Source organism: Sminthopsis crassicaudata, chromosome X (genome assembly GCF_048593235.1).
Source record: "Sminthopsis crassicaudata isolate SCR6 chromosome X, ASM4859323v1, whole genome shotgun sequence".
Taxonomy (NCBI): domain Eukaryota; kingdom Metazoa; phylum Chordata; class Mammalia; order Dasyuromorphia; family Dasyuridae; genus Sminthopsis; species Sminthopsis crassicaudata.
In genome coordinates this window covers 14,120,149-14,264,327 of record NC_133623.1, presented here as the reverse complement: position 1 = coordinate 14,264,327, position 144,179 = coordinate 14,120,149, and the positions used below count along the sequence as shown (strand labels likewise).

The 144,179-nt window shown below is 39.2% G+C and overlaps 1 pseudogene; it reads left to right on the top strand.

Moving 5' to 3' along the window:
* Positions 1–25,093: 25,093 nt before the first annotated feature.
* On the top strand, positions 25,094–133,500 carry LOC141548680 (tyrosine-protein phosphatase non-receptor type 2 pseudogene; annotated as a pseudogene).
* The last annotated feature ends 10,679 nt before the right edge of the window (positions 133,501–144,179 follow it).

Here is a 144,179-nt window from a genome sequence, read left to right as displayed (position 1 = left end):
CCATTTCACAAAATACAACACACACTCCTATTAAAAAATACTAAGGAGCATAGAAATAAATGGAGTTTTCTTTAAAATAATATCTATCTGAAGCAAACATTACATGTAATGGGTATTAGCTAGAAGCATTTCCAATAAGATCAGGGTGAAATAAGCTTGCCCATTATCACCACTATTATTCAATATTGTACTAGAAATGTTACTTATAGAAATAAGAGAAGAAAAAGAAACTGAAGGAATTAGTGTAGGTAATGAGGAAACAGAACTATCACTCTTTGTAGATAATATAATGGTATATTTAGAGAATTCTGGAGAATCAACCAAAAAAATGACTAGAAACAATTCACAACATTAGCAAAGTTGCTAGATATAAAATAAATCCACGAGTCATTGGCATTTCTATATGTTACCAACAAAGCCCAGCAGTAAAAGATAGAGAAATCCCATTTAAAATAACTATACATAATACAAAATATTTGGGAGTCTACCTGCCAAGACAAAGCCAGGAACTATACAAACACAATTACACCAAAGTTAGATCTGAACAAGTGGAAGAATATTAAGTGCTCATGGATAAACCGAGCTAATAGAATAAAAATGGCAATTCTACCCAAATTAATCTACTTATTCAGTACCATACCAATCAAACTGCCAAGAAATTCTTTCATAGAGCTAGAAAAAAATAAGAACAAAGTTCATCTGGAAGAACAAAAGGTCAACACCAAGCAAAATATTTACCCAATCTCCTTAATTTCCAGAGGGAAATCAGGCAAGATTCAATCCACACAGGAGTTTCAGTGTACGCTAACATGTCCACTAGGACCTTAGAGAGAGGGAGGAACACTTTATTATTTTGTCCTGTCTTTTTTGAGGTACTTTGCTGCAAAGTTATAAATGTGAATCTGAAAAGACATTTATCTACCATATTGGGAACCCTCTCTTAAATAAGTACTCTAAAAACCTTAAGACTATTGGGCTTTGTGTTTCTGGGGTGGGGAGAAGGAAATAGGTTTTTCTTCTTTAAAACCTTTCCTAGTTCTATAACATTTACTCATTGAGTTGGGGTATCCAGTCTATGTACCTCACCAGTACCAAATATACCTGGCAATATTTCATGAATATTACGCATTCTGAACTAACTACTGAGAAACTTAAAGTACTTGCCACAAAGCTCCCCAAAATTTTGTTACATTTTCTTAGATTACTTGATTCCTTCCCTTCCCATAACTGACAGAATTATTCTCTTCCAATCAGTTCCTTTGTAAGTAATCAGAAAGATTCTTTGGAAAAGCTAAAGTGCCTTAAGTTTACAAAATTAGCTGGCAGAAGTGGAGAATCCTTTGTCCTTTTGAAAATGATTTTACTGTTTAGGCACAGGATTATTGTGAGCTCTTTCCTCTAGTCTGCATATTTGTTCACTTGTCCAGATTAGCATGCTTGTTCAGAAGACGCGGTGAATTTCTCTTGTTTGCAGGAAAATAGCCCTCGGGTTGTCTTTTTTCCAAGAAGTCACCTTTATTAAGGGTGAGAAAGCATGCTCAAGAGAGTTCTTAGTAGAACTTAGGCCAATTCAGAAATAAAGAACTTTTTGACAGTCTTCACATTAAAATGGCCACGTTTCAAACCTTAACTGAGCACAAAGTAAAAGGCAGTGAGTTTTCCATTTTCATGTACATTGAACCTTTCTAAATTTAAAGGTATGCGATTTTTGTTGTTTTATTTAATATACAAGTTGAGTTAAAAATCTACCTTTGGCACCATAGCTATAATCTCTTAGCCATTATGGCATAATCAAACATCTTTCCACACTTCAAATTCCCATGATGACTTGTTGAAAGATGTACAAGAAAGCAGACTGCAATCAATGAAAAGTAAATTATTTGAATGAGGAATAGGTTGTGACACTGGTATTCTGTGTGATATTAATTTGGTTAGACTATAGAAAATGTATTTATGTGCTATTTGTGCTGTTTACTTACTACTGCTGCTTGTACATTTGTAGAAGTTCTAACCTATTTGTGACCCTGAAAAGTGGATGTTACCTGGCAGTGCTCCCATTCAATTCAAATGAATTCACTGAGCACTTCTTGTTCTTCAGTCATTTTTTTAGTTGTGTCTTCAAACTCCATTTGAGGTTTTCTTGGTAAAGCTACTTGAATGGTTAGCCATTTCCTTCTCCAGCTCATCTCATAGATGAGGAAACTGAGGCAAACAGTGAAGTGACTTGCCTAGGGTCACACAGCTAATAAGAGTCTGAGACCAAATTTGAAATCAGAAGAGACTTCCTCACTCTAGGCCTAGCCTTATATTCCCCAGGCCACCTATTTCCCCAATGAGGACTTTTGGAAAGCTAATGGTGCTAGCCATGGGGAAAAGAAATAAAATGCCTTGTACTCTCTCAGAGCTCTTATGGCACAACAGAGGAGATAAAACAATGGCAAACATCTACAATTAGTACTTCAGTCTGGGAGAGAGACTGGGGTACCAAGTGTTAGGAAGTAACAGACCCAAGGAAAGCACCCTAGAGAATGTGATAGCTGAGCTAGGCACTGAAGGATGGATAGAATTTCTCTAGAGCTGGTGTGAAATAATAGTGATTTAGTGACTACAGGGTTTCCCACATCAACAAAAACTTGTTCCCATGTAGTCAGTTGTTTCAAAGCCAAGAGATTTCTCCTTCACAGAAAGGAGAATTTGTGGAGAAAAACACAAGATGGCTCCTAGAATAAATTAGCTTGCATATTAATAGACACAAGAAAATGAAAATGACATTTGGGGTCAGCCCTGTGGTCCATCTCCACAAGTATTTTATGACTGACAGAACTAAAGAAGAATTATGGAGGATTACAGTAATTATCCTTTAGATTAGCTCCAAAAATTAGGTATTTAGCCCTAGCATTCCTGAGCCCATTCCTAACTGGCAATGGATTAATTCTCCATAAATTTCTCTGAACCCTTATTTAAGCTATTTAGATTGTGACTCACATCTTCTCTTAGAATAAGGTTTTACATAGCTTTCTTACCTGTAAAGAATATTCATAAGTAAATATGCAAATACTAAAAATGATCTTTGATATGTTAGTGGATTTTTTTCTTTTGAAACGGAGACTGGAGATTATAAGATGATCTTCGATTTGCCTTATTCCATAAAATATTCTGCAGTTTCTTGAGGTAGTTTTTTTTGAATACTGATTGATATTTTAACTCCTGCTAAAAGCTATCTAAGCATTCAGTAGATTGTCAGACTGTCTCAAGCTTGGAAGTGAATCAAGACCTGAAATCGGACTTATTTACCGTATCCTCACTGTGCATTTTTTAGGAGCAAATTGAATTGAGATTTTGTTGGAACTGAGAATGCCTACTGATACAAACTGATATCTGCTCTGTATTTTAAGTTTCAGAGAGTAACCGGAAGTACTAAAAACTTAAATGATTACCCAAGGGTCAGATTGCCAGACTAGAAGTGTCAGAGGCTTTCTCAACTCCCAGGCTGCTTCCTAATTCTTTATTGTAAGCTATTTCTATAGAGGGAGAAAAATCAACATTTGCTATTCTTTCTTCTTCAAAAAACTACCTGAGATTATAATTATTTTATTTTAATTTTTTTAATCATTTAATTATTTATTTATATGTTTTTTTGAAGCTGGGATTAAGTGACTTGCCCAGGGTCACACAGCTAGGAAGTGTTAAGTGTCTGAGATCATATTTGAACTCGGGTCCTTTCTCCTGAATTCAAGGCTGGTGCTCTATCCACTGCGCCACCTAACTGTCCGGCAGCTAATTATTTTAAACATTCAGAACATCTGGAAGATTTTTCCTTTTCTGTTGACCTCTTTTAGCTGCTTTCTCAACTTGCCAAATATAGCTATCTTTACAAGTTGTCTTTATAGTCACAGCTTTTTCTTGGGTTTGGGCTAATCAAAGTTAATCAACAAGTTGGGGGGGGACCTTCTAAGAACAATGACTGCCTTCAGCAAATTTAAGTGGTCTAAAGGGAGGGATACCGTGTCCACATTTTGTGAGGTCATTGTGAGCATCTATACCCTTCAAGAGTGCTACTAATGCCTGAGAGCCTTCTCCTCCCATGCCCAAGGCTTTGCCACTTGCTAGATGAGCAAAAAAGATGGTAAAGCATCTGAAGGCCCTGCCACAAATTTCAAGTCTCAGTGACAGGATATCAAGTTCACACTTGCCTTCTCCTTGGCCTTTCTTGTATTGTACCAGCCTCCTCAAGACTGGCAGATCCTTCTCACAATCCCATGACTTTACCATCCTCAAAACTAGCATACATCAAATTCGAGTATTGTAAAGAAATTTCCTGGGTGTGAAGCTTTATGCCATGCTTCTGTGGCATTCCACATCCTGAAGGAGCATCATTAATAATCTGAGACTTCTTGTGGTAGCCCAGAGTTCTCTGTCCACTCTGAAATGTGAATATTTTCACAGAATTTCCATGGTCTGATGGAAGGCTAGCATGTGACCATTGTCAGAGGTCAGGGTGAGCTTCTACATCCTCCTGCAGTTCTACCAACGTCCCCCAAATGGTAACCATATACCGAGCAACCTGGAATGTTTTAACCAATTTGTTGTGGTGAACTAATTAATTTAATGTAATTAACTCATAATTAGACCCCATGCACTTTGTGCACTAACTAGTCTACGTCATGCCCTATTTTGGTACACTGGGATCAAGGTCGTTTGATGTCATCTCTCTTTACCACATTTAATAGGCCCTTTCAGTGCTCTCTTTTCGATTACCAATTCCTTTAATTTTAGGTAAGACCTGAGTGTTACTTCTAAATCAGCCTATTTAACCTGCTATCTTCTCCTGAATTTCCCAGTTTCCTTTCCTTTCTTTTCCTTTTTCCTTTCCTTTTTGCTGGAAAGTGTCTTCACCTGAGAATGCCCAGGAAAAATAGGCCAAATTTATATCTGGGTCTCCTCTTCCATTCTCATTTAATTGACAGTGCGTCTCTATTTTATCTAATGTCTTCAAATACCTGTTTTCTCCTAAGACGTCTCCTGATCTTTAGGTAAATTTGCTCCTTTTTCCCGTCCACTGGCTACTTGGCACAGTGCCACCCCAACCCAACATATATGTTAGGAAACATGACTTAACAGTCTCAAGTGACTTTCCTTTAGGTTTGAAGATTAAATTAGTCTGGGTCTAAATTTTATCCTATCCATCTCTGACCATGCTGCTGCTGGAGGCTTAGTCCAAGTGTGAGGTTCCACATCCTTTAAAATAACTTTTCAGGGATTTATGGTATAAGAATTGTCTCCATGTATTATTGGCTGTTATGTGTTGGAATAAGCTTCAAGGTTTCCCTCATATTTATTTTCATATGGGGGATATAGATAGGTTTAGAGGGTTGGGTATGAAGAGAAAATCATTTGGAGGAAAGGGAGCCTCACTTAAATTAATCTGTTAATTTAAATTAGGTCTGTTATCCTTTGGAACTCTTATTTTCCATTTCAAGAACTGAGTCTCACATAGTGTTTCCTAGATTAAGCTTAGTCTAATTCTCAGTTTCCCAATTGATTTAGCAACATTGCCCTTTATTATTTCCCTTGCTCCATGTGGGGAAATGGGATTAGTCTCAAGGGGCACCAAGACAAAATTAAAAAGATTAGCCCTCCTCTGGGGGCATCCTTTGTATATATGTGCTTAGCTGACAAGACCTCTCCCTTTTTTTTTATGGCTTCATATATCGGTTTTCTCCATGGATCTCACATCCATTTTAACATACAGGTTATAGGGGAAGAGCCAGTGGCAGCTATGTGCTTCTTATTCTGGTTAGACAGCTAGAAAAACAACTGCAAAGTTTATTAAATCAACTTCAGAATTCCTCGGTACTTGCTCCTGAGAGTGTAGTCACTCATTGCCTTATGCAGCTGGATTGCATCTCAGCCCTACATTGTATTCCCAATCTCTGAGTTCCTTTCTGTTTCCTGAATTTTCTCTTATGTCCTCTGTGAAGTATTTGTGGTTCAATCATACTGGTCATAAAAATTGTGCTGTTGATGTTGGGGAAAAGACTAATGACTGATGAGACGAGTTGGATGATGTAGTGGAGGAGCACTTCCTCTGAGGATCTTAGTGCTAGATTGATTTGAAAGTAAATGACATTGTCAGTTTTGGCTTTAATTGCCATAACCTCAAAGGGAATACGGGGTTTTCTGTTTGGATAATCAGAAAAGTGACTTTAGATTGTAAACCAGAGGTAGGCTATGTATACAGTGGTGAAAAATTCATACCGAGCTGGAAATAGTGATTACTGGACCACGTTATGGTACTCCTTGAATTATAAGGTGCTGGAAGGTTTGCTCTTTTTTTCTAGGATTTACCTAAGTTACCTTTTGGGATTTCTCATGATTTTATATTATGGATTTGAATCATGACATTCCAGAAAATACTTGGAATTTTGGATAAATGGAACAAATTGGATTCAGTGACTATTTTTCAAAATGCCAACATATTAAGAAGACTAAGGGATAAGATTTCTTTTCCACTTCCAACTTGAAGATAGGATACCATCTAGCATGAGATACAGTGTATGAGAAAAGTATCTACAAAAGATTTCAGTTCCAAGAGAATGTCCCCAGTATTGCATCTGCTAGAGAATGAAGTATAATCTGATCGTAGACAAGTTTAGAATTGGATTTTGGTGATATATTTGAAACATCCACTTTTTGTATGAATAGAGACTTGGATAATCACTTGGAGAAAGCTTGTGACTGGCTTTTCTCCTCCCAGACTGTTAGTGGTGTGAAATATCTTGGATTTGGAACTATAGTGTTGCATTGTGAACTGTGGAGAACTGTTAGTATGCATCCTACTTCTTTCTTTTCTTTGCAGGTTACTTTGAGGGATTTCATTTTCAGTGCGGAAATTGTATCTTGGCCACCATCTTGCCATCTGTCATCCCTGTTGCTGCTGCTTGGGTACCTTCTGGGTCACTGAACTTTACCTGTGCACTCCTGCAGAATTCGCCTATGGCTTTTAACCCTCTCAGCCATGAACCTAGTACTTCAGTCTGTCTTGCGACTGGTAAGTATGTCACATGCCCCACTCTGTCTAGCCAGTGCCCAACCATGCCTCTCTTCATCTTACTGTCTGCCAGGTAAGTGCATCCTGCCCCCATCTACCCTAGAAAAGTAATCTCTCTAGAAAAGGATCTCTAGAAAAGTAATCAAATCAGTTTTGCCATTATTAGCCATCAACTTTCCTAGGTGCTAATCACTCTCTGATTTTCCAGACCGCAGTTGGTGGCCTTTTAAGTGGTATTCTCCCTATATGCTCAAGGACAGGGACTATCTTATTTTTAATTTCTATCACCTTTAACACAGTCCTTGGAACATAGTAAGTAATTAATAAATATTCTGTTCCTCCAGATGTCCTGTGGTTTAATTTTTTTTTAAGATGAGCAGATGACAGATACGTATATCTTGTCGTGGTGAGCATGCTAACTGGTATTACCATCCCCTTCAATGGTAACATGGCCATGGACCTCTTCAGGTCCTCCCTGCACTTTAAGACATCGGGGTTGACAGCTGACATATTTTAGCTGAATGGGTGGGATTTTGAGGAATGACTTGGCATCATAAAATGAGGTAGGTCTCGCTTGAGTCAAAGCAGCCCATATGTCTCCGCTAGCTCTCCTCTGATTCTGGGTAGTCAACCAGCTGCTAGTAGCCCTGGCCTCAACTGGAGACCTGCTAATTGTTTTTCCATGCTCCCTGGCCCTCGAAACTCTAGCTGAAACCTAACTATGCTCCCCAGTGAGTCAAACTATCAGTCAGAAGAACTTATTAAGGGCTTACAATGCGATAAGGGCACTGGGCTAAGCATTCAGGATACAAAGAAAAAGCAAAATCAGTTTCTTATGTATTTAGTGCCCACAAGATAAGCACAGATGAGTAATAATGATAATAATAATAATAATAATAATAATAATAATAATAATAATAATAACAGCCCACATGTATATGTTACTTTGAGATTTGCAAAGTGTCTTACAAATGTTAATTCATTTGATCCTAACAACAGTCATGTGCCATGGATATCACTCTTGTCCCTATTTTGCAGATGAAGAAACGGAGGCCCAGAAGTTAAGGGACTTGCCTAGGGTTACATAGCTACTGTCTGAGGTCAGATTTGAGTTCAGGTTTTCCTGATTTCAGGTTCCAAGCTTGATAGAAAGTGGGTTTATTTTAAAGAGGGATGATGGTAGTCATATATACTAGATTGAGAAAATAATTTTGAATTTATTGTTAAAGGAAAAGTGCTTTTGTTCATAAATCCCTCTCCTTCCTTGGTGGAACTTCAAGTCTCTATATTTTTGGGGGGTTTTTGTTAAAGTTTTTTTTTAATTTTTCAAAGCACATGCATGGATAATTTTTCACCATTGACCTTTGCAAAACCCTGTGTTCTAGTTTCTTCCTTCTTTCCCCCACCTCCTCCCCTAGATGGCAAGCAGTCTAATATCTGTTAAACAGGGTAGAAATATATGTTAAATCCAATATTTGCATACATATTTATACAATTATCTTACTGTACAAGAGAAATAGAGAAATCAGATCAAAAATAGAAAGTAAATGAGAAAGAAAACAAAATGTAAGTCAACACCAACAAAACAATACATCCTCATACAGTATTGTTGTTGAAGTGTATAGTGATCTCCTGGTCCTGCTCATTTCACTCAGCATCAGTTCATCTAAGTCTCTCCAGGCCTCTCTGAAATCCTCCTGCTGGTCATTTCTTATAGAACAATAATATTCCATAACCTTCATATACCACAATTTACCCAACCATTCTCCTGCTGATGGACATCCATTCATCTTCCAGTTTCTGGCTACTACAAAGAGGGCTGCCACAAACATTCTTGCACATACAGGTCCCTTTCCATCCTTTAAGATCTCTTTGGGATACAAGCCCAGTAATAACACTGCTGGATCAAAGGGATAACTTTGATAACTTTTTGAGCATAGTTCCAGATTGTTCTCCAGAATGGCTGGATTCTTTCACAACTCCACCAACAATGTATCAGTGTCCCTGTTTTCCCACATCCCCTCCAACATTCATCATTATTTGTTCCTGTCATTCTAGCCAATCTGACAGGTGTGTAGTGGTATCTCAGAGTTGTCTTAATTTACATTTCTCTGATCAATCAACCTTTTCATGTGTCTAGAAATGGTTTCAGTGGAATTTCAAGTCTAAAAGAGTTGTCACGCCACCTTGTGGAGGAGCTGGGAAACAGTTTTGGATTCTGGGGGAAGTCACATGACTAGAAGGATGTGACCTGATTTGACCCGGAATTAGTAGGTTTGTCATGAGGCGAATCTCTTCAAGTCTTTTTGTTTCACATAGTTTCTTCCCTTCCCTTTTTGTTGATCACAGCAGACCATACTCCAGTCTTTCTTATTGTCACCTATTAGTTGGCCACAAGGAACAGCATCTCTGGAACTCTCACCGCGTCCTCTGACTCAGTCCTCCCTTTCTGAAGAATGGTGGAGAGCCTTGACTGACCCTCATCTTGTCTGTGAGTCCCAGCAGAAGGGATACTTCTTCTGGTAAATGAAACTGAAAGTTTTCCTCTACTTTCCTTCTCTTCTGTGATCCTCCTCATAGTATTTGTTATATTTGAATAACAGTTTTAATTTTATGACATAAATGGGAGTGTTACATAGTGGATAGAGACCTGTCCTTGGAGCCAGGAAGGCCCAACCTGCCATCTTGGCCACGTTACTCTGGACAAGTTGCTTCATCTCTTTTTTCCCCTGAGGCAATTGGAGTTAGGGACTTGCCCAGGGTCACACAGCCAGGAAGTGTGAGGTGTCTGAGGCCATATTTGAACTGAGGTCCTCCTGAACTGAGGTCCTTCAGGGCTGGTGCTCTATTTACTACACCACCTAGCTATTCCATGGCTCAGTCTCTTAAACCTCCCTCACCACAGAGTTATCTATATTAGTGAACTCTTAAGTGCAATATCTATCCCAATTCCTTTTAATTCTGTGTGATGCATGAGTAGATAAAATACTCAGGTATCCTTTTTCATGGCAACCTTATTAAAGAGAATGGCTCATCTATCCAGTAAAGTTCATGACTACAGGACCTGGAGAAATGAGCCCAAAATGTCTTCTATATGATGGTTGGTTGTGTTCTGAATCAGTGGCAGAATTATTTCAATTCACAATTTTGTCATATCACTGGAACATTCTGATGCCAGTGAATCAAAAAAGAAATGGGAAACTTCGGCCCCATGAAAATTTTCATCCGTTCCCAGTTCTTTTCACCGGCACCCTCTACTAGCAAATAAAATAGCCGCCCTACTTGTTTTTCTTCCACATCTTCACCGCCTAACTCATAGTCTTAACTTCTTCATTCCTGCCTCTCATATACAAACAACCATTTCTGTAGAGCTTTTGGTAGGATTTCCCCAGCAAAAACTGTCGTTTGTTCACGTGTTGAAACAGGCCTCTATCTATAACATAATAATCTGGGGAAATAGTCTTTAAATGTTGATTTAAATCCATGTGCCCAAGTCCCATTTTTGCCTAATTCTAAAGCTTGTCTCATTTCTTTCTCCTAGAACCCTGAACCTCTGGTTATATTCTGCACTAAATAATGCATGACTCTGCCTTAATCCCCCTAAGTCTCTGGGCATTCCATATTTCTGGAAACCACTTGCTGACACTGTATAACCAAATTGGAACTGTTAGCACTAAGCTTGAGTGGAGACCTTCTGGTCATGGTCTTTCCAAGTTCCTGAAACTTTGGAGAATTTTAAACAACCTATGGCAGCTAGGGAAAGCAACACAAAGAACAGCTGCCCAATCAATTCACCAAAGCAAACTTCAATCCATTTGTGGGATTGAGCGGCCCAAAATCAGCAGGCCTAGTCTACCATTTGGGATGCAGTTACTTCTCAACTTGGTCAGAGTCGCTTCACAGATAAAAAAAGATATTTAAATACTGCTTTGGGGTTTGGAACAAAAGGTGTCAGCAAGTGTTACTATAAGACATAACTAAGAGCTGCTCCTTCACAGACCTTTTCAGGCCATGACAACCAAATGAGCCCTCAGCAATGCCTCTATTTTTCCCAGTCTAAGAGACATTCAGCCCTGATTTCTCTCAGGAGACTGTGAAGAATGACTAATAACTATTATAGTAAAGAACTTTCCAACTTAAAGTATAGCTTCTTAGTGAAATTAATACAGATATTGAGTGATACCTTGGAAAGGGGATTGACAAGGAAAAACTAGATGTTGAGAAGGGTTCATTCTTAATCAGTTCTTCAAGTTATTCTGACAAGCGGGCACAATGTATAAGGGCAGACTATTCTCAGGCAAGGTTAGGGTTTCCCTGGCAACCGTCAAATGCATTAGTAATATCCCTTAGGAAGTTTCTGGTCAAGAATAACTGAAGGAAGTTCTAGGAAACTATTTTAAACCATCTTTTGAGTTAAATCTATTCTCCTTTCAAAGTTCTTTTTTTCCCCTAAATTTTTTTGCTTTAATTACTTAATTAATGGTTATTTGGCGAGGGTTATTGAACATCTTTTTGAAGGAAAGGTTTTGACTCTTGCTGTCAAATACAATTAAAAATGTCACTGAGCGGGGAGCTGTTTGGAAAAGATGTGAGCAAGCTCTTCTGTAAAGGAGGCAGCTTCCCATGAGATATACACCAAAAATTAAAATTATGCATGTCTGTCTAGCATCAGTAGTAAGTACTATTATAAAACTTTTAGAGTTGCAAATGTCACAGTAATTGAGTTGTATTATTTATTCCTTATCATTAGTCCATTGAAAAGGATCTGCAACAAGAATCTTTATTCCACAGCTGAAGAAAATGACATAAGGCTTTTGGAGCTGGCTAGTGAGACTTGAGTGTTCATAGCCATAAATCGAGTCATTTTTAAAATGTGTTGGTTGATCGAGCTACTTTTGATCTCTAGAATAATAAACTCATAACCTCATAAGTGATAAATCAAAAGTCTGGTGCTTGTTGGGCATCTCTTCCACATAAGAATCATGTAATCTTAGATGAGTCATTTTAATGTCTCCCCGTGGAGAGAATGGAAATGAGGGGCAATTTTGCATACTGGAGAGAACATCCCACCTGGAATCAGAATCCCTGAGTTTAAATCTTAAGTTCTTATTTTTATCAGCTATGTGACAGATGTTAGGCAAGTCTGTATCTAGACCTCAGTTTCCTCATCTGTAAAATGAAGGAGTTTGATGAGATGGCCTCTATAGCCAGACCCAGATCTTTGACCACATAATACAAAAAAGATTGGACTGAATGACCTCTAATGACCTAATGACCTAGCTAAAAACCCAATCCTATAATTGTATGAAACATGTTCTTACAGGGTAGCTGTGAAAAATAAAAGAAATACTTAAATTGTCCCCAAATACTTCCCATAAGTTGTAATGTTAGTTGCTAGTGAGTGCCTCTTATTAAAAGTCTAATGGTGAAAAACCCAAATCAGTTGAGGAGTCACTATGAAGGTCTCACATCTAGGCTTGCAAAATGTCAAGAACTCTTCTGCAAAATTATTCTGAAAAATGGCAGTGTAGTTTCCTAATCGCAGATTAAAAATCATCCTCATATTGCACTGTGCAGTGTTTAACAATAATAACAAATAATGCATTTATATCAAGCTTTAAGGTTTACAAAGCATTTACACATATGTTAACTGTGTTCAAGATGCTATAGATATGTTGATCACATTTTCTCAATCTGAAGCTCACCCCTGAATCCCAAGAAAGATCCCTGTGGATCTGCTAACTCTTGACTCTACTGGGGCATACTTTGTTCGTGTGCACGCCTTGCCAAAGTTTTAGGGAATCCCCCCAAATTCATGGGTGCTATAAAGTAGATTTCTAGGTTCAGTTGAAGTTAGCTGTGTGTCTCAAATCTACTGGAAACACACAGTGACCTTGAAGAGACATACTTCAGGCCAAACATCCCCTCTCACTGGTTGGGGATGTTAAAAACAGTCATTTTTGCCAACTGTTTGTTAACATGAGTTGTAATATTAATTAATTGTTAGTGAGAGACTGTCAAGAGCACTATTGATTTTTTAAAAAATTTCTCCAGTACAAAGGCAATTATTTTAGAAAGGTAATTGAGAAAGCACCTTTAAGAAAGCAGCTCTAGACTTCTATCTCTGTCTTTGTGACAGGCATATAATACAGCAGAATGGAAAAGAGACATAAAGAGGCCTCCACGTGAAGTATGCAGTTAGGTAGGGATGACCTTGAAACCAAAAAAAAAAAAAAAAGACCTTTTTATGTTTTTTCAAATTTTTTTTATTATAGCTTTTTATTTACCAGATATATGCATGGATAATTTTACAGCATTGACAATTGCCAAACCTTTTGTTACAATTTTTTCCCCTCCTTCCCCCACCCCTTCCCCCAGATGGCAGGTTGACCAATACATGTTAAATATGTTAAAGTATAAATTAAATATAATATATGTATATATGTCCAAACAGTTATTTTGCTGTACAAAAAGGATCAGACTTTGAAATAGTGTACAATTAGCCTGTGAAGGAAATAAAAAATGTAGGCAGACAAAAATAGAGGGATTGGGAATTCTATGTAGTGGTTCATAATCATCTCCCATTGTCTGTCATCTAGGGGAGGGAGTAGAGGGAGGGGAAAATCCGGAAAAGAAGTGAGTACAAGGGATAATGTTGTAAAAAAAAATTACCCATGCATATGTACTGTCAAAAAATATATAATTATAAAATTAATTTTAAAAAATAAGTTAAAAAACAAAAATCAAAAACCAAAACAAAACACATAATCATCTCCCAGAGTTCTTTCGCTGGGTGTAGCTGGTTCAATTCATTACTGCTCTATTGGAACTGATTTAGTTCATCTCATTGTTGAAGATGGCCACGTCCATCAAAATACATCTTCATACAGTATTGTTGTTGAAGTGTATAATGGTCTCCAGGTCCTGCTCATTTCACTCAGCACCAGTTCATGTAAGTCTCTCCAGGCCTTTCTGAAACCATCCTGTTGGTCATTTCTTACAGAACAATAATATTCCATAGCACTCATATGTCATAACTTATTCAGCCATTCTCCAATTGATGAGCATCCACTCAGTTTCCAGTTTTGGGCCACTACAAAGAGGGCTGCCACAAACATTCTTGCACATACAGGTTCCTTTTCCTTCTTTAAAATCTCTTTGGGATATAAGCCCAGTAGTAACACTGCTGGGTCAAAGTTTGATAACTAAAAAAGAGCTTTTTAAATAGAATTATAGTTCTGTCCCTTTTCCTTTATTATATGAATATGAAAATTGTATACCTGCTTTCTGAATTACTATTCTCTTCCTATTTGTGTCTACAAGGAGCTTTCCTTTCATCAACTTACATAGTGGCATTTATGACTGGTATCAGAAAGCATAAAAACCACTAAAATTAGTTATTGGTAACTATAGCAAAATATGATTGTTAGGAATATGAGTGTTATGAAAGTTTACTGAAGTAGACGGAGGAAGTGGAAATGGGGCAGACTGAAAGAAAAAAGGGCTAGGAGAGTTGAGTTGCCTTGAGAAAAACGAATTCCAAATGGAATGATCTAGCGTACATATCACATGACTATTGGGACCATGTGACAATTAATGAATTCCATCTTACTAGTCCACGTCCATGGATAAGTCAGGTGTATGGGGTGTCAATTTAGTGGATTGTAAAGTTTAGGAACTGATGTCACTTGAGGAAAGGATACTTTTGCTTTGGATTCAGGCTCCCCGGCCCCCAGCTCCACTTGCCCACATATGTGACTCAGGTAAAACTGATGTATATTGACGAACACTCTAGGCATCCAGGGCCCATCTTGAGCCTCCATTTGAGATAACAGCCTGGAAGGAGATGGGATCCGCTTGAAAGAAAATCAGATTGGTAAAAGGACAATACTTGTATGGAGATAGTGCAGACATGCATGTGAACTTGGGAGATTACTCGTACCCGTGGCTCTTTGCTGATAGGGAGCTATAAGGGAGGATAAAAAGAGACCTCACAACATGGCCAGGGCATACTTCCAGAACCTTAAGGAGAAGCTGCAGTGGCTGTCAAAGTTTGTACATGAGGGGAAGCAATGTGGGACAGATGGTATGGGCCTTCAGCACTGCTATTGGGAATCTGAACTATTCTTCCCCTGAAGCAAGGGAAGCAGTGACATTAAAAGGGGGAAGTGCAGCACTTTCTAGAAGGCTGAAATCTGACATCTATTTGGGAACTGGGTATAGACCATCTCTCCTATTCATGCATTTTGTTTGGTTTGTCTTTACTGCTCTGCTACTAATTACTCCTAACTATGGAAGATAATGATTTGGGTCTTGGATAAACAGGATTTCCTAATGGATTCATTTTTTGTTTTGTCTTCCATTTGACTACTAAAGAGATGCTTTTACCATTTGAAATTCTGTATGATTTTTAATGTGTGTCTGTATTTGTGATCTGGTATAAATATTAATTAATGGGGATTTGGACCACAGTTTTGGAGAGTTTGAAGATCAAGACAGTACAAATGAACTTGGGAAAGAATGTAGAGGATGCAGAATTATGCAGGATTTGAGGAGGGAAACAGGATTGCATTTACCTTACAGTCATGCATACACAGAAGCCACCATTTTAGAACAGGTCATCTCTTTTTGGTATTTAGGACTCCTTTGACAATCTGGCACTTTTTTCCCCATTTAAATTCTTGGATCCACTGAAATGATTACACAAGGGATCTCTAGATCCCCAGTTGATTAGTCTTAGTTTACAAGAAGTAGTTTTCAAGCCACAATTTCTCCTGTCCTATAAAATCTTTAGGCATTAGGCAGAATTTCCATTCAAATGCAGGCATTAATGGTAAGAGTTCAAACCACCAAACTGACCCAGGGTGTAAAAGTTTTTCTTTTTCTTTTTTAAATAATTTTTATTTACCAGATATATGCATGGGTAATTTTACAACATTGACAATTGCCAAACCCCTTGCTCCAATTTCCCCCCCCCCAGATGGCAGGTTGACCAATACATGTCAAATATGCTAGAGTATAAATTAAATGCAATATATGTATACATGCCCAAACGGTTGTTTTGCTGTACAAAAAGAATCAGACTTTGAAATAGTGTACAATTAGCCTGTGAAGGAAATCCAAAATGCAGGCGGACAAAATGAGAGGGATTGGGCATTCTATGTAGTGGTTCATAATCATCTCCCAGAGTTCTTTCGCTGGGTGTAGCTGGTTCAGTTCATTACTGCTCTATTGGAACTGGTTTGGCTCATCTCATTGTTGAAAATGGCCTCATCCATCAAAATTGATCATCATATAGCATTGTTGTTGAAGTATACAATGATCTCCTGGTCCTGCTCATCTCACTCAGCATCAGTTCATATAAGTCTCTCCAGGCCTTTCTGAAATCATCCTGTTGGTCATTTCTTACAGAACAATAATATTCCATAATATTCATATACCACAGTTTATTCAGCCAATCTCCAATTGATGGACATCCACGTAGTTTCCAGTTTCTGGCCACCACAAAGAGGGCTGCAGGGCGTAAAAGTTTTTTTTAAAAGTTCAGCTGAAAACTTCCTATATATAACAGAATTCAGAAGTTGCTAAAATAATTGAATCAATAATAATCTTATTTACAACAGTAAGACAGCTTATTAAGACATACTAGTGATAACAATGCTGGGGTTTCTCAGGTATTTTCTATTTTTTAAATATCAAAGAAGGACTCAATTTAGAGGCACAAAATTTAGGTTCAAAATTGTTTGGCTACTTACTTCCCCACATGCATTCTCAGTTTCCTTTTCTGTAAAAAAAAAAATGGGGGTGGAATATACCAGATGATCTAAAGGTGGCACTGACAATTCTGAATCCTGTTCTGATGATCTCTAAAGTAGTAGATTGTGTGTGTGTGTGTGTGTGTGTGTGTGTGTGTGTGTGTTCACCTTTCCACAGTTATCACTGCACCTTCATAGAAAATAGCCAAGATTTCCACTTAGTTTATAGGTTTTGAGCTAGAATGAATGAAGAAAAGTCAGAGCCATCTAATTTTATGGAGGGGGAAACAGGCTGAAAGTAGCAGTGCTCATCATGAGGGATATAGGAAACAGCATCATGCTGACTGAATAATGGCTTATCCCATTTTCTCTATAGGTGACTTTTTGAAGAGAGGTAGAAAGTATTTCTTAGTTTTATTGTCCATTTGAAAAGAATTCACTTCTATTTGGCATTGTCTTCACTATTTCATAGGAAAAGGTAAGGTGATTTTAACAAAATACGTTAATCATCTACTTTAGGACTTCTATCTAAAAGGAGCTCATTTTAATTAGGAAATCATTAAGTTGACAGTTGGGAGGGAGCAAGATATAGAGAGAGATATAGATAGATACAGATATAGATAGATATAACTCCTGTGCTTTTTGTACATGATTATGAAAGGTACTCAAGTAAATGTTGTTTAAGTCAACCAAAACATTTGTATCCATTATTCCAACTCTAAGATTCTATATTTCTTCAGTATCAGAGACATCAGCATATAGTTCTAAACTTTAAAAAAATAGGGGATCACAAAAATGAGCCCCAGATATGGAGAGGTTTTTTCTAAGGAGTTATCCTCTGATCCACATTGAGTTTGTTCAAACCAAATTAACATCAGTTCTTGAAATGTACCATATTATCTGCCAAAAGGCAGGGAAATAAAATAAAAAGACAAATATATTCCAAGTCACGTAGGTGCAAAAGGGATGAAATGAAACCACTGCTGTACTAGTATATGGATTTAATGTTGCCTTTTGCTGTCAATTCCAGCAAACACTACATCAAATTTGTAGCTAGGGCTGATTCATGTTACTATGCTCACTCTCAGATTTTCATCTCCAGAAAACCTATTCTGCCATGTTATGAAGCTGGCTGGGCAAGAGTTATGCATGTTTTCAGAAAAACTAAGAGGCATTACATTCACTGGTGTGCACCAATGGTCAAATGGTTAATTATAGGTTCATCACAGGAGAAAGGATATATTTCCACCTGGAGAGCTTCACCCTTCCTTATCCACCATGAATCTGGAAAGTTTGTACTATTGTATATAAATAGATTTGAAAAGAGCTATATTGCAATCAACCTCCTGTAAACAGATATTGACAGATTTTACTGTCTGAATTTAGGGCTTTTTTAAAAAAAATAAAGTATAACAGTCCCCTAAAATCACAGATTCTATTCCAAATAAATGTCAAATGAAAAGGGAATATATTGCTAAGCCTACATATATAATAGCGAAGTAATAAAAAAAAATAGTAGGGAGGGAAAAGTAGTGGAACTTCTGTAGAGTAGTATAAAAATCAGGGAACAAAACCAACTTTTAAAAAAAATTTTAATTTCCTTATTTCTCAATTACATGTAAAAAAATTTTAATATTCATTTTTAAACTTCTGAGTTCCAAATTCTCTCCCTTCCTCCCATTCCACCCCCCTCTTTGAGAAGGCAAATATTTTGATTTCAGTTATACATGTGAGGTCATAAAAAACTTATTAGCCATGTTACAAAAAAATACACACAAAATAATAAAAATAAAGAAAGTTTTAAAAGTATACTTGCATCTACATTTAGAACTCATCAGTTCTTTGGCTGGAGATGGATAGCATTTTTTCAGCAAGGGTCCTTTGGGACTGTCTTGGAGCATTGTCTTGATCAGAGTAGCTAAGTCTTTCACAGTTCATCGTACAATATTGCTATTATGGTGTATAATGGTTTTCTGGCTCTGCTCACTTCACTTTGCCCAAATTCATAGAGGTATTCACAGGTTTTTCTGAAATCACTATCTTCATAATTTCTTATAGTATAATGGTACTGCACCACAATCACATACCACAACTTGTTCAGCTGTTTCCCAATTGGGGGGTATCCCCTCAATTTCCATTATTTGCCACCACAGAAAGAGTTATTATAAATATTTTTGTACAGATAAGTCCTTTTTTCCTTAACTTTTATCTCTTTGGGGTACAGCATCAATTCATGTAAGTCTCTCCAGGCCTTTCTGAAATCATCCTGCTGATTGTTTCTTAGAGAAAAATAATATTCTATAACATTCATATACCATAACTTATTCAGCCATTGTCCAAAAAGCTTTTTAATTTCAAGTAATCAAAATTATCTATTTTTCCCATAATCTCTTCATTTTACATAGATATGACAAGTACCTTTTTCCATGCTCCACTAATTTATTTCTGATATCAACTTTTTTTGTATAAATTGTTTATCCATTTTGACTTTATCTTGGAATACCTTACCATGGTGCAAAATGTATAATATATTTAATTTCTGCCAAACTGCATTTTAGTTTTCACAAAAATTTTGTCAGATGTTTAAGTTCTTACTCCAAAAGCTTGAATCTTTGGGTTTATCAAACAATAGATTACTACGATCATTTGCTGCTGTGTACTATGTACCAAATCTAATTCCACTAATTCACTACTCCTTTTCTTAACCAGTACCAATTTGTTTTGATAATGATCATTTTGTAATATTTTAGTTTGAAATCTGGAATCGATAGGCTGTCCTCGTCAACATTTTTTCCATTGATTCCCTTGATATTCTTGACCTTTTGTTCTTTCAGATAAATTTTGTTACAATTTTTTCTAGTTGTATAAAATAACTCTTTTGTAGTTTGATTGGTTTGGGCTTAAATAAGTAAATAATCATGTAGAATTGTCATTTTTATTAGGTTATATATGTATCTGTGTGTGTGCATGTGTGTATCATAGACTGCCTATGAGAAATTCATCCAGTTGTTTAGATCTTTGTGTGAAAAGTGTTTTGTATTTGTGTTCATCTAATCCCTAGGATTGTGTTGGTGGGTAAACTTCCAAGTGTATTATATTATCTGCAGTTTGATTTAAATAGAAATTTAAATAGGAATTTCTCTAGCTTTTGTTGGTAGCATATAGAAATGCTGATGATTAATGTGGATTTATTTCATATCCTTAACTTTGATGAAGTTGTTGATTGTTTCGGCTAGTTTTTTAGTTGATTCTTGAGGGTTCTGTAAGTATACCATCATATCATCTGAAAAGAGTATGAGTTTTATTCCCTCATTTCTATTTTTTTTCCTTTGATTTCTTTTTGTCTTATAGCTTATGGCTATGGCTAGCATTCCTAGTGCAATTTCTAGTGCAATATTGAGTAACAGTAGTGACAATGGACAGCCATGCTTCACTCCTTTTCTTATTAGGAAGGTTTTAAGTTTATTCCATTATAGATAATGTTTGGTCTTGGTTTTAAATAGATAGTACTTGGCATTTTCAGAGAGGCTCCAATGATTCTTATGCTTCCTAGTATTTTTAATAGGAATGAGTGTTACATTTTGTCAAAGGCTTTTTCTTTACCTATTGAAATGATCTTGGTTTTTGTTATTTTTATTGATATGGTCAGTTATGCTAAGAGTCTAACTAATACTGAACCCAGCCCTGCATTTCTGGTGTAAATTCCACCTGGTCATAGTGTATGCTCTTTGTGCTGCATTGCTGTAATCTCCTTGTTAATGTTTAAAACTTTTGTATTGATATTCTTTTTTAAAATTAATTTTATAATTATAACATTTTTGATAGTACATATGCATAAGTAATTTTTTACAACATTATCCCTTGTACTCCTTCTGTTCTGAATTTTCCCCTCCTTCCCTCCACCCACTCCCCTAGATGGCAGGCATTCCCATACATATTAAATATGTTATAGTATATCTTAGATATAATATATATATGTGTGCAGAACCGAATTTTGTTGTTGTTGTTGTTGTTGTTGTTGTTGCAAAGGAAGAATTGGATTCGGAAGGTAAAAATAACCTGGGAAGAAAAAACAAAAAATGCAAACAATTTACACTCATTTCCCAGTGTTCCTTCTCTGGGTGTAGCTGATTTTGTCCATCATTGATCAATTGGAATTGGATCAGCTCTTCTATATGTTGAAGATATCCACTTCCATCAGAATACATCCTCATATAGTATTGCTGTTGAAGTGTATAATGATCTCCTAGTTCTGCTCATTTCACTCAGCATCAGTTCATGTAATTCTCTCCAAGCTTCTCTGTATTTATCCTGTTGGTCATTTCTTACAGATGGTATTGATATTCATTAAGAAATTGGTCTATAGTTCTCTTTCAGTTTTTGCTCTTTCTGGTTTAGGTATCAGTTCCAGATTTTTATCATAAAAGGAATTTGGTAGGACTTCTTTTACATATATTTTCAAATGGTTTCTACAGTATTAGGATTAATTATTCCTTAAATGATTGATAGAATTCAGTTTTGAATGCATTTGGTCCTGGAGATGTTTTCTTAGGCAGCTCATTGATGATTTATTCAATTTCCTTTTCTACGCTAGGGTTATTTAAGTTTTCTATTTCTGCTTCTAGGTAGTTTATAATTTTGTAAATATTTATCCTTTTTACTTAGATTATCAGTTTTCCTGGCATATAAATGGGTGAAATGTATCATCTTCTTATATAGAAAGGTATACAGTTTAACCTTATTGAATCCCTTATGATTTTTCTTTCTTGTTTACTTTATGTCTCTCTTGAGTCTTGTATTTTAAAGTCAAATTTTCTATTCAGCTCTGCTCTTTTCATCAGGAATGCTATGATTAAATATCCATTCTCTCCCACCCCCACCCATAAGAGTATACTTATTTTTTCTGAGAATATTATTCTTGGTTATAATACCAGCTCTTTTGTTTTCTGGAATATCATATTCAAAAAACCTTCTGATGCTTTATAATGGTTGTTGCTAAATTTGTCGTGATTCTGATTGGCTCTTTCGTATTTGAGTAATTTTTTTCTTGCTATGTGAAGTGTTTTCTATGTGACCTGAGAACTCTGGAATTTGCCTATAATATTCCTGGGAGTTTTAATTTCAGGATTTTTTTCAGGTGGGGATAAGCAGATTCTTTCAATTTTTATATTACCATCTGGTTTTAAGATATTTGGGTAGTTTTCTTTGATAATTTCTTGAAACCTGATATCTAGGTTTTTTCTTTGATCATGGATTTTACTTCTTGAATTATCTCTCTTCAGTCTGTTTTTCAAGGTCAGTTGTTTTTTCAGTGTGATATTTCCCATTTTCTTCTATTTTTTCATGCTTTTAAATTTGTTTTATTGTTTCTTGTTGTCTCAAAGTCATTAGCTTCCATTTGCCCAAATCTAATTTTAAGGAATTATTTTCTTCAGTGTGCTTTTTTACCCTTTTCTATTTGACTAATTCCTTTTTAAGGTATTATTTTCTTCAGTATATTTTTGCTTCTTTTACCAAACTGTTGATTGTCTTTTCATAATTTTCAACCTTTGCTTTCATTTCTCTGCCTAATTTTTCCTCTACCACTTGTATTTGATTTGAATATTATTTTTACTTCTTCTAGGAATTCTTATTGTGCGTGTGTCCAATTCACATTTTTCTTTGAGACTTTGCTTGTAGCTGTTTTGACTTTGTTGTCTTCTGAATTTGTGTCTTGACCTTCCCTGTCAGCAGAGTAGCTTTTTACAATCAAGTTTTATTTTTGTTGTTTGCTCATTTTTTCTACCCATATTTCTTTATCTGGAACTTTATGTTAATGTTGGGATCACTTCCCAGCATAGGGGAAGGGAGGGTTGGGGGATCTGTCTCAAGCTTTAGGAATGTTTGCACTGTTATTTTCAGAACTAGTTTTGGGACTCTGGAAATTTTTGGCGCTTCCAAAATGATGAAATCTGGGGAGAGGTGTTGTCACTACTCTTCTGATCTTCACTCTGGGCCTTTCCAAATGAAGGGCCCCCAATTCTCTGGGATTGCAATTGATCCTGCTTCTCAGGGTCCCTCCTCCCTTGGGATCAGAAACAATACTGTTCCTTAATATTAAAAAAAGGAATATTAAAAAAAAACCTCTTCTCACTTGTATTCCTCACAAACAGCTAATTAAGGTCTAGCTTTCCCTACCACCACAGCCTATGCTGATAACCTGCTTCCAAGGAGTGTGTTTTTGAGGTCATCCCTAATAGATGTAGATAGTAGCTCACATAACTGTTCACATTCCAACTCTGCCACCCTGGTTTGATTAAATGTGGACAGGGCTATAGACCTGTGATCCCTCCTAACTCTGAGATTGTATGATGAAAATGGGAATGATAAAATCATGAACCCATTGGCACTAAGTAATGTTCTCTTCTAAGCAGACACTTTTATTTGCATAGATCAATAAATAGAGGGGACTTTAGGGGAGATCTAAGCAGCAGAGCCAGGATTGGACCCCACATTCCAAATCCAGCCTTCTTCTTTACTGACATCCCAAGTCATCTCAGATAATGCATAGTACAATACCTGGCTGGATAGTAGGTATTTAATAAATATGAGTTGACTGACAGATAGGACCTTCTCTGTTGGTAATATACTTGGGTTCTTTGCCTTTTTTCCTTCCTAAGTCAATTATAAATAAAGTGGACAAACCAAATAAGAGTTTTTCTTTTGTGTTTGAGTGGGGAGCATCTTCAAGACAGATTGTTACTGGAAAACCTTTCCTGGATCTGTTGAGATTTTTACATTCAGTTTATACCAAGAAACCAGGCCATCAACCAGGAAGTGAACACTGAATCTGAAACTCATGCTATGCCAAGTACTTAGATGAAATAAAAATACTGCAAGAGCTATACCTAAAGGCTGCTGTGAGCATTGCTGAGCTCACTAAACTCTTAAAACAACAATACCACACTGGGAGTATCATTAAGCAAACAGATATTCAAGAAGAAAATGAGAATGAGAATGGTGAAAAAAAAAAGAAAACTTTTGGTTGTATAAGTTTTTTGAGTTTAGCTCTCCCCCAATTGAGGGGTATCCCTAGTTGGGGCAGCTAGATGATGCAGTGGATAGAGCACCCCCAGCTTGGAGTAAAGGAAGGCCTGAGTTCAAATCCAACCTCAGACACTTACTAGCTCTAATCTGTCTGCCTCGATTTCCTCATCTGTAAAATGGGATAATAGCACCCATTTTACTGGGTTGATGTAAAGCTCAAATGAGATAATACTTGTAAAGTGCTTTATATGGTTTAGGTGACTATGAACACCACCAAAGTGGGCTGGGTTTGTCTGGGGGTCCTTCCCAAACGTCCCCTTTCACCAGAATATCATTTCCCCTTCTTTCCCTCAGATTCCAATCTTGTGGCCAATTCCTCAAAAATTTAAATATGGGTGATCTGTTCAACTAATCCCAGTTAAAGTATTTGCTGATAAGGAGGCCAGGTATTACTCAAACTAGAGCTATTTGCATTTTAATAGAGGACTTTTGAAGATTGAAAGCCTGTAAGGCCCAAATAAATTAATCTCTAATGGTGTGTATTTCAAGCCCTAGGACAGACACAATTAAGGAACTCTTTTGGAGAAGGGAAATCTGGGAACCTCTCAACTCATTATACCTAGCTGGCACTCAATCCCAGAGGTGAGAGGGACCTCAGAGATTTTCTGGTCCATCCCATGCCTGAGCCACCTCCAACTCAGCTGACCAATGGTCAGCCAGTCAATGGGCCCTCCGCTTGAAGCCTGCCACTTCCTAAGCAGCCCATTTCTGAACTGCTTTGAAAGTTTTCCTATGGATCATAGATTTAAAGCTGAAAGGCAACTTAGAGGTAATCCACTTTGCTTCCTTTATCTACAGATGAGAAAACTGAGGCATAGAGTATTTGAATGACTTGCTGAAGACCACATCAATGAGGCAGAGCTGGAATTCTAACTTGAGTTCTTATTCCAAATCCTGGGTTTGGTTTTATTTGTTCCTTGCTCAACATGGCCTCCTAAAGCCCAATTTTACCTGTTCCTTACTTTATGACCATTGTTCCTAATTCTATCCTCTGGGGCTAAACAGAACACATCTGGTCTAATCCCTCATTCCCAAGACAGCTCATGAAATACTCAAAACCCCCATGAGAATTTGCTACCATTTTTGGGTCAGTACTTGAGTACTCTACCTATTTGTAAGGTTGACCCTAGTCAGCCAAGATACAGATGGTCTTGGAGGACCCCTTAATCAAATCTTTAATCCCATCTCTCTGTAGGGCAGAGCAACAAGGAGTTGTGGGGACAGCAGCTCAATATTCCCAGCAGTCCATTCTGGAAGAGAGGAAAAGAGTAGCCATATCTAAGTGAATGAATAAAGCTGATAAAAAGGCGACCTGGATTGTGAGTCCTGAGGCTTCCTGACATCAATTCAGAAAACGGAAACACAACTTCACCAGGTAAACTCTTAATCAAAAGGAATTTTGTCCTTGAAAGGTGAATAGAGAGTATCCAAGACGATGGTGATATTTGGAGACTGGAAGTTTCCTAGGAAAGCGCCTTGGGACTTTATGACGTGGGTGAAACAAACAAGGCTTGAAATTGGATTTCAATGTAAACACATGTGAGGTTCTTTGTGTTTAAAAGTGTTACATCATCACAGAGAGAACAGAGGGAAATAGGAATTTAGGAATTAAAAATAACTGGGGCTTTGTGGGGGTATAACTAGGAGAGGAATTAATTTGAGTTGAACAAGTGAATACTATGGAAACTTACTGATGGAGATTTGATTCTGTTTTCACTTAGATCCAGTCCTCTCTCTGTCTCAGCTTCACTGTGTGTCTCTCTCTGTTTCTTTTCCTCCCTCCCAACATCCCTTACTCCTCCCTTCCCCCCCCCCCCGGGCTCCATCTTTTTATTTCCCTCTGCTTCCCATAGCTGGCCAAGGCAAAAACCTTCAGTGTGTTTCATTTGTCCCTAACATCCTAGGTATGGTGCCCTGGACTCTTCTCTCTTTGCCCTCTCTCCACCTTGTCCAAAGTCATCAAGGGTTTGCCACTGAAATCCTGTTCCTGGTCCTTACCATCCCATTCAAATAATAGAAGTCATAGTAGTGGAAGTAGTATCCAGTGAGAATGATGATCTTGTCATCATTTACTGGGTGGGTATGAGGAAAACACTATAGATTAGCATGGAATAGTAAAATAAAGGCTGCTCTCAAAGTTCAGAAAACCTGGGTTCAAGTCTCACCTCTGACATAATGGCTGTGTCATGTAAGCCTCAGTGCTCTAGGCAATCTTCTAGGGCTGCAAATTACAGAGGAGGCAGTAACTTGCATTGGAAAAGTGTGTTTGCTCATCTGGGAGTTCCCTGTGCCAGTAAAACCAAAGGTCCGGTTACGTGATTATCGCTTTCGGTAATTATAATAATGATGATGACAATGAATCGGATCACAACATACTTCGCTTGGAATCAGCCTGTGAAGTGAGGAGAACAAATACAGTCTTAATAGGGAGGAGGATCCTATCCCATTATATCTAGGCCAGGTATTCCATGCCTTCCAAGATGATGATGAACTATTAGAGAAACTAATCTCTGCTAAGTAATCCAAGGTTTTCTCCTCTCAAATAGCATGCATTTTCATATATGAAGCTATTTCTTCCTCAGTTGTTCCCTAACCTTAATCATTGAATGGATATGGCCTCAGTCAAACTGAGATCTGTTAAAGGTCACCCACTGCATCCAGGGTTATTTCTAGTCATCCTGATCTATATCTGATCACAGGACCCAGATGGCTCTGGAGGAGAAAATGAGCCAGGTACACAGCTTACCCTCACTTCATTGCAACTCACAAGTCATAGAATCATGTTCCTGAGGTCATGGTCCTCTTTGAGAATGAAGGACAAACAACAACAATATTTCTCCCACCATTTCTTTCTAACCTAGGAAAATGAGTCTTATGCTGATAATGGGCTGACTGTGGGGAAGGTAATAGGTAGCATTACAGGACAGCCTGAGAGGGAAGTACTTTTCACAGATTGTTGTTATTATTTGTCCTCCATTTTTTGTTTCTTTTTTTTTATGATGATGATGGTGAAATCACATTATTACAAGAAAGAAGTTTACATCTAAAATTGTATTCCCCCAACAGCCTCTATCCATCAGTATCATGCATTTTAAAGTACTTTTGATCAACATACTATACTGATCATAGTAGCTCATAAACCATTAGTAGTGTTAACTGTCGCATGAAATTCTCAATGCTACCAGCCCCTAGCCTGCACATGCTGAAACCCTGCACAGGGAAGATACAGTAAATGGTACAGCTGAGGATTGTATATAAAAGCATGTAAATATATGTGTGTATGTATGTGTGTGTGTGTGTGTGTGTGTGTGTAAACCTATCTATGATATCTGCAAATGACTCATTCTACAATGAAAGCATCTTTGACTAAAACTTGTTCAAGTACTTTCTCCAGTTGTTAAGCATTCACCACTTGTGTATGACTGTAAGAGTATCTGCTGTGAGGTTTTTTGGTGATGAGACCAGGGCCATCTGGGGCAGCTAGTGGTCTGACTGTTTTAGAGAAGAGTCTGGAAGTGGCTATGGGCTCATATGTAGTACGGGCTAGGATCCCCTCTAGTTTCTCAGCTTTACCAGGTTCTAGTTCCACGAGGGGCCTGAGAAGGTCCCTATTAACAAAAGAAATGCAGCAAGGGTTTAGGCAGTGTGCCTTAATTGCACCACAGGAGGCATCTTTAAGGAGATAATTATGCATGGGTAACAGGTCTGCCAAAATGAAAGTTGGAGGGGCAAGGTGTCTGGAACATCTAGTTCTTCCTTATTGGATTTGGAATAGGGAGACATGGGCTCTCTAAGAGTGATGGCTGAAAGAAATCCCAAAGATCATTGGTCAACCACCTCATTTTATGGTGTAAAACTAAGTAGTCTCCAAAGTCCCCCTCCTGTTCTCACATCCCATGGTCCTACAGCCTCCTCAAGCTTTGGTCCCTTTTTTCTGAGACTCTTAAGTAGAGAATAGCACCAAAGAAGATGGGGCTGTTTCTAGGTCAATGGCTCGTGTGAGACTTGTCAGGAGAGACGAAGACCCAGAGTATGCCTGCTCTGGTGGAGATGGACGTATTTTGGAAACACTGGCCTGCACAGGTCTCCAGCTTTGAGATCTCCTGGGAACCTCTCCAGCTCCCCACAGAAGCCCAAGTTGGTCATGACTGGCAGCCTCTCTGGTTTCAGCCTGCACATTTCTCAGCCACCTCGATCCCTCATACCCTTCTAGAAGTTGGCACATGTCAGATCCTAGCTGGCACATTATAAAGGAGTTAAGGGGAGGGAAGTGGGACAGCAGAAATTGCAGAGGGAGCCATAGATAGGTGTCTGTTTAGGACTGGAATCAGCTGCAGCCAGGACATGGTGCAGAATCGGTATCATCGGAAGGGGGCGATATGGCCCGCTTTTCAGACTTTGTGGGGGGCCTTGCCCTTGCCCTTGCCCTTATCCTCTTTCTTTTTTGCCTCAGCCTGGGAGGTCTGCTCTTCAACAACATCTTCCTTAGAATGGACCATCTGGCTCTGGCTATGGGACATAAGCAGCCCCATGCAGATTCCTTGATGGGAGGAGGACTGAGCTTCACAGCCAGATCTTAAAGGGTACGAATGTTTCAGAGCTCTTTAGAGTTTCCTTTTCCATATGTCTGGGGAGCCTCAGAAAACAGAACAGAGGGATAAGAATGGGGATCTGGACTGGCCCCAATCTGGGACTTGCCATGGGCTCATAGTTTTCCTTGTGCACACCCAAGTGAACAAAGGAGGATGTGACCTATTCAAGGGCAGAGCTGGAGAGCAATCGTAGGTAAATGAACATTGCTCACAGGTTGACCGTCCAGGCTTGAGACTATTTTGTAAGTTCATAGCTTATACCCACTTGGCAATTTGCTTCATTCTTCTCTGGTCTCCATTCCTGATTTTTTTCTCCCCCATTCTCCATCAGTTTCTTCACCCTGGAAGAATCCTCCCTTCCCTGTGGCCCATTTTCTGATCAATAAGTTACTCTTAGAGATTCCATTTTGAGGAAGTGCCCAGGCCAACCCATTGCCTCACTCCTTTCCTGGCCCTTCTCCAAACCCTCTGAACTTCTCTGTGGTCCTGAGCAGGTACCTTTCCCCCCTCCCTTGCATCTTTTCTTCTCTCTTTTATGTGTTATTCTTCTCCCCACCCCCCCACCCCCAAGAATGTAAGTTCCTTGCGGGAAGAAGCTATTTTTCTTTGTGCTTCTCTGTACATTCCTAATGCTCATTATACTTCCTGGAATAGAGTAAACTCTTAACAAATGCCTTGATTTGACTTGATAATCCACCAGGAGTCTGAAAAGTCACAAACACTGAAACAAAGCTCCTTATAGCAGATGTCTTCTGATAAGCTAGTCTAGGGGTTAAGTTCATCCTTCTGCTAATGTTCACCTTCTCCAAAAAGCTCTGGAGTATTTTTCAAGGTCTTCTCACCCTTCCATCTGTCACTTCCTATGACTGTACTCTATATCATCAGTCTTTCTCAAACTTTCAAAATAGTCTCTAAACCTGGCCACATCATCTTGGGGTCAATGTTCATTGACCAACGATTGAAGAAAAAATCAGAAGCACCAACCATGACTAGATGCACCAAGTGAGGACATGGATTTTTGCTGCCACATACTCAGAGCATATGGGAGTGAGGATGAGGAAAAAAAGAGAACCACCTTTTTTCTACTTTTCTCAAAGAATGTCTCACTAACTAGAGGACTAGAGAAACAGAAGTACCAAGGATAGAGTTATTGCTTTTTTAAAATCCACCAAATGAGTTATCAACTCTCTGCTTAGTGGTCAATAATAGGATTGCCTTATCATCTCAAGGTGTCAAATATTCTCAGCGCTAACTCTTCTGCATATGGTTAACTGAAAACTATAAGCCTTGATGTGGGAGTCAAAGACTTGGAGACAATTTCCGCCCCCAATCTGTTCAGTTCTGACAATTCCACCAAAAGACCCGATTCCATAGTAATTCTCTACACTATAGTTCTGCAGTTCTCCTAGACTCTCCTCCTCCTTAGGAGCCCTCTTTCAGTAGCATTCCACTTACACACACACACACACACACACACACACACACACACACACACACACACACACACCACTAGTTTCTATGGTCACCTCCTTGCCCTTATTGCCCTGTGTGACAACAAAACCCAACTCTCCCAACTGATTTATATGCTTTCTAAAGAGAACTTGTGAGCCATCCTTCTCTTTAGCTATAACTTCTTTTTGTCTTTTGGTTTCATTTTTGAATTTCAAGAATAATATGATTCATTTCCTCCAGTAGCATGTTTACTCTATCCCTAGAAAAGGATCTCCTGTTTAGAGTGTCAACAGCTAAATTGATGTTTGTAGGTAGTCGAAAAGATGGAAAAACTCATTGTTGGAAGACCTTTGGGGAGACAGACGTGCTAGTTTACTGCTGGTAGAGAGATGAACAGATTCAATCTAGAATTTAACCTTGAAAACAATTTATAATTAATCAAAAACAGTTACTAAACTATTTATACACTCTGACCTAGAGATTTCCCCTTATAAGTCTCTATCCCAGAGAAATAAAAGACTGACAGGTACAAAAATCTTCATAGAGATATTAGGTTTTTTTTAATCCAAAACAATATATGTCCCTGACAACTGAGAAGTAGTTGAATAAATTAACATATGAAATATAGCAATGTTATTGCACTGCAATGATGAAGATGAAAAATTCAGAGAATCAACAGAAGATATATATATATAAATTAAAGAAAAGTACAAAGAGTGAAGGTAGCAAAAGAGAAATAATGACTGCACTACTCCAATGGATCTATTTTCCAGCAATGCAGATTGCAACTTCTCTATGCCTCCCTATGTTACAGATAACATAAAAAAATAAAGTCAACATGAAAAGACTGCAAAACTGTGATCAATTACAGGAGTCAATATTGGTCCTATATTGTCAAAATTCAACATCACATCTGTTTTTTTCTGTTAAGTCTGCAAGCTCTGTTATGGGAATATACTATTTAATAGACATGGGGTTTAGGTGTTTATTGGGAAGTATCTGTTGTGTTAAAATAACATGTTATCACTGAATTTCAAATACCTTAAACCTAAGTAGCCTGGGCAGATCTGGAGAGATGAATCAACATTGGGGACTAAAAAACTGAAGTCCAGACCTGACAACTTCAACCTTGGTGATGTCATATCACTAAGTAGCTAAATTAATGGCTACATTAATAATAGACAATATCTAAGGATAGGATCTATGGCAAATACATTACATAAAGTAAGATTATATTGTACTTCTGTATGTCATACATTCATTAAAAATGAGTTATAAAACTATCACTCTGCAAACCATATGATGTTATACTTAGAAAATGCTAGAGAATCAACTAAAAATTACTTGAAATGACTAACTTTAGTGAATTTGCAGAATACAGAACAAACCCACATAAATCATCAGAATATCATCTACAAAGTTCAGCAGCAAAAGAAAGAAAATGAAATTTCATTTAAAATGACTGTAAACCATATAAGCTACTTGAGAGCCTACCTGCCAAGATAAACTCAAGAACTATTTGAATACAACTGCAAAACACTTTTCACTGAAATAAAATCACATATAAACAATTGGAAAAAAATATTAATTGCTCACGTGTAGGCCGAACCAAAATAATAAAAATGATAATTCTACCTAAATTAATCTATTTATTCAGTGCTATCTCAAACTATCAAAAATTACTTTGTAGAATTAGAAAAAAAAAATAATTACAAAAGTCATTTAGAAGAACAAAAGCTCCAGGATATCAAGAGAATCAATAAAAAATGCAAAAGAAGGTAGTCTAACTGTACCATGTATGAAACTATAGATATAAAATAGTCATTATCAAAATAATCTGGTATTAGCTAAGAAATAGAGTGATGGATCAGTGGAATACATTAAGTATAAATTACAAAATAGCAAATGACCATAGTAATCTTATATGTAATAAATCCAAACATCTAAGCTTTTGGAATAAAAACTCATTATTTCACAGAAACTACTGGGAAAACTGAAAAATAGTATGGCAGAAACTAGATATAGATCAGTATCTCATACTGTACCAGGTTAAGGTCAAAACAGATACATGATTTACACATAAAGAGTGATACCAAAAGGAAATTAAGAGAGCATGGAATAGTTTATCTATCACATTTATGGATAAGGGAACATTTTAAGACCAAAGAAAACAGAGAGATCATTACAAAATGTAAAATAGAAAAGTTTGATTACACAAAATTAAAAAGGTTTTCCATAAAGAAAACCAATGCAACCACAATTATAAGAAAAGCAGAAAACTGGGTGAAATTTTTTGCAACAAGTATCTCTGGTAAAGGCCTCATTTCTCAAATATATAGAGAACTGAATTAAATTTAGAAAAATATAAGTCATTCCCCAATTGGATAAATGGTCAAAGGATATGAACAGGTAGTTTTCAGACTAAGAAATCAAAGCTATCTTTAGTCATGAAAAATGCTCTATTGATCAGAGAAATACAAATTAAAACAACTCTGAGGTACCATCTCACTTCTATTAGAGTATCTAATGTAACAAAAAGAGAAATGTTGGATGTTGGAGGAGATGTGGGAAATCTGGGACATTAATGCTCTTTTTGGTAGAGCTGTGAACTGATCCAGCCATTCTGGAGAGCAATTTGGAACTGTGCCCAAAGGGCTATATACCCTTTAATCCATCAATATCACTGCTGGGACCATATCCTAAAGACATCCAAGAGGAAAAGGGCCTATTTGTACAAAAATATTTATAGCAGCTCTTTTATAGTGGCTAAGAATTGGAAACCAAAGGGATGCTCATCATTTGGGGAATGACTAAAGAATCTGTGGTATAGTGATTGTAATAGGATATTATTGTGCTATAGAAATGGCAAGCAAGATGATTTCAGAAAAACCTGGAAAGACTTACATGAATTGCTGCATACTAAAATGAATAGAACCAGTAGAGAATAGTACACAATAGCAGCAACTTTGTTCTTTAGAGAAGTATGAATAACTTAAGTATTCTCAGCAATACAATGAACTAAGACAATTCTAGGGGACTAATGATGAAGCATACTATGCACCTCCAGAGAAAGAACTGATACTAACTGAATACACTCTGAAACCTGCTATTTTCACTTTCTTTCTTTTTCTTTTATTTAAGTTTTCTTGTATAAATTGACAAATATGGAAATGTTTTACTTAATTGAATATATAACCTATACATGGTTGCTTGCCATCTTGGGCTGAAGGGGAAGAAGGAGGTAGAAACAGAATTTGGACCTCAAAATTCGGAATAAAAATGTTAAAAAAATTTTAAATGAGTTATAATTTGCCTGATTGAAGAAATTAGCTTAAGAACCATAAGTAATATATGGTAAAAAGTTATTAAAAGCCTCTACAATAATGCAATCAAAAATCATTTTCAAGGATAACTGTATTCATATTGCTAAGACAACTTGAATACCTGGATTACAAAAATCTATAAATTTAGTAATTAACACCCCCAGTTGTTATTTAGCCCAATACATTTCATATATACTAATATAAGTACTCAATTTCTATCATTATTATTGTAGAGATGCACTCTTTTTTTCCCTGATCATTTTCAATGACTTTCTCATTCATCTAGTCTCAAGTGATTTATTGTGCATTTCTCTTTTGGCTTGGGACTACTCAGACCTTTAGTTCTGACATTTTGCATATAAACTTAGCAATAGATAGATTCAAGATTTGTGTTTTGCATCTTTATTTTATTCATAGTCTATTCTCCTTCCCATTCCTATTTGTTGTTGATTTTCCATGAAAACCTTATGCATATAACCAATATACATAGATACACACACATACACACACACACACACACACACACACACACAGAGTGAGTACAATAAGAAAGTAGATCATGAGAAAGTACCAGACATCGGAAAGAATGGCTTTTCATGTTGATGAAATCATAAATCTTTGACATATCCACATTCATTTTATACATCTATATGTAATTACACAAATCCCCAAAATATATAATAGGTCTAGATTTTTTTTAAAGAAGAAAAATAATTGAAGAAGAGAAGGAAAGAAAATTCAGTTGATTCTCTCATCATATATTCTGATATATCATATAAAAATCCTAATCACATAAAGAAAAAATATAAAAACAACTAGTCCACTAGAAGGCAGTCCAGCTATTTTTTTCTAGCAGTGCATTTCCCTTCCTTCCAAACTACTGATATTACAAAGAATTAAGGCCAAAAAATCGTTTACAAAGGAAAGAAAGCTAACTGGTTTTGTAGGCTCTAAAGGTTAAAATCCTTCTATGAAACAGTCCCTCTAGAAGCTTTGAAAGCAACACTTCTCTCCCCAATTTTATGGCAGCTGGTAGAGCATGAAGCCATATGCCTTTTTATATCTCCTAAATAAAAATGACTAATTTGACTTATTAGTACTAATTCTCTGGAGACAAAGCTAAGAAACTTCCTGCAGCTTTATCTGGTTCTTATCATATTTTTAACAATGTCTGCTTTTGCACCAGAAACAATTAGGCTAGCCATCTGTCTGCCAATATTTGTTAAGGAAATTACAAACTACACCTTCCTGTACTTCAGGTTTCTTAATAAAAAAAAAAAAGAGAGAGAGAGAGCCATGTTAGGGCTGACTGAAGCCCCCTGAAACTCTGGAATCTTTCAGTCATTCCCAAGGCCAGGGTGCGAAAGGAGTAGCCCCACTAGAACTGCAAATAGATGTATTTCAAGAAACCTTGGAAAATCCAGATGACAGAATCAAAACATTTGCTGTCTCCTAATGCAGCAGAGCCTTTGGGCTACAAAATTCTCCCTAACATGGCAACCAAGGAGATGAAAAGACAAGAAGTGATTGGGAAATGTGTAAAGGTCTTTGGAAAGAGAAGATTGTCATTTTTTGTTTCAGCCATTTGGTAGGGAATAGATGAAAATGCATTTCTTAATGCCTTACAGTGTGCCGAGCACTATGGGAAGCACTGAGGATACAAACAGAAAAGCAAAACCAGACCCTGCCCTCGAGGTGCTCACAGATTAATGGGAGAGATAATGCACCAGAGAGAGCTATGACCCTAAAAGGTCACTTTGGTAGGGAAAATTACCTGGATGGTGAGTGGAACCACAGGGATGTAGATTGACATATCTCTTCAAGGAATTGATTTGAATTGATCAGAGTTCTACAAGGAGAGGGCTGGGAGGTAATGGGAAGAGGAAAGATGGTGAGGTGGCTGGTAAAGCTATTGGGAAGATGGCTGGGGAATAAGGAGAATAAGTAAAACATAGCTATCCTGATTGAAATGGTGAGGCAGTCATCAGGCAGGACAAATGGGGACTCAGGGTAGAAGGTCCAGAGATGAGAAGGTTAAAACCCCAAGGTAGGATCTCTGGTCCATGTGGCTAGGCAGTCTGAAAGATAATTTGGGAGGGGTGGTGCTGAAAAAGGTTAAATAAAAAGAATGATGACAAAGCCATTCTGAGGCAAGCCTTTGATGCCTGGAGGATTGGGAAAAACCCATCAGATACCTTGGGCTATGCAATCCCTTCCTCAGTTGGAGGGCAGTGCAAACTTAGAAGAATCCCAGCTCTGTCACTTTCCCTCAGTATACCCCAGTTTCCTTAAGTGTCAAACAAGGTGTTGAGTTGGAAGATCCTTCTAACCGTAAATTTATGAGCCAATAGTCCAATCTTTCTAGAAAGCAATTTGGAGTTATACTTGCAATTACTAAAATGTCTGTACCCTCTGAACAAGTGATCCTACTGCCAGGCATATATACCAAAGATGTCAATGATTAAAAAATATACAAATGTATGAACTTATGAATGCTGTAACAGCCTCAAAATGGTTGCCGCTGTGGTAAAATGAGAGTCTGTCAAGGGGATTGCATATGTCAAAGCACTCTAGAAACACAAGTTATTAGATGAATTTTGAGGTCCCTTTTAACCCTGAGGTTCTTTCTATATGTTCTGTATGTGCAAAGAAGTGTGGTTTAGTGTAGCACTATCAAACTCAAATAGAAATAGAAATATATAAGGATCACTGTAGGCTGCATATTTTGACTTAGAAAGTCACACAGATTTATTTCTTTGTTAATGTGTTTATTTTGTTAAAAATTTCTTAATTACATTTTAATCTGGTTTAGTTCACACTTAGGAGTGTCCTAGGCCCCATCTAGCCATATTTGACACCTCCCATTAAATGGATAGAGCCCTGGATTTGGAACTGGAGAAGGTTCTGACTTTTTCTGAGGCCTTTGGCAGCATGTACTTCTATCAGTTCACATCCTAGTTCCTCCTGCTCATTTGGCAAAACAAAGCCAGTGCCCAAAGAGAACTTGATATCCCTGGCTGCCTTTGAACTTCTGAGAGGAAACAAAAACCCAAGAGAAGATTCAGTCAAACAGAAGCTTACACTTCTCATTTGTTTCTTCTGTTGATTTTCAGGAGCTCAAGTGATGTCAACCAAATATTCTTGGTAAACGGGGGGAGTTGTTTTTCCTACATGGCAAAGATATGATACTTCAAAAGTCGAATGGTGAGATCGTTGAAGGTATCATACTTCAAAACAATGGGCATTTGAGATACAAGTGATAGCAAAGAGAGGACTAGATCTCATACCTTGTGAGAGTTGGTTGAAGGAACTGGAGATGTTTTACCTGGAGAAAAGAAGATTTTGAGAGGAAGGTTAGGGTTAGGTGGGGATGTCACCTGATAGCTTTATAATTTAAAAGTATTAGAGAAATTAACTATATCATGTATAGCATAGCAAGAGAAATTATAAATATGTATACTATATAGTTTTCTTCTACATGTGTATGTATATAAAACATGTATATGTATCTATAGAATTGATATGTATAGTTATAATATGGAATCTCTCTCTATGGAATAAATCTTAATCTTCTTGGCCCAAGAGGGCCAAGGGGTGATGTCTTTCTGAAACAGGTTTACAATCCACGTTGGGATAAACTCCCTACCGTTTAGAGTCATCTACAAGGGGAATGGGACATCTTGGAAGGTAATGGATTTCTCACAGACTGGATAATCCACTCACCCAGTTGAGTTAGCAGCCAGGAGATTCCTGGTCAGGTATGGGAGGACTAGATGCTTTCCAAGATACTTTTGGGTTCTGAGGCTCTAAGTGAATGTCTGCTCTGCTCTCTCCTATGGGATGACTGTGGGATAATTATTTCTCTTCACCAGTTTTATTTTCTCAACTGCAAAATGAGGGGGGCTTGAAGAATATGATTTTGGACAACCCCTCTCCCAGCTCTGAATCCTATAATTCTACAAGCCCTTCTGTGCCTCAATTTAACCACCTATATAAATCAGAGAGAATATTAACACATTTACCTGAAAAGTATTTTCAATCCTAAAATCAAGAATACCATGAAGTATTGAAAGGATTATATAATTACTACTACCTCCAAAAATATGTTTCTCACGGAATCAGTTGTTATATGAGAAAAGTCATTCAGGAAGCATTTCAAGGCCTTCATTTTCCCAGAACCCTCTCTAGGTATCTAGGTCCTTATCCTCTGGAAAATGTAAATGCAACTGCACATATGGAATGCCATAAAAGCAACAAAATGTTAACAGTCATAGGTGTGGATGACATCTAAAGAGGCTGGAATATCTTTTCCAGCTCAATAGTAAGGACAGCTGGCTTTTATATAATTCTTTGGATTTATGACTTTATGGTCTCTTGGTGAAGGCAAATATTATTATTCCCATTTTAGAGATAGGCAAACTGAAGGAGACTCAGACAGGTTTTCCATATCAGTCAGAATTTGAACCCAGACTCTTCAACTCATTGAGTTCAGTACTCTGCCTGGTCTTGCTTCCAACATTTGATATAGTGGAAAACTAATACATAGATGTCAGTATTGGGTAATGGGGGTAGAGTAAAGAATTGATTAGTTCAGTATAAATTTGTAAGGGAGGCTTCCTGAATTTGGTAACTTTTGATTAGGGGGGTTGTAGGAATTGGAGAGAATTTTAATTCTAGAGCTATGAACTGGTGATGAGAGTAATTATACCAATAAATGCACTTTATAATTTTATGGATCGCAAATTTCCTTAATGTGAGTACCTCCTTCACCAATACTGGTCCCAAATCCTCTGTAACCTAGTAGATAGTCTCGAAGGAGGGCTGCGGCTAAGCCATATGGGAAGGTTATCAAGTCTGACCTGCTCAAAATTGCAAAAAAGGAAATACCACATGTGAATAAAAATGAAACAAAGACTAATAGACGCATCTTGGGTTTCCATAAAAGCTTTAGAAAACATCTGGCACAGGATGCCTTATGTTCAAGGAACAGCCTACAGATTAAATGCTAGCTACTAGAACATAGGGAAATGACATTTGCAGCAAAAAATAAGTAAAACAAAAGGACATAGTCATCTACTTACTTAATCCCCTTTGGCCATTTGGACACTCTTCAGCTCAGGGGAAATTTGACAGCTTCATAAATACCTCTCCTGACATTGTAGCTAAGTGAAGCTGTGTTTACCTTTCTAATCAGATTAAATTGCTCCTAATAAGTGGAAATAGATATTCTCAAGTCAATTAACTTGGTACTGTCACTTCTCAGTTATATACATGGGCAAATGATGATAGGTCACATCCAAAGGGCAAATAATCTTGAAGTAGAGTTTAGGGTTTCTTAGTTCTTGGAACAGAAAGAGAAAATATGAGAGACAGGGACCAGTAATGATGTTTTATGGGAATTCTGGGACAGATAGTAAATTCAGATGGTTTCCTTAAACTTCCCGCATGCCTGATCTAGAAACGTCCTCCTTTCAATCCTTAATCTCACACCAATTCAGGAAACAAGGAGATTACTTCAAAAGCAAGCACAGTCTGCTAGATTAATGAATGAAAAATATTTTTGTATTTCAAAAAATCAGGAAGAGTAAGATAAGCTTGGCTTCCTGCTGCTGTACCTCTCTGGCAGATATCCCATGACTGATAAGGATCCGTCCCTTGCTGCTGGATCAACTCCACAGATCCTTAATCACTGGGGCTTAGCTAGGTGGCTCTAGGCCTCCACCCAGGAAGAACAGAGTTGAAATCCAGCTTCAGATACTTACTAACTGCATCACTCTCAGTCTGTTTGCCTCAGTTTCATCATCCATAAAATGAGTTGGAGAAGGAAATGGCAAACCACTCAAGTAGTATCTCCCAAGAAAACCCAAAATGGGGTCACAAAGAGTCAGACACCAGCGAAATGACTGAAAACAACCAAAAGGACTCAGGATCACCAGTTTTACCACTGGCCAATCTTGGCCTTTCCATCAATCAACTAGCATGTATCAAGATGAACTGTGCTTTTCAATACTGAGGGTACAAAAACAGAGAAGAAAAACCAATCCCTGCTCTCAAAGTCTAATGGGGGATCTGATACCCTATTTCTAAGAACCAGAGACCTATCTTGCCTCTCTTTGAGTCCTTGCCTGGCTTACTAATGCTTCCAGAACTAGAGTCCTGCCATATTTCCACAAGCTCTTACCATATAAAATATGGGTGCTAAGTGTGACCAATAAAGGAAAAAGCTTGACTATGGCAGAAGTTTTCAATGCCTGCATTTTGCAAAATGAAATCATTTTTCAGCCTGGAAAGGGAAAAATAAGCATGATTAAAAGAGAATGGAAATGAAAATAGTTTTGGAGAAAACTTAATGAGATCTCCTTCCTTTCTTCAGAAAAGTGGATCTGGAAGGAAGAATGCTGTTACATTTTCAGAAATGGTCACTGCATAGCCTAAGTGTTTTCTTTGTTATAAGAGAGAATTCAGTCTGGGGAGGCAGGGAGAGAAGAAGCTATTTCCAGAATTGTCTATTGAAAAAGTAAAAGGTATCAATAAACTTGGTAGAGTTGGTAGGAGAGGTAAGAAGGTAATAGGAGATTATGTAGCTAAAGTCTGTTGGCTTATATCCCGGGGAACTAAGAAAATTTGTAGATGAGATGATTAAATATACTGGGGGAAATCTTTGAGGAACTGTGGAGAATGAAAGAGGTACGAGAAGAGTGGAGATGTGCAAAATGAGGCCGTAGTCAAAAATGCAAAGAGTGATTTGTTAGTGACTGGGAAGAATTGTGGGCTGTGTCTGGTTTGTGAATACTTAGAAATCCCAATGATGCACCAATGACTTACAATGAGAAAGTCATACCAAATTTACTCAGTTTCTAGGGTTGCTAGACTGATAGATCAGGCAAATGCTATAAGTCTATTCATATATCTGGATTTTAGACAAAGGCTTTTATGATAGCTTTGTAGACAAGATAGAAGAACGTGGGCTACATGATAACACAGGCGGATCTGTCATTTATTAAATGACTGTACGTCCCAAGAATGTTGATAGATAATAAACCAGTGTCAACCTAGAATCATAGATTTAGGAGCTAGAAGAAAGCTTTATGGCTTTCAAATCCAACCCTCTCATTTTGCCAGTGAGGAAGCAGAGGCATAGGAAAATGACTTATCCAGGTTCACACAGCTAGTATGTATCTGAGGTAAGATTATAATCCAAATCCTTCAGACTCTCATTTCAGTTTCCTCTCTACTAGACCACAGTGCCTTTCCCTGGATGGGAGCTTCTAATACTTTCACAATAGAAACTGACATATTTGTATCCATTGAAAGTTTACAGATCATTTTAGAAATATGTTTGGGTTTTTTTTGGGGGGGGGTTGAGCTTAACAAGCCTGAGAGATATGCAGCTCTGGCCTGTTTATAGATACAGAGATGAGGATATATGCTTACCAGGTGCAGGTACAGGTGACACAAAACTAGAAAGAATTGCAAACAAATTGGATGGTGGAACCAAAATCCACAAACCTCCAAAAAGTCTTTTTTTTTTTAAATCTGGGAGCTCTGGTGGCTCCTTGATCTGAGATCCTCCTGGTATTTCCTTCTAGGCTCCACATATGAACACACATGGATGACTAATCTAGCAGAGAAATCAAATAAAATTCAATTTAATATTTACTAAGTACCTATTATGTGCAAGATGCTGTACTAGAGATACACAGATAGAAATGGTATCAACAACTGTCCTTGTCCTCAAGGCAGGGAACAGAACTCACAGAAAAGAGAGGGATACTATGATGCCAAGTAAGACACATGGATTGGCAAAGGAGGGACTAGATGGCATGTTATAAGAAATAAGAATGGGGTAGCTTTTTATCACAAGGGACAATCAAGGAAGGCTTTATGGAGGAGGAGGCCCCTCAGCTGGGCCTTGAAGAAAAGGCAGAAATATGGAGGGAGTTTATGGCCGGTATTTGGGATGCCCTCTATGAATATCTGGAGGCAAGAGAGAGAGAGATCAGAACCAGAGAACTCCAAGTATTGTAAATTGGCTTAAATGGATAGCTACATAAGTGTGGAAAGGTGACTGGGGAAAAACAAAAGTGTGTCTTTAAATGGCATCTGGAGGAGTTTCTATGTGATTCTAGAAACAAGAAGAAGCCAGTGAAGCTTTTTGAGCCATGGAGTGATATGGTCAAATATATGCTTGACTTTGGAATGGAACTATGCTTAACTTTCCTGAGCTTTGGTTTGTTCATCTGTAAAAATGATGATATTTATGAGCATCTATATATCAGGATTATTATGAAGATCAAATGTAAATATATGGAAAGTTCTAGGCAAACCTTAAAACACTATAGAAATTTCAGCTATTATTATTGGGATTTTAGAGAACAATTCCCAGGCTTTAATGGACATTTCTTCATAATATTTAGAAGACTTCACTGTTGGCCTAGTGGCCCAATAAATTGCTGTTGCTTATAAAAAAAAAAGAGGGGGGCAGCTAGATGAAAGTGGATAGAGATCCTGGCTTGGAGTTCAAATCCAGCCTCAGATACTTACTAGCTGGGTAAGCCTGAATAAGTTACAACCCCAATTTTCTCAAAAAATGAGGATGAATGGTATTAAGGAGAAGCAAGAGGGAGGGAAACCAATTAGTAGGCTCTTGCAATAATTAGGTTGATTGAGACATGATACAGGCCTGAACTAGGATGATAACTGTGTAAGTGGAGAGGTGGGCCATAGAGGACAAATATTGTTGAGGGAGAAGTTATCAAACCTGACAGCTGACTGGGGCAGGAACGGCACCTGGGGGAGAGGAGTCCAGGATGACGACGATGATGATGATGATAATGATTGATGATGATGTCTTCTGTGACTAGAAGGATGGTTGTGCCCTCAATAGGGAAGTTTGATTCTATAGATTTGGTAGGGAGTTGTTGCTATGTGATTACCAGGATTCCTTCTGAGCTGAAGAGTTTCTGATCCTAAGTGATTTGCTTAGGTCTCATGGAGATTTACTGCCAAAAGCAAGACTTAAAGCCAGTCTTTTTGCTCCCCTCCAGTTCTGCTGTGGTGTCTGGGTGGCACCATGGATAGAGCACTGGTCTTAGAGTCAGGAAGACCTGCAATCAGACATTTTCAGGCTGTGGGAACCTGGGCAAGTCAACCAATCTCTCTCTACCTCAGTTTCCTCATCTGTAAAATGAATGGATAGACTCGATAGACTCTAAAGGTCCCTTGCAGCTCAAAATCTATGATATTATGATCTTTGTTTTAAACTGTTTTGCACTGCTTGGCTTTGGGGAACAGTGGAATGGGAAGCACTTATCTCCCAGAAGAGAGCTGCAGTCCCAGCTTGGCGGAGACTCAGAAGAATTGTAAATGTACAGCAAAGCTTGATCTTCGGGGATTTCCAGCCTGATGGATTCAGTCAAGCCAAAGACGCTTCAATATGTTCCAGGAAGCTCCAAATAAGCACTAAACCTCTTACTGCTTCGAGTGGAGGCCACATGCCTGAGAAACCACTCACATCTCCACCTAGCTCTAGTCATCTAAATTTATGAGCCAGTCATTCCCATGTGGATACAGCTGGAGATGGGATGCTCACAGTGGGAGGCCACAAGAAGGAAAGTGGCCAAAGAAAGGAACAATTGCAAGGAGGGAAAGTAACAATAAGAAAACTGAAATAACGAAAAAATATGTCATGAATTAGTCTATAGTTTTTCTTGTCTCATGAACCGTGAAACACCAAAAAGAAATCTGCAAGGATAGGGGACGTGCTCCCACTGCAGGTGCCCCGTGAACCGAAACATATGACGACAGCTCTTTCATCTTCCAACCTCTGTACAAACCTAGTGAGACACTGCAGAGCCTAAAGGTACCTCATTTCAACTTGTCCTTATTTTCTTCCCCTGGGCAATAGCTAATGTTACTGTGTTAAATAAGCAGTATACCCTTTACAGGACACAACAGGAGAAAAAGCCAGGCCACTTTTAACAGTTGTTCCCCCTGAAAAACTATATAGTAGTTTGCTGTGTTATATGATGAAGGTCATAAAAAACCCAGATTGGTACAATTTTCCCCCCTCCTTTAAAATTAGATTGCCGCCATGAGCACTATGGCATCTGAACATATAGTCAGGGAGAAGAGTCCACAGAGTTCTACTTTGTCCAAAAGTTAGGACTCTTACAAAGTATTGCCATCTGAAGGGAGCCCTCTGATAAGTTCAGAGAATATCCATCTTGTCATCTATGTACATAGGGCAAAAGTTATGTCACTGATCTCAAGCCGGAAGAGACCTCAATAGGTTCTTATAGATGAAGAACTGAAGCCTAGAAAGGTCAATAATTTGCAGAATAAGGATTCGAATGTAGGCCTTCTGACTTCGACTCTAACATTCTTCCATTAAGCGGCATCCTCCCTACCTCTTCAGCCAAGGATTGATTTCTGGGTCCTCATTCTAACATAGAGCCATTTCTGGGCTAGAGGAACTGCCCAGTGCTGATAACATGTTGGCTATCCCATTTATCAAAATAAAGGGGGAAAGCAGACTCCTGTAATGATAAAGAAATCCAAGTGACTTTACCTTAATTTTCTCTGTATAATGAAGTTGTTTAACACCCCCACCTCAAATCATGTAATACAAGTAACATGACCTTATCTGGCCACGAAAGAGAAAGTTCTGATTACAAGATGGCAGGCTGTAACTTCCCTACGTTTCCTGACCTGTTTCAGTGAGCTGAATATGAATGGGTGGGGGACTTTCAAAGCAGAAGCCAAAATTAACATCTCATGGATGCTCTTTGTCTAGGAGTTCTAAGGTTTGTGGAAGCGAAGTACGTCCTCTCTTCTTTCTTTGTACCTGTGTCCTTTCAGAGAAGCCCTGTAATGAAGTCAGCCATTACCTGTGTACAACAAAAAGACAATGGTCTTATGTTATAATGGTGTTGAAATCTCAGGCTATCTTCTCCCTGAGGATGAAAAGGAAAAAACTCTTTTCCTTTAAAAAAAAAAAAAAAAAACATCTCTGTTGGCTCTTCCCTCCACAGTAGCAGGGGAGAGCTTCTGTTTAGTGTCTTTAGAAGCTATTTAACTGGCTCAAGCTCCTTTAGTTAGGAGAGGCAATGTGGCCAGGTGGAGAGCAGGCTGACCTCAGAAGCAGGAAGACCCAGGCCATGTGACCCTGAGAATGTGACTTAAACTTCCAAATGGTCTGGGTAATCCTCTGACACTCAAAGATGCTGAAAAGGTACCAGTCTTCCTTGGTAGAAGGAGTTTCCAAGTGTGAAAATTCTTTATACAAGTAAGATCACAGGCCTCCTTCCTTTCCCTTTCCTTTAGTTGCCCAGACTTTTGAGGTACATAAAAAATAGCTATATTCCATTTAGACCCGCAGATTTGCATCCTAGACCCCAGGTATGATACATGCTTCTTGGGTACAGAGACAACTTAATTCAATTCAGTTGATCAGCTGGATCCATATGGAGAGTTATAGCGCACCCATTTTCTCCATCCAAAGAATACGAATGCTATCTTCCAGTTGGCCAACAAGAAGAGAGATAATCATAGAACAGAGGATATAGAGTTGGAAGAGAAGTTAGAGAACATCTAGTACTAGGTAAAGTTTTTATCAGAGCTTGCTCTGAATTCTGACATAATTTTTCTTTATTTTCATGATTTCCTTGGAAAATTAAGTGACATTCCAAGAGACCCAAACTGACAACCCTAGAGGTGAGAAAATCTTGTTTACCCACAAAACAAATATCACAAGAAATGGAATAATACAAATTTCCCTGCAATGTACTTCTGTGCTGACCTGGAGGGCTTACACTTATGAGAAAGGGCAATGATATATGTAATGGGTTTATAAAAAGGAATCCATCATTAAAAGCTGCAGGGCATGTGTGTGTGTGTGTGTGTGTGTGTGTGTGTGTGCGCGTGTGCATTTGTGTTAGCACGGCAGGTACACACAAAGAAAAAAACACAAACACATTTTAAAGGGGATACATAAGAACTAATTCTACCCTTCCTACAGGGTTCTAGAAGGACAATGACTACCTGCTTTCACAGGTACCAAGAGTATCAGGATCTCATTTCCAAGTGTTCTCTGAGGGATGCTGGCATAAGTCTTAGCCCTTTGGAGTTTGCGCTATGATCTGCTACTTGGTACTTACATTTTTCCCTCCCAATTTTCCTCCTTTACTCTCCCACAGAGGAGAAAGCAAGGCTTTGCCAGAGCCAGGACTGTTTGAAGAAATGCAATAATGTGATTATCCATTTACTCTAATCACTCTGGACCAGATAAGAATTTAAATAAAACTCAATTAATTATATTGGTTGTCCCTGAATGCCATCAGGAGCACCATTCCTCCATATTGAGTCAGTTGATGATCCTACCTGAACTATATTTCATACCTCTACCCTTTCTCTCCACTTATAAAGCCATCTCTAATTCAGAGCCATATTACCTCTCACTTGGACTATTGCAATAACCTACGTCTAGTGCCCCCACTCCAACTAGTCTTCTACACAACCTCCAAAGTAACACTACTGAAACATTGGTGTGACCATTCCACTCTTTTGCTCAAAAACTGACATTTTCTATCCATTTGGAATGGGGAAAGACCATTAATTCACCATTTTTTCCCTTGGTTCTAGGCAGAATAATAGCTAGGTTCCACCATGTTACTGGATCAACCAGGAAACTTTCTGTAGTTATTAAGACAGTCCTCTTTGATATCAGAAGATATGGGGAGACAACTCCTAGTTCTCAGAATGGGCCTTCACAGCTTAGAATTGAGAAGATATAATTTTGACTCTCCACAAATGAACAAGAAGCATGCATAGGAGGATTCTGAGGAAATGTTAGACTAGGCCAGAAAATTCCAAGCTCCCTAGATCTCCTCCACAACCAAGACAAAACAGCACCTTTGGGCAACCATAGAGTGGTTTAAAAAAAAAAACAAAAAAAAAACATAATTAAACAGGAAAAAATACAAAAGTTAGAGCAGAACAGTGGTCTTCCTGGGACAATCAGAGACGATGCAGAAAAAAATACCAGGATGAAGGCTTGACCCTTGTAAAGTGTAAATAGCTCTAGCCAAGGTCCACTGTAAAAAGCAAGCAATAAGCTCACTGGAGTGAGAGATACCCTCAGCCCCAGCTACAGAAATTTTGACCTTCAGGAGTTGGGTTTCTTAGTGAGGGAAGATTAGGGAATATCTGCTGACAAGGGACAGCAAGCCCCGCTGTGCTACAAATACCTGCCCTGGGTGACAAGGAACCAGCACACACCCCCTAAGTGCAGAAGCACTGGAGCACAGAAGTTGCTTATTGTGAGCACTTATTGGAAGGTACAATTCTTGGCTTCAGTTCCATGTCAGAGGGGAGAGATGAGGGAGGATTTCAGATCAGAAGCACCATCACCACACCCCAGGATTAGAGGTGATCATACTAATAAGCATCACAAGAAAATAAGCAGGCAAAGGAGAAACATCCCACCAAAGAAAGTTAATGGGAATAGAGAATAGAGCAGAGGAATAAAGAAGATGGGGGTGATCTTCAGAGGTGGATACTGAAGTTAAAAAAAAAAAATCCCTCTTACCCCAACGAGTAACGCCAAATGGTCACCTGCCCAAAAAGAATTCATATAAGAACTCAAAATAGACTTTGAAAATCAAATGAGGGAAATTGAAGAAAGATATTTTTAAAAGATAAGAACAATTCAAGAAAAAAAAAGATTAAGAGAAGAAAGTCAAACAACTAGAAAAGGAGATCCAGAATCTTAAGGAAGAAAATGACTTCTTGAAAACTAGAATTGGGTAAGAGGAAGCCAGCAAAATTATGTGACTAATAAGTAATGAAACAAAATATAAAGAATGAAAAAATAGAAGAAAATGTGAGTCATCTCATAAGAAAAACAATGGATTTGCAGAATAGATCAAGAAAAGAAAACAACAATAATCAGACTACTTGAAAGCAAAGATCAAAAAAAAAATACAATAATACAAGAAGTTATTAAAGAAATGATCCTGAAGTGTCAGAACAAGAGAAGAAAGTAGAAATAGAAAAAAATCCACCAATCACTATCTGAAAGAGTGTAATGTTGGAGAAACTGAGGCAATTTTAATATTTTAATTGTGGAGAGTTTTAGACTAACTGAGCTAGCCCCCTGTAATGGGACTCTTGTCCAAAGCAACTAAGGCAGGGAATTTATATAGCTACAATCTTATAGGGGAAACAGGCAGATAAGGGAGGTGAGGACACTGGGTGAGCAGACAAGCCATAAATCTAGGAAAGGATCATAACTTAATCATGATAGAATAAGTGTCAAGATAAAAAGGTCAAGGGCAGAAGACAGTGAATTTAGGCGCAATACTCAAATGGAGGGGGGATTATCCCAGCAAAGATTGAGACAATACACCTGGAGTTTTATGACTTATGAATAGACATACTTATGAGTATGTCTAGGCTTCTCAGTTCTCCAAGTCCTAAAGGCAAGGAAAAGGAGTGGGGCATAATTATTTTATTCAGGGCATTACAAGAGATCTTCAAGAAAAAAACCTATAGGAACATCATAGCCAAATTCTAAAAATCCTCGGGTCAAGGAGAAAATGTTACAAACAATAAGAAAAAAGACAATTCAAATACAGCAGAGCAACAGTTAGAATTACATAAGATCTAGCAGCAGCTACATTGAAATTGACAGATTTTAGAACATTATATATGGAAGAGCAAAAGAATTGGTGTTGTGATTACATAGCATTTCTAATCCCTCTATTTTTGTCCTCCTGCATTTTGGATTTCCTTCACAGGTTAGTTGTACACTATTTCAAAGTCCAATTCTTCTTGTGCAGCAATATAACTGTATAAATATGTATACATATATTGTATTTAACATATACTTTAACATAGGTAACATGTATTGGTCATCCTGCCATCTCGGGGAGGAGTTGGGGAGGAGGAGGGGAAAAATTGGAACAAAAGGTTTGGCAATTGTCAATGCTGAAAAATTACCCATGCATATATATATATATATATATATATATATATATATATATATATATATATATATATATATATATATATATATATATATAAAAAAGTCCGGACTAGCTCCCTGGAGGCTTTAGGAACAGCCGGATAAGTAAAAGTCCCTAGTCTTTGGGAGAGAAGTGAAGGAGACAGACAAACCTCCACCAACTTCTCTTCTCCTTCCTCCTGCTGAAAAGTGAAGATCTCTGGCCTCTCTCACCCCCTCTAATCCTTACCTACAGTTCTCTTAACCCCAAACATTGAGTCAGCATTAAGCCAGAGAAGAGCAATTCCAACCATATGCTAATAGAGTCATTGTCGAATAGGTAATTAGCCTTAAGTGCTGGGTTGTCTGATTTAAGTGCATCTATTCAAAGTTTCAGCCCTTTACATATATATCTTGTAAATAAAAAGCTATAATAAAAAAAATTAAAAAAAAAAAAAGAATCGGGGTTGTGATAAAAATTATCATACCCAGCAAAGTTGAGCATAATCTTGAATGAAAAAATGGACATTTAGTGAGTTGCCAGACTTTCAAGATTTTGTCTCAAAAAGACTTGAAATTTAACAAAAGATGCAAAAATATAAGGTAAATATCAAAAGCTAATTACAAGGGATTCACTAAGGACAAACATTTTTGTGTTTTATATGTGGAAATACAAATGTGGAAATGTAAGCTATGTTTAAAATTGTTGTTAGTAAGTGCGTAGTTCAAAAGTAAGATTGGAGTAGAGCTGAGCATGATGTGATTCTAAAAATCAAAACTGTAGGAAATATAGAGGAATTCAGTGGAGGAGGAGGACTGGTAGTTCCTATTCTCATCAGGAATGGGAACAATACATATATATTTAGAAGGGTATAAAAATCTTCTAAATTTAGAAAGAAAAGGGTAAGGGAATGGGGAGGGGGAAGAGTGCAGATTAATGATAATGAGATAAGGTATGTAGATCAACAAGAATGAGATAAAGAGGAGAAAAAGGAGAAAGATGAGAAAGGGATCCTTGGAGGAGGGTAAGTTAAGTAATAGAAAGGCAAAGTAGCCTTCCCCTTGGGGGGGGGAGGTAAGGGGAAAGAAAAGAATAAAGTAAAGAACAGAGGTAAAGCAGAGAAGTCAGCAAGAATAGGAAGTAACAGACAATAATTATTGGTAGTAGAATTTATTAGAAAAAAGCAGGTAATCATTGATCTCAGACAAAGTTAAGGCTAAAACAGATTTAGTCAAAAGAGAAAAATAGGGAAACTACACTATGTGTTAGTCATATTAATCAATTTTGTTTTAGACTATTTAAAATAACTAGACAATTGAATATTTGAATTTTTGTGGTTATTTTTGTGAATATTTGTGGTGCAAGAAATGATGAGTTGGTGGATATGGAATGGAAAGACTTGGACTTATCAAGGATGTCATACACCTTCAGAGGAATAGAATAAAAACAAGCATAGCACGGCCTTAGAAAGATATGTATGTGTATGATTATAGATATTTGTGTGTATAAAGTACATATATATGTATATATAAATATATCTGCATTTATTGTAGCCTTCTTGGGCAAGTGCAAGAGAGATAAGGAGAAAAGAAAGAATAAAATTAAAAGTCCACAGCAGAGAGCAAAAGAAAACCTACAAGGAAGCAAAAAAAAAAAAAAAAAAGATGGACAGTACAGAACATAATGTGTAGTATTTATTATATAGGCTTTCTTGAAATGGAGTTTTTTTGTTTCACATTATGAATTTTCTCATGTTCTGCTATATACATGTCAATTTTTTTCTTTTTCTATTTAGCCAGTTTTTTTTTTAATTTTGTATTTGTTTTAAATTACTTAGTTTTAAAAAGCCACATAAATAGGGACACATGACCCCATGAGATTAAATGTAGGTGGTTTTTAAAGACACAAATATTCTGAGCACCCTCATTGCTTCCTCCATTCTTCCTTTTCTTTTTGGGTAAAAAAACAGAGAACAATGCTCTTTTATTTTTGTCTTCCTTCTTCCTCTTCACTCTCCTTTTCCTCTCTTTAATCTCTTTCTGCCTCTGTATGTCTCTTTCTTTTCTTCTGAAGGACAGAGCAACAAGGAGCATTACCTTCACTATGAACAGTGGTAGGCAAAAGCACTATTATCTCTACCTGTCATGTCAGAAAGTATCCCATATACTCATATTCTCCATCTCTCTCTCTCTCTCTCTCTCTCTCTCTCTCTCTCTCTCTCTCTCTCTCTCTCTCTCTCTCTCTCTCTCTCTCTCTCTCTTTCTCTTTCCCCTTTTCCTCTCCATTTACTTAGATTGAGCATACACCAAATACTGTATTGACCACCAAAGAAAAAGATCCTAAAATGCCCCCAAACACTAGCTTTTAACAGATTCAGTATAATCTGACCCTCTCAACGATTTTGGTGGAAGAAAATGGGTAGTGTTTTTTAATGGTGCCTGTCCCAGATTATTCTATAATGCATTAGCTCAAGAGGTCTCCATTCACATACATATCATAGTCTGCATATTAGGCATTCTTTTTATCCATTTGATTTTTCCTGTGTGGATTGTTAAGTCATTCTCTTCTGAGCAGTCATAGATCTCATTGAAGATGCCCTATTGTATTTTGTCAAATAATGATATTGAACAAAAAAAAAGATTCTCTACAACCCCTTCCATAGAATCTTTTCCTGTTCATAGGACTGCTTATAGTATATCCAGGTACTTGGAAAAGGAAAAATGGTCACTGGACAGAGCTAGTAATCACGTGTGAGCAGCAGTCATTCCATGGTGTTTCCAAAAGCATTAGGGTACCAGAAAAAAAAAAGCCTCTTTGAACTTCAGTTTCCTCATCTATATAAAAAGAGAATAAACCTCATCACACTTAATGTTTGTGAGTAAGGATCAAACAATAGAGATAGTCATCAACTTCATCCCCTTCATTCCAGAGGTGGGAGACTTTAGATAGAGAATGTCACAAATACAGTCAGACATAATGATAATAATGTTGGTAATAATAGTGATGATAATAACTATCATTTATATAGTGTTTATTATGTGCCAGGTACTGTGCTAGGTGCTTAACAGTCATTACAACAACGGGGGAAGTAGGTGCTATTATTATCTCTATTTTACTCTTGAAGAAACTGAGGCAGACAGAGATGAAGGGACTTTTGCAAGTTCCCGCAGGTAGCAAATATCTGGGGGGGGGAGGGTTGAACTTATCATCATCATCATCATTGGTGATAGCCTAGTTCTATTGTTTGTTTCCAAAATAGAATAACAAAACTGACAGCAGGCGTCTATAACAATAATATTTGTATAAAGCTTTAAGGTTTGCAAAGCACTTCACAAATGTTATTTTGTTTGATCTTTACAACCACTCTGGGAGATGGACACTATTATTATCTGCATTTTACAGACAAGGAAACTGAGGCAGATAGGTGAAGTGCTTGGTTCATGATCAAACTGCTATTTAGTGTGTGAAGCTGAATTTGAACTCACATTCCCGTTTCCAGGCCCATCTCTCTAGCTGCTGTATCACTTAGTTACCTGTTGTGGAAATTTGGGTACAATCTGGGAAAGGGAAGTTCTCCTTTCCTGATCTCTAAAAACTAGGCTTGTAGCTATCACCTGCCTGATACCGAAGCAGACTTCAACCAGTTAGTTCCTATGCAGTGGTCCATGGCTTACTTGCCATTGTTTGGGCATTTGATTCTCCTAGCTTTGGGGAGGACACAAAGAATATTCTTAGTCTTTTGGGAAAAGATAAAAATGGTCTTGGAGTTCATTTGATGATATTTCCTGAAAACAATCATGACTTGTTGATGGCTACTAGGCTGATGTGCTGACCTTCACTCACAGATGCATGAAAAAAGCAAGTAAAGAAACACCTGAAGGACTTTTTTTAAGTTACTAGGATGTACTAGGATGTCAGATACTATACCAAACATCAGAAACTCTATTCAGGGAAATAATAAGGATTTTCCTATTCTAAACTTTATTTGCATAAAATTCTGTGGCCCTCAGACCCATTTTGTCCCTAAAGATTCTGTATTTCTTAATTTTTTGCATATCTAGCCAGTAAAAAGAGATGGGGGGAATAATATGTATAACATCTTTTTTGATAGAAGTGAGATAGCTGTTTAAAATCTTCATAGTGGCTTTTTAAATATTATTTTGCCAGGTTGTCTTCTCTCCTGGTCTTAAAAGGCAATTTTGCAAACTTGTGTGTCTCTCCACTAATCAAACTGTACAATTCAGTGAACATTTGTTAAGTTGCTTCTATGTGCCAGGTACTAAACTGAGTGTTGGAGAGGAAATCTAGGGAGCACTGCCCCAACTCTTGCATCAAAGAGCTGTAGCTACAGCACATCAGAATACTAGCAACCCCCTCCCCACCCAGTAGTTTCACACTCAAACCCATTTAATTCAATGCCATGCAGAGCAACAAAGCATTTATTTTAAATCAACCTATCTATATTTTATTACGATTACTATTTTTATTTTTATTACTATATTTTATTATTATTATTATTTAAAACATACCTCTCACTTTTCAATAACATTCCCCCCTCCATCCCCAAGTATCAGTAAACACACTGGTCATGTGTACTGACTTTATGCTTCATAGTTCATTACTTGTCCCCTGTGGGTTGAGTAGCAGGTTTCTCCATCACTGGAGAAATATGCTCTCTTTGCCCTACCTCAGTTCACAAAAGTCCTCCCAATTTTCCCTGGATTTTTTATATTTGTCTTTATCTTAAATCCAGTAATACTCCTTTACAATCAGGTCTTACAAAGCCTTTCTTCCATCATTTTCCCGCTGATGGCTACCACTTTGTTTCTAGCTTTTTGCTTTCCATGAAAAGAAAAAGGCAACTCCAACCATTTGTGTGTTGGGCCTTTGAAGATATTTGCTCTGCCCGGGTTCTGTGCTTGGTCATAGGCTATGGGGACTTCAGGGACTTTTCTAGTATCATGCTGAGGTAGTGTAGCTCCTGGGGGAAGCCTAGCAATAACCCTAAGGCTACCCTGCCTCGGGAGTGCCACACATGATGCTTACTAAGCTAAAATGTTTTGTCTGTAATGAAAAAAAAGTTAGTGAGGCAATCTAAACCATAGAATTCCAAAATGAGGTGCATCCTCCATGGAATTCAATAATAGGGTGCATCCTCAACTCCACCTCTAAGCCCACTCCTCAGTTCCAACCCTAAACTCTAAAATTAGCATAGGCATGCTGGGAAGCACATGGTCTCTCTGACTTTTCCTGATAAATTTATCTTGCTGACCCTGGTTCTTTGCTAGATTCTTTTGAAACTTAGTCCTCTTTCATCGGCCTGACAATCGTAATAAACTCTGCCCCTTGACTGGGAGATGGGTCCGAGCCTGCAAAGTCTTTTGAGACTCCAGACACAAGGGCTGGCACCTGAACTTTTGGGGGTCTCTTCTAATCCCCAATCAATGCCAAATGGCATTTCTTAAGCACCTACTATGTGTCAGAATAGAAAAACAAACATCACTCCCACTTCCACCCCCAACCCCCGTCTTTGCCATCCAGCCCTTTTTAGTTCTATCTCCACACGGGCCCAAGTTTCCCAACGTTTTCTATTTTTCTGAGAACCTGGGGGCCTGGGGCTTGTTATTGGCTACGACTAAGGACCAGGGGAAAGCGAGGCTTGAAAACAAGCCTCTCATAGGCCCCTGAGACTGAGACTAGGAAGAGGCGGGAACAGTTTGATTGACTCCTAGATTGTCCAGGTAGAGGCTTCCGGCTGGTTAGGTCCCACCCCACTTCGGGGACCTGAGGTGCGGAGGAAGGGCCCCTGGCTTCTTCTCTCAGGTCCTGAAGGAGGAGAGGACTGCCCGTTCTCCGAGTCGCCAGCCTGCCTGCGGGGAGCCCCCGAGGCTCCCCAAGACCCACCCAGTCCCTTCTGCCCCGTCATCCTTCCTCAGACTCCCGGGCTTGCCCGCAGGGGCCGCGTGGACAGAATGGCTAGCTATCCTAAGACCAGCGGGAAGACCTGGCCGCCTGAGGCCATTACAAGCTGCTTATCTCTGGCCTGCGGGGCCCTGTCAGCAGGAAGGCCAGTGTTCTCCTCCTCCCCACTCTCCCTCTCCTCTGGCCTCCCTTGGGTGCCCCTGCCTTCAGCCTCTCAGGTAAGGTCACGAGAACCTTACCTCGTGTTTCACCCCCAAATTGAGGCCGCTCCAAAAGAGCCCCCTCTAATTCTCTGGCTTTCATCCTTTACGTGTCTCTACCTTAGAAAAATGGGCTCCGGGAGCAGCTAGGTAGGTGGTTCAGTGGATAGAGCACCAGCCCTGAATTCAGGAGGAGCTGAGTTCAAATGTGACTTCAGACACTTAAAATTTCTTAGCTGTGTGATCCCGGGCAAGTCACTTAACCCGTTACCTCAGGGGAAAGGAAAATGGGCTCCAGCGGAGCTGAGACTGTTGTAACTGCCTTTGCTTCCTATTCTGGGGGCCCGTCCTTTGCATTTGAAAGAATTTAATAAATAGTTCTTTCATTTCATTAATCCAGAAAGCCCTAAATTATTAGGCTCTGTCTCTCTGTCAATTCTGTGAACCTTTCCAACTTTTCTATTTCTCTTGAGAGGACCGCAGTCCTAATAGTGACTCCGGTTAGCATCTTTATGCTTATCCCAAATTGTTATAGTCCAGAGGCACATGGTTAGTAAGAGCCCGAGGCCAGATTTAAACAAAAATTTAAACAAGACCAGAGTTCTACTCACTGTCCTGACTAGATATAGGTGGTTAGGGGATCAAAATGTGACCGTGGGAGTATCACTTTCCTCATCTGTAAAATGGACATCATGATATTATTACCATTTAGGGTTGCTGCGAGAGTAAAATGAAATATTTGTAAAACCTCTTCAAAAAACTTAAAATACCACCTAAATGCTAACTCATTATCAGTTTCCAAATCTTGTCCATTCTACCACTACAACATCTCTCGTGGGTCCCTTTCTCTCTACTCAAAAAGCCGCTGTCACCTCTCAGATGAATTACTGCAATGACCTCTTGATTGATCTTTCTGCTTCCAAATCTCTCCCCTCTCCAGTCCAGCATGCACAAATCTGCCAAAATAATATTCCTAAACGTAAGTCAGACACATCATCATCATAGAAAGCATTCAACTAGGTCTTTAAGCACTTTATAAATATTGTCATTTCATGTTTCTAATTCAAAAAGCTCTTTTAGATCCTTATGGCCCCTAGGATAAAGTATCAATTTCTGAGACTGACATTCAAAGCCTTTTGTGATCTGATTTCAGGCAGGGTAACTTTTCAGACTTATTATCCATATTTCTTCTTGCTTTCTACATTCCAGGCAAACCTGCTATTCTTTATTCCTTATATCTCATCTCCCAAGGCAGGGACCTTTTTTATCCTTTGGAGCATTGTCCTCTCCAGTGCCTTAAACTTTCCCAAATTGCTGAAGATGGTGGGTAACTCAGAGAGCCCCTTTACCTGCTCAGCTCCTTATCCAGAGTAGACAGATTTCAATAGTTTGGCTGAAAGAATGTTTGTCTCTGCTTTGATAGTAATTCTGGGTCTGTTTTTTTCTCAGTAAAATCCAGGGGTTGGATAAGGAGGTCCCAAAGATTCCCTCTAGTTTTAACAGGTATGCAAATCTGGAAAGTCTGGGCCCCATTCTATGCCACTTCAGCTACTCAGTTTTAATTTCATCTTCCCCTGTGCATCTTCCTCTGTGATTTTGAACAGTTCACTGGCTTCTCCATTATGGAGCCTCGGTTTCTCTTTCTGTAAAACCTAGGAGATAGACTGTATGGTCCCTAAGACTCTTGCTGACTGTAACACAATACTGTAATGGGGCTGGGCTTTTGGGGGTGTGTGGTTTCCCAACCCTTTTTTAGCACCCTATTCAAAAGGATCCGTCCCTTTGCTTTAAGGGTTAAAGCCCCATACCTTCAATGTTACCCCCCTAGTAACCAAGCTTCTTAAATGCCAAAGAGGAAAAAACAACTGACCTTAGCATCTAGTTATCAAGAATAATTAACTTGGGGCAGATAGTTGGTGCAGTGGTTAGACCACAACCTTCAAGTCAGGAGGACCAGAGTTCAAATGTGGTCTCATACACTTAACACTTCCTAGCTGTGTGACCCTGGGCAAGTCACTTAACCCCAATTGCCTCAGCCAAAAAAAAAAAAAAAGGAATAATTAACAAGTAGGAAACTACTAAATAGTGAATTCCTCAATATCGGAGGGAGGGTTATCATTCTGATATATGGGGAGACAAATCCCATCACATGGTCTCCACACTTACCCCAGTTGAAGGGGCCTTTCATCCATTTTGAGCTGGTATGGTTTGATTTGCTTGCCCTGGGTGCAAGAATTGCTGTTTATAACTTTGCTCTCTTATGTTTGGGGTAACCAATCTTAAAAGTTGCTCTCCACATGCCCCTCCCAATCATCATGAGACCTTGGAAGATGGAATTCTACTTAAGTGGTTGTGTCCTTCCAACTGGCTAACTAGTGGGCAGACACCCAGCCCTTGTTTCCCTCATCCTTGTGACTAAGGGTTGCCATCTTGTGCAGTAAAAATCCCTTCTTCCACTCCCTTTCCCCATATTCTCATCTCTAACCGCTCTTTAAGCCTGACTTCACAATTTATGTACTTTTTGGCCCTTCCATTCCATTACAGCCCCTGGAACTTCCACTCTATTGTTAACAAACTTCTCATCGGAAAAAATTAATTCTTATCACTTTATTTACCTCTGCTGGTGCTAAGTAAGACTTGACTTCCTTATAAAGACACTGCACCACTGGCCACCCATTCTAATACTTGCTGCTCCTTAGCTTATGGCCCCTCAAAACTGTATGCCAGGAGAGAGACGTAAACATTGTCACTGCTCCCCACTGCCTCTTCAAGACCACCTCCTTGCTACCCTCACTCTACACTATCTTTTCCTCTGAGGTTTGAGCCTTCTGTCCACATCACTTAGTCCCAATCCTTGGAATAGGGGAAAGACAGACTTCTTGGTTTGCCTGAAATAAGAACTAGGGCTATAAATCAGAGAGAGGCTGAATGGCAATATCCTGAGCTCAGGCAATCTCAAGTAAGCCTGGTTCCCTGAACTTGGATGCAACCTGACTTGGTTCCCCCCCCCCCATTATTGTTGTAGCTGAAGAGTTTGTGCAAGAAAACAATGCATTAAACACACTACCCTGTTCTTCTACCCCCAAGTCCCTAAGGGGCAAGAAAGATTTTATGATTTCAGTTAACTCCCATTTTGGATTATTAACAGGATCTGGTTGTTAATTTGTTGTTTTCCTTATGAAGGGGATTCTGTTTATGGTGCAAGATTCTCCCAGGGTTCAAGGTTTCCAAGGGGCCAGGTAATAAATTAGACATTTTGGGAAACAATTTTACTCTATTCATGCTACTGTAGTGTTATTTATTAAGTTCCTTCCTCAACCAGCATGTTGTACAAGAAAATTTAGAGTATAGAATATATCAGTTGTGGGAGATGGGGAGAAAGAAGTAATAGAGGCAATATCAGAATCATTTCTAAAACATCATTTTGCTCCGAATTACTAATACTGCAATCTCAAATGGAATTCTGCAACTTTCCCCAAATGTTGTACTCTAAAAACATGGTGTTTACACGATATATGTAGAATGAAAATTTAAAATTCATGCAACATATAGAAAGCAACAGACATTTATTTCATCATGTGAACATATACCTCTGTGTGTGTGTGTGTAAAGTCTTTTTTCCCCTTGAAGCCAAGAACTTTATAGTTCCCAAAAGCTATTTATTACATTCTGGTTTGTGTTGTAAGAAGGTTTTCATGTTCTGAGCTTAAAAATCAATAAATTCCATAGCCATCAGCCAGAGAGAAACCCTGTGGTGAGATACTTAACTACAAAAGTATGGGTATGGTCTTGTTATTTTCCAATGTCTATAATGGTTGAGAGCTATACAACAGATATGGCAGAGTATTATTTATCATTGCTAATTTAAAATAATGCAGTCCTGTTAAACAGACTTGGGAGATCTCCACTCCTAGAGCCAACTTCTTACTACCCAGGCATCTGAGAACTAGGCCTTTATTCTTTGTTACTGGGCTTCTACCTGCTTTGCCATTAAAGCTCTGTGTTAGCAAAATCGACTCTCAGGTATTACCCTACCAAGAGTTTTAGCATGAAATCAGATTGGATGTGAATCTTGTCCATGGCAAAATATGTGTTTCCTCTTCAAGACTTGGAGTCCCAAAACCTGAATTCAAGTCCTTTATTTTCCACTTTTTGCTTGTGTGTGCTTGGGCAGGTCATTTTTATTCTTTCAGCTTCTGTTTCTTCACTTGTAAAACAAATATTTTAATAACTTTATTGCACTCAACTGTCTTGTGGGAATCGACTTTTAAAATGGATCTAAAGTATAGTAAATGCCGCAAAGTATTATATAAATGGAAGAAAAAGAAAAGCTACAAGTCTCTAAGTCTATTCATTTTGGGGTTTTTTGTTTGTTTGTTTGTTTTTCCCAATTTAACATATTTATTTACAATTTATACTACGAAATGGGGGAAATAAGGAACCTAACTCAAAGAATAATTGTGGGAATGTAATGAAATAGTATTGGTAAAGTGTTTATTGCAGTGTCTACCTCATAGAAATCACTATATGAATATATATTCTATGTCTCCTCCTTTTTTATAATTTATTAATTTTATAATTATAATTTTTTGACAGTACATATGCATGGGTAATTGTTTTTACAACATTATCCCTTGTATACACTTTTCCAAATTTCCCCCTCCCTCCCTCTACTCCCTCCCCTAGGTGACAGGCAATCCCATATATATTAAATGTGTTACAGTATATCCTAGATACAATATATGTGTGTAAAACCAAATTTCTTGTTGCACGGTAAGAATTGGATTCCGAAGTTATAAGTAATCTGAGTAGAAAGACAATAGTCCAAACATTTTACATTCCTTTCCCAGTGTTCCTTCTCTGGGTGTAGCTGTTTCTGCCCATCATTGATCAACTGGAACTGAATTGGATCTTCTCTATGTTGAAGGAGTCTATTCATTTTGTAAACTATAAAGTGCTGTATAAATGGGTGCTATTCTTACTATTATCCAAAGAAAAAGGATACATTCTATCAATCTTATATATGCTTGCCCAACATACCTGCCACTGAAACCAATATAAAGCAGGTGCTTAGAATGCCTTTTCTTTATGGGCAAATTTAAATTGTTTAAACCCATGGGATCTGGAGGATATCACCCTTTAGGGGATACTCTTCCTAAAGTGTCCTTGTACTTATTTGTTTTCATTCTAAGTGACACTGGAAGAAAACAAAGGCAAAATGACTTGATAGATTTGGATTTGGTTAGGTAAATCCAAAAGTGGAGACTGTTAATGAGCTCCACACCAGTGCAGACAACATTCATACCCAGTAGCACATGAACAATGACTCAAAGCTTTCTGGGAAGTATTAGCAAAGGGAAGGAAGCCTACCACGTAGTAAGAACCTAGGATAACAGATGGCCAGAAGGAGGATTGTACTGGTACCCATGGAATAGTAAAACAGCTAAAGGAAAGTCCCTCGCCCATAAGGTAGATCCCCTACAAGAAACAGGAGGACAAGGACAAGAATTGGAGAGGATGAAAAGCTGTGAATGTTGTTTGCACTGGTGTGGAGGTCACTGAAAAGTCCAGTGGCAGTAGAATGGTGAAGAGTCAACAGAGTGCAAAAGCTTACAAGAATATGCCCTTCTGGAAGAGAGAGGCTTCCCAAGGTGTTTCTTGAAAAAGAGAAACATAGCTCTTTGCAATGTTTCTTAATGAACTAATTAAATTTCTTGTTTGAAAGCAAACTGCCCTCAGCCAATCTCTGGTATCCCTTGAGGAAAACCAGCAGTTGATTTTGCCAGCCTCACCGATTAGGCAAAGTGGAAGGCATCAGAAAGTACTCCCCAAACTCATCCCTGTAGTCAACCAAGGGCAGGCATTAATTCCAATCAGATCCTCATTAGTTGCCCCTCAGACAGCTGGAGGGAGTAGGGGAACCCTTCCTGACACTAAGATGCCAGGATATGTGCAGAAGGGAACGCGCTGGTCAATTTGCTGATATCGACTACAAAACTGAGAAAGTGAGGGAAGGGTGAATAATGAACATTGAAGCATAGCCACTCGATGGTCGCTGAAGGGAGAAGGGATTTCATCCTGGAAATCAAGAACAGCCTCCTGACTACTTAGTATAATTAGACCATGAAACTTCTGTAGTCTAGCAACCGTGGAGAATATTTTTGACTGGATCAGATCTTTAGCATCCGTGAAAGGCCCTCCAAGGAGGAAGCTGTTTATGGTACAGTGAACAATAGCAGCACTGGGGGATGTTTGTCTTTCAGGTTTTAAAAATAAAATTCCTCTTCCCTGATGCAATCACTCTGTCCATTCCTTTGGGTCAAGGAAAAGGAGAGGTGTCCATTGCAAAGTTCATGAATGGTTTTACTTTGACTCCAGGTAGAAGGCTATACTCAGCCAGAGTCCTCTGCAAGTAAGAGCTGAGGATGCTGGGTACATTTCAGTCCTCCCTTCCCACCCACCCAGCCCCAGGAGGTTTCCTTTATTGTTATGCTACACAACCCGCCTTGTTTATTCCTAATAGTTTTTCCTCCGAGGTACCCAGCATCACCATTTGTGTTAAACCTGACAAAATCCTCTTTGTGGCAAATTCTTACATTGCCCACTACAGCTCATCACAACCTTTAAGTCTGATGAACTGTAATGAGCTAGGAATGTGATAAGCCATTTGAATGGAACTATGAAAGGAATATTTGGAGGGAGAGAATGCACAGCACCCTCGGAAATGAATGTTTTGTGGAAGAATGAGGTACACTTCTGTGCTCTAAAGTCAATGATATTAATAAGCCGATTGAAAGTCATCACAACTGTGTGAAAGAATGTATTTAAAGATCTGAAGGCTAGCCATCTAATCCATTTCATTTCTGCAATTTCTGAATCGGAATCAACAAAGACAGGAGCTGACAGGCCGGGAAACTGAAAGTTAAGGATTTAAGTTTAGGCATTCAGACAGGGGGGATTTATACTGTGCTCTAACACAGCTATAACGAAAAATTCTGCTCCCCGGGGCAAATACCCCAAAACACAGCAGGATTAAACAACATGACAAGTGTCCTTAGATCAATTTTTGAAGATAAATTTTGTGGAGGGAGTGAACTTGTGCTTTAGAACCTCACTTTAGTGAGAGAGCTCTTGAGGCCCCTGTGGGCAGATACACTGGGACAAACCCAAGAAACTGCTGGGTAGGCTGCTACTTAAAGAGGGACCAGGCTGACCCAAGCCAGAGCAAAAATGTTCTGGGGTACACAGTCATGAGATGGGGTTTGCATTTCATCTGGTAGCTTCCTCTTTTAACTAATTATTTTTATTAAAGGTTTTTTATTTTCAAAACATATGCATAGATCCTTTCCAACATTCATTCTTGCAAAACTTTGTTTTCCACATTTTCCCTCCCTTTCTCCCGCCTCCCCTCCCCTAGACAGCAAGTAATCCCTTATGTATTAAACATATGCAATTCTTCTCTATATATTTTCACAGTTATCATGCTGCACAAGAAAAATCAGATCAAAAAGGAAAAAAAATTAGAAAGGAAACAAAACACAAGCAAACAATAACAAAAAAGTAAAAATACTCAGTTCCCACAGTCCTCTCTCTGGGTACAGATGGCTCTCTTCATCACAAAACCATGGACCTGAATCATGTCATTGTTGAAGAGAGCCATATCCACCAGAATTGATCGTTGTATAATCTTGTTGTTGCCGTGTACAATGATCTCCTGGTTCTGCTCATTTCACTTAGCATCAGTTCCTGTAAGTCTCTCCAGGCCTCTCCGAAATCATCTTCCTGATCATTTCTCATAGAACAATAATATTCCATCACATTCACACACCATAATTATTCAGCCATTCCCCAACTGATGGGCAGCCACTCAGTTTCCAGTTTCTAGCCACTACAAAAAGAGCTGCCACAAATATTTTTGTACATGTGGGTCCCTTTCCCTCCTTTATGATCTCTTTGGGACACAGACCCAGTAGAAACACTGCTGGATCAAAGGGTATGCAATTAATTAATTATTTTTCCTACCAAGTATCAAGCTCAATTATTCCGGTCTGCTGAAAAGTTATAAGTGTTTCCGGTACCTTATAAACTTTAGCATACTTGGGCCAAATCTCCAGTTAACTCTCCCACCCCAGTTACACCCATTCTCTGCTCTTTTTTATTGTGGGATCTCAATCTGCACTTCAAGTCCATATGCCCATTAGAGCTGTATGCTCAGAAGTGATGCCCCAGCCAGTGCTTGAGTGATATTAGGACTTCTCTCCTAATGCATAATAGAATTCAAGACATAAAAGTGGAAGAGATCTTAATGAACTTCTAACCATAAGACCTCATTTTACAAATGACAAAACTGAAGTCCAGAGGTAAAAATAACTTGACCAAGTTTACAGGTAGCAAAGCTGAGATTAGAAGCCAGGTCTTCTGACTCCAAGTTCAGAATACTTTCCATTTGATCACACTGACTCTGACCTTTGGCAGTATGTAGGTACAGGTCTTATACACATAGCTTAGCACAGTATTCTGCACATGATAAATGTTTCATAATGAATGAACAACATGCCAGCATCATAAGAGTATTATAAAGTGAATTGGATGGAATGGGGTAAAGGAGGGGAAGGGTTGATGGTGGGGGCAGTTGACTTTATAAACTCAGATCTCTCTTTATATGAAGATCTAAGTTAAGACTTTTGGAAATGCCAGGCACAGAGTAATAGGGTATTGTCAATGGGCTGCTGCAAGTGGTCAATTCCTAGAGGACAGAGACCACTTCTTCCTTCATGTGACCAGTCTGCATGCAGGTGGAAAATTAAGAAAGCCTTTATGATGATGCTCCCTAGTGACAAACATAGCAAAGTGAAGTTGATTTACTTACCAGGAGGCTAAGGGAAACAGTTGAGGGAGCATTTATATATAAGCTTGCTCAAAGGTTTTGCTGAGCGGCTAAAAACCCAAATGGCTAAATCTTCTGATTTAGACATTGTAGTCAATGAATCTCCAGAAAGTTCCCAGAGCAGTGGTTCACAATAAGCCTCCCAAGCTTTTGGTGTCTTCCTGGCAGACTTCATTATCCCAATGTCTTTTAAACCCCATATGAGCAATTCCTATTGATTATAATGTTGCCTACTGCTGAGAGCAAAGCTGCTCCAATGCAGACTCCCGGGCTCTTAATCTTTGCCAGCAGGTCATTGATGTCTCCCCAGATTTTTCCTTTTAGCATAATTAATAATGATGGTGATGGTGTTGATGATGATGGTGATGATAATAATAATAGAGCTTCTGTGCTTACAGTGCATATTCCATTAGGGGAATTTGATGGAAACCCAAATAGGGCTTACAAACTTGCATTCCCTGGATGCTGAAAATATAAAGCGATGTGATTGCATTTGTGTGGGGATGGTTGAGCTTTTTTGATGTTAGAAAAAAAAGTCAGGTGTGAATTTTTTAAAATACAAAGAAGATCGAAATAACCTCTCTAATGAACAACTTTAGACCTACCATAGTACAGTATCACTTCCTGTGAATTATTTTGCTAGCTGTTGTGCCCATCTCCTCTCCTATTATAATAATTCCCAACATGAAAATATGTAGTATATGGTTACTGTTCACCAAAGACCAAAAAATAGAAAAAACAAAACAAAACAAAATTCAAACTGCAATCCTCTGGTGGGTTTTCCAATATTTTCTTGCAATTCTCCAAAGCTAGAAAAAAGGCATGGGGAAAAAAAGAAAATAGAAAAAGAAGTTTGTTCTGAAAATTACATTTTGCAGTGGTATCACTGTACTATGGAAAGAGTTATGACTAAATACACCTTAATTTCTTCAAAAAGTTGTCACATTTTAAAGAAATGTTCTATTTTCATTTAATCTCCCGAGTTGGGTCAGCCCCAAAGTATATTCTTGGGTCCCAGTTCCAGATGCATCCAAGGTTGAATGAAATTACTTGTATCTGAAGTTAAAATTAAAATATAAATCCATCTAGGTTTCCCCTAACACTATGTTCCTTTATACATCTTGCCTTATAATTTTTTTTGAAGACCCACCCTCATCAAATAAAAACATTTTCATTTAGTTCCCATAAGCTACTTGAGGGCAAGGGTTATCTATTTATTTTTTGGTAAGTGCATTCCTAGCCCTATGGTGGGGGTGGGGTGAGTGAGTAGAAATCTGGCACAGAGGAGACCCCTCTGATAAAGGCCTGTTGAATCAAATGGAGTTGTTATATTTTATTTGGTTTTTATAACTCAATTTGTTTCCACAATAAAATAAAGGAGTTGTCTTTATTTGCGGCCCACCATTCAGCTCTCAAAGAAAAAGAATAGCAATAACTAGATTTATAGAGTACTTTTAACATTTGCAAAGCAGTTTATGGATTGTCTTATTTAATCCTCATAATGACCATAATAGCAAGTTGCTGTTATTATCATCCCCATTTTACAGGTGAGGAAACTTAGACAGACAGAAGTTAAATGACTTGCCAGAATCACTCAGCTAGTAATTGTCAGAGGTCATAGTTGAACTTGGGTCTTTCTGACTCTGAATTCAGCATGTAATCCATCACAGCCAACAAGATTGGAGGGGGAGGCATAGCACAGAAGCCCTGGTAACCAGGAGTCCCTCCTTTTATTTACCCCGCTTCCCAAGCTTTGAGAAGACACAAAGCACAAACTAAAACTGGAGTAAACATTCGAGCAGCTAAGAAATACAAGGAAATACAGGTCGGGTCCTTACTGTTGTTGTACAATCAGTAGTTTTTTAAACACTACCAGATCAACCCCAAAGAAAACCTAAAAATTAATAATAAATTTGAAGCCAAAAAGGTTTGGTCCAACTCTTGATGGGACTATATGTAAGTCATTTAGCCTCTATTTTCTGTAACTGTAGATTGGGAGTGTTAATACCTATAACACCTACCTCATGTGGCTATTGTAAAGCTCAGAGGAGAGTATGTATGGGTAATAATACAAACCCACTTTTGGCCCTTGTAGGGCAGGGATGCTTAGCCCTTCTCTGTCCCACTAATGGGCCCCTTTACTCCCACCCAGGTTCAGTATGAGCTGGCTCACTCCTGGGGACAATTTGATCTTGGCTAAAAGGATTGGGCTCTTTCCCCTTGAGGTCTCTTGGAGCTTATTCTCCCCTGCCCCATATCCAAGAACACCAGGAAATGATTTAAAGCTTAGGTTTGACCAGCAAGGGGAACCCAGGAATCCCCTAGGATTTGTTAGAGTGTCCCAAAGTGTCACAAGCCTCAGTGGTGTCTTCAGAAGCTTCAAGGGCCCAGGCCCATCTGCACATGCTCCACGGGATGGTCACTGTCACATATGTAAAGAACTTTGTAAACTTTAGTATGCTAAATACATGTCAACTATTGTTTGCTTCCATCAAGTTGCATCAATGAAAAAAGTCTCTTCTTCACAAAGACCAAACAACGTAGTGAACGGGAACCTTCTTTCATCATTTTGTCTGAATTTACTTGTCTGAGTGGGAGATGTTTCCTCAGACTAAGAAAAGGTGGGATTTTGAATTTTAGAGAGGACATTATAGAAATAGCGTCCTGTTATGCAGCTGGGTCCTTGCTCAGTGGGGTGCTCATCTTTTGGCTCACTTCCTGAAATTACCAATTTTGAAGAGGAATGGGGATTTAATTGAGTGAAGACACATTTTTCAAAGCCCAGATTCTACCTTTAATCTGTAACTCCTCTGACATTGCCACCACTCAGGTACAAGACCTCATCATCTGGAGTGTTGCAATAGTCTTCTGGTTAGATTATTTTCCTCAAGTCCCTCTCTACACAAAGGTCCATCTACCTCTCCGCTGTCAATATGATCTTCCAAAAGCATAGGTATGCCTGTTACTTCCATATTCAACAAACTCTAATCGTTTTCAGTTGCCTCCAGGATCAAATATAAACTCTTTTATTTGGCTTTTAAAGTCCTTCATAACTTGTTTCCTTGCTACCTTTCTGGTCTTCTTCTATGTACTCCACCTTCCAGAGATGTCTCACATGAGATACCCAACTTCAGACATTTTCACTAGCTCTCCCCCATCCCTTCCTCATTGACCCTCCTGACCTCATTGGATTACTCCAAGGCCCAGCTGAAATCCCACTTTCTATAAGAAGTTTTCCTTGCTCTTTCTTAATGCTAGTTCTTTCTTCCATTGGCTAAGTCCCATTTATCTTATACATATCATGTTTGTACATAGTTATTTGCGTGTTGCCTCATTGTTGGAATGTGAGTTTGAGCACCTTAAGAATGAGGGCTATCTTTTGTCTTTCTTTGTATTTCTAGCACTTAGCATAATCCCTAGCACACAGTAGGCACTTATTGCTAAAACCATGACATTTGATAGCTCCGTTTTCCTAGGGATTTCAAAATATGTAGTATTGCAAACTGGTCATTCCATGAAGTGGATTTGGGATCCCCTGTTTGTTGATTCAAGAAACCAGCTGGAGTTTTTACATGACTTTGATCTACCCAAGGCATATAATGTTTAGATTAGAAATTTCACCTTTATCTCCAGTGCCCCCATCCTGTGGCAACAGGAGAGAATTGACGTTTGTTTCTGTCCACCTTTTTCAAATCCAGCACCAGTCACCTATGGTGCACTCAAGAGCTCATAGAGAGAGTATCATGGAATTATGAGCTTTCTAGGACTGTGCAATAGAAAGCGATTAGTTTTCCAGGTATTTCATGGAAGCAATGCTGGCAGTATGTTTCAGACTTGCCAATTGCCATTTAATTCCCCCTAAGGTTAGCATTACATGTTATTGCTACAGATTTTGAGATAAGAATTGAAGTTTCTCAGCCCTTGTATAACTTTATGGATGTGGCAATGATAATCCATTTCTGTGCACCTAGTGTGAGAAGCTGAGAGTTCAAAAATGAGACTATACGGACTCCCCAAATGGCAGCTACCTAGTAATCAGGCCTCAGTAATAGCTATCTGGGGTCCTAGATTCGTAGTCTCATATTGGTCGCTATCCAGAGGGGAATCTAACATATTTCTTTGGTTTTCTTTTAAGTCATATTAATGCCTTATGTTTTTACATCACTGTTATTTCTATATCTAGAGCTCTGGCCCCCACCACGTGGCTGTAAGTGAACTTTCTCTTGTAAGAAACAAGAACAGGCAATACAGGGACTGGGTCTAATAACAATGAATGCCACCTTCTGTCCTCTTAGTACCCTGCCTTTCTGTCTTTACAAAGAAGGTGTGTTTCATTGTCTATTCCCCAGAACACTCCCATAGTCTTTCAAACACTGAATCTGACTTCCTTTTAGTGATTCTTGTGTTCTCATTTTTAAAGTCATTGTATATATTGTTTTTTCTGGTTAGACTTATTTTACTCAGCATCAGTTCATACACAGGTTTCCATATTTCTATGAATTCTTTATATTCATTTTTTTCTCACTGTACAAAAAATATTCCATTACATCGATGTGTCGTAGTTTGTTCAACCGTTCTCTAGCTGATGGGCCCGCTTTTGGTTTCTAGTTCTTCACCACCACAAAAAGTATAAGATGTTCCATACTCTCATCTCAGGCAACAAGTCAACACACACAAAAAGATTTTTAAAATATAAAAATAAAATTATCTATATCTTGTGATATATTTTTATCAGATGTGAACTCCCTTTTAATTTGATCAACAAGGGAATAGCATGCTTGGTTAGCCAAACAGCCTAAATGTGACTCGCCCAGAGGCCTTAAGTGGTGGGAGGAATTTCAGAAACTGTTTAGTCAGGCAGTGCAGGATTTCATCTCTGAAAATTCCAGATAACCCCTCCCTTGACTCTGTTATTGGAGACACTGGACCAGTAATAGGCAACACAGCCAGAGGACCTGCCAAGGAATACAGAGACAGAAATAGATACATAAATATAGCCACCTGACTTCAAGCTTCTGAGCCTTTTGTATCAGAGAAGAATCCTAACCACAGACTCAAGAAAGGACTTCCAGCAATAAAATGTTGTGAGTTTACCCTTTGGCCACATGTGATCTCTACGCATGTACCCTCAACACCATCATACTCTGTGTTAAACTCATTCTTTGGTCTCTGTGTGCACTTGAGGGGGAACATGTCCCTGGACCTTTAGAGGGATGCTTTATACCAATTAATCTTATTATATCATCTCAATAATACCTTTTCTAAAAGCTAATTAAGCCTAGCTGGCTGATGTCAATAAAGAAGCACAACAACGGAAGCTTGTGAGCAGCAGTACCAGAAGAAACTCGGCCTCTGTGAATTGCTAGTAGAGCACTACTCTCTGGGGACACAGCCCTCTAATTTTAAAGGGATTTAACAGAGTGGTCACAAAAGGGATGGTAAAAGCATAATTTGCCATATCTGGGGCCTTCCTTTCTGCCTTTGTCTTTTTGGAGGTATATATAGTGGGATTACTGGGGCAAGGGATATATACTCTGTAATCACTCTCCTATCATAATTCCCAGTTATTGTCAAGGATCTTTGAACCAATTCCTATTCTATCCATAGTGTATTAGCATGTCTATTTTCCCACAGTCCCTGTTTACATAGTAAGGACATATTTCCAACCACATTCATGAGAAATTTAAAATTCTGAAAAACACTATTTGCCACTACCCCCTACCCTGATTCTACTTTCGAGTCTGGACATAACCCTAGGTCCTCCAAGACCTTGGTAGCAGACCCTACCTAGCTAGAAAGGCTTCAGATCTGGGCACAACAATAGACTAGGGAGAGAGGGGAATCTGTGATCCAAGAATTTGCCTGCCTCCATTTGGAGAAGCTAAGCACCAGGTCGCCTGCAGGGGTATGTGTTTTTCAGCCATAGTGAACAGTCTGAGTCCACCTGGTAAGTTCTAGAAGGTTTGTGATCTCTGCTGGGGACAAAGCAGCTCATTCTATTTTTTGGATAACTCAGAGGAGTTAGATTCTACTTACCTTTACCTTTCTAACTACTGGTCTCAGTTCACAGAATTTAAAGCTGAAAGAGACTTTGAGATCACTGAGTTCAAAGACTTATAGATCTAAAGTGGGAAGAGACCAAAGAAGCTACCTAGTCCAACCTTATCACTTAACAGATTAGGAAACTGAGGCTCAGAGAGAAATGAAATGATTTGCCCAAAGTCAGGCTTCAAACCCAGGTCTTTTGACACTAGATCCAGTATTTTTCTTATTGGAACTGGGACTGAGCCCCTCATCTTCTGGCTCCTAATCTAGTAGTCCTTATGCCGCATCTTAAAGTAGGATCAACGTTCCCAGAATCCTAGAATCTCAGAGTCAGAGGGAACTTCATTCAGTGGTCGTCTAACCCAACCTTAACAAGATTGATCTCCCCAACATAAACCACCAGTGTTTGTCTGAAGAAGAAAGGAAACCCATTACCTCCCAAGGCAGCCTTTCTACTTGAAGATAGGGCTAATGATTAGAACTAATTTTGCTTCATGCAACGAGCCTCATTACTGTTCCATGTGACAATTTTCCCATTTTGCATATGAGGAAACTGAGGTAGAGTGGAAGTCAAGTGATTTGCAGAACTAGTAGGTCTCAGGGTAAGCCATCTTTGTGTCTGTCAGAGCTTCAGCATTTCTGATCAGAGACCCCAGAGCTTTTCATCTTCCAGACTGCCTTTCATCATATCTGATGGCAGGGGACAAAAAAGAGATGTGGTCATGCCTTGTGGGGCAAAGAATATTCTGATCTGAAATCTATTTCCCCATCTGTATCTTGTGAGTTCCTCAGGCAGGAACCAAGTGACTCCACTAAGTGCTCTCCCGAGACCCCTGAATCTTACAGTAGCTCTCCTTTATTGTCATCTTGGATATGCCATTTGTGACTTATAGTCTCATAGTGGTAAACACGACTCAGAGAATGAATTCCTAATCAGGTTTCAAAAGCAAACTGGATTCGAGACCCCAAAAGACTGGGGGGAAAATAGCAGACTGAGCCATTGTTTCTACTCTCATCCAAAGTGGAACTCAGTAAACATGGAGCACAACAATTTTTCTTGAAATGAAACTAGTTAACCTTTATGGAGTGCTTTATTAAATTCTCTCATCCGAGTCAAACAACAACCCCATGAGTCATTCACCATTATTATTATCCCCTTTTACTGGATGAGGAAATGGAAACTCAGAGAGGTTCAATGATTTGCTTGTGGTCAAACAGCTAAGAAATATCTGAGGTCAGCATTCTATCCACAGTACCATGCTGAGAGAGATTCCAGCTTTCAGTCTTCTTACATGTTTAACATGCAAAGAAAAAGAGATGACACAAACACAATACTTCTCAGAGGAAACAGGATCCTGGTGAATACACTCTAGAAAAGTCTCTGACCTGGCAACAGAGAAGTACTATTTTGATGGGGAAGGGAGGGTTGTTGTACAACAGACCCCTTGATCTATTCTGGCTAGCACATATCCCCCATGGAGTACTGAGTTTGGACTCTGGCTGCTTCCCAAGAAACAATGGCTCTATGAAGGGCTGTCACTTTGGCACAGCAAAATCCTGGGGGTTCCCTCTGTCCTCTTAATCAGAAAGGCTTGGCCACCTAGCTAGGAGGAGTGGCCCACTCAATGGATCTTAAAGGAAGTGACTCTGCTTGTCTCTCTTCCCTCTGCAAATCCCTGTGAGGGATGGGAAGGAGATAGTCCTTCTTCAGCTGTAGTAACATGGTGGCCGGGAGTGCAAGCAAAGAGTACATGTCCTTCATAGGTGAGCCCTGGCTTGGGTCTTAGGCTGCCTCTTCTGGGTCACAACCCCCAGGTGGAAATTTCCAGTCTTAGTAACAATCTTGTGAGTCTGAGAAGTCAAGAGCACTTGGGTCCTCAGTCTGTGACAACTGCTTTTTGGGAAGAGTTCACCTTTGGCCACCTTTTCCAGGTCTTCCAGAGAGAACAGTGGGCAGGGCCCTAGCTTGACTTATACAAAACATGAACCTAGAGAGATATGTTTGGACAGTGCACTAGACCTGAGACAAAGATGAAATACTGATTCAGCATCTAACAAAATGCCTCACATCTAGTCAATGAGCATTTGTATCCTGACTATGTGCTGAGTGCATGATAAGTGCTAGGAATACAAAGAAAGGCAAAAACAGCCGGGGGTGGGGGGGTGGGGAGAGGAATGGGGAAGGGAAAGACCTTGCCAGAAGTGGGATTTTTCTGGAATTTGAAGGAAGCCAGGGGGCAGAGATGAGGAGGGAGGGCATTCTAGGTATGGGGGATAGCCCGAGAAAATGCAGGGAGCCAGGAGATGGAGCATGTAAGGAACAGCAGGTGTAAAACATTGGAAAACTAGGAAGGGACCAGGGTATAAAGGGCTTTCAAAGCCAAACAGGAGTATACATTTGTCTAGGAGGTAATAGAGAGCCACTGAATTGTAATGAACAAGTTGGGGTGACAGTCAGACCCACACTTAGGGAAACCAATAAGAAGGCTCCTTACTATAGTGCTAGGATATGGCAGTCTCCCAGGAGACTACAGTGGCTGTTTTAAGATAGTTTATGTCCTGACAATGTGTGCTGGAATCCTTTTTTCTTTAGCATTTCTTTTATGTAGCTCTTTGGAGAGCTGAGCTACATTGTACATTGAGCACCTTCCTACTTTCTTCTTTGAACAAAATCCTAGACATGAGCCATACCTAAGCCTTAAGCTTATTTACCCTGGGATTCCAATTTGGAGTTTTTCAAGAGCCAGAGAGTTCACCGGGAAGGGGCTGATTCTTCTCCTTTAGAGCTCAACTTCTTTTTTTTTTTTTTTTTTTTTTTTTTTAATTTTTTTATTTTATTTTATAATTATAACATTTTTTGACAGTACATATGCATGGGTAATTTTTTACAACATTATCCCTTGCACTTACTTCTATTCAGATTTTTTCCCTTCCTCCCCCAACCCCCTCCCCCAGATGGCAAGCAGTCTTATATATGTTAAATATATTACAGTATAATTTAGATACAATATATGTGTGTAGAACCGAATTTTTTGTTGCACAGGAAGAATTGGATTCAGAAGGTAAAAATAACAGTTTACATTCATTTCCCAGTGTTCCTTTTCTGGATGTAGCTGGTTCTGTCCATCATTAATCAATTGGAATTGGATTAGTTCTTCTCTATGTTGAAGAAATCCACTTCCATCAGCATACATCCTCGTACAGTATCATTGTTGAAGTGTATAATGATCTTCTGGTTCTGCTCGTTTCACTCAGCATCAGTTGATGTAAGTCTCTCCAAGCCTCTCTGTATTTCTCCTGTTGGTCATTTCTTATAGAACAATAATATTCCATAACATTCATATACCATAGTTTACCCAACCATTCTCCAATTGATGGACATCCATTCATCTTCCAGCTTCTAGCCACTATGAAAAGGGCTGCCACAAACATTTTGGCACATACAGGACCCTTTCCCTTCTCTAGTAGTTCCTTGGGGTATAAGCCCAGTAGTAGTATGGCTGGGTCAAAGGGTATGCACATTTTGATAACTTTTTGGGCATAATTCCAGATTGCTCTCCAGAATGGTTGGATTCTTTCACAACTCCACCAACAATGCATCAGTGTCCCAGTTTTCCCACAGCCCCTCCAACATTCATCATTATTTGTTCCTGTCATCTTAGCCAATCTGACAGGTGTGTAATGATACCTCAGAGTTGTCTTAATTTGCATTTCTCTGATCAATAGTGATTTGGAACACTCTTTCATATGAGTGGAAATAGTTTTAATTTCATCATCTGAAAATTGTCTGTTCATATCCTTTGACAGAGCTCAACTTCTTAAACTAGGAGTCATGACCCTATTTGGGGTCTTGTAACTGAGGGTGTTGCAAACTTATGATTTATTATCAGTAAATGTTTGATTTGTATACCAATTTTATATACCTATATAAACATGAGCTCATGTCAGAATTTTTCAGATGAAAAGGGGTTTCAAATGAAAAAGTTTTAGAAACCCTGCTCTAGAGGACCAAGATCCTTCTGGACTGAGCCTGAGGCCAGAGCAGAGATGAGTCCTTTAAATAAAAGAAAAATACCTCATCCTCTCTGGACCTGACAGAAGGTATTAGGGTACACTGTAAGGAAGCCATAGGTTCAGATAATTTTTCATAAAAAACTTTTTTTTTCATATTTGTTAAGGAGTCAATCAAGTCTTTAGATATAATGGAAGGCAAAAAAAATCTGCATTTAAAAAAAACAAAACAAAACAAAACAAAAAAAACAAAAAACAAAACAGGCAGGTAGCTAAGTGGCGAAGTGCATAGAGCACCAGCCCTGAAGTCAGGAGGACCTGAGTTCAAATCTGGTCTCAGACATTTAACACTTCCTAGCTGTGTGACCCTGGCCAAGTCACTTCACCCCAATTGCCTCAACAAAATAAATAAATAAATACATGCATACATAAAAAGCCCCCCCAAAAAAAAAAATCCAGCCAAGGCCTTAAGATGTAGCACATGTACACCAGCTTTGAAGTGTTCTAACACTAAGTCAAGTTGCAAGCTGGGAAAGTTTATCAGATAGAATAGCTGCAAAGTCAGATGGTACACTGGGTACCAGCATTACATTGAAAGGAAAGTGTAGCAACAAAGATTGCTGAAACACACACAGACTCTTGGTTCAGCTCTAACTGCCTGAGGGCAAGTTTTCATTTGAATTTTGTACATCCTGGAGGAGTTGCTGAACTTACAAAGAGAGCAGACAGCCAGCCAGGTACATTTAGTTCCAGCTGCTTAGACTGGATGTTACCCACATAGACTTAAAAGAGAATCCCAGAGACCAGGAACACGGGAACTGGAAGGAATGGATCTTACACTTCAGCCAATCCAAGTGTTGTCATTTTCCAAAGAGGAAGAATCCCAGTGCAAACTGATCTGCCCAAGAGTGCTTGCTTGTAGATGAGAGCAATAAGCTTTCCAATGTCGGGGTTGAAGTGTAGGATTGTACCAGTTAGATGTTTATATCTGCTGAGGTTTCATTACTACAGTCCCCAAAGTGAAGAGCACCCTGGGAATTAGCATTAGTAATTAGGGTGTCCTCAATTTCACCAGCTGTATACAGCTAGGATTACCCACCTCTCTGTTCTCTCTTCTCAGTCACGCCCATGTTTTCTAAAAAGCCCAGTCTCCAGAGATCTGCAACCAAGGCACTCCAGATTTCCAGGGAATCTCACCTGAATAACACCCCCACTCACAGGTAGTCTTACATCACTGAGAGCTGGCAGACAGCAGTGTTACCTTCACACACTCATCTTCCATAGGGCTCTTTCTGCTTCTACAAACCCAAACTCAGCTTGTAAGACACTTACAGATACCCAGGTCCTATTGCCAGGAAAAGGGTCTTGACACCCTCTTAACGCCTAGGAGATAACTCCAGATGACAAGAAACTGCATTCCCCCCTTTTGTCTTCTATGCACAGCTGTCTTCCTTTCAAGGTGGACCTTCTCAGAATAAAAAGCTCAGATATCCTAGGATGCCAACACCTGGCAAACAACTGCCTCTTCTCAATGTCAAGAGAAAGAATAGAACAGACTTAATAGTTATAGGTTAACTAGACTTTGAATCTGCCTCTAAATTCAAATATAGCTCCATAAGCAAGTATCTCTTTTTCTATTCGTGCATCTCACTCCTGATGGCTATATCTCAGAATTATTAGATGGTTGTCTTAACTCAAGGTATTGTGCCATGATCAAATCACATGACACTGTTCTGTACAAACACCATTCCTTTAAAATTCTCCAAAATGCTTATGGTCTGAGAGGTTATAACACGTGACACCATCAGAAGGATGGCCACAAATAGAAGATGGTATAACTGATTAGGGTAGATGGCCATCAATATTTCCATAAAGGATATTTACTATTCTAGTTGCAATAGAATGTAAACTTCTTGAGGTCAGTCATTCTTTTCTTTTCATTTTTGCCATTGTAGCCCCAGCACCTAGCACTTGAGAAATATTTCTTGAGTTAAATTAGACTATAGGAGTACAAGTCAGATGAGGAAAACGATGGCCCTAGCAAAAATGATCTGTCCAAAGTCATGCAGATTTCACCAGAGATCAGAATTGAACCCATCAAGATAAAGGATGCTGTAGACATTTCCCTTCACATTGCTTCTGTGATTTATTATTTATCACTCACTCCATCAACCCATGTTGATTAATTGCTTACTTTGGTCAGACGTCAGGCTTAGCTCATACTGTGTACGACTACACAAAATGAAGTGATCTGATGAAAGCAAATTATGTCACAGCCACATGTGAAACATTGTCACAAGTGCATTAAAGCCATTATGTTCTAAGATTCCCAGGGGAAAAAATACTCTTATTAAAATGGACTGATGAGCTATGTTGTGTCAAGTGCCTGGACAACCTCATTCTACATCTAATTTAAGAGCACCAAAAATATCACAGGGCTAAAAAAAAAAGACATTCAAACAAAATAAACATTACACTTTTCTTTGGATTATTATCATAATCTATCAACCTGAAATTGTCGTGCAATGCTTTATCAAAGTGCATTGCCTGCCACACTCAAAGGCCAAAGCAGAGACGACATGATACTCTTCATCTTTCATCCACTGAGAACTTTTAAAAGTTGCCCGATCTATTTAGAGTGAAAGGTGGCACAGGTAAGACTCTGACCCCACACACATAAAGGCATGACTCAAGTCAATTTGGTTTGGTACCATCCATTATGATCAGCCACCATCAAGACCCTTTGTTGTCTCCAAATCAGAACAAGCATAGCAATATGTTTTTAAAAATCTTGGGCTGGACTTGTGATTTAATTGACGTGGGGATCTCCACCCCAGTATGGAAGATCCCTTGATTAATGCATGTCAGGAACTTTTCAGCTATTTATAGTCCTTGAGTGCTACCTGATGCACTGAGAGGCCAAATGTCATCTTACTCATGGTCTCACAGATGGTCTACATCAGCAACAAGATATGAAGCCAAGCCTTACCAACTCTGACGTTAGCCCTCTTTCTATTACATTATGCTGTCTCTTACTCACTTTTTACATACTTTCTCTTTTCTTTTTCTGTTGTGACCCTAGATATCTTAGAATCATCCGGAGTTAGGATAAGCAAAAGTCTTTATTCTTGGTCTTTTGGGGTCGCTGTCAGGGGATTAAATCTAGCAATCTCCACTTCTCCTTCCTCTCTCTCCACCACCAAAAGAATGATGCTCCCTGTCCTACTCCACCCTCTCATCTCTCTCTTTTCCTTCTTTGTCCACACTCACCGATCCAGTACAGAATAGTTGGGGAGGGTCATTCTCCAAGCATATGTTAATAGAGATTTGTCCAATTGGTGATTAGCTTTACATGCTAGGTTACCTTGCACCTGCTCAGTTCTAGCCCTTTACATTTTTCCTCTCCCCTCTCTTTGCCTCTGTCTTTCTTCATTTGCAGTGGACTTTAAGAGATATGTAGATATGAAAAGGTAAAGAAAGGAAGAAGGGTATTCTAGGCAAGAGAACTAACAAAACTTTGGAAATGTGAATGAACGGGAGGTATTAAGGAGACTACCCTGGTGGCAGTTAAGAGTTTCTACCAAGGAACAATAAGGAGGTTGACTGGATAGAGTGGTCACTTTGACTTGGAGTGGCAGATATTAGGAAACCCTTACAAGTTTTTGTGAAGGGGCACAGTAGTAAGTCTTTTTATAACAGTCTGGACTGGAGAAAGGAGAGCCTGTTCAAAGCAGGAAGATAGATAGGAGACTGTCATTGCAGTCCAGACATTTTATAGGCTAAAAGGGCCCACATTAGCATGGTGAAGGTGGAAATGAAGACAAAGCTGGGATATGTTGAAGAAAAAAATTAAGACAGCATTAGAGAAGTCTTAACTAACAATTACAGCTGATATTTAAATAACACTCTAAGGTTTACCAAATGCTGGAAACATTGTCATTTGGCTTTTATAACAGTTCTGTGAAGTAAGTGCCACACCTTCATTCAGAAAAAGAGATGGAGGTTGTGGAACATTAAGGGATTTGATTGTGCTAATACAGCTAATAAGTGACATAGAGAGAATTCAAATTATCTACTTCTCTTTTCTCTCCCCCACACTGACTATATCTGACTCAAAAACTAATGCTTTGGGATGATGCATTATGGGCCTGGAATCAGAAAAACTCATCTTCCTGAGTTCAAATCTGGCCTCAGAACTTACTAATTTTGTGCAAGTCACTTTACCTTGTTTGACTCTATTTCCTCATCAGTAAATTAAGATAGAATAGGAAATGATCAACCAATCCATATCTTTGCCAAGAAAACCTCCAACTGGGTCACAGAGTCAGACATGCTGAAATGGCTCGACAACAATTCTCTCCTATAGAAGACTGACTACTATAGGACAGTAGCATTCCCCTCTTCAGTTTCATAGTTGCCTGAGTCTGATGAGGGAGGTAGTGTGATGTCCTGAGGTGGACAGGCGGCTCTGCTAAGAGCTGGCTGGGCACAGTGCCTCTGAGTTCTCAGAATCAGCCCTGTCTAGGTTAGCACATGGTGCTAGGCAAGGTCAAGGAAATAATCATGGAACACTTAGCCCATAGAAAATCTATGTGGGCAGAGACATTATATGTTGCACTCTTTCAAGCCACTGGCACCCTTATCTGCCCACATAGACACTGAGGCAAGAAGGGTCTTGAAGGTTTCTTGAGATGGGGACTTCATATTGAGCCAAACTGCATTGCTGAGACTCCCATGATCTCAGATAAAAGGAAATAGTGCAGAGCTCTCCCCAACCAGGCTCTCTCTTTCCTGGTCATGGCTTCTTGTTCAGATTCTTTCCAGTGCCCCTCTGTCAAGAATTTACTAAATAACCTTCTTCAGGTCAATGAGTAGATTTCTGGTTAGCCTTTGTTACTTATTCCTTTGACTCCTTTGACCAAATCGCCCTCCTTTTGCCCTCCTAGTCTCTCCAAGAATTTCTTCTTCCATTTTCTTCTCTTTGTCCCATTTGATTCACACATTCAGGACCCCAGATCACCTTTTGATCACTTCTAGATTTTCTGGCTTCATCGACTCCTGGCTTGCTTCTCAATCAGGATGGCAAGATTTTAAAAGCTGACTTAATTAAATTCTAATTCTATTTCAGCCATAGATGGTTATTCTTAGACAGATATGTGCATGCAAGTACTTGCTTTATAGGGGACATAGATAGCAAAGAAGATGAAGGAGGAGAAAACCTGGAGAGGCCAGAGCCAACTCCAAAGAGACACAGTGATAGGCACTGAACATATTTCTGAGTGCCATTTCTTCTTTCTCACCTTTGCTGCATTGCTATAGGATTCCTAAAATGTCTGTCCCTTAAACTGAAAAATCCTAGGTCTAGATACTCAAGGCAGCATTTCAGAATTATTAGTTTTTGTTTTAAATGGAAGGAAATGGTGGTATTGTCTAGGAAAGGCCCAATTGATCATGGATCCAAAAACTATAAATCCAATGACTCTTAAATTCTATCTTCGGCTCTCACATGTTGGAGCATACTTCTCTTTGAACCACAAGATTGTTCTACAAGCATTTGATAGTTTCTTAACCATCTGTCTCGTGTCTAAGGACAAATGGTGGTAACTATTATATAATAATTCACAGCCTGTTGCTTTTTATTGCATATCAAGCAGATAAAAATAAATAGTGCAGATATTTTTAATAATCTTTTCCATTATTGTTTAGCTGAATATATGAACCCCACTGTTTATTTAACACACGTAAATCTTGAGATCTGGAATCCTGATACACTAGCTATATACACATGGCTATAAATAGAACTGCCTTCAATTGTCGAGCCTTCTCCCACTTGACTAACTCTGAGGTCGATTGTTGGCTACCTATGATAATTTTTCAGGACATGACACTTATGGTAGCACAAAAGTTTTCTAAAAAAATAACTTTGCTTTGTTTTTCCCAACCCTTAGTCAAAAAAATGTACAATAGAAAAGCACTGATGCTCCAGCCAGGTCACCTGTTTTTTAATCCTGGCTTTATTAACTGACTTTCTGTGTGACCTTGTCTTAGCAGATATGGCATCCCTGAACTCAAGATACTTCTTAATAGTTGAAAAAGAAAGTCCTAGAAAATATAGGTGTCTCAGTTTGGCTGTTTGTATATGTACACACCATTGGAAAAAGCAGAGCTGCCAACACAAAGAGAGCACAGTTGTTTCCTAAAAGTTCAAATATATGAGCTACTAGTATTATACAGAAAGGAAAGCTTTCCCTCAGCCTTCTTGAAGAAAATAGAAACTTAGCATGTCACTCTCCCATCTGGAACATCTGTGACCTTTTTTCATAGATCTTATATATGTTGTTATAAGATATGTTGTTAATCAGTGACAACCCAGAACAAGATATATAATACTGCCAAGCAATGCTGAATCATTTCCTGGGAACTCCTCAAGTTTCAAAAAAGCTGTTAACTCTACTCCAGGGAATCCATTTGACAACAAAGGTTGAGCTCCCTCCTAGAAGAAGAGGCAAAGGGCCTGGAGGAACACCTCTTTCCTCTCTAGGTAGTCAGGGAGAACAAACTCTCCTTTAAAAAAAAAAAAAAAAAAAAAAAAGGTAGAAGATTGGCTTCCATTTGAGACAAAGGCTCTGCGGAGGAGAATCTTGACCTGTGTCAAGGAAGTTGGAGGGTTGAAGAATGTAACACAGAGAAGAAGAAAGGGAAGAAGAAGGAACAGAGAACACTGGGAGCTAAGTGATAGATGCGAGGCTCTTCCCAAAGAGCAAGGAGTCCTCCAAGCAATAATTAGGTGAGCTAGAGGGTAAGAGATTATCTAGTAAGGTCTAGAGAAAGAAGTGGTAAATTGTCATGTTCAAATACTCCCTGCCAAGAAGTATTAAATCTGTAAACCAGATAAAAGCAAAAGAGAGGCCTCTCTTCTTAAGGCATATAGACAGAGCTCAGCAGTGAACTTCCTAGACTTGTCACACCTTAGGACTTTCAGACACTTCGGGAGGTTCGTGTGGGTAAAAAGGAAACTGTCAGAATGAATCCAGGCAGTACTATAGAGTCTTGGACAAGTAACTAAAGACGTTCAGAACATGTTGGAGTAGGCAGAGAGAGGGGGGATAGTTAATCACTGCTGTCTATGGAAATCTGAAGTGTCACAAGAGAAACACAGATTGGAGAAGAGAATAGCTGAAGACCAGAAAATGATATTTGGATTTCTAGACTGAGGCTTAGAATAGACTATAATGAGAGTGAAGCGGCCCAAAGGTCTAAAGGGGCTATTCCATCTAGCAGCCTCTGTGTCACTCTTCAAGAAGGTGAGGAACATTGTATGTTCCATGGAATGGCAGCCGAGGGGGGCAGGATTCCAATAATCACAGTCTCTGGAGTGGGAAGGGATTTTAGAGAGCATGAAGTCCAACTCCCTCAACTTACCATTAAGTAAACATAGGTACAAAGTTGTTGAGTGACTGGCCCGGGGTCACAAAAATAGTTTTTTTGGTAAAACTGAGAGGAACTTCAATTGTGGATCAGACTCTTGCCACCTGGACTAATTGCTAGGTGAAAATGATGAGCACTGTGAGGGGAACATTGCTTCTTCCTGGGATATGCAATGGAGGAGGGGAAAACCAGGATTTGGTCTGATAAATCTGTGATTCTATAGGAGAAGAAAAATAAGGGAAGCATGCATTAATGAAATGCCGAAAACCCAAAGAAAAACAATTTCAATGAGGAAGAAAATGGCAAGTTGTCTAAAGGAAGTGATCTGGATATGCAGGAAATCTGAATGGACTATTGTATTGTTCAGGGGTTTTTGTTTTTTATTTTGTTTTGTGAGACTAGGTCTCCCTCTCTGTCTCAGAAAAAAAGCAATAGCTCCTCCCTGCCTGATCTCACTCTTAATTGATAAGGAAGCTTGGAGTTGCTTTGTTTTCAAGCAGGATCCGTTCATCCCTCCTTAGGCAGACTGATGTGGTCTCCTATGTGCTCCTGGTGGCTTATACTTTTGTCAGACCTACTGTGCCACCCAGTCAGCTTTAGATCTAGTACAATTCACAGTTCCGGAGCCCAAGCAACTCACTGGCTTTAGGGAATACAAATGTTTCCTGCCAACCTTGGAAATTTAGCTTTGATATTTCTGGGAGTTTGCATTTGGGGAGTTTTTTCAGGAAGTGATTGATGGATTCTTTCAGATTCTCTTTGACCCTCTAGTTCTAGCATCTAAGGACTGTTTTCCTTGACAATTTCTTCAAAGATGATGTTTAGGCTCTTTTTGTGATCATGGCTTTCAGGTAGTCCAATAATTCTTAAATTATTTCTCCTGAATCTATTTTCCAGATCTATTACTTTTCCAATACGATATTTTCCCTTTTCTTCTATTTTTCATTCTTTTAATTTTGTTTGATTGTCTCTTGATGTCTTTGGGAGTCATTAGCTTCTAGTTGTCGAATTCTAATTTTTAAACAATTATTTTCTTCAGTGAGTTTTTGTATCTCCTTTTCCATTTGACCAGTTTTAATTCTTAAGAAGTTTTTTTTTTCAGTGAATTTTTGTATCTCTTTTTCCATGTAGCCAATTCTGCTTTTTAAGGAGTTCTTTTCTAAAATGAATTTTTGGTGCCTCTTTTACCATTTGGCCTATTCTGTTTTTAAGGTGTTATTTTCTTTAATATTTTTGTGCCTCCTTTATCAAGCTGTTGACTTTTTTCCCTCATGATTTTCTTGTATCACTTGCATCATTCTCATTTTTTCTCCAATTTTTCCTCTACAAATCTTACTTGATTTTGAAAATTCTTTTTGAGCTCTTCCAGAAATTTTTGGGAGGGCTGAGAATAATGCACATTTTCCTCTTGAGGTTTTTGATTTTGTTTTCTTCTTCTGAGTTTGGGGTTTGATCATCCATGTTACCATAGTCGAGTTCTTTTTTGTTTTTTGGTTTTGTTTTTGTTTTTAATTTTTGCTAATTTCCCAGGCTATTTCTTGACTTTGAACTTTATGTTAACAGATTATTCCAAGCTTCAGATGTTTTGTGCTGCAGGTTTTGATCTTAGTTTAAGATATTACAGATCCCCATATTCTGGACTTTTATATGTTTTCAGTTCTTCTGAGGTAGTATGGTCTAAAGAGAGATGTAGTCATTGCTCTCCTGGCCTGTGCTCTGGTCTGTGAGTAACCACAAGTTCTCTTTTCTCCTCTTGATCTGTGACCAGGGTCCTTGCCACCCTGAGATTGCAAACTGTATTGTGCTAGTGTTTCTCCTCACCCTTAGACTGCAGCTTGGATCTGCACAAATGAGCAAAGCAACAGAGTCCTGCACCCAATACCACCAAAAAGTCTCTATAATCTCCTGATCGGTTACCTTACCATCTGTGGGCTAGGAGCTCTGGAAGCCACCTCCATTAATTTAGTCCCCCCTCCTCAAGGCCTGTTGCTAGTTGGCCATGGTACAGCCTTTGCTCCCCTCTCACCCCAGGGAGACAGACCTTTTCTGCCAACTTTCTAAGTTGTCTTGGACCAGAAAATTGTTTCAGCCTCTCATTTTGTTGGTTCTGTGGCTCCAGAATTCATTTTAAGGTATTATTTTAAAGTTGTTTGGAGAGGACATTTGGAAGAGCTCTGGTGAGTCCCTGCTTTTATTGTAGCATCTTAGCTGCACCTCTTGAAGATATGTTTTAAAAGATTATATTCTGTCGCTGAGCCAAGAATTATCACAAATGACTTTGAGAAGGGGAAATCATGCATATTAATTCTAGAATTTTACATCTTAATAAATCATTTATTTTATTTGGACAATGTAGCAAAAGAAAAATATTGATAAGAATCATTAGGATAGTTTTTATTAAACAAGGTTAACATTGTTTTTTTAATTATAGAAGGCAAATATATTTGAGATTAGAAACAAATTACATTTCCTTTTTTCATATGCAGAACAAAAGATAGGCATAGACAATTATAATAATCATAATTTTAATAACAATCAAGGTTGTTATTCACCTTCAGAATTTGAGGTGGGGAGAGTGGTCCAGACTTGTGATTTTATTAGCGGGGGGAACACTTACTGGAAACTGACTTTATCAGTGTAGATCAGCAACTTGTCTGGAAATTATAGATCATAGACTGTGAACTCTAAGGGACCAAAGAAATTGTCTAGTCCAACCTATCTCATATTAGGCAGAGGTTACACTTAGCTAAGATTACACAGGTTATAAGTAGCAAGGTTGTGATTTAAACCCAGGTCCTCTGACCCTAAATTCAGTACCTAGGTTATGAATTTTTATTCTTAGAGAGGTGTCTGGGAAACAGAAGGATGATGTGATATTGCTCATACTCATACAATTAGTATATATGCAAGGTGGAACTTGAATATAGGTGGGCCTTATTCCAAGGCTGCCCCTCGGTCAGTTACGCCAGGCTGCCCCTCACCTTCAGGGATATCAATCAAAATAGAGAGTTTCTTCTAAATATTCCTGTATCCTTGAGATAAAAACTTTGGAGACTTAAGAAAAACTTCTTTAAAAGCTAAAGTTATTAAATGTCACTACATTCAGAGCAGGTTATCCAGAGATCTGGAGAGAAGTTCACTTTAGAAAGGTGGGGAACTATTTAGACAGAATGTTGTGTGCATTATCAGCCCCCCTCACTTAAATCCACTTCACTTGCAGGCCATGGCATTACATCCCTGATGTCGTGGTCCTCTTCAAAAATGAAGGACAAATCTAGGGGAGGGGGTAGAGGAAAAGAGGGGAAAATTCTGAAAAGAAGTGAGTACAAGGGATAATGTAAAAAAATTACCCATGCATATGTACTGTCAAAAATTATGATTATAAAATTACTTTTAAAAAAATGGACAAACAAGAACTTCTGTTGAAGACCTGAGCTTAAAATGGCCAAGGCCTCCTGCTGCTCTTAGGACCATCTCCAGTCATCCTGATCTATATCTGGTGACAGGACTCAGCTGGCTCTAGAGGGGAAAATGAGGCAGGTGACCTTGCTCCGCCCTCCCTCACTTCAATCCAATTAACTTGCATATCACAGCACCACCTCTGATGTCATGGTCCTCTTTGAGAACAAAGAACAGACAGCAAAAACAACACACACTCACAGATACACTCATGTACACATATAGACACATCCAAGGACAAATATACACTATACTTAAGGTCTCAAACAGCTCTATGTACATATACCCCCTGACACACATATATATATATACACACACATACATTCTCAAGGACACATACACACACACACACACACACACACACACTCACACATACACACACAAGCATACATGTGCACCCTTCATGGATTGTTCTATTTGTGTCTGTGGCAGGAGCTATCACTCCAGTCAGAAGTCAAAGCCACTCCTTTCCACATGTAGCCAACATGTGGCCCTGTCTTCTTTTCTTTCTGGAAATCAAATTTTTTTCTTTCTTGGTCCCAGCACTTTAAGACTCTAAAAGGAGATTGAGGAAAAGCATTTCTTCAGAGGCAGACTTGTTTGATACCATTTCTTGAATTTAAATAAACAAAGTTCTCAGGGTGACTGAGAACTCCAAATATGCAGGATTGTGTTAGGAGCACCAGACTCCTAGTTAAGCCAAGGACAGAATGTTTCCAAGAGTTCTGTGTGTCCTATCAACCAAAGAAAACAAAGCTGATCCTCGACATGTGACTTTGCTGCAGTGGCCGACCAGCTTCTGAGGGACATAGCTAGCATTTCACCCTCAAAATAGCATATTGCAACTTATGAAGCACTTCTGCCTTCATTGAGCCCCCAAAACTATCCCACGCCCTGAGTAGAGCTGAGATTATTATCCTCATTTCACAGATGAGGAAATTAAGGTTCAGAAAGCTTGGGGTTTGTTCAAGTCCATATAGCTCTGCTGTACCAGAACCAAGGCAAGAACCCCAAGAGCTTCTGCATCCTCATCCAGGTCTAGTGCCACTGGGAGATGAATCAGAAGTGTGTTAGGGTCAGATAGTGTTACAGTACACATGATACTGATTCACAATTGTGTGTCCATTTCAAATGGTACATAAAAGATTTAGTGGAACCCTATCACCTCTGGATTCCCACAGCTGAGACCTACAAAGGGAACATCATTTTTCTGAGGTCATAGGCCGATTAGGCAGAGAGCTGGGGATCAAACTCCCAGCTTCCTGCCTGGCACACTTTGTACTATAGCATGCTGTGTCTCCTAAGAGCCCCCATGGGACCCCTTTGTGAGCATATTTCCCAAAGGTCTGTCTTTGGCCCTTCTCTTTTCTCTTTATAGAGAAAGCTAAGAGACACCACAGTAGAGAGGCTTCTGGACCTGGAGTCCAGAACACCTGAATTCAAATTTAACCTCATACACTAGCTGTAGGATCCCTTCATTCAACAACTTAACCTTGTGTGCCTCGGTTTCCTAAAGTATAAAATGGGGATAATAAGAAAAAGCACCTTCCTCCTAGGATTGTTGTCAGGATCAAATGAGATTTAGTAAAGTGCTGTGTAAATTTTAAATGTTATAATTACAGCACAGTAGCCTGGCCCTCAGTTTCAGAAGACCAGATATGTAGATTTCACTCCTCCCCCTACCACTGTGTTCTCTGGTACCCTTAAGGGGACTGGTAGGTGTCTAGGCTCTTTGCAAGTGATTCCAGCCCCCACCAGTGGTATTCTCTCTACCACAGGGGGTAGATTACCTGGACCCCAATTCCAGCTGGTCCCTAACAGCGAGATTAGTTTTTGCACCAAAATATTTACTTCCAAATGTGATCATGGATGTATCAATTTACTCTGCCAACATGTAGGAGATATAATCCTCCTATCCCCTGCACCACCCTAGTCTCTGGGAAGCAGAAGAGTGTCCATAATCCAAGTCAATCCCTGCAGGTCATAGTCTCGGTTCCAAGCTCAAACTCCAGTCCCAGGCACTCTGGATTTTCAGAATTTCTGTGCCAGGCTAGCTGCACCGTCCCATCTGCTGTCCTGTCTCCATGGTTGCTATAGCTCAGATTCCTGATCCTATGGAAATCATCTACCATCTATAGCACTTCACACTGAGGATAAACACCCCAGAACAGACACGAACACCCCAATGACCTCATTTCTCCGAGATGGGATGAAAGGGAGAGAGCCGGAGAAGGAGAATCCCTCCCCCTTTTTGGTTCACTTTATGGAATCCACACAAGGCACAGCAGGTAAGAGTTGCCAAAAAGAGCATGGCAAAAGACACAGCAGGTTCCACATTGGGCAATCTAGACACACCCCAAAGGCCCTTTAAGGGCACCTCGGTGTTACTTGAACTAGGTATGGTCAGACTTGCCCAGGTTAAGGGTAGATATCTAGGGAGATAGAGATACATGGTATGTGTCCGCAGCTGTGTGTGTGTGTAGCTTTTGGCTTGATGGTTTCCCTCATTAGAAGGGAAGCTCCTTAAGGTAAGGACCATATTTTTGTCTTTCTTTGTAGTCCCAGTCAGTGTCCAGCCCATTGTCAGATACATAGTAAGTCCTTAATAAATGCTTGTGGCTTGACGCACTGACTCAGTGGATGCATCATAATAATCTTTCCTCCAAATAGATGTTGCCTAAGTCCTCATCTCTGAAATCTTTGGTGGCTGCCTATTGCCTCCCAAGTCTAGTTCTGTCTCTTTTGGGTGTAACCTAAGCCTCCAAGCCCACTGGTGCATGTGGGTAACACCTCGTATTACATGTGACATTCAAAGACCTCCCAGTTTGGTGCTGCCCTACCTTTCCAGCCTCATCTCATATTTCACGCCTCCCTACACTAAACACTTAGGCCAAATTGGAGGAGCCGTCATCGCCAGCATATGTACTTTAGTTTACAATTTCTTTTCTCTGCTGGCCAGCCCCTCTCTTCTGAGAGCTGATCCATCTCCCAATGCCCAGCTGCCTTATTACCTCTTCCAAGAAGCTTGCTTTGGTCTCCCTCTCTCTACCCCATCCTCTAGTGTCATTGGAATAAATTATTTCCCACAGGCTTATTCTTGGGAGGTTTTTCAGCCTCCAATCCCATTTGACTATAATATATAGCAGATTTTTTAAAGGAAACTTTAAATAGTTTTTATTTACCAGATATTTGCATGGCCCTTCTATCCTCTCCTATCTCCCAAGTCTCTGTGAGCTCATATTTGTTGCTTCCGTGACACTTTCTAGTCATCTCATCTTCTGCCCTCCCAGTCTTTCCCAACATCAGGATATTTTCCAGTGAGTATGTGGCCAAAGTATTTAGGATGACAGAGTCCACCTGTGGCTTCAGCAGAGCTCTCTCCTACAATCTACCTTGTGGAGAGATCTGAGAGAGTTCTCCAGCCCTTTCTACCCCTGTGAGTCAAGGTTTGGGCTTCTGTGTGATGACTCAAGAAACACAAAAGAATACCTTTTATCAAAAGGAGAGAGCTAAACCCTGGGCCTATTGTCAAGATTAGTCAGACTACTGAAGGCACCTGGAGCTTGAGCGGTGGGAACTATGTAAATCCAGGTTGAAGCTAAAGCCCCTCTCTTATCTCAGGCCTGCCAGCCTGGGAATATGGATACATCAGAAGCTTTGTTTCATGCAGTCACACACTTCCCAGACTGAATTGATGATCTGGTCATTCCTTCACACATCCTTGGGGATTGTAGACTTGCAGGGCTAGGCCATCTTTAAACACTCAAGTACTTAACTCCTCCGATTCCCCTCACTAATGTTCCCTCTCAATGACCTTTTGTAATTCCGTGCAAAAGTCATCTCTTTGATCCACAAGTCATCAGTCCTATGCCAGAGTTACAACAGTATGACTCTTGATAGAAAGGCAGTTAGATTTAACTTAATAAATCTTTATTAAGCATTCACTGTGTGCGAAGGTACTCCAAAAGAGGCAGACCACTGAGGAAAAAAAGACAGAAAAGGAAATAGTTCCTTCTGTCAAGGGGTTTCTGTTCTACAGTTAAGGTAGCAAAAAGTATGGTGGCTGGGACCCTTCTGCTGGTGTTGAAAGTGATAGGGATTTGGGTTCATCCATCCATTCAACAAGAACTTATTAAGTAGTTGGATTTGACCCAAATAGGGGTGCAGTGAGAGATAAGATAAAAGCTGATTCTGGTGCCAGATCTGGTGCCAAAGAAGGTCTCAAATGCCATGTTAATGAATTTGCCTTAAGTTGGTGGCAGCTTGTAGGGCAGAAAGCTAGTTGGGAGGCTAGTGAATTACTAGGATAGAGGCTAAGGAAAAAGCCCAGAAGGTGAGATTTCACCTCATGGTCAATCGAGTGGCAAAGATGGTAAAAAAAAAAAAGGAAATCCATCAGAGTTGGAGGGCTGGGAGAAGACAGGTACTCCCATCGATGGAAATGTGAATTAAGCCAACCAATTCACTCACTGGAAGGCTGTTTGAAATTATGGGTGAAAGCCCCTGAACCTTCATGCCATTTGACCCAGAAAGCCTGCTATGGAGTATATACCTCAAGGAGATTAAAAAAAAAGAAAGAAAGAAAGAAAAAGAAATATACCATGTACACCAAAACATTCTGAACAGTACTTTTGCTGATAATAAAACGAAAACAACAAAAAAGGGAATAACTAGAAATGAAATGGGGGCCTAACAACTAGAAAATGGTAGGGCAAATTACAGCATGTGAATGTAATGGAATATTATCGTGGTATAAGAGATGAGGAATAGGAGGAATTCGGAGAAACATGGAAAAATTTCTATGAACTTATGCAGAACAAAGTAAACAGAACCTGGAGAACAATAAATACCATAAGGTAAATACAAACAACAATTATCCAGCCCCCCCAAAAAAGATTAATTGCAATAACCCTTCTTCTTCTGAGAGTGTAATGCTGGAGAAACTGAGGCAAGATAGAGATTAAAGAGTTTTAAATATTTTATTTAGATTTCTGAGAAGGAGAGATTGTGCTGGGGGCATGATGCCTCCAGGGCTGATGTCCAGAGCATCCAGCAGTGAATGTGAGTTCTCAATGAAATATATACAAGCTCCAAGCTCAGGTACACAAAGGCAGTGGGTGGAGTCCAAACTCTTGAGCCTTACTCTCCTGGCAGGGACCATCAATCCAGTTCTGACAGGGTGGAAGGTAGGACCATAAATTCTTACTAACTTAGGAGGAGTTAGGAGCCAGGAAATCTGAACTCCCCCTTATCTTGAGTTTACACATTTACATTTATACCCTTAGAGTATCTAGCCCTAAATTATATCAGTCCCAATGATCTGTAAACCAGGGGGATTAAGGCAGAACAATTCTGGGAAACTGAGTCAAGACTGTGGCACAACAAGAGCAGAGACCAACACACCCTTTTTGGAAGATAAGTGGGGACTAGAGTTACAGAATACTGTAGGGACTATTGGCCCAAATCAATTTCTGGTCATTTGGGCATACTCCTTTTCCTTTGTTCCTAGAGAACTCCTTGGGAGGAGAGCATCTTGCATAATGACTGTGGTACCAAAATAACAAAAAAAGCTTCTTTTTTAGAAAAAGCTCAGTGTCATAGTAGTAGTTGTAGTCATATTTGTAGTCATATTAGTAGTAAAGAGAAACTTATATGGTGCTTTGAGGTTTGCAAAATGCTCTACAAAGATTATCTCATTTGATCCTCATGACAACCTTAGTAGCTAAGTGCTATTATTATGCCAGTACAGTTGAGGAAACTGAGGCAGGCAGCAGTTGATTTGCCCAGGCTCACACAGCTAGTAAGTGTCTGAGGCCAGATTTGTTCTCATCTTTCTGACTCCACGTCTGTCTCTCTATCCTCCAAAACAAAGGCTCATCTTTTTAATGTCAATGGCCCACTAGTGTTATTGAATGACTTCAAGTCCTGTAATGCTAAAGTCTCCGAATAAATGAATCCGAGGATACTTCAGCGCTGATAGATTGATCATGGTACTCGGGAATGAGTCACAAACCATCATGAATCAGGTCCGATCAGGGAAGATGAAGCACGCTCCATGCCTCCTGACAGAGAGGTGATCCAATCAAAACCCTGGGATGCGATACACATTTTCAGACACGGCTAAAGTGGGAATTTGTTTTACTTGGCTGTGCACAGTGGGTACAAAGATTTTAAATGGGGAAGTAGAAGAAGGAAGAAGAAGGAAAGAAAATAAATGCTTGTCCTTTGAAAGCAAGTTAAAGAAATTTAAAGTTATATTTTTAAAAGATGCAAAGTAAAAGCTGTCCTCAAAGAAACAATGTGAAAGAGGTTAGTTGGTCACCAAGACGAGAATAAAGAATTTAATCTCCCATGTGCTCCACTGATGTTCCCTCAAGGCTGGGAGAAAGCAAAGTGGATCTTTGGGAGAATGGGGGGTACCCCTGTGATGACCTTGGGGGAGGACACATAGAAGAGTCTCAAGAATGGTCTACGATCTGCATGCCCATAATGACAAAAAAAACTCTTTGCAACCCTGAAAGCGTGATATAAATGTTAGCTATTATCTTGTCATGTTGGTCTATACTGCATTTATTCAGTAAATATTTGTTAAGCACCTACTATGTGCCAGGTACCATGACAAGCATTACATAGACAAAAAGAGGCAAAAATAGCCCCTGTCCTCAAAAAGCTTACAATCCAATGGGGAAGATAGCATGCATACAAATACATACAAAGCAAGCAATATACAGGATAAAGAGGAAATAATTAAGAGAGGGAAGGTGTTGGAATTAAGAGAGAGTGGAGCATCTGTCAGATTGGCTGGGATGACAGGAAAAGATAATGCAGAATGTTGGAGGAGATGTGGGAAAACTGGGACACTGATACATTGTTGGTGGAATTATGAATACATCTAGCCATTCTGGAGAGCAATTTGGAATTATGCTCAAAAAGTTATCAAACTGTGCATACCCTTTGATCCAGCAGTGTCTCTGCTGGGCTTATATCCCAAAGAGATCTTAAAGAAGGGAAAGGGACCTGTATGTGCAAGAATGTTTGTGGCAGCCCTCTTTGTGGTGGCCAGAAACTGGAAACTGAATGGATGCCCATCAATTGGAGATTGGCTGAATAAATTGTGGTATATGAATATTCTGGAATATTATTGTTCTTTAAAAATTGACCAGCAGGATGATTTCAAAGAGTCCTGGAGAGACTTACATGAATTGATGCTGAGTGAAATGAGCAGGACCAGGAGATCATTATACAGAGCAATAACAATACTATATGATGATCAATTCTGATGGGCGTGGCCTTCTTCAACAATGAGATGAACCAAATCAGTTCCAATAGAGCAGTAATGAACTGAACCAGCTACACCCAGCGAAAGAACTCTGGGAGATGATTATGAACCACTACATAGAATTCCCAATCCCTCTATTTTTGTCCGCCTGCATTTTGGATTTCCTTCTCAGGTTAATTTTACATTATTTCAAAGTCCGATTCTTCTTGTACAGCAAAATAACCATATGTATATGTGTATATATATAGTATTTAACATAGACTTTAGCATATTTAACATTTTAACATGTATTGGTCAACCTGCCAACTGGGGGAAGGGGTGGAGGAAGGAGGGGAAAAGTTGGAACAAAAGGTATTGCAATTGTCAATGCTGAAAAATTACCTATGCATATATCTTGTAAATAAAAAGCTATAATAATAAAAAAAATTAAAAATTAAAAAAAAAGAGTGGGGAAGGCTTCCCATAAAAGGTGGAATTTTCAATGGGACTCAAAGCAACCCAGGGAGGCCCCAAGTCACAGCAGAAGAGAGAGAGCTTTCCCGATTTTCGATCACAGTATTCTCGATGATTTTATAACTTTATGAAGCCACATCATGCTTTTTAAAGTTCTTTTGGAGACCTCCCAAGTAGTCCTAGGTAATGCAGACAAAGCCTAGTCAATACCTTCCTGTGCTTTGCTCCCTGGCAATGCTATCTGGAAGGCATCCACAGACCCCAGATTGAGCATCTTTACTCAGTTCTGCCAAAGCACAGAAAACTTTTTGAACCTTTCAAATAAGAGCCTGGTTTTTTTAATCCTTCAAACTAACATTCTTCCCTGCCTTAGACTCTGAATAAGAACACAAAAATAGTATGGAGTCCTGCTGTCTCACTTTATCTGATGTCAAAATTTGAGTGAAACTTTTCATGTTTGCTCTCGTGTCCAAAAATAAAAAAATAAAATAAAAAGCAAAGGCAGGAAACGTGTCTCTATTGTACAGCAATGCTCTGGCTGCCCAATGCCCAGAGAAAAAAAGAATGACCTTTATTTGAAAAGTCTCCCTGAAAGTTTTGACTTCTTAACTTGGGGGGGGGCAGAATTCAGAGACAGAACTGCATGGCAGGGCTTCTGTGCCCATTGCCTCATAGCAAACCCAAAGCCAGCATTGCCTGTAGCTTGCTTGGAACGCCTCTTTGGGGGTCCTTCCCCACCGCCTTCTCCTCTCGTCTCTTTTTTCTATTGTTAAGGTAAAAATGCAATCTGTTATGAGCCCTGTGAGACTGGGGTCCATGATTCTAGTATCATCTTGGCCTCTAATTTAACATATTCTTGGGATACACTAACGGAGGCATGATGTCCAGAAACCAGGTAGTGATATTTTCGTTGTACAGTAGCCCAGTCTGAATCACATGGGCTCAAAAGTTCAACTCCCTCATTTTACAGATGAGGGAAACTGAAGTCCAGAATAGTTAAGGTCCCCTGGCCAAGGTCACAGAAGATGAGGAGGGCCAGGACCGAGATTCAAACTCAGCTTCTCAGATGGTACTGTTCAGTTGTGGATGCTGCATTTTCAGAAAGGCATGGCTAAGCATTCAGGGTGGTGAAGGGCCTCGAGTTCAGCTTACATATAAATTAGTTGAAGGAGCCAGGGGTGGTTCAGCCCTGTTCTGTTTGGGTTCCAGATGCCAGAAACAGAGCGATGGGGGAACGTGGGGGAACATTTCAGAGGAAAATGAAGGCTTCCCAACCTTGAAAGTTATTCTAAAACAAATGGGCTGCTGGAGAAAATTGCTTCTCTCTGTGTTTCTGCTAAGCAATTAGGGTTAAGCAACTTGTTTAAAGTCACACAGCTAGTAAATGTCAAGTTTCCCAAGCTGGATTTGAATTCAGGTCCTCTTGACTCCAGGGCTGGTGTTCTGCCCACTGCACCACCCAGCTGTTGCAGCAAGTTCTCTTGCTGGAAGTTTTCAAAGCTAGATGTGCTACATTAAAAAAAAAAAGATAGCTGATGCTATAGCATATAGAGAGTTGGCCAGGAGGCAGGAAGACCTGAATTCAAGTGAGCCCTCAGATAATTCCTGTGTGATCCTGGGCAAGTCACTTTGTCCTGTTTGCCTCAGTTTCCTCATCTGTAAAATGACCTGGAGAAGGTAATGGCAAACTACTCCAGTATTTTAGCCTTAAAACCCTAAAAGGGGCCATGAAGACTCAGACACAAATGAAAAGCAACTAAACAAGAATAGCAAGACTACCTCACAGAGTTGTTGTGTGGATCAAAGGAGAATAATGATTTGTAAAGTACTTAGCAGAGTGCCTGGCCCCTAGCAGATATCACGTAAATGCTCATTTCCTGGATTTCTGTTTAGGTAAAAAGGTGGGACTGTTTAGTCTCTGACAAGTCCTAGGATTCCATACATTTCCTCCTTGGTGAACGGAGGGCTTGCCCTAAGAGAGTCACAATTTCCTTTCATTCTGCTGTTCCAAGGCTGTGCTATCAGGATATAGTCATTCTGTGGGTCCCTATAGAAAAGGAAAGTCAAGAATAAATAAAGCCCTGAGCCCAGTTTTCAGCATCTGGCACCTTAATCTGTTTATTTCAAAGGGTATTCTCTACGAGGGTCACCCATCATCATTGTCCTCAGCCATCCGGTCTGGGTTCTCAGGTCAATCAGTTGCTGCTTCCTGGAGATTTTGTCACACCGAATATCGCGCCCCACTCAATCACAAGCTCTTTTCTATTTTGGGCAGCTCCGTCCTGTCCTGTGTTGCTGAAAGAATATTCTTCACATAGTCCTTACAGATCCAGGGTCTCTGATGATCATGCAGGCCACTGGGGCAGCTCCATAGGCCACTCAAGCATTCCAAGAATGGCCAGGCCATGGGAGGAAGATAAAAAGGAGGCAGATTGGCCAGCCTCTGAATGGCTAACTCCTGCTGCTGCACTGTTTACCAGTCTTTGCACCAAATGATTCAGTCCCCACAGGCTAATGATCTTTTTTAAGGAAAAATTCCATGCTGTCTTAAAGAAAGACAATGGCTACTGATCCACTGTTGGTAGATAGGACATGTATTCCACACTGTTTTGCTCACTTATTCAAAAATCATTTACTGAACACCTACAATATACGATTCAGTTCAGTGGGCATTTCTTAGGTACCCCCTACTGTGTGCCAGGCTTTGTGCTAGGTGCTGGGCTTACAAAGGCAAAAAGCAACCAGTTCCTACTCTCAAGGAACATGTGCCTTAAAGGGTATGACAGGTAAGAAGAGGGACTATTTTGGGCATGGAGGTATGATATGAAGGATATCTACCAGGGTCCCTTAATTATCCCCCAAGGATTAGATGGACTAATTCTTTTTTATAAATGGTATTGAAACTGTCCTCAAGATTTTATTGGCTCAGGCTTAGGCCCCTGAGTTCTATCCATTGAAATTTTCCTGGCAAAAGTGGAAAGGCTTTCTGACGTTTAGCTGATACGCTGCCGGGGCCTTCGTTACCTGGGCCGAGGGGATTCCCTCAATTCTATCATCCCCCAAGTCCTCCATGAATAGCCTTTCCCCACTATGGCTAAAGGGGCAAAGGGCAAGGCGGGTCTCCTTTTTCTCCAAGAGGATGACATAGTCTGAGCCAAAGCAAAGAGGCAGGGGATGGAATGATGGCAATGCAGAATAGCAGATAGAGGAACCTAGCCAAAAAGGCCCCAGAAGAGCACAGTGGCTGCCCCACAGAGCCATGTTAATGGCCTAATCAGACCATGATGTGACACTTGTTGGAAATCCCAGCAAATACACTGAAGGAAGGGATGGTTATTCTCTTTGATGTCCACTTTAAAGGTTAGATATGCCCGTCCAAATCCAGCTCTCATCTACTTTCCTATCAGAACTTTGTCACCCAGGAATTTTTCTAGGTTTTTTTGAAGTGTGATGATGACCCTTCACTCCGCCCCAACTGGCTCCACTGTCTGAAGGCCAGCTAAATCATCCTTCCCCCAGGGGTTTCCTGGGGGTTGACAAGTGCTTGAACTCTCTGTCACTTGCTCCAGCTCCCACAGGTGATGTTATCCCCAAGTGTAGGGACTTTCCTTGTACCCCAATTCCACTTAGCTGTTAACAGATTATATTCACTTCAGAAGGTATAATCACATATAAATTTCTCCCCCAACAAATGGAAGGCATAATCCTTCTCCTCTGTATTAACTACTGCGAAGGTGATGATTGGCATTGGGAAGACTTGAGTTCAAATGCAGCGATTTGGGCCACTCCCCAGGTCTTCTGTCCCAAGTGGTAGAACTGGGTCGTAAAAGGAGGCTGTTCCCTAGCTTTGGGCCACATTGCGTTATCATTGATATCCTTGAAGGTTTTGTTTCCTAAGCATCCCCAGGAAGGTGGTGGCTTAAATCCTTCTTTATCCTGCCTGGCTGTGTGCTGCTTTTGAGAGGAGACAACTCTTTTGAGGCTTGAACACCATTAAGCAATTTAAGAGTAAATGTTCAGTTAATCTCATGCTTCTTTCAAAATGGAAAAAAAATACTATACTTTTTTCCCACCTTCTTTGTGAGAGTGTTCACTTTCAGTCTGGGGATGTGTGATGCTAGCAGCGGGGGAAAAAGAGCTAGCTCGCCAGGGCAACTGTGGCTCAAATAGTAAGAAAGGGCATCAGATCACTAATAATCTTGACTCATTTCAGTTCTAGAAGGGTTAGTCCAGACAGAAGGTTGATTTGAATAATGGTTGCTCTGTCCTGTGGTGGGAAAAAGTTACTCCCTGCTGGGTCCAAGTTACTCAGGGCCATGGGTGAGAAAAGTCTACAGTAATTATCTCTACCAATGGGACAAGTTAACCTTCCTTCATATAATAGCAGAAGCCATCTTAAAAAAAATCAAGGAGGAAAATTTCCAAGGAAAACAGAAATTGCTTAGGGCCTCATTCTTCTTTCCTTCTTCCTGTATAGAGGTATAGGAAAGATGGTAGAGTAAACAAACAATGGTTGGGGCTTGGAGCCAGGAACTCCTAGGGTTCAAATCCCATCTCGCATCCTCCTGGTTGTATGATTCTCAGTAAGCCATTTAATCTTCCCTGAAAGCCTCAATTTTCTTATCAGTAAAATGGGGTGTACCAGTGCACACAGAACCAATTGCTAGGCCTGGAAGAATAGAAGTGAACTTGGGCACTTTTCTCTCTCTCTCTCTCTATATATATATATCAAGGGGACCCTCTCAGCTCTGGATTCATGCATACTGACTAGGATCAGGCCTGGGGAAGTTGGCTCCTCACTTTCTCTCTTTACACCTCCAACACCAAAGCCCCAAAGAAAATTACTTCAAACTTAGGTTTAGCTAAGGTCTATAGCTTCACCAAAAAGGGAAGGAGAAATAGAAAGTTATAGGTAGCTATTTATTTCTCCCACAAGAGAAGAAATACTTAACAGAAAATATTCCAAAGCATGCATTAACAAAGATTCAAAGAAGAGTAATGACAAATATTGTTATGCTGTCCCAGGAGAATGATCATTAAAATGTTAAGATATGACACAATGTATGAACTGCTAGATTGACATTTCATACTTCATCGTGGCTGTGTGTTCAAACAGCTTCCTTTAGGTCCCTATAGAGTAGCAAGTTAGACCAGGGCTTGGTGATCTTCCAAGAAGAAGATTTTGGTCATCTCTTCCAAGAAGGGCAGAATTGCAAAACAGTCTCCAATTCATTGACCTGGAATCTCCAGACCAATTTAATTCACTAGGTTCCTTCCAAAGCTGGACATGTCCATCTCAAAGTTGAAGTTATCATCCGTGCTAAAAAGGAAACACACACTCAAATATAAACACCTCTCTCTCTCTCTCTCTCTCTCTCTCTCTCTCTCTCTCTCTCACACACACACACACACACACACACACACACACACACACACACACACACTGAGAGGCCCAAGGTCCAGAAGCACGTTCCACTAGCCAGGACATGTGCCTGTTTCTATGTACTCATAGCTGCCAGGATAAGAAAGGGCAACCTCGATCCCCATTCCCTCCATAGAATGGCTCAAACAAAGAGCTTAGAAGTGGGGTTATTAGTTTTGAGGCCCAACTGGGCAATATTCTCCATGTGATGCCCCTTTGCTGCCACCACAGGAGCAAGGGACAAATAATGGAATTGATTCATCAAGCTCAAGTGCCCAAGTCCTACAGCTTGAGGCTGGAAGGGAGCAACTGAGGCAGCTCAGCACACGCTTCATGGATGATATGCTCAGGGATGTGCTGGATGGAGCCAGCTCAAAAGGGGCAGAGAGAATGTGGGTCTCGGTTTTCTTCTTTGTGAAATAAGGCCGCTGGAGTAGATGGCACCAAAGGTTTTTTCTTGTTCTAAAGCTACAGCCCTTTGTCAATGATTATTATCTTGCCACATGTCCATGTTGCTTGGGTACATTTGGGAATCATATTTCCATGTTCAACAACTGATTAAACGGTTAGAAAATAAAGTCCCACCAAGTCCAAAGAGTGTCTGGATGATACCCACTAGAAACACAGTGCATTCCATTTTCTGTGAATAGCATTCAGATTTGGGGGGGGGGGAGGGGTTCTTTCTCTTCTTGCAAAGAATTACCAATTAGTTCACCCAGTTGAATGCTGCAGCTGCTGATGCAAATCAGCTTGTTAACAGTCTAGGTTGTCAGAGCATCTGTCTCAACATATAAGCTCTTCAGCATGAGCAAAGTCACCCACAACCTGTTTACAGACACTGGAAGTAAATGGAAGGCATTATTAGGACTTATTTGGAAATGTGGCTGAAGGGATTGCTAAGGAAGTTAGCACAATTACCCAGGCACTAAATATGTTATTTTGCTGTAAAAGAATAATAATAATTAAAAAAACATTATAACTTTTCCATGGCAACTCTCTTGCAGATCATTGTGCGTGCAGAGCAGACTGGAGAGTGAAGCTACTTTGTCGTCCCCCCTTCCCCATACAAGATGAGCCACGGTGGTTTTCAAGCATTTCTTGGGAATTAAGGTAAACATCAATAATATGAAAAAGTGAGTGGTGGACCTGAGTCAGGAAGAGCTGAGTCCTTCCACTCAGAGTTATTGATTTATATGATTTTTGACAAATAACTTCTCAAAATGCTGAGTCAGAGGGAGGAACCGGACAGGGGACACTACTCAGAAAGGACAGAGAACTTGGGGTGAGGAAGGGAGACTGGGAAGAGCTTGCTATCTGGATGCTTCCTATTGTAACTAATTATTCTTACTAACCATCTACTCTATATACTTTAGTTTCTGCTGAAAAGCTGCAGATGCCATTGGTGCCATCTAAATTCAGAGCCCTGGTACAGAACCCTGTTGGTTCCACCTTAGTTACAGCTTTATAGACAGATTGCAATCTGCCTTAGCCTGACCCTGACCAAAATCACAGGTTCTTGGTAAATTAATTCATTGTTAATGCTGGTTAGAAAGTGATTTATTAGAGAGAAAAAAAAAACTTAATTACCTTTATGATTGGTTTTGTCATGTATCACTGAAAATACAGACAACTCTTGATTATCCAGGCTAGTGGGAAGCCACAGTAGCAGATAAAACAGGAGTTACTCCATTTGATTTGGGACTCCATCATATAATTTGCCTCCAGCAAACTTAGTCATATTCATGTTTGGCTTTGGCTAAAATGAAAATGAATTGACATGTGCTCATCACATAGCAGCTAATGGAAAAGGGCAGGCCCAGGTAGGCTGAATAATCAGGGAAAGTCTTTTACTAGGAGCCAGGAAGTCTGGGTTCTGGCTTGGGTTCTGTCAGTAAATCGCTGTGTAGTAATAAGAGCTCACTTGACCTCCCTGATCCTGAGGTTCCTCATTTGTAAAAAGTGGAAATTAAACTTGATAGCCTCTAAGGATCCTTTCAACCCTGATACCTTTGGCTTTTAGGAACTGTTAAAATCCTGATTATAAATTTGCCATGGGAGAAGATTATTTGCATATGGCAGCACCTTTCCCATTCCTTTAGTCCCTTTTTCTTAACTCCCCTCACATTCAACCAGTTTCCCTTTCCTTTCTGCTCTTTCTGATGCTACCCTAATACTGGCCCTCATTCCAGCTTACAATCTAGGGATGGGGGAGTGTTGTCTGGGAAGCAGGAGCCTCCATCTATCCAAGGTGCAGCATCCAAAATTGAAGGAGAGTTGTCTAAGTTGTTGAGAAGAATATAGTCATTTATTTCTAACTAGGGCAGGTTGCGGCATCAAGGGAGTGAATTTCATTGAGGAAGTGCCACTTGCCTTGAGTGGAAATGGTGGGGAGGCCATACCTTGCATGAAATAGATTGACATGGGGATAAATCCTGATCTAAAAGATTAATTTCCCAAGTACAAGATTGGGGGGAATTACATGGCAATTCTTTCCCAACAAGATCCAAGGGTTTTAATGGTCTCTTCCAACTTCAAGATCCAGTGATTCTGACAGCATGTACAGAGGTCAGGGTTCAGGAAAAAGTGGGCAGGATGGGACCAGGGAATGGTGGGCAGGCTAATTTGGCAAGAAGACAGAGGGCATTAAAGGCAGTGCCAGGAGACAGGAGTGAAATTTGATCAGGGCAAAGGCCCTTCCTAAAAGGCAGTCTGGCCCAGGACCAAGATCAAAGGATGACAGTTGGATACGACTGAAAAATGATTGAACAAAAGCAGCATAGATTGGGGGAAGGAGCAAAATTTAGTTCAATTTGGGACATGTTAAGTTTAAGGCAGGTGGAAATGGTAGCCTAGAGCTCAGTAGCTCTGGATTTGCCAATCATTGGCTTAGAAATGTTCACTGAAGTCACCAGAGTGCATGAGATTACTCGGTGAGGGAACATAGAAAAAGAGAAATAAACTGAGGAAGGAGTCTCATGAGAACATCCATACTTAGGTGGTATGATGTGGAAGATTAATTATGGCAAGCAAGTTAAGAAAGAGAGAGGAAGAACAAAAATTAAGAAAATGCTTGTCTATTCCAGCCATGTCCTCCCCTCCCTTCTGTTTTCTTTCCTTTCCTATGGAATAATATCCCATTCTCTTGCTCAAGAGCTTTCAGCAACTCCCTATTAGTCTGTGGGATAAATCGCAATCACCTCTGCTTGTCATTTATAGTCCTTGGAAATCTGACTGGCGCCTACTTGCATACTTAGTACATCTTACTTCCCTTCATGTCTTGTGTTTCAGCCAAACTGGGTCTCTCCTGATGTTCCCCCAACCTGTATTCGATCACCTGCCTCTGTGCCATTGTACCCCATGCTTGGAGAAAACACCCCCTTTCTCAACTCCATCTTGTACACTTCGTAGTTCCCTTTATGGCTCAGGTGAAGCACCACCTCCTGTGAGAAGCCTTCCCAGATTCTTCTTATGGTTCATGTTTGCTCTTCCCTTCTCTTCCATGATTATGTGGATGTATGTCACAGTCCCCAGTAGAATGTAAGCTTCCTAAAGGCAGGAACCTCTCTGGTTTTGTCCACATCCTCAGTTTCTAGCACATAGTTGGTGTTTGATGGGATTTGTAAGCAGTTCTTCCTGATTCCAAGTCCAGTATGCTATCCTCTGGATAACTCTTCATTGCCAGCCTGTGTTTTTGAAAATTCAGCCTGATATGATTTACTGTAAGGATTGGGTTTAAAGAAGAAAAAGCCTTTTTTCCAAAGGAAAAAGAAAGAGGGGTTGGCAAGGCCCATTATCTCTTGGAGGGGGCTGAAAGCATCCTTCATCTTTAGGTGCCACCTATCCCGGAGAATATGATTCATCTCCTCCCACAATGCCTTGTATCGCCCTCTTGACTGATGGAAGAAGATGACAAAGCATTTCAGGGACAAATGCAAAGCAGTGACAGGCTGGATCATATATACTCCGAGGTTGCTCTGATACAAATGTGACAGACGGTCCAGGATACCCTGTCCCGGAGCAGAAAACAGATGAACCTTTCTCTTTCTGTAGGAAGCAGCAATTTTAAACACATAAGTCTTAGCCAGCCCAAGCAAGAGGACACAGGTCTACATTAACCCAGAAAGTTTTCACTCGGTTCTTCAGAGGTCTATTAACAATGAAGATTCATCTCTGGCCATGGTGTTTTGAAGGCCGTTGAAAAATGACTCTCTGCGACGTTCTTGACTTTCCACAGGAAGCAAAAGAAAAGATCTTAGAGGTGACTCCATCAGTTTTTCAATAATCTTGGTGCTCTGTGACAGTCACCATCAAAGCTGATTATGGCCAATAGTTGCCTCTGGGATAGACAGCAATCTTCCCCCCCCATACCCCCCACCACCCTTCTCCTCAGTTTAGCTGACTTCGGTTTTATGAATCCCTTTTGTACTTCCATCACATTTATTTTCACTATCCCTTAATTCCCCAGCTCCTACCCACTGAGCCTCCCATTGAACCAAAGATTTTTGAAAAGAAAGGAATTTAACAAACCCCCCAAAAAAAAGTTCAACAAAACCAACACATGGATCATGTCTTCCTACAGATGCAGCATTCTATACCCATCGTCCTTCACCTCAACCAATGAAAGGTGAGATACATTTTCTCATCTCTTCTCCAGGGCCATGTTTGGATATTGTAATTAATTATAAGAGTAACATTTATGTAGTGATTTTAGATTAGCAAATCACTTTACAGATTTTCTCTCATCTGATCCTTACCTACCAGTGAGGTAGGGGCTATTATTCCCTCTCCCCCTCACCAATATACACACCCCGATTTTACAGATGAAGAAACTGAGCTTAAGAGAGGGTTACTGACTTTCTCAAGCTCACACAACTAATAAATATCTGAAGCAAAATGCAAACATGGGTCCTCCTTACTTCAAATCCAATGTTCCATCTCCTATGCCGTGATGCTTCATATTAGAGTATTCAGTCTCATTATGTTGTTCTTTGGATTTACAGCATTATAATCATGTCGATTTTTTTCTCTTGCTTCTTTCCATGCCTCTCTGAGTTCTTCCTATTGATCATTTCTTACAGAGAAATAATATTGTATCACATCTATATCCCACTATTTATTGTGCCATTTCCCCAGTCAGTAGATGCTCACTTTTGTTGCTAGTTCCTTGTTGCCTTTCTTTCCCCTTTACCATGGGCCTCCATGGGGTATATGCCTAGCAGAGGGATTTCTGAATTAAAAGGTGAAAGGGATAATATACATATACATACATATATATATATATATACATATATATATGTATCTTCATCTCTCTACTTATAGATAATTAAATGTATTTCCCAGAAGGATTGGTCACTCCACAACCCCTCAAGCCAAAGATTAAGAATGACTGTCTCCTCCTAGCCATTTCCACATTGACTCTTAAGACAGCATCTTTTGTCATCTCTTCTTTCATTTTAAAAGGCTGGGCAGTAAATCTCATGCCTCTGCCTTAGGGCCTTCATTTTTTTTTTTTTTTTACTTTATTCTACCTTGATTCTGGACTACAGCTTCACTCTTCCTAGCTCTATCTCAGTTTATAGGGAATAACTCAGACTCTGAGCCAAAATATGTTTCTGGTTTGCCAGAAGCCTTCTGTTAATTTCCCCCATGTTCTTATAAATTCAATTAAAAGCCAAGGCTCCAATCACATGAAGATGACGGGCTTCATTATCGACCGACCAGCCAGCCACCTGTTCACAATATTAGTGTTAATACATTTCATGTTCTATAGCAGCCTCGAATGTTCTTTGTAGACTCTCTCAGCCATATAGGTAGTTAATTACTTGGAGGGGCTGCTTATGGCAGCCTGGCTTCCTGTCTCTTCTCCCGCTTCCGCTCACATAGCTCCTCAAATACATAAATCCTGATTCACATGAGTCATTGTGGTATGTGAGAGCCGCTTTTCCTTCCTCAGGAAACAAGTCTGGCACTAGAATGAAGTGAAATCTACTTCTGTAAAGCACTTATACAGCTCCTTCTCCAATCTCACCTGCTTGGATCACCATCCATCTACTTACACATTTCCATCCAGGTGGCATTTTGGCCCCTTGACACAAATTTAGTCTTTGCCAAAGATTAGGAAAGATTGTGTCTCAATCTAAAGTGTGCAACAAATGAAAGCAAAACAACTTCCAAATCTGTATTTGGCTGACTTTTTGCTGAATGTTAAAAATGACTCACCTGTCTCTAAGTGGTCCAAGAGAGCCTCATTTGGTAGCAATCAGCAATCATATTTGATACAAAATAATGCATCCTATCACAGTGGATATAGTGCCAATTTTGCAGTCAAGATGATCTGTGTTCAAATGCAGTCTCTGACACTTAGTGATCATGTGACTGTGGGTGAGTAATCTAACTTCTCTGGGCCTCCCATAATTCACCAATACTCATTTATTAAGTTTCAGACAGGTTGTGATTTGCCTATATAAAAGGAGTTCCCATAGCGAAGAAGTTATGGATCATGGATGTATGAATTTTCCCATTTCATGTTGATGGTATAATGTTTGTACAAGATGTGAGGCAAGATATTTGAGTCCTAACTCACAGCAAACCAAATCTGGTCATTTCTGGAGAGAAGCTGAATGTGGAATCCTATAATGTTTGGGAATTGATTGTACCAACTGCTGTTTCTCCTACCTCCTATTACATCTTCTCCCATCATAGGATTCCTTGTTATACTTGAAACTCTTGATTTGTCCCAACTTCCTTATTAACATGGCATCCTTCCCCTAGTTCTTTGATTAGGTCTAATCCCACTCACCCATACTGTAGACTTCTTTTCCCCTGATCTCCTCAGCTGCTTCCTTTCCTTCTCTGCGGACTGACGGATTGGGTTCCTTCCTTCAGACATGCACCAGAGTCAAGTCAATAAGCATTGAAGGACCTACCTTAATGTGCCCAGCCAAAACAGCAGAGAGCATTTGGAAAAAGGTCTTACCCAGTTTTGAGCTAAACAGATTACAAGTGAAAAAAATTTGGGTGAGTCACTTCATCTGGGGAGGGGGGGCTCATTTGATCACTAAAATGACAGACTTGATCATTTCTACAATCCCTACCAGCCATAATATTCCTTAGGTCTTTGGAGTAATTTTTTCACATTTTCCCAAAGATCTTGATCAAGGAAACAAATAAATTTGACATCTTTGCAGAAGAAATATTGCCAACAGGTCCAGGTTATTGGTTAGCCTCTTAGCCAGTCCCAGAAGAGCACCTCTCCAAGGGAACATTCGTGTGTTTTTCCCACCTCCCTACCAAGCCTGGCAACTCCCATCTCTCTTTTTTAGACCCAAATTTAAGGGGAAAGGGTAGCAGAAGATTTAAAAGGCATAGAATGGAAAAAAGTGACCCATCACTTGCATTAAAGGCCTTGTATCACATAATAAAGAATGTTTAGTTGTGAACAGTTTAGCAAATCAAGGCCTTGAGCCAGCTTCCTCCACAGCCATTACCTGAGAAGGGCCTCATGATTGTTGACAGCATTGGGTCATTTGAAAGAAATCTAAAGTTTTGAAAAATATAACAACCCATCTGCAAAGGAAATAGAGCCTCTAGATGGGGGTGGGGCTGCTCTGAAGAGCAAACAAATGGTTTCCCAGAATAACTTCACAGCCCAAGGAAGGTGAAAGAAGGTTTTCCCCACAGCTGTCAAAAAGACAGAACTGGGCTCGCCAAGATCTGGGAAATCAGAAGGTCTTAGGACATAGGGGCTGTCGAACTTCAAGCAGAGAGGACATGTTTTCTGTTAGAGAAAAGCTCCAAACTGGGTGCCCAGTGGGAGAAACTGAATGAGCTGTTCTTGGGATAATCAGCATCACCCATAGGAAACTTAGGAGATGCTTTTAAAATAATGCGTACAAGATCCAGTCCAGTGATTCTCAATGACAATCTGCTCAGCAACAACTTTGACATAGGATAAAATAGGATTTTGCTGAGGAATTAAATGAGAGATTGAAGAGATAGACTCTAAATGTCCTGATTATATAGAAGAAAAAAAGTGAGATTTATGGCTAGAAATGGAAAGCATATGCAGCACTTCTGAGTAAAAAGTCAGAAAAGGCAGCAGTGAGAACTCCCGCTGATGAATATTCTTCAGGACTGACAAGCATTTGAATCAAGTACATGATGAATTTGGGTTCAGATCAATCCCGCCAAATATCAGTAGGCAAGAAAGTTAGTTTAGAAATATAAGTAGACATCAGCGATTACTAATGGGATATTTTGGCCCCAGTTTCCACTGGCCAAGTGATTTATCCTCTCTCACTCCTCACTCTGGTAATCTCCTAAGTCATTCATAGCCTCAATAGAGGCTAAATGGAAACTTTACAAGATTTAGGTGAAAAATGCAAGCTATCCAGAGTATATCTATGATGATGATCTTTTCCATCATTAAGAACTCCGTGTTTACTGATAACTCAAGCCCTGCTGCAGATCTACGGGCTGAATTGTACAGTAGGGAACCCTAAATCTTAAATCCCACTGGAAACTCGCCCCAGTCTACATGCCATTTCTGATCACTGCTGTGCCTCCCACAGATCTATTTCCCTGTCAGAGGAGCTGGTGAATTGCTCATTTGAGAGCTCTCTTAAGTCTATGCTCCCTAACTTATAGTCACCCAAAGAGAGAATTTTTTTTCCAAAAAATTTCATCTGTTCTTCCAGACCTTGGCACTCTGGGTGATTATGACAGTGAGAGTGATGATAAAGGAAGCAAGAACAGGGCATTGATCCAGGAACTCATCCTACATCTGATACGATTGACCCTTAATATCAGCACTGAAGTTTTCTTTCTTTCTAATTCCCTATGCTGTTTCATCTACTCTACCTATCCTCCACCTGAGTCATGTTTTCTGGTAAGACTTTGCCTGATTTATCATTATGTGGTGGCTGTGGTGACGACCACCTTCACCATCAACCCACAAAAATAGAGTACAGAAGAAACTTGTGTTTAGGTGACTAATAGCTTTAAGAAAAAGTTGGGAAGGGGAACAGGGAGAGCATAAGATTTTTGTCTTTCTGTCATGCTTCAGGCAGAATATTTTCCTGGAAAGATATTGGTCTTCTTTGTTTTAGGTTGACCATATTGAGGGGATAGCTTTCTATCCTAGACAATATAGGGAAAGACCCCCTTGATTCAAAACTGACTCGTTCATTGGAACAGGGATGGGGGGAGAAAAAGATGGAATTCTCACTGACTTTCAGATCTAGAAGAGCTTGGAATAGAGAAGATTAGATATAGCATTCTGCTGTCTTTAGGGGAGAGAAGCTGAGATACAGGCCTGTGGATTAGCATACAATTTGACTTGACCAAGAGAAATGGATGGGACTTGAAGATACAGGTCTTCTTGGCTCTACCTCCAGTTTTTTGTTCTTCTCTCATGGTCGTATAAGAAGACCCTCCGGGATGAGGACCATCAATTGCTAAGCCCTTGCTATCTTGTCAGGAATAATTGTCTGCCTCTTGTTTGGCAAATCATTATCAAGGATTCTATTGTCATCATTAGGAGTCATGGTTTTCCTGGAAGATGAATGGATGTCCATCAACTGGAGAATGTTGGGTAAATTATGGTATATGAAGGTTATGGAATATTATTGCTCTGTAAGAAATGGCCAGCAGGAGGAATACAGAGAGGCTTGGAGAGACTTACATCAACTGATGCTGAGTGAAATGAATAGAACCAGAAGATCGCTGTATACTTCAATGTTATGTAAAGACGTATTCTGATGGAAGTGGATATCTTCAACATAAAGAAGATCCAACTCACTTCCAGTTGATCAATGATGGACAGAAACAACTACACCCAGAGAAGGAACACTGGGAAGTGAATGTAAATTGTTAGCACTACTGTCTATCTACCCAGGTTACTTATACCTTCAGAATCCAATACTTAACGTGCAACAAGAAAATGGCATTTACACACATATATTGTATCTAGGATATATTGTAACACATGTAAAATGTATGGGATTGCCTGTCATCAGGGGGAGGGAGTAGAGGGAGGGAAGGGATAATTTGGAAAAATGAATACAAGGGATAATATTATAAAAAAATTACTCTTCATATATACTGTGAAAAAAATTATAAATAAATAAATTTTTTTAAAAAAGGGAGTCATGGTTTCCGTGTTTCCTCTAAGCCAGAAATTTCCTTCTATAGTCTATGCACTTGGTAATATTTCTTAGTAAATTCTCTGATTCTGTCTCTCTGTCTCTCATTACTATAATGGAATTCAGTCAGCTAAGTACTCTACTGGCCACTATCAACAAAGATTCCTAGGTTAAAAAAAAGTCCTTGAGAGATTTGGGGTATAGCAATCATGTTAACAGTATTTTAGCTACCTCTCATATAGTGTTTACTATGTGCCAAATAGGATGTGTTAAGTACTTTATAATGATTGAATTTGATCCTCACAGCATCCCTGGGATGTAGGTATGATTATAAGTCCCATTTTATTGGTGAGAAAATTGAAGCACACAGGGGTTATATGGCTTGTTCAGGGTCTCACATAAGTGTCTAAGGCTGAATTTGAACTCAAGTGTTCTTGACTCTAGGTCCACTGTGGCCCCTCCCATCTGTTAGTAAATGGGCCTTCTCTTTATACATCTGTGGGCTTTTATTCATACTATTTGTCACATCAGAAATATCCTTCCTGAGAGGGGGTGGTGGGACAGGTATGAGTGTAGAATGTTACATTACAAATTCAAATGTTGGTTGATTTTGTGTAATTGGTTTTTTCTTTGTTACAAGGTAAATTTTCTAGCAGGATGGGCATGGGTGGGGAGCTGAAAAAGGGATGTGTCCAAAGACCATGTGCTATTCAAAAAAAATCATCAATAATTTTTCAGAATAAAAATGAAATGACAAATACGGAAATACATTCAGAAGAACTGCCGATGGTTAACCTATATTGGATTGCTTGCTGTTTTGGGGAGGGAGTGGGGGAAAGGAGAGAAAATTTGAAATGCAAGGTTTTGCAAGGGTGAATGTTGAAAAAGTTTTTCCTCCAACTGTCTACCAATTCAAACTTTACTACTTCTTTGAAGTTCCAACAAGATTTCTACAGTTGTCATTTCTTTGGCCCTTGTGGCTATGGAAATTGGAATCTGGCTACTATCTTCTCTCTTCCACAAGGGACTATATTCCTTGAAGAGAAGGGCAGATTCATAGGATCTGAGAGCTGAGCTCAAAGGGATCCTGGAGGCCCTGAGCTCATTCCTCACTTTACAGCTGAGGAAACAAACCTAGAGACATGAGGTGATGTGCCACATCACTCAGATAGTAAGGCCCAGTAGGCATTTCAACTCAGATCTTCCTAACTCCAGGTTCATTGTTACATTTCCTTTCCCTTTCTTTGTATCCCCCATAACACCTAGTCCTGGGAATAATCTAAGCAATGGACAAAAAATATTTCTTGAGTAACTATTCTATGTCGGGCACCATGCCATGTCCTAGGGGATACGGCATAAGTTAGTATATAGAATATCTTGCTACATGCAGTAGATTTTTCATAAATGAGTGATAAGCTAATGAATGTACTTGGAAGGTAGGATTGTGGGGATGTTTTAGGATTGGGAAAACATCACTTGGGGCCTTGAGACAGAAGAACCCACCTTCCCTATCACATAATTTGTGGTACATCCTATGACACATTCAAAACAAGCATGTTTGTAGCAGTTTCCATGTAGATATTGCAGTAATCCTCCCTCATGGGCTCCATGTCCCAGCCAGATGTACCTCTGATGTTCCTTGTCCACAGAAATTCTATTTCCTGTCTCGGGGCTTCTGCAAAGACCATATCTCCTGCCTGGAATGCTCTCCTTTCTCGCCTTTGCCTCCTGGAATCCTTTGCTCCCTTTAAGATTCAGATCAAATGCTCCCTCTCAAGAGATCTTCCTGACTAGTAGTTGCTTGAGGCCCTCTCCCCTGAAATGAATTTATTTTCATCTGGTATATAATCAGTATTTACCTAGATGTTATTTCTTCTTCCATAGAATACAAACTCCTCGAGGGGAGGAACTGCTTTAGTTTTGGTTTCATGTCCCTAGCAACCACAAAGCACAGAGGAGGCCATGTGATAAAGCTTGGCGATTTGAATGAAAGTTATCACAAAATTAGCACCACAGGAGACCAGCAATCAATGGCACTTCAAAGCTGTTGCTGGTACCTCCCAAAGCTGTGCAACTAATCGAAACCTTCCTGTATCAATAAGATTTAACATTAAGGGGATGGGAAGCTAGTTAATGTTGACTAGCCCAAGAGAGAACATCACCCAAGAGAGAACACATGTGTGAGGGATAGAAAATCCTATCCAAAAATGACTACTCAGAGATCACTTATAGAAAAGCAGAATTATTTATTAGAATCTCGAGAAGCGGACCCCATCCTGGTCTGTGAGCCAGATTCACAGCAGGAGAGAGCCACTCCCTTGAAGATGCTCACGACTTTTATACATTTCAGACAAAGAACCTCCAAAATCCCACCCTCCATAGGTTGTGATTGGTCATATTTGGTCAGTCAAATGCAGCTGGCAATGTGATTTATAACCTCTTGGGCCACATATAGGTTAATCCCTATTTGGGCAAAGGGATGCAGCCTAGGCCTTCACATGACTGGGGCCTATAGACCTGATTTTACATTAGCTAGCAATCTCTGATCAATATGTGCTCAATCTGTAAGTTCTTCACCATATCTTACTCCATACACATTGACTCCCATAATAGCTCTCTGGCCTATTTTTGTTGTTGTTGTTGTTGTTGTTGTTGTTGTTGTTGTTGTTTTGTTTTGTTTTGTTTGCATCTTAAAAGTCATATTCTAGACCTTGGCATTTTTAAAGGTTCCATAAGTTTGGAGGAATAAAAAAAGTTGTTCTGGCCAGCTGTTTTTATAGCTCCTGTCTTCTAGCTGGCTCTAAATAATAATAACAGAAAGGGAATGTATTCTATTATTTACAGATACTGTCAAACCTTGTGCACAGAATTGCTTCCGCCTGTTCCAGCACTTGTCTCTTGCTTTCAGAGAGTTTAAATAATCTTATACCCACTCTAGGGCCCCCGACTCTCCCAACCCACTTGGCTTTCATTTTTTACTAAGTGTAAATTGAATATGTTCCTTTCTTCTCTAACAACTTTCCCAGTTTTTAGTTACATTTTGAGAAAGAACAAAATGCAAAAAAAAAAAAGATCTTCACACTGCAATAGCATCTGCTAATATATAATTCTGCCATTGTGGAATGAAAATGGGGGGTTCTGTTATTTAATTGTGGAGAGCTCTGAATGTCATCTGTCTGAATCCAAGGGTATTGGGTGGAAAGGTCTCTCGGATACCTAACAATTCATACAGCTCTTTTGTGATTTAGAGGCATTTTGGAGGAATTAGCAATTTTAAGTCCCAGTTTTGTGTTATAAACTGAGTAATTCACTTTATAGGACAAAAAAATGCCTTTAAACAGGCTACTTGTCCAAATCTACAGGACTGGTACAAACATATATATATATATATATATATATATATATATATATATATATATATATATATATATATATATATATATATATATATATATATATATATATATATATATATATATATATATATATACACACACACACACACAAATATATATATATATGTATATATATGTATGTATATATATATACACACACACACACACACACAAATATATATATATATATGACAGCAGTCTTCCTAAAAGCCCCTGTGAGTATTTTGGCCCCCGGCTTGTTGAAAGTTAGAAATGTTTCTTTGAATTCATTGCTAAATCCACTTCTGTGGAGATGTCCATAGTAGCTGAGCTCTTCACCTAGGTGAGATCACTTCTGAGGGACTTGGAGGGAGGTGCAACAGGGGTGCTAAAGATGACCCCAGTCAGAAGCCGGGCTGCTAAAAAAGGCCTCTGCTGCAGCCTGAAATCAAATCAGCTGCAGCTGAGGCTCTCCAGTGAAGCAGAGGGGATTAGCATTTCATTGTGGTGTTACTCAGCCATTCTTCAAAAATACCATTAGAAATGCTGCTATGATGCTCTTGTCTGAAACAATAGTGAGGACTTATTGACAAGTCTCAGCTTGGCTAGTAAGTTTAAAAATGACTTCTGAAAATCTGGCACATTTCCTTTTCCAATTGGCATCCCCTAAAATGGAAGCACTATTGATGTTGGTTCATTAGTACTGAGATGAGTAACTGAATCTGGGAGATGAGAGAAAGTATGGGAGCTGAAAGGGAAGTCCAGGCTGCCACAGATGGCCGTGGCTTTTGGAAAGAGATAATCTTCCAGTCAGAGTTCTCAGGTGGCATTAATCCCATGCTTTGAGTATGAGGAATAATGAATGTAATGAGAATATCCAGAGAGACCAGATTTCCTCTTTGGAATGTACTGCATCTGTGAGATTTGCACAAATATAAGAATAAGCATCGGCCTCGAAAATCCAGAGTCAGCCAGCCAGAGCAAGTCTCTAGGTGCCTTCAGCTTTCAGTGAGAAGTTGCTCCAAAACAGGCTCTGTTTTGTGTCTGTCTCAGGTGCCCCCCCCACCCTCTACAAGCCATGAAGCCAAAAAAGTCTCCCAGGAGTAGCCAAGGTTCCAGAATGGTCAGGCTTACTCCAAGCAACTAATCCAATCCTCGGGTTTAAGTACAATCGGATCACTTCCTTTTGGCTCTGTTATTAATTCCACACTCCTGTGCAGCCAATGAGAGCCAGAATTCAACACATTTTGCATTATCTTGTTTTTAGTATTTGTGATACATTAACTGTTATGACACGTGTTCATGTATAGCTTGGGACTTCCAATGACTTGAGTTATCTTTCTGATCGCTTCTCCAATCTTCTCCAATCATCCTAGATTGAGTTATGTGTATATGTATCATTTCCCTCTCTCCCCTCAACTCCAGTAATAGCTTTCTAATTGACTTCCCTGGATCCAGTCTCTGCCACCAACCTGCCATGCTGCACATGAGTGCTAAAGTGATATTCTAAATCAGAATTTCTGCCCATCTATCTCACTTATTCCCCTGATAAAGAAGCTTTCTGGCCTCCTTATTGCTTGGAGGAGAAAATGCACCCTCTTCTGTTTGTTAGGCATTCCCAAATTGCATGGATAGTTTTCTTTCCTGATTGATTTCACATTATTCTCCCTCAGACATTCTCCATCCTGCTCCTTGAGGGCAGGATCTGTCTCTTTTTTGCCTACCTATCCTTGGAATATGTAGGGTGTCTGGTAGATAGAAGATGATTAATAAATGTTTGATGATTGATTGATCTCAGCCAAACTGCCTGCTTGATACCCTGATTACAATATTCCATCTGCCATCTCTGTTCCATTATTCAGGCTGTCCCCAGGCTTGTAATTCTCTCTCTTTTCATGTCTTGAATCTCTCAGTCCATTCATGGCTCACATTGCTTACTGTCTTCTGTCAGAAGCCTTTCCACCTGAAATTCCTGTGAATTTATCTACTCTTCCAATATGGAGGTGCCTCAGAGCCAGTAACTGCTTTTAATTTTGGTCTTTTAATTCCTCGGTGCACAATGCAGCATCTGGTACATAATAGGTGTTTAATAAATGTTTGTTGAACTGAAAACATGCTGTTAGGAGTCCACCTGCAGTCAATGTATACTATAGAATACTCCCAGCAGAGACTGTATGTCATCATCGCCTTTAAGGAGGGCTGCTGTGGGCTCTGTACTAACTGACGGGTCCAGAAATCAGAGATCAGAAGTCCCTGGAATAGAATAATAGAAGACCCCAAGATTGTATAACAGAAAACCCCAGAATTGGAGCTGGCAGTCTTCTAGCCTCAGGGTAGCATGGAGCTCAGGAATTAACTTTCAATTTGAAAAAGACTTTTGTAGAGAATTTTAGGTGATACTAATTTTTCTTGGGTTCCTTGGACTTTATTTTCCTTTGAAAAAGAGATTATGGCTAAATAATACCTGGTCATTTGAGTGTGTCATATTTATGTAAATGCTAGTTGTTGGATGAAGGAATTGTTGCGTTATTGAATAGTGTCTTATCCACAATGGCAGGATCTTCAATAGAAAAACTCAGGCAACTCCAAAAGGCCAGAGAAGCTTCCCACAGGAAGAAAAGGGATGAATGGATTGTGATGTGTTTGTTGAGATCACAGAGGCACCAATGTGATGATGTTTGTACAGAAAAGGATGCTAATCCTGTATTGGCTTGTTTGATAGTGGTGACATTCCTGTGGGAAGAGTGCCAGAAAGAGTCAATATATATTATTTTAAATTTCACTACAAGTTTCTCAACAAAAAATAATCAGAAAAAATTTGGAACAAAAAAAAAAAAAAAGGATTCTAAGTTCGAGGGAAACAACAGTGAACGGTGCATATGGATTGATGAAAAAAGAAATTTCCCCTTCCCTTGAGGAACTTAGAGTTGAATGAAGAGGATGTACTCAAGTCACATACTCAAGTAGAATGTGATTGGGGCTAAGTATTCTAAGAAAATGTGAAGCAAGGAGAACTTAGAAATTGTACTTAAAACCTGACAAGGCACATGGTTCCCCAAGTACTTAGGGTCTTATTCCTGAGGAATCAAATGCACAAGGCCAGGGTTTTAGTGAATGGCCCTTAAAACTGAATGTAGCTATTGAAAAGCTTTTATACAAACAAAATTAATGTATCTAGGAGAAGCTAACTGGGGAAAAAGATCAAATACCTCTGATAAGAGTTTGGTATCAAAACTATATAAACAAAGAATATATAAGAACACAGATCATTCCTTCATAGATGGTCAAAGATCTGAATAAACATTTCTCTGAAGAAGAATCGCAACTATTTTTAAATAAACCATACATTCAAGTTTATTCCAAATCACAAATAATAAGAAAAAATTTGGATCAAAACAACTCTGAGATTTCACCTTTCTCACACCCAACAAACTATCAAAACTGACAAAAGATGGGAAAAGTCAATACTGGAGGGGTAAGGAAGGATGGTCACTCTACTGCATTGTTGATTGAATAAATTGTTATACTGTAAATTGGTCCTACCATTCTGAAAATCAATTTAGAATTATACCAGTGAAGTAGCTAAAATGTCCATATGCTTTGACCCAGATTCTACTACTAGACATATACCCCAAGGATGTTATTGACAAAAAGAGAAGCCCTACAGATGCCAAATTATTTATAGCACCACTTTTATGGTAGCAAAGAACTGCAAACTAAATGGAAACCTATCATTTAATGAATGGCTAAACAAACCAGAGTGCATGAGTATAATGTGCTATAAGAAATGGGCCAATGTGATGACTACAGAGAAGTATGGAGAGAATTGCATGAACTGATGCAAAAGGAAGTCACCTGAACCAAGAAAAGTATATATACAATGACTATGGCAAAATAAATGGAGGGAAAATAAATAAAAAAATAAATGCAAACAACTGAAAATATAAAAGAGTTAAAAAGGAATGTTGCAAAAGTAGGAAGAACAAGCTAGACCCCAAAGAAAAAAATAGAAGACATCTCCCCACTTAGTGAAAGCACTTCATGAGAGTGGCACATTAGATGTATGGTCAGAGTTTGGGGGAGAGAGGAGGGGTGATATATTGATTGGTTTGGCTGATTTTTTTCTCTACTTCCTCTTTTTCTTTTTTAAAAAAATTTCTTGTTATAAGAAGTGGCTCTATGGGAAAGACAAGGGCAAGGAATACAACAAAGGGAAATTTAGTCAGAGTAAAAGCATGCTATTCCCCTGTTCTCTGCCTTCTCATACTTCACTGAGATTGAGGCCATCTGACATCAACATCCTTAGTTCTCTATCTCCTGTTCTCAAACCTTCCTTTGCTTTTTTACTTAGCTTAGTTCTTTACTCTTTCACTCCTTCCCTTCCCTTCTGTAAAAGATGAATTATCTCCTCTAAAGGTCTACTTGCTTCCTGGATTTTATTCCTTCTCACTTCCCAAACCTCACTCCAGCCATCACCACTCCTAACCCAATGCATCTCCAGTCTCTGATACTCCCTAACCTCTTCCTATCTGCATAGAACTATGTTCATTCATGTCTTCAATTCTTTGACTTTCTCATGATCCTACTCTTCTTCCTATCCCACTCCCAACTATACCTCCCCTTCACAGCTTAAACTTGTCAAAAAATTCATGTTTCAACAAATGCAATTCAGCTATCATGCATTGTGTCCACCCATGATGTATATAAAGGTCCTAAGCTAGACACTGTGGAAACAAAGGCAAAAATAAAAAAGATCCTGCCCTGGAGGAGCTTATAGCCTTCTTGGAGTTTAGGATGTAGAAACAGATAAGGATAATGTTTTATGTATAAGCATACCTGGGGATTTTAAGATAGAACAGTAAGCAAAAGGCATCTCAGGAAAGACTTAATGGAAGAGGTAGCAACCGAGCTAAATACTGAAAGAAGATAAGGGATGCAATGGGCAGAGATGAAGAAGGCCAGAGAAGGGCACGTAGGAGTATGGAATCCCCAAATGGTGTACCCGGCTAGGGCCACAGCCAAGAAGCCAGCTGAGATAGAACACAGAGTGCTTGGCAAAGAGTACCACTAAATTTGAAACAAGGCTGAAAAGGAGAAATGGGGCCAGGTTGGGAAAGGTCTTAAAATGGAAGGCTGAAAAGGTTGCATTTCATCCAAGAAACAATAGGGCATGATCAGAGAAAGACAGACAAGTATTTGAGGACTTCAAATTTAACATTAGACAGTATGGTATTATATAACAGCAAAATGAACAAAACCCCCTACTATTGTGATCTGGACTACATTTAGAGGAACCTGGATTCCAGGAAACCAAGCAGCCACCTAGTCACATGATTTCTATCTCTGGAGTATCTCTAGAATTAATCCTCCTTTCTATTCTTGAGTTCAACCCCTCCATGCCCTAGCTTCTTAAACTGTGGGTCGCAACTCCATAGAGGTCTTATAACTTAATATGAAGCTCATGAAATTATGATTTATTCTCAATTAATGTTTCATTTTTGTATACCTATTTTATATACCTGTGGATCCCGGGTCACATAAAAATTTCTCAGATGAAAAAGGATAGTGAGTGGAAAATGTTTAAGGAGCCCTGCTCTATACTCCCCTTGTGGACTCCTGCATTAGCCTTATCAAAGGCCTCTCCATTATTTCCTGTCATCTGAGCTTGTCTCCCAAGAAAAGTCCAGATGTTTTCCAAATGAGGGTATACTGGAGCCAGCAAAAAGGGCTTCAGGAAAAACAGCTTCAGAAACTGACAAAATCAGGGCTTGATTTTTGGGTTCTTGTTGATGGTATAGATTTTACAGATTGATGGAGAAAATGTGAATGAATTATGCAGATGAAACTTAAAAGTGTGTGTGTACATTTCTTCCCTACCCTCCCAGCTTGTTATTAAACATTTATGAGCAAATTGAAGTTATAGTCCTCATGCTACATTTTTAGCCATGTATCTTATCATCCTGTGATCATCATGTGCTCCTGCCAAAATGGACAAGTGTTTGCGTTCTCTCTGCTTCCTGCTATTCCCTAATATTTGGGATGCCTTCTACCACTTGGTCTCCAAGTACTAAATACCTCCTCAACCTTCAAAGCCCCTTCCTCCGGGGAACCTTCTTTGATTCACCCCACTTGGCAACAATCTCTTCCTATCTGCCACCTCTGCCTCATCTCAGACATCTCAAGCTCAAGGCTATATAACTTTCTTATTCATTTCTCATGTCATATTATATATTCTAACCTTCTGTGTCGGTATCCTCTACATCCCATGTATAAACTCCAGCAAATCCTAAAGTTCACACCAAAACAAATGGTGATCAAGAAATGCAATGAGAACTACTATAAGAGACTGTCTGCTACCCCAGAACTGCACAAAAATCAGACAGAAATTCACAGATAATAGGAAAGGGGACTGCCAGTAAGGGCAGTATCAGCACAAGCAAATAGAGATGGGCTATGTATCCTGCAATAATCTCTGTTCCAAGGTGGCAAGAGTGGATAGCACATCAACAAAGACCCAGGAAGGTCAGAAAGGCCCAGTGCATCAGAAGGTCCAAAGGTAGGGACCATGGAAGCCTATTCTGCCCCCTGATCCAACTCCTAGTAACTAGTTTGATGTGGTATTGCTTAGACCAGACAGCTTGTGCCCAGGGCCTCTATGATCCCTAGAACTTTCTTTTGAGATTCCATAGAGATCCCTGAAGCTCTTGCCCTCAGAACCCCAAAGATATGGGAAGGGAGGCAGTTAACCCATGAAAGTAGAAGCCACTGAAGGAATCTGGGGAAAAAGTGAAAGGGGCCAACCACTTCTCAAAAAGAATGATGACAGGCAGAATCTGATTCAGGGTATAAAGCTCCATTTCCAGGGCTAAAACTGGTGAGATGAGTAAATCAAGGAAGCCACTGACCAATATCAAAAATTATGGTAACTCTCTAGATCTGCCTTCCTCCTATAAAGGGGGCAAGCAACAACTGTAAACAGTGACTCAGAGGTAAAAGTAGATATTCCACATAGCCTACAGGAATCTAGAAGAAGCAAAGCAAGAGAGAAAATGAAATAAAAACCTTGGTAGGAGAATAAAGAGCTTAGAAGAAACAATGGTAAATCTTACACAAGTAATAGAATCCCTGAAAACTAAATTAAACCAAATAGTGACTCTTATGAGATGGCAAGAAATATTTTTTTAAAAATACAAAAGACTGAAAAATAGAATAAAATGTAAAAACCTGATTTAAAAAAAAAAAACCAAGTTAGAAAACAGGTCAAAGAGAGATATCTTAAGAATCACCAGATTCCTTAAAAATTATGATTTTTTAAAAAGTCCAGAAGCTATATTTCAAAAAATCATCTATGAAAACTACTTGGATCTGTTAGAACAAAATAAACATAAAAGAGGCCTGCTGATCACTTCCTGGAAAATTGTAGGAATAGTCCCATTACTGTGATATTGAAAATCTAGAGCACAAAAAAAGAAAATGTTACAAGCATCCAGAAAGAAACAGTTCACATACTAAGGGACCACACAGAATACCCAGCAGCTTTTATTAAAACCAAAGATTTTAAAATACAATTTTTCAAAAAGACAAAAATATAGGCTCACAACCAAAAATAACATCTTGAAAAGCTGACCTTTTGGTGGAAAATGAGCCTTTCTAACATTTTTGATGAACAGACCAGAGCTGAGTAAGAACTCTAAAATATGAACACAAGAATCAAGAGACACCTAGAAAAGCCAATTCATTTGAGCGTTTGAAAGGGGCTGGATGATGGCATTTAGTGCCAGCATCCTAATAGGGCAGAGGTTCTTAAGCTGGGGGCCAGAGATTCCCCAAGGGTCCACAGATAGGTTTTTGGGGGGGAGTTCTGTAGATTTTTATTTTATTTTTTTTTCTGTAGATTTTTAAAAAATAATTTTCAGTATGATTGTTTTTCTTTGTAATACTTTGCTTTCTATTTTATGCATTTAAAAGCATTATCAGAAAATGGCTTTACCAAATTATCAGAGGAATCAATGACCCAAAAAAGGTTTAGAACTCTTGGGAATAAAAGAGAGAAGAAACAAGTGTCCCTTTAGAACCTTCATATCTTCAAAGGTTCCAAACCAAAAAACTGAACCACTTCCACTTGAATTGTAAGATCCTAAAGATCATCTGACAAGATAAGGTACAGAACATTGAGATCCTGTCTAGAACCCAACTGCCAAACATCCCAACTCTCTTATAGAGACGACAATTCAGATGGGCTGGCTGCAGAGTTTGAGTGCTAAAATGAATGCTGACCCCCAAAAGATTATGTAACAGAGAACACGCAAGATAAGCACTCACATGAAAAGTCAGAAGAAATGCTGTAAGAACAATCTCAAGGTATCTCTGAAAAACTTTAGTCTTGATTATGAGACATGGGAAATGTTGCTACTGGACAGTACAGCATGGCATGCCCACATCAAAGAAGGCTTTGCCCTCCAGGGGCAAAGCAGAATCAAAGGAAACCTGAGCTGTGTGAACCCAGCCATTTCTACCCTAAATGTTCTAAGGAGCTACTTGTGTCCAATCTGCAGTAGGGCCTTCCAAACTCATATTGGACTGCTTGGCCACAGCTGAACACATCATACTCTATATCCAGTATTGTGATTACCATTGTTTCCTTTGAAAATGAAGGATGAACAATAGCAAGAGCATCTTCAAAGGCCACTGAATCAAAGAAAAAAAGAGGACCTGGCAGTGGATTGGCTCTGTTCTGAGGGCTTTAAAAGGGGAAAAAGAAAGGAGGGTAAAAGGAATACACTAATTTACAAAAGAGGATAAATGAATTAGAATTGACAACTTCTCATTCCTGGATTATGGGAGAAGAGTTTATAAACATGGAGAGAAGTACCAAAAACAGACTGAACAGCACACACAGAGTTTGATTAGAAATGCATCAAATTCAATGGGGAAATAAGCAGGAATTGGGAAGGGTGGGGCGCTGAGGAAGAATAATACAAGGGAGGGAGTAGCTCCTGGATTCTGAAAGAGAAATCAAAAGGGATTGGAACCTAAATGGGTATTATGTTAATATATAGCTATAATGGAATAATACTGTGCCATAAGAAGTGATAAGAGAAATAACTGTAGAGAGTCCTGGGTAGTATAAACTGATAGAAAATGAAGTGAACAGAAGCTGAAGAACAACTGATAAAAGGCCTACAGTGTTGTAAAAAAAAACAAAAACAAAAACAAAACTCAAAACTAACTTCTGAGATATTTAAGAACCCTGATGAAATGCAGTGATTTACTATGTCTCCAAAAGACCTCCCATGAAGCATGTTGCTTGTCTCTTGACAGAAAAGTGATGGACTTGTTTTGGTCATGGCTTCTATGTGAATCTGTTTTGCTCGACTATGCTTATTTGTTATAAGGATTTTTCATCTTCTCTCTTAATTTAATTCAGCTAGAGAGTAATAATGATTGGGGGTTAGCAATCATGATGTCAAAAAAAAAGTATTGCAGAGATGTTCATTTCACAGAAAGGAACAGAAGGAAGTTCAGAGTGAAGCACACACAGGATAGTTTTGATAGCAGTGTGTAGAACTGTTATATATCCCTTTAAAAAAAAAAAACACAAGCAGTATTAAATGGAAATTCACAGTTCCATATACAATCCTCTATTTGTTTCCTGCTACGTGTATAAAAATGCTCTTGTTTAATTGTTTAAGTTCAGACTAATTTTTTAAAGGAAAGCACAACCTCCACAAATAAGAAGGTAATAATCTGCTCTTGTCCTTGTCAGACCACAACTAGAGTCAAGTATACTATAAACGAATTATGAGGCTGGAGAACAATGAAAGGAGGGCAGCTAGGATTGAGGGATTTGGACTCTATGCTGTATATGGTTTGGTTGAAATAATTTGGGATGTTGTCAAGGCTAGAGATGAGAAGATTCTACTAGATAAAGTAACTGTCATCAAGTATTTGAGGAGCTGTTAGGTTGAAAAAGGATGAAACTTGTTCTGTTTAGACCAGAGAGAAGAATTGGAAGCAATGGGTAGAATTGTCAAAGAAGACAGTTTAGACTTAATGTCAGAAAAAAAAATTTCTGACACTTCGGACTGTCCACAGTAGTATGATTTGTCATAAAAGGTAGCAGATTTCCCCTCGTTGCAGAGGCTGGATGGTCCTTCTCAGATAAGTTGTAATAAGGATTCTTGTTGCAATATAGATTGGACTAGAAGACCCTTGACACATACATAGTTTAAAATCTATGAGTCTGATCTAGTAATTCCCTGCCCTTGATTGCTCTCATTGTATCACTAACTTCCCCCTGGCCCATTCTCTTTAATACTGATGTTCTTCTTCAGTATTATATATATATACATATATATATATATGTGTATATATATACATATATACATATATGTATATATATACACACATATATATATGTATATATATAATGTATATATATGTATATATATACATATGTACACACATATATATAATATTTATTACATATAATATATATTATATAACTATATAATATTTATATATATATATATATATATATATATATATATATATATTTATACTTTGATGGGAGGGGAGAAGAAGAATGACATGTTTGGTTTTTTACCCAAATTAGCCAAAATAGACAGAGAACGGGAAAGGGAAAATATCCCTGTGATTATTACATACTCTATTCATAATAGTTCAAATAAATCAAAGATTAATTGCACTCATCAGGTCTAGACTCTGTCTGGTTTCTAAATTTCTAGCACTAATTTCAATTTCATTCAGAAAGTGGAGAGTGGAATACTCCTCAGTGTGACCATGAGACTACAAATTTTGATCAGTCTTAATCTGAATATATTGTTGGAGTGGGCTCTATTAAGGGAAACTTGGAGGGACCTCTACAAACTCCTGCTGAGTGAACCGAACAGAACCAGAAAGAAAGAAACATATGCACAATGAACGTTATAATGTAAAAGTGGGCAATTTCAAAAGCCAGCAGAACTCTGAGTAACATGATGCTTAATAATTACATCAATTGGCAAAGCATACCTCCCTTCTCCCAAAGGAAAGGTGGTAGATTATAAGTGCAGAATGAAGGAAAACTTGCCAGATATAGTCAATGTGCTGTTTGTTTTGCTTAACTGTACTTTGTACTTTGTAGTTAGATGGTGCAGTGGACAGAGTGGGGGGGGCAGGGGGGAAGGGGGCTGGAGTCAAAAATCACTTCCTAGCTGTGTGATCCTAGGCAAGCCACTTAACTATTTGCATCAGTTTCCTCATCTATAAAATGAGCTGGAGAAAGAAATGGCAAACCACTCCAGTGTCTTTGGCAATAAAACCCCAAATGGGGTTATGAAGAATCATACACAGCTAAAAAAAAAATCAACCAACAGAACAACAACTTTGTTGCTTGATCTACTGTGGAAGAGGTGGTAGTGGTGGTGGTGGGTTCAGGGAGTCATTGGGAAACAACACCTATGTTTTTAAAGCACCAATAAAATATTTAAATTTAATTTAAAAATATTTTAAAATAATATTTAAAAGGAAGGGGAAGAAAATTAAATTTCTTTAGATTTCATTTCCTGGGGATTGAACCCTAGCTCTCAGTCCCAGACTATCCATGACATTGTTAGCCCAACAATGTCTCGGTTGCTTTTTTCACTTTTAAAGCAATTGAGTTGAAATCAGGTAGCTCCAATCTGCCTCTCACATGCATGTTTGCACATTGCTAGCTGGACTACATGTCACAGGGTAACCATTTCCCCAGTTGCACATGGCCACATACAGCAACTCTTCCATCAGCAAGACACCTTACCCCTTGGACTAAAACACAGCCTCTCCAATACTACTGACAAAGCCAAAAGGGTTTAAGAGTCAAATTGCTCTTTTAAGGCCTTTCTTCCCTATTCACTGACCTCACCTCTGAGGCTCTACCTGTGACATCAGGGATTCCCTCCAACTCCAGTAGTCCCTGTGTAAAGGCCAGAGTTCAGATGAGTGGAAAGGTAGCCCAGAAGGTGAGTCGTTTTCCCCCAAGATTTTAGCAAGTTGGTATATTTATTTAAACCCCACTGGCCAAATGTATTTAAACCCAACATGCCTTAGAGAAATGCCCCACAAGAAAGCGAAACAAATTCAACAGTGGAAATAAAAAGAGAAAACAGCATTTGGGAAATGCTGAAACAAAATTACTTTCCACAGCCTGCCCTAGAGATCTGCAGATAAAGAGCGATGGAGCCATGTGTTAACAGTTAAACTGGGCAATCGACTGAAATACTGGTGTCCTTGATATAAGCCTTGCACAACCGAATTTGCTTTTTGTGCTTTGAGGTTCTTGGCTTTGGTTTTCATTTTTAATGAACAACTAAGCCCCAGCCAGACAGCTCCACGTGTGTTCCATGAAAGCAACTGCTCCATCTGAAGTTGGATTTTAAAGTAACAGCCCAAGCTTCTTTAATCATATCATTTTATTTAAAAAAAAAAAAACATTTCCAATGAGAAACAGGATCTGAAAGACTTTGTTCTCTCTGCTACATGTATATTTCAAAAGATCATGTGTGTTATTCCAACCCTGTACATTTCAAATTGATCTGTAGTCAGTAATTCGTTTAAAAAAAACCTACAGGGATGAAATTGTGGATTTTAGCACCTTTAAATTTAGTGCCCAAAGAAAACTTGCTTAATTAAAAGAAGAACCGTTAGGTATTTGCATGCATCTATTTTAAGAACATATAACTAACATGTGATGAGTCACTTTAGTAGACTTTTTAATTAATATAGTAATTAGATACCCCAAACTGATAAAACACAACGTTTTCTTTTTCTTTCCTTTCTTTCTTTTTCCTGCTTATATGCTATGATGTCTTATTTAGCTTTCCTGGCCAAAAGATGAAACTCATTTCTGTCATCACTCCTAGTCTTGGAACTTGATATTATTAAATGACAAAAGCCTTAGACTTGGTAGAAAATATCCATCACCTCTCTTCCTTTATTTCCTCATCTTCTGAATTTCAATCGATGGCCTTAAAAACAATTAACGGAAAACCTCATGTTGATAATTTTCTTTATGAACCCATTGTCTGGAAATAAAATGTAAGAATGCCATACTTAGAAAGGTAAGAAATCAGTCCATCAAGAGAGACTCTGGATTTGTTCGTGTGCATTTGAGGCCTGGGGATCATGTGGAAAATAGCCAGAGATGATTTGGTCTCCCTCAGAGTACATTTCAAGAACACTGGGAGAACCAAAAGGGAATAAAGAGAAAGGATTTATTTAAAAAGAAGTTGTTGGTACAAAGTGGAAAGTTCTGCTAAAGAGTATATTTGTTATCCCTGATCACATGGAGCTCTGGGTGATATGAAGGTGTGAAAGGTGAATGATGTGGAAAATATCCTTTCTCTCCCCTCATGTCTCTCTTAAAGAGACTGTACAAAGTATCTATTGGGTTGATTACTAGATCTGGAGTCAAGAAGATAACTCAGGCTCCAATCCCGCTAAGGTTACTTATTTATTGACCTGATTTATTGCCTTAGATTACAATCTGCAAAGATGGAGGAAATTCTGATGGGGTGGGAGAGATGGTTACCTTTGACAATCCCAGAGACTGTATTTAAAGCTGGAAAGGATCCTATAAGTCATCTAGTTCGATCCCTTCATTTTCAATGGAGAGAACAGCAGTGGTGACCTGTGTCCAAAACATATGGCTATTAAATGGTATACCTGGGAACATACATGGTATTCCTACATGTCTATTTGAAAGACATTTTGAAGCAAAGTCCCGTTCTCCATAAACCAGAAAAGGCCTTCTAAAAATATATAGCAATGCAGAGCAAGGTTGTCTTTTTTCAAAGGTGCTAAAATCCCTGCCCACACTTTCCTCAGAAAAACAACTGTAGGTATGCATTCACTGGGGAACAAAGAGGTAAGCGTTTCCAGACAGAAAAGGTCCCAGAGTAAAGGTCATTTTTCAAACTATTCTGTCCAGCCACATCTTTCCTTTGGTCTTTTCATGGCCTATCTGAGCACAAGATGTCATGGGGACCATGAGAGAGGGCAAATATTTGTCAGTGAACAACATGTAAACTACTTGCTGAGTGCAAATATTCTTACACTTCCCTTCTACAGTCTTAAAAATCCCCTGAAGAAATCCCCAGAGACTGCTGTGCTTACTGTTGATAATGATACCAGAAGTGGTGATTTGTATTGTCAGCTTATGAATAAATAAACCCATCTGGTGCATGAAGTATTTCAGCAGCAGTGCCCAGTGACATCGCTGTATGGGCCTATTATTCATGTGAGCCACTAGGTTGCAAGCCCCTCAGGACACTCTCTTACTGTCAACTTCTTGTGTAGCCCTCAAAAGGAAATAAAACGTCTACTTCAGATGGTATATGATACCCAAGTTCTTCTAGGGTCTATACTGATTGTTTCAAAAGTTGACTATATATTGACATCTATGCAAATGTGTTTGAAACATGACTAGTGTGTTCTGGGGGAGCAACAGACTAGCAAAGCCACAATTGTTTTCCGTGCACTGATGGCATTTAATGCTTCATGTGATTTTTTGGGGGGGGTTTTGGGGGGAAGGGGGGAAAAGTGACAGGATCACACAGCTAGTAAGTGTCAAGTGTCTGAGGTTAGATTTGAACTCGGGTCCTCCTAACTTTGGGGATGGTGCTTTATTATTAATTTTTTACTCAAAACACCTTGGTACATATGAGCAGTTCTGGTGGATTAAATCAAAAATAAGGCTGTGATCAGTCAGAGGTGCTCTGTTTGGAGGCACTGCGGTACTGCGGAATGAACACTTACTTGTGTATCTTCAGAAGAGATGATGAGTAGGGATCATAAGCAGGATATTTTATTTGTACTACAAACTAATCATTAAGGGAAGTTCAGGAATAGTGATGCAAAGAAAGTCTGTCCCATTCCTATGTAACAGAGAATAGCGCTGAAGGTTTGGGGATAGATGTGGTGACATTTTAATTTAATTATTAAGTGGTCATGATTAGCAGTTTCCACAAATGTCCTACTCAAGACTTTATTGTGGCATTTTGGCTTCTCGAGACTGCCACTAGAACCAACGTTGTGACAGGCCCCTCCAGATGGAAAGATTTTACAGATGGCTACAATGATGACTTAGCCAAGGATTAGGTTAGCTATCTTTCAAGGGACTGATTACCAGGTTAATTAACAAGCATCCAAATATCAATTGGTGAGATACTAAATTCATGAGGATTAATTGCCAAACTCAAAGACCATTTTAAGATGCCATTGCAGATAACCATTTTGGATTTTTCTTTTTTGAAATCATTGGTTAGGAGAGTTGGTTTATTTCATTACAAATTTTTCAAAAAAAAAAAAAAAAACCAAAAACCTAACTTGTTTGATCTTTACCCTAGTAGACTTTGGTGAGTATGCTAACAACCTAAAGGCATGTAGTTTGCTGAATATTCAAAACTTTCAGGATAGCTTTATGATGGTGATAGCAAAGAGCAGTTTTGTTGTTCAGAGTATATGACACTTCATGGCCCTATGTAGGGTTTTCTTGGCAAAGATAATGGAATGGTTTATCATTTCCTTCTCCAAATTATTTTACAGATTAGGAAACTGAGGCAAACAGGGTTAAGTAACTTGTCCAGGGTCAGCTGGAATTTGGATTCAGGTCTTCCTATGTTCTATTCAGTGAGTCATCTAGAAGTAGAGAGGACAGTAAGTGTACTTACTATTTCCCTAAATACCAATTCAATTCCATTTGAATTCAAATGACTTTGAAATGAAGGGGGGGAGGGGGAGATCTTAGACTGGTAATTTTCTAAGTTTTCTTTTTTTTTCCCCCAAAGGAATAGCTGTAGAGATATCTACTTAAAATTCAATTGAGACTACTTTTTAATCTATAATCTTATATTTGTTTATTTATCTACCTATTTATGTATAGCCAAGAGTCTCTGGGAAATGGTTGTGATTTCTCTATTTTGAGAGCAAAACTAGTTCTTTCTTTGTTAAATTAAAAAAAAAAGAAGATACTTTGTGAGGGTGAGAGGTGGAAAATATGTGAAGCTGACTTTTGTCTGAAAACTGGAATCATTCTTGATATAGACATTTAGCAGGGGCAGAATTACATTAAAAGGTAGGACTTTCAATCAGGAAAAACAGTTTGAACTTTCTAAAGTACTTGAAGTGGCTGCTTAGATTTTGGAAGAGGTGGTATCCACATTGGTGGAGGGAGTTTCCACACTAGGAGTTTCTTACAGTGCAATAAGAGGAGTAGGAAGGAGAGAGACAGAGACAAAGATTATTTTAGCTAAGCTGCTTTGTGTAATACATAAATTTTTAAAATGTTGTCTATGCCTAAAACTATATTATAAAGCAGTGGTCATCAAAACCATTTGGAACTGGCTAAGAAATAGAGTAGTCAATCAGTGGGACAGGTTAGGTTCATGGGACAAAATAGTCAATGACTATAGCAATCTAGTGTTTGACAAATACATACCTTGGGATAAGAACTCACTATTTGACAAAAACTGCTGGGAAAATTGGAAGCTAGTATGTCAGAAACTAGGCATTGGCCTACACCTAACACCATAAACCAAGGTAAGGTCAAAATGGGTTCATGATTTAGACATAAAAAGTGATATTATTATAAGCAAATTAGAAGAACAAAGGACAGTTTACCTCTCAGATCTGTGGAGAAGGAAGGAATTTGTAGCCAAAGAAGAATTCAAGTACATTATTGAATACAAAATAGATAATTTTGATATTATTAAGTTAAAAAGTTTTTGTACAAACAAAACCAATGCAGACAAGATTAGATAGGAAGCAATAAACCAAGAAAAAAAATTTACATTCAAGGGTTCTGCATAAAGGCCTCATTAATAAAATATAGAGAAAATTGACTCAAATTTATAAAAATTCAAGCCACTCTCCAATTGATAAGTGGTCAAAGAATCTGAACAGACAATTTTTAGATAAAGAAATTGAAACCATTTCTAATCATATGAAAAAGTGCTCTATCACTCTTGATCAGAGAAATGCAAATTAAGACAACTCTGAGGTACTACCGTACACCTCTCAGATGGGCTAAGATGATAGGAAAAGATAATGATGAATGTTGGGAGGGGATGTGGTAAAACTGGGACTCTAATACATTGTTGGTGGAGTTGTAAACTGATCCAACTATTCTGGAGAGCAATTTGGAATTATGCCCTAAAGGCTATCAAACAGCATATCCTTTGATCCAGCAGTATATCCTTGTATCCCAAAGAGAACTTAAAAGAGGGAAAGGGACCCACATGTGCAAAAAATGTTTGTGACAGCCCTTTTCATAGTGGCAAGAAACTGGAAACTGAGTGGATGCCACTCAGTTGGGGAATGGCTGAATAAGTTATGGTATGAAAGTTATGGCATATTATTGTTCTGTAAGAAATGACCAGCAGGAGGATTTCAGAGAGACCTAGAGAGACTTCCATGAACTGATGCTAAGTGAAATGAGCAGAACCAGGAGATCATTGTACATGAAACAATAAGACCATATGATGATCAATTCTGATGGATATGGCTCTTTTTTTAAAAATAATTTTAATTAACTAATTAATTGCTTATAGTAAAGCTTTTTATTTGCAAAACATGGACATGGCTCTTTTTAATAATGAGATGATTCAGGCCAGTTCCAATGGTCTTGTGATTAAAAGAGCCATCTACACCCAGAGAGAGGACTGTGGGAACTAAGTATGGAACATAACATAACATTTTTACTCTTTTTGTTGTTGTTTGCTCACATTTTGTTTTCTTTCTCATTTTTTTTCCTTTTTGATCTGATCTTTCTTGTGCAGCAAAATAACTGCATAAATATGTGTAGAAAAATTGCACACATTTAACATATATTAGATTACTTGCCATTTAGGGGAGGGAGGGGAGAAAAGGGAAGGAAAAATTTGGAACACAAAGTTTTGCAAGGATGAATTTTGAAAATTATCTATGCATATGTTTTGAAAATAAAAAGCTTTAATTAAAAAAAAATAAAATGTATTCTATGGATAGAGTTCAGGGAATCCTGTGAATTTGAATGGGAACAAAATTATATCTCTATTTTAATATAATTAGTTTCCCTTGTAATCCTATGTTTTATTTTATACATTCAAAAACCTTTCTCTGAGAATGGAGTCAGACTTCACCAGATGATGGTGAAAGGGGTCTAGGACACACAAAAAGGTCGAAGGAGTCCTGATGTAGAGAATAGATTTGAAAGTGGACTCAAAATATAGATTTTGATACCTTTAGCCAGTCAATTTATCTCTGAACCTCTGGTCCTCAGCCCCCAAAGGGGACAGTAATAGTAGCATTTATCTTGCAAGGCTTGATGAGATAGGTATGCCAGGTACCTTAAACCTTAGTGTTTGTAAGATACTAAAATTTGTGACTGGATATTCACCTCTATTGGGTAGAGGTGGGGATAGAGTTTTTACCCTCATTACCACATTTGAGGTACCCACCTGAAATCTATCAAAATCAAATCTATGTAATCTATGAGAAAATAACAAGAGATAGATAGGGTTAGAGGTGAGACTTGAACCTTTGTATTTTTGACTCCAGGCTTAGGATGTTACTATGTAAGAGGCTATACGCTGTATTTTCCTTAATCTTGAACTGCAATGCTAAGATTTTCCCCAAACCTTTTCATAGCAAGCTCTTCTCCCCTCTCTGACCCCATCCCTTGCCCCAGGGTGATAACACCTTAACTCCTGCAAGATTGTCTCAGAGGAAGGAAGACAAATGGAAAAGTTGGATCTGGGTCCACCATGGGTACGTCTAGGAAGTTGGGGACGGGGCCTCACTTATGGAGGTTTCCCCTTATTGAATTAACAATGGATAGCTTTTGGAAGTTTTCTCTTCTCCCCCTTCACCTCAAATATAATTAAATCTTGGTTGACATTGGTAGAGTATCCACTAGAGGAACAGCACACAAAAATTAATGAAATCTCAAAGCTTTACTGGCTTCGGAGCCATTTTATTTTATAGTTGATAAGCAGAAGGGGGTGGGGCCAAAAGGCACGCATGCTCACAATGGGAACTGGGCGGAGCCTGTAACCTAGGGGTAACCAGGTAACCATCTTCGAGCGGGTTCTCCTCATAGCTGGTCTCCCGGCTCACTCTGAGCGCCTCGAAGTCAGCTGTCCTCCTCAGAAACTGCCCTACTCACAGATTTTTCTCTTGTCCTCGACAACTTTTTGTTCTTTTGTCCTCCTGGGAGACCTTTTGGTCCTCAGAGACCAATCCTCGAGCTTTTTCCTCTCTTCTGAGACTAGGAGCCTTTTTCTCCTCAGAGACCTGCGGCCTTTTCCGGAGACTTCTCTCAGCGCCATTTTGCTCTCCTGGGAGACTTATTCTCCTCAGAGACTTTTCCCCTTCTTGGAAGATTTTTCTCCTCAGACTTATTTTATCCCCTAACTTTTTTCAAGAGACTTTTTGCCTCCTCAGAGACTTTTCCTTTGCCTCCCCAGAGACTTTTCACCTCCCCGGAAATTTTTCCTTCCCAGTTCCTCTTCCCCTTCCCTTTTCCTCTTCCCCTCCCCCACCTGCCATAGGAAGTGACCGTTAGCGCCGCCATCTTGCCTCGCAGCAGCACCACCGTTATCCTCCTCGAAGTTGTGGTCGTCATCAGCAAATATCCGGTCAGTGACGTGTGACTGAGTGAGTGTGACCCTGTCTGTCCGTGGGTCTATGTGGGTCAGGCCTTCACCTCCCTCCCCAGCCCTTGCTCCACTGGTCCTCCTCTCTCGGGTGGGTCCCCTGCCCTGTTCATCAGATCCCTGCCTTATGTGGCCTCACAGTAGGCTTCTTCATCCCCTACCTCAGGTGGCCTTGTGCTAGGCCTCCTCCGTCACCATCACAGGCGGCCTCGCGCTAGGTCTCCCCAGCCTGCTGCAAGGCCTCCTCGGCAACTATTTCAGGTAGTCTCGCGCTAAGCCTTTTCGGCCCCACCTCAAGCAGCCTTCTGCCAGGCCTCCTAGGCCTTCCGGGAGGCCTCCTCCACCATCACCTCAGGTGACCTTGCACTAGGCCTCCTCCACCACCACCTCAGGCGGTCTAGTGCTAGGCTTCCTCCCTCATCAGCATCATCAAGGCCTCATCCACCTGAGTGCCCTACTCTGAGCCACCCTCTTCCTCTTCCCCGCCCCCGCCAGGGCCCCGGCCTAGGCCATTTCCCCTCCCTGCTGCCGCCCTCCCCCTCTCCTCAGGCACCGAAGCGTCATGGCGACACCCACGTCCCCCTCAGACATGGAGATCGCGGAATGGGAATTGGCGTCCTGCAGCACCACTAGCGACACCGCCCCAGGGACCTCCGCTTCCGTGATGATGACCCCAGGCCCAGCGACCTCCTCCGCTTCAGGAATGACAACTCCAGACCCAACGACCTCCGCTCCGGTGATGACGACTCCTGCCACAGCGATCTCCACTGCAGTGCTGAGAACTCCGACCTCCTTGGTGTCCATGGCATCCCTAGGCACAGATGAGGAAGAGGAAGAGGACTCTATGCTGATGAGTTACGGCGTAGTTACTCGGGCTGTCCTCGCCATCGAGCGGGAACTCCATGGTTTAGACGTCAGCAATGGGTGGCCCCAAGCCTTCCTGGAAGTGGCAGACATGTGCCACGACTACCCATACCGTGCTGCTCGAGCCTGGGAGAACAGAGCCCGCAACCGGTACCGGGACGTGAGTCCCTATGATCACAGCCGAGTCCACCTGATGACGGCCATCCCGGCTATGGGAGGAGGCTACCACCCCGGGCTGGGCTTGGCTACAGCAGCGGGGGGAGGTTCCTCCTCTTCCTCCTCGGCCTCCTCGAGCCTGGGAGACCGAGGGGGAGGTGGGGACGAGAACAACGACTATATCAATGCCAACTTCGTGGTGGTGGAGGAGGCCCAGCGGAAATACATCCTGACACAGGGGCCTCTGCCCAACACCTCTGGCCACTTCTGGCTCATGGTGTGGCAGCAGAACACCAGGGGCGTGATCATGCTCAACCGGCTGGTGGAGAAAGAGACTGTCAAGTGCTCCCAATACTGGCCCCCCTGTCAGGGCCAGGTCATACTCTTTGAGGAGGTGGGCATCAGTGTGCAAATGCTGGGGGAAGAAGTGAAGCCCTACTACGAAGTCCACTACCTGAGGCTCGAGAACATGATGACTGGGGAGTCCAAAACCGTCTCCCATTTCCACTACACCAGCTGGCCCGACTTCGGGTGCCGGAGTCACCTGCCTCTTTCCTTGCTTTTCTTTTCATGGTGAGGGAGTCTGGCTCCCTTAACGACGAGGAGAGCACTGTGGTCATTCACTGCAGCGCGGGCATTGGTCGCTCAGGTACCTTTGCTCTGATCGACAGCTGCCTGATCCTGTTGGAGAAGAGAGAGAACCGCTCTTCCCTGAACATCAGACAGGCCTTGGTGAATCTGAGAAAGTACCGGATGGGACTTATTCAGACCCCAGAACAGCTGAGATTCTCCTACGTAGCTATCGTGGAAGGGGCAAAGTACCTCATGGGAGATCAAAGCGTCAGGAAAAAGTGGAAAGCACTTACCCAGGAAGACCATTCTCGCAGTTACAGCTTTGATAGTTCTCCACCTCCAAGTGGAATAACTAAAAAGTGCAAAGCTCTGAAGCTGGTTCTAGATGAAGAAGAAGAAGACTCGACTCGACTCCGACTCCGATTCCGACTCCGACGACCTAGACGACGACTCAGATTATTCCGATCTAGCCACCAGAATGCCAGACTCCGGAGAAGAGAGCTGCGAAACTTCTACCCGCAAACGAAGTCGAGAGGAAGGCAAAGGTGATTCCAGTCAGGAAGAGGGTCACAAAAAGGACAAAAAGTCCAAGGTCCCATCTAAAAGAAAGAAGCCCAATCCACCAGACCTGTGAATAATTGAGGCATCCAAAATACAGCCTCAAACCTCTTCCATCAAAGGGAAGAGAAGGCCTTAAAGATACCTGTTTGCAACATGACCTGTACACATCCACACAAAAGAGCCCCAGGAAGGAAAAAAAAGGAAAAAAAAAGGAAAAAAGGGAGGAACCTTTAGTTAATGTTAAGTGTTTTAGATGTTTTAAAAACCTTTAGAGCTTTAAAAATGCATAGATTAGATTAGCTGTTTACTTTGAAAAGTGCTTATTCAAATTATAGAAAGAGAGAAAATGGAAGAAAACACTTCCATTATGCTACCATTCTTTTGGTATTTTTATGTTTTGGGTAGCATTAAGTTTTTGGTTTTGACTAAAAAAAAATATTCTTTTCTTATTTTAAATCTCATTTTAGTTGCTGAAGGATCACAATCCTTGTCTTTTGAAAAAGTTAATGCTATGTTATAAACTTAATATTGAATAGCAATACAAGGAAAGGGGAGGTTTACATTCCTGGAAATATTTATTTCACTGCTTAAGTTACTTAGTGACTATTTACATTACTTTGCTAGCATTAAATGTTTTAATTGAAAAAATATTAAAGCTTTGAATAGCAACTTTATCATTTGACAAGCATCTTAGTAATTTCAACTAGAGACTCATTTTAAATAATTTATAGCAAACTTAATACTGCATAGCAATACAACTAAATAACTTGTTTAGTATCTATTTACATCAGCAGACAAATATTTATTTAACTATTTAAAGTCAACATTAAATTATTTACAGTACTTACTTAATAACCATTTACGTTATTTTACCAATATTAAATGTTTTAATAATAAGATAGGTATCAGTTTAACATGTGTTTTATTAATTTCAAAGATAGACTGATTTGTAATAATTTGCTATAAGCTTGATATTCATCATAAATAAACTTGCTCAGCAATGATTTGCATTTACATCAATTTAAATTGATTAAAATATAACAATTTTTCAGTATTCAGCAGCTTTCTTGTCTATTTCTTCTCATTTATTTTTCTTTTTATATTGTGCAGTAATACATAATGAAGCCAGAAAAAGAAGATGAAGCAAGGTTTTAACAAACCATATAAGCCAAACAGAATGGGTTATATTTTATCAGTGAATCAAAAAGTAGCCCTTACAGTTGATTGAGTTGGGGAGTAATATGATCAGATGTGGGTTTAAAGCAAGTAAGTTTGGCAGCTGTGTGTGTGTGTGTATGTGTGTGTGTGTGTGTGTGTGTGTGTGTGTGTGTGTGTGTGTGTGTGTGAATGTGTAGGATGCACAGAGATGGAGAGGCTTGAGGGCAGGGAGACCCCCTGACAGCCAAGGTCATTATAGTTTTATTGTTGCCTTTCTGTAGGTCCTAAATGTTAAATGTGATTTCTTATTTTTTTATGTTTTCACGTTCTTTACACTTCCACCAATCTTTACCACTCTATAAAGAAATAAAATTTAACTCTACCCTAAGACTTTGGGGACACCCTATATTACACACAAAAGCAACTTTTAAAAAGTTTAATTTAAAATTACTATCCTCAAGTTATCTATTTAAATCTTACTAAAAAAATTTTGTTTTAATTTCTAGGCATAACTACCTGTTTTCAATATAGTCTGGTCTCATCCCTAACCCTGAGTGAAATAATTAGTCAATACCCTGGATTCACTGTGATCTCAGATGGCTCTTTTCTGTTTTAATTAGTAAGATTCTTCAGGCAACTAAGCTGACAGTCAATGATGAATCCTCCAGTTTGAGCATTCTTTTGGATTGTCTTTCCTCTCTATTTGGCTTTGTGAAAATAATTGAAATGTCTTTTCATGGATTCATTTTACATCAAGGAGCTAAACACAAAAATAGTGATAGAATTTTTTAAAAGCCAACACTTCCCCAATAACCTTCTCTATTCATGGAAAAGCCAGAAGGCGTCTTATGTTTTTGTTTTTGTTTTTGTTTTTAAATACAGCCAATTCTCACCAGGGTGGCTATATACATGAATTTTAAATGTTATCTGTTAACTTTTATTCATAGTTTTCATTACTTAGGAATACACCACATACTTTGTAATAGAGATCAGGAGTAATGTGAATTTATGGCTGACAGGAGTAAGGGTCCATTTTAGGCCTCATTACAGCAGTGGGTGAGGGCTTTAAATGATCCCCAATATTCTGATATGATTAATATGTCCCTTCTCTCCCCTTCCTTCATGGTGGGCTATCGCTAAGCAAATAATCACACTTACCTTTACAACTCGAAGGCACTTGACATGTTATCATTCATTGGGATCTCCCTTTTCTATCCTGTTCTTTTACCAAGTCCCAAGCACTCCACAGCACCTGCTTCAAGCGGCCTCCATGGCTGTTGAAACAAACTGTTGCCTACCTATTCTGCCCAAGGAAGTCTTCGCTTGGGGTAGATGCTCTTCTGACTCCCTGAAGGGTTTGGGACCCCTTAGTTACCCTCAATCTTGTTTGGCCTGTCTTCCAAAAACGGTTTACCTGGCTGGGGCTTCAGCGCTACAACTTTTTAGAGCCACGGGTGAGAATTGAGTGAATCAGATGGACACCAAAGGTGGAAAGCATTCCTGGAAAGGGCTCACTGGCCCTCCCAGAGATATTAGTCTTACCTTGACTTCAGTACAATGAAGCCATTTTGGGCCTCTTTGAAAACGAAGGACAGAATTCAGGCAACTCTGTAAAAGGGTGGTAAAGGGGGTTTCTCAAAGGTTCTGGTGAGAGAGGACAAGTTCTAGCAGATCCTGCTGAGCTGGAAAGGCTTCACATAGGAGTTTGGAGATGAATTGGGTGTCACTCTAAGGTTCAGAGAAGCTCATCGCTAGGATGACTATAGGATGATGAATTTTTCAACCACAGCATTTCTTGAAAGCCTCCTCCTAAATCATAGAGTGTTGTGATCTTCTCCAATGAAGGGAGTGCCCATGTGGATAAAATTACAGATCCTTGGCAAGTAGCAAGATACTGTGTATTATAGTGATCTATGTGTATGTTTCCCCCATTATATAATTAGTTCCATGAGGACAAGGATCCTATCTTTTCTTTTTTTTTTTTAAATTCATTTTTCCAAATTATCCCCTCCCTCCCTCCACTCCCTCCCCCCCCTGGCAGGTAATCCCATACATTTTACATGTGTTACAATATAACCTAGATACAATATATGTGTGTAAATACCATTTTCTTGTTGCACATTAATTATTAGCTTCTGAAGGTATAAGTAAACTGGGTAGATAGACAGTAGTGCTAACAATTTACATTCGCTTCCCAGTGTTCCTTCTCTGGGTGTAGTTATTTCTGTCCATCATTGATCAACTGGAAGTGAGTTGGATCTTCTTTATGTTGAAGATTTCCACTTCCATCAGAAGGGATCCTATCTTTTCTAAACTTTCTATCCTTCTCAACATCTAGCAGAGTATTTTCTGCACAGCAGGTGCTTAGTCAACATTCATTAAATTAACCCTTTTACTTTGGTCTTACTTTAATTCATGCCTGTGGGAAAACTTTGCCTATGTGTTTTCTTTGTGTGTATAACTGTTTCATTCTCATTGAATGAAAAGATGCCCAATGTCTCCAGCTGTGCCTTGGGCATTTCCAATTCATCTGATGACCTCAGAACGGTAATTAAACAGGAGTGAAGTACTCTTTACAGCAAAGCACAGTCCTACAAATATCAGAAGCTACAGGATCCCAAAGGGCACCAAGAAATTGTCAGCTGTTTGGAATCTAATGGGGAATGAAGACATTTATCTCTTTCCAAACTCAATCCTCAACTTCTTTGTATATATTTCTTTTTCTTTCCCTTAAATTTGCAACTCACTCAATACTACTCACTAAATACTGTCTGTCCTCTGAAAGAGACACTGCTGCTAATCAAGAGACTCATTTACTAAATAGGAGGGATTTAAGTGTCACAGAGAATGGAGGTCGTCACATACTGTTGTACACCACTGTTCACCACCACTTTGTTGTTCATCACCACTTTCGGCAGAATTAATTTTTTTTAATTTGTGACTTTTTATTTTTTCCCATCTAATATTTTTCCCAATTACATATAAAGATAGTATTCAGCATTCCTTTTTGTGAGATTTGGGTTCCAAATTTTTTCTCACTCCCTTTTCTCCCCTCTCCCCAGTCCAGCAAGCAATCTAATCTAGGTGGTACATGTGCTCATTTTAAACATTTCCATATTAGTTACATGTGAGAAAAAAATCAGAGCTAAAGCGAAAATTCATGAAAAAGAAAATAGAAAAAAGTGACAACAGTCTACTCTGGTCTGCATTTAGTCTCCATGGTTCTTTCTTTGGATGTGGATGGCATTCTTTATTACAAGTCTTTTGGAATTGTCTTAAATCACTGTATTGCTGAGAAGAGCTAAATCTATTATAGTTGATCAACGCACAATTTTTTTTCTTTTTTTATTAAAGCTTTTTATTTTCAAAACATATGCATGGATAAATTTTCAGCATTAACCCTTGCAAAACCTTGTGTTCCAAATTTACACTCCTACCCCCTCTCCTAGATGGCAAGTAATCCAATATATGTTAAACATGTTTTAAAAGTGTTAAATCATATATCTACACATATATATGTGTGTGTATAGTCATATTTATGCAATTATCAGATCATCACATAATCTTGCTATTACTGTGCACAGTGTTGTAGATTAGTGACTTAACTTAATCAGTTTGCTTTTATACAAGGACTCTGATCCCTAGAGCATCATGTAGTGAGCCTCCACAATGTCCTTTCACCCTAGAAAGTACATTTTTACTGAGATTGGGATATGATTTTCATGGTCAGTCTCTATTTCCTAATGCTTGGCTTCTTTCAATATTGACTGACTTCCATATGAAACAAGTTCATCTAAAATTGCATTGATTGAAGTATAGGAATGAGATCAAAGGAGGAGGGGTACATGATATTATTCCCAAGGTAACCCCAGAGTATATAGTATTTTCAAGTATCTTAAGTGGTTTGTTCTGCTTGTCCCCAGGGGGCCGAAAAAATAACCGGGTAAAAGCTACAAAAATATTACCTCTGTCTGCAAAGAAAAACTTCCTAACAATTAGGGTAGACTAAAGAGGAGTGGAATGCTTTAAGAATTCATCTCTAGTGGTCTTCAAAGAAAGACCTGCTAGCCAATTACCAGAGGATTCCTTTTTGACTAATTATTGTAATATAAATTTGACTAATTTGACTAATCCTATTAGATTAGATGATCTCTGAAGTCCCTTCCAACTCCAAGTTTCTCTAGGAGGTGGGGATAGGAGTGGGGTGGGACTGGTCAAGTCACATCTAGGGTGTCACATTAGAACTGATGTTTCATTTTGGTTTTTTGGAAGGGCATTGCCAAACTGCAGAGTGTCAAAGAAAAGGCTACACATTATAATAGTGCTTCAGGTTTAAAAAGTACCTCCCTCATCCCAACCTGTTGAGATAGGTAATGCAAATATTATTGTATGCATTTTACAGATGTGGAAGCTAAGGTCTAAAGAAGCTGTGGTTTGCCTCTGGTCATATAGCTATTAAGCCTGAGAGTTAGAATTCAAACTCAGATCTCCTGACTTCAGGTCCAGTGTGTTTCCCTGACATTCAAAGGATTAATATTATTGTAGATGAATTCAGTATATAATGAATCCTTAGCTCTTTTAATATTTTGCATGGTCATAATTATCATTATCTATTCTAGTATTTCCTTGGGTTTTTTTTTTTCAGTTCCATGCACATCTGTGAACTTTCTGGGACACAGAAGGTAAACTAGCCTTGCTTTCCAAGACCTCTCCAGCCAGTTATCTACCTTCATCTTCTCCTGTATACCACCCAAACACACACCATTCATTTTCCATCCACATGACAACTACCCTACTGCAGATCAAAACTGGCATGTCTAAGCCTAATTCCAAAGAACCCCAAATCCTTGGAACATACTGAAGACATCTTCAAACACTAAGTGCCAAAGGACTTAGTTTCCATATGAGTAGTAAAATGCTGCAGCAGCAGAGTTTTTGTTTTACCAATTTATATTCCCTAACCCAGTGTTCTATTTTTGAGAACAGACCTACAATATCTTCCAATCCTCTATATTCAGGGGGAAAGTCCTTTAGTTAAAATATCCTCTATAATTTTTCTTTGGTGATTTATGAGGATACCCTAGCATCAGGAAGGATTAACACAACCTAAATCTTTTTTCCTTTTTTCCTTACCTAGAGCCCTCTTTGATTAAGGAAATTATTAGAGATTCTCTCCTTCTCTTGAAATATATCCTAATTTCAAAATCTCTATACAAAAATAAGAATCATCATATGTGATAACTGCCCTTGATGAGCTCAAGTCGCCAGGCTCAGATGAACTCCATCCTTGGGTCCTAAAAGAACTGGCAAATGTGATTGCTACCTGTGGACTTGGAAAAACTGAGGCATGAGAAATGTGGCACAAAATTGGGGAAGGGCAAACTTCTCAGTTTTCAAAAAAAAAGGGGGGGATAGAGTCTAGTCTCCAAACTCAAGGGTCAATTACCTTGACTTCAATTCCTAGAAAAATTCTAGAGCAGATTATTAAAGGAATAGTTGATGAACATCTAAAAAAAAATGAGTGATTTGAAAGAGCCGACATTGCTTCACAAAGAATAGATCATGACATAATGACCTTATTGTCCTGTTTGGACAGTTATTAGGGGTTCATTCAGGGAAATTTTGTAGGAACCTCTCTTTTTTATTTAGTAATATTTTTCCAATTACATATAAAGATAGTTTCCAACATTCATCTTTCTAAGATTTCAAAATCCACATTTTTCTCTGTCCCAACCTTCTTTCCCCCCTTCCCAATCTGGTATCGGTTGTACGCAAACAATCATGTTAAACATGTTTCCACATTAGTCACATTGTAAAAGAAGAATCAGAACAAAAGGAAAATGATATAAGAAAGAAAGAACAAAAAAAAACAAAAAAACAAACAAAACAAAACAAAACAAAAACCTTTTTTGAGTCAAAATAGTATACATTCAGACCCCATAGATCTTTCTGTAGATGGTACCTCTCTTTTGGCAACACATTTGTTTTTTCTGGTTTACAAGCTGCAGAAATGGAAAGCAGAGCACGTATCACTTGACAGTTTGTTTTGTTTTAAGGATCCTGGCAGCCCAAACATGTTTATAAGCTTACTGATCTGTGATTTCATCAATGAGGGACCTCCCTCCATGAATACAGACTATAGCCTCTCCAAGCCTTCCCATTTGGTGTGATTCTTATGCATGCTTTCCCATAAATCCTCCATAGATTATCTACCTAATTGTGGAGGCCTTCCTCTTGTCCTTTGAATATTTTGGGATAGCAATATACAAATGAGGCTATGTGAAAGGCTCTTCAGATGTTGACTCCCATTTTTGATAGAGGAGCTGTGCCCTTCTTTTCTCATCCATCTATATCCTCAATAATGTCTCTTCCACATCTTCTCCCACACAAATCTGTCTTCATCACTTACATGCTGTTCTCTGCTCAAGCCCACTGTATAGCTTTCCATTATCCTCTGGGTTACTTCTAATAAATTCGATTTACAATGCAATGAGCACAAGTTACAGAAATAAAAGCATGACTATACCTAAAGAAAACCATCAGGGAGAATATGTTTTATGCATTTAACTAGACCTTCAGCTCTGCCTAAATTCATTGTATCATAGTAGAAAAAGCATTGGGTTTTAAAGGCAAGTGAGACTAGAGTCAGAATGTGACTTTAACACTAGTTAGCTGTATGGCCATGAAGGAGTCACTTAACCCTCTAATCTCACTTGCCACAAAAAAATGGGATAGAGAGTAGGAAAGGCACAATAATGCCTGCAGCAGCAACAATAATAGCTATAAAACTATGTCCCAGACACTGTGCTAAGTGCTTGACAATTACCTATCTCATTTGATTTTCACAACAACTGGAATGGGGAGGTAGTATTATTATTCTCATTTTGCAAATGAGGAAATTGAGGCAAAGAGAAATTAGGTGAATCACCCAGGATCACACGGCTAGAAAGTATCTCAGGCTGAATTTCCAGGTCCAGCATTCTATCCACAGTACCACCTAACTGTCCCTAATACCTTTCTCAGAGAATTGTTGTGAGGATCAAACAAAATATCCATAAAGTACTTTGTGAATAGTGCTAGATGCTAGGATACAAAGAAAAGTAAAAAATCAGTTCTCTAGGAACACATAGTAAGGGCTTAACAATTAATTCTTGATGACATAAAGCAGATAAAATGTGACATTGATTTAAAAGCCTATTGTACTGTGGGAATAGCTGAAATTATCATCTCTGGGGAATCTGGGGGCTCTGAATGGAGGGTTGACCCTACCATCTACCTTGAATACATATGAAAATTCAAGGAGCCTTGAATGCAAGGTTAGTTTGGACTTCCTTGTATAATTTGTAAGTTAATATAAATTTTAAAAAGCAGTAGAGATGCCTCCATTCTCCCTGAAAGAGAATCCTATAATTAGGAATTTAACTTAACTTAGAAAACAAAATTGTTTTCAGAGGGAGGGATTTGAGAGGACTTAATTATGACTATTTAGATTTAATTGGCTGTACTGGGCTTGGGGATTACCCTCTTGTGTAATTTACATATCCATATGGCAAACAGATTTGTATGAAAATTGTAGCACCTGGGACAACACTTAGCAAATATAAAAGAACTAAATACTACTACATATAAATATAGAACAAGAAATACGATGAATTAGATATACTTTAAATTAATAAGTATGTCTACAATCAAAGACTTACAATTGGAAGGAACTCATTTTACAGATGCAGAAACTGAGGCTTTGTGAATTGCCTAATGTCACAAGAAGAGAACAAGGAAGGAGCATTTATTAAGTACCTATTATGTGTCAGTCACTTTACAAATATTATTTCATTTGGTCTTCACAATAACCCTGAGAGGTAGGTGCTATTATTATCCCCATTTTATAGTTGAGGGAACTGAGGCAGACAGAAGTCAAGTGACTTGTCTTCTGGGGTCACACAGCTAGTAACTGGTGCCATATTTGAACTCATATCTTCCTGACACTGAACACAAGTAGTAAGTGGAAGGTCCTCTTACTGAATCCAGCACTCTTTCCGCTGAACTACACTTCCTGAAGCAGCATTATCCTAATCAATAATGCTTCCCCCCTACACACACACACACACACACACACACACACACACACTCACACTTCAGCGTACTTATTACTGGGTATCTTTTTATATTGTTACAGTAAATCATTTTATAACATTTGTAAAGGACAAAATTGCAAGGTGGGCTGTTAAAAGGAATAGTACAACAGACCTTTTTAAACCAACATCTTATTTTATCTGCTTTATGTCATTGATAATTAATTGTTAATCCCTTTATTAGGTGTTCCTGGAGAACAAGGACTGACTTTTCTTTTTCTTTGTATACTAGCATCTAGCTTGGCACCCAGTAGGTGCTTAATGAATGTGTATTGACTTTTAATACAAAGAAAAGACAAAAAGAGTCCTTGCTCTTGAGAAGCTTACATTCTAATGGAGGGAGACAACACATATAAATCAACACATCCAATTTAAATACAAAATAGATGGAAGGCAATTTCAGAAGGAAATAATAGCTTGCATCAAGAATTCCTAGTGGAAAAACATTTTTTTTTATTCCACACTTGGGGCTCACCTAAAGACCTAGGCCATCAGTGACTTGGAGCTAAGCACTTGAGACACCAGTTTCGGGTCCACTTTGTTATTCAGTGATGTCACATTCAGAAGTGACCTTGGTGAGTCAAATGCTTTATACCAAGTTCGAGCTTACTCACTCTGGGGACCAAGGTGGTCAGAAGAGTGCTTCTCTACTTGTGAGTGGAGCAGGTGTTTATACTTCAGTTCTTACTGTATCTTCTTAGTAAATATCTCTTTATAAAAAGCTAATTGATATGAATTGATCAAGCTGCTATTGCAGTACTGTTCACTGATCTGCCAGCGATATTCTGGGAGATGCTAATTGCAACTGGTGATTTAATTTGAGGAGAACGCACCAGAATGGGGACGCAAGCTTATGACATGAGAAAGAGGAATCACCGTGAAGTTCTTCTGGAAACCTGAAGGAGAGATGTGGCCAACCATTCTTTGGAGATTTGACTTGGTATGAATGGGAATCAGGAAAATGACTCACAGTCTTACTACTTATCTCTTTTTACAAATAGAGTTTATTAATATATTTAGTTTTTAAATTGTCTAGATGTCTCCCCACATTCCTTTCCCTCTATGCTCCTTAGAGCACCATCCCTTATAACAGAATTTTTTAATAGAAGAGAAAAATGTAGCACCTCCAATCAATACATCAAGAAAAGTTAATATTACATGCAATGTTCTACATCTATTGACCTTCCAACCTTCACACAAGAGGAAGAAGTATCTTCTCACATCTCTGCCAAATGTTACTTTCCCCCCCCAAGCTATCTTAAAATTAATGTGTTTTGCCTACTGCTCCTCCAGTAAATTTTAAAAAATATACAAATCCATATAGTGCAGGAAAACAAACCTGCACATTAGCCATGTCCAAAAATAATCTTGATACATTTTAAGTTTAACATTTTTCTCGGGAAGTGTATGCATGTTTCCTTTCCATTCATTTGGGTCCATGGTTTATCATCATGCTGATCAGAGTTCTAAGGTCTTTCAAAGTCATGCTTCTTTGAAATGTCATTACCATTGTATAAATTATTCTTGTTCTGCTTATCTTACCCTGAATCAGTTCTTGAAGAAGGTCTTTTTTCTGAGTTTCTTCTGAAATTGTCCATTCTGTAATTTTTTAGGGTAGGATAATATTCCATCACACGCATATACTGCAACTAGTTCAGCCATTCCCCAAAAGGTAGTCATTCCCTTAGTTTCCAATTTTTTACTACCATGAAAAAGCAGATAGATATATTTTTATACATGTTTTTTTTCTTCCCCCTTTGATTTCCTTGATCTATAGGTCTAGTATCTGGGTCAAAGGGTACATGTAGTTTGGCAATTTTCTGGGCAATGTTCCAAATTGTTTTCCAGAATGATTGGGCTTGTTTTTCTTTTTAACAGACTCTTCAATATTTGTCATTTTCCCTTGTTGTCATCTTTGCCAGTCTGATGGTGTGAGATAGCTGGAAACCGATTTAATTTGCATTTCTCTAATTATTAAGTAGCAGATCATTTTATGACTGTTAATAGCTTAGATTTCTTCCTTGGAAAATTGCCTATTTATGTTCTTTGACCATTTTTCTATTGGGAAATGGCTCTTAATCTTATAAATTAGAATCAATTCCTTATGTATCACCAATCTTATTCTTTATAATTTTACAACATTCGTTTTGAGTTGTTTTGTACTTATTTTTTTTCC